This window comes from Dromiciops gliroides, chromosome 2, assembly GCF_019393635.1.
Source record: "Dromiciops gliroides isolate mDroGli1 chromosome 2, mDroGli1.pri, whole genome shotgun sequence".
Lineage (NCBI taxonomy): Eukaryota > Metazoa > Chordata > Mammalia > Microbiotheria > Microbiotheriidae > Dromiciops > Dromiciops gliroides.
Window position 1 is genome coordinate 167427785 of NC_057862.1, and position 121896 is coordinate 167549680.

Below are 121896 nucleotides of genomic sequence, written 5' to 3' on the forward strand. Positions count from 1 at the left end.
GAAATTAGTCAGTTTTGTTGTCAGATGTGATTGAAATAATTGTCTCAATATATTGGTTCATAAAAATAAAAAACTATGCATTTATTATTATATATTTTAATAGAAAACCTCTTAAAATTTTATTATAATCCCATCACAAATAATTCACTATTTATTATTATGGTCACATTATTATTTTAAAAAATAAACAAAATATTATGAAAAATACAGAATAATTTAGGATTTCATGAGTTCCTGAGAATTCCTAGGGATCCTGACTTGTCATTTCAAAATCCTGATGATTAATGTCTCTTGAAAATTTGGAAACACTATTCCCATTCAGGTGGGTCTCTTCGTTGTTTTCCCTCCCCAACTCTGCCAATTCTTCCTCCATACCCTCACTATTGATGTTGTCTTCTTTCTGAATAGAAAGAGAGAAGTCCTTATCTCCTTCCATATTTTAACCATCTTTTAATGTCCACTTTAAGTTCTTCCTCCTCCATGAATTCTTCCCTTGATTGCTCATGTCCAATGGTGTCCCCCTCTTTTATGGTCAACATTACACATTTTAGCATTTAATTTTCTATGATGATTTTGTGTATGCTTGCCTCATCTCCAAAACTAGATATTGAATGCCTCAAGAATAGGGGCTCTTATCTTATATTTCCTTATATATACTTATAAATTCCTAATATTTTTCTTATATATCCTTAGCACTTTACATAGTATTGAATATAATAGTAGGTATTTCATAAATACTTATTGATTAAGTGACTCATAAAGAAAACTGGGATAGTTATAGATGATCATAATTTATATACATTTTTATAGGTTCATAATTTTAGAATTAGAAGGAACTGTAGTGGGTTATTGAAACCAGCCCCCTCATTTTATTTTATTTATTTATTGTTTGTTTGTTTTTGCGGGGCAATGGGGGTTAAGTGACTTGCCCAGGGACACACAGCTAGTAAATGTCAAGTGTCTGAGTCTGGATTTGAACTCAGGTCTTCCTGAATCCAGGGCTAGTGCCTTATCCACTGTGCCACCTAGCCGCCCCCCCCCCCAGTCCCCTCATTTTAAAGATGAATTTAAGTGACTTGCCCAGGGTCATACAACTAGTTTGTGTCTGAGGTGGGTTTGAACTCAAGTCTCTGTAACTCCAAGTCCAGTGCCATGTCCACTTCGTAATTCACTTAATTGACTTTATCTTTCATAATATATTTAAAATAAGTACTCCCTTTTTTTTCTCTCCTACGTACATCTCTAATCCAATCATGAGTCTTTAATTAATTTATATAACCAGTTTTAATGGCTAATAACATATACTGTACAGCCGCAAGCTTTACTTTTCTATTTTACATGTATACATCTATTTTGTGTGTTCAATTTGAGGAAATTTAGACTATATATGCTGAGGTGTTTGATGGCATCACCCTTTTGTGTAATTCTAAGCCTCAGAAAATTTCCTTGTGCCAATCATCTCAGCAACTTATATTTTTAGGTGCCATTACATTATTTCTGAGGCCTTACAGATGAAAAAATTCTAGCATATAGCCTCAGGCTACGTCTACATAATATCAAAAAGCTGGTTCAAATCAGACCAAAAAAATCATTAAATTGGAATGTCATGCCTACACGGTGGCAAACATTTGAATATTTTGTAATAACCAGAATTGTTAGGGACTTTACCACTTTTGACCCCATTGTCTTGTATTTTTCAGAAAGCCTTGGACTCATGATTTTGAGTTGTCTCTTAGAGAGAGATTTGATTTGCTTTGAAGGGGAAAAGACTAGACTCAAAGAAAGATTCAGCTAGCTTTATAATTGCTCTATCAAATAAGGAATCAAGTATCATCCTTCTCTACTAGAGAAAAAACAACAACCATGCAGTATCTCTTTACAAAAAGTCTATTGTAAATTATTTGTGACCTGTCTCAATATTAAGGGTTCTTATCAAATAGAATGTTGTTAATTCACTCTATGCCTACTCAGGCCCTGAAGAATTTTTAGTATTCAACTAGAGAGCTTTGTAATGAACAAGTAGCTCAATTATTCTAGTTTCATTATACAAAGTTCCGGAAATTCTTTGGCATGAAGGAATTAAAGTACATTTTCTCTGGCAAATGGCAACAATATTTGATTTGAAGACATCCCACACAAGTAGCTTTTGACTAAATGTAATTTTACTTAAAAACAAGAGTTTTTGCATGGTTTAACCTCTTTTATTCTGACCTTAACTGTCTTGTTAAAAGGGGCTTTTGTTCCAGGGTTGCTAATGTTCATGTTTAAAATAGTTTATACTCATATATGAATTGTATGTTTGTGAAGTTGCAAAAACCGAGACCAGATGTTGAAGTTAAATACTTATTCCCCTTGTGCAAAAGAGAGAAGAAAGTCCTTATCTCCTTCCATATTCTGTTCTGGAGCCCAGCCTACACCATACTGGGGTGGGGGAGGAGGGGCGAGGGGAGGGAAAGGAGGGGCAGAATTTCTTTAACCAAGCCACCAGTTTTGGGAGTTACTAACTCTAGCACCTCTCTTTGGGTTTCTCTCTGCACTGAGCAGGTGATCCTTGTGGACCATTCCTCGGTCTCTTAGGATAACCCCAATTTCAAATGTAAATCTTAAAGGGTGTAATTTGTGAAGAGCTTCTCTGTTCATACCCAGGAGGAAGAGGAATTACTTTAAGTAAATTTATAGGAGGCTTTAAAACTAAAACTAAACATTTTGGTGCCCAAATCTAGCTTCCTAAAATACATCTAGGGCAAGCATCATGATAAATTAAATTTAAGATAATTTAAATTCAAGATATTAAAATTAAATAAAAATTCAAGATATTAAAGATAAATTCCCTTGAGGAGGGGTAATGGAAGGGCACAATGCTCCATGGGTAGAGATCCCAGAACATAATAAAGCTGCACGTGAAAAGGCTGCTGGGATGTGGGGGAAGCTAGATGAGAGTATGGTTGCAAGGGTAAGGAAAGAAGCATACCTTCTGACAGCTTATTATTCTTGCTCACAAGGTGCAAAGTTTAGTTGTTTCAATGTTACTTGCTGAAGAAATGTAAATACTATTGTCCCCTTCTAAATTTTGGTGCCTTGAGACAAAACCCCAATTATTCTGCTCTAATTAGAGCTCTGGAGGCTTCAATTTAAAGGTTTATAAAAATCTGTCCCATCAGTTGGAGAAATGAGCAGACTGTTACTATAATTAGATTTCCGCCCCCCCCCCATGAATATAATATAGGTTCTCTCTTAATTTTGTGCCCTAGCCAGGTACCATATTCAGGAATCCTGAAATCGAGTGGGAGGTTGGGCTGGATGACCGCTAAAGTTCTTCCTACTATTAAATTTCTATACCTCTATAATAGTAATTGTTTATTTTGTTGCAGCTAGATTATAATTGCAAAATTAGTGGAAGAATTGGAAAAGCAGATTCTTTAAAAACTGTCAGTTTCTGCTAAAGCTTTGTCTATTTAATAACAACAATTTGCTCAATTTAAAGGCATGGTTTCCTCAGCTGCTACAATGGCTGAGAACTAAACAATTCAATTGATCCAACTGATGTGTAAGCTTGAACAAAAAAAGACACTTTCTGGACCCTGCTACCACCTTGAACTATATTATTCTAGCTCACTCTTCCTCACTACATCCTCTCTGTGCTCTCTTTGGCAATCTTTTCTTCTCTCAAGATTTCAAATAACACATGACAGTTGATTTTCTAATTCTTACACTTATGTGATCTCTGTAATAGATGATTAGCTCCTTTAAGAGATAATAGGGTCTTACCTGCATCAGATGAGCCTAAATGGATGTAGCTCTGAATTTATCTGGGTGAATTTTCCCAATGACTATTACTGGTGGGTCCCTTCTGATGTGGCATTATTAATCCTTCCTGGAATACTTAAAACATAGGTACCATGTTGGTTAGCCAACTGAGGGAAGAGAGAGACAGAGAGGCAGACAGACAGACAGAGACAGACAGAGGCAGACAGAGGCAGACAGAGGCAGAGAAAGACCATGGCAGTCATGATTTCTATCAAACATTTAAAGAACAATTACTTCCAATACTATATCAACTATTTGGAAAAATAGGCGAAGAGTTCTACCAAGTTCCTTTTACAACACAAATATGATGCTGATGCCTAAACCCTGGAGAGCAAAAATAGAGAAAGAAATCTATAGACCAGTTTACCTAATGAATATTGATGCAAAAATTTAAAATAAAGCACTAGTAATGAAATTACAATATATCATAAAGATCATACACTATGACCAGGTAGGATTTATACCAGGAATTCAAGGCTGCCTATATCAATAACAAAACCAACAAAAATCATATGATTATCTCAATAGATGCTTTTGACAAAATACAATATTCATTCCTATTACAAACATTGGAAAGTATAAGAATAAATGGAGCTTTCTTTGCAGATGATATGATGGTATACTAAGAGAACCCTAGAGAATCAATTAAAAATAGTTAAAATAATGAACTTTAGCAGAGTAGCAGGATATAAAATAAATCCACATAAATCATCAGCATTTCTATAGATTACCAACAAATTCCAGCAGCAAGAGATTGAAAGACAAACTCCATTTAAAATAACTGTAGACAATATAAAATATTTGAGTTTACTGGCTAATCCTTTATAATCTAGCTTCTATCCTTAGATACTCAGATACTGAGCCCTCTCCATAGTTAGCAGTGCTCTCTTAATTGCCAAATCTGATTGGTTTTTCCTCAGTCCTTACCTTACTTGGTCTCTCCATAACATTTGTCATTGCTGACCACCTTCTGCTGGATATTCTTTTTCTCTGGGTTTCTAGGATACTCTTGATTTTCCTCTGTCCTTCCCCTTGAACAATTCTAGCCATCCTATCTCCACTCTACTCCATTCTGGACATCATTTCCTTCACCTGAGAATGAACTCCACTCATGGAACCCTAGACTTTGAGAGACCGGCTTTGGTCTTATCTTTCTTAGTTCCAGGCCTCCCTAACACTTCAGCACAGTGATTCCAATGATTCTTAAGTTCTCTCTCTGGTATCTGTCTATATGGAATACTTTAGGGTTTTTATTTTTTTTAATTATTTTGACTTTGTTTTAATATTTCCCATTGCCTCATAAAGTCATTAACTTCTCTTGAGTCCATTCTAATTTTTAGGGAATTTGTTACTTGAGTAAGGTTTTGTACCTCTTGTCCTAAGCCATTAATTCTCTTTCCAATTCTTTCCTTGATATTTTTATTTCTTTTCCAGTATTTTGCTACAATACTCTCAATCCATTTATAATATAATATTAAATTATATTTTAAATTCTTGCTTCTTTTTTTAGGAATTCTAATTTAGTTTGTGACTAAGATGTATTTTTCTTTAAGACTTTTCTCATAGGTATTTTAGAGTCATTCTCCTCTTCTGATTTTGTTTCTTGATTATCCCTGGCACCATAATACTTCTTTTTCATTTTTTATGATTACTCATTCTTCTAGTCATCCTTTCTAGATTGGGACTTTGGTGACAGGGCTTAGCTCTGTGCACTTCTTGTGCACAATGTAATGTCCTTCTATGAACCTGGTATTTCATATCTGGTATTTTGATGTGACAATGTTGTGGCCCTATTCTTTGTCTGGGGGTGAAGTCCAAGTTCCCCTCTTCAGGATTAAAGGGATGGCCCCCCACTTTGCCCAGGGTGCTGATTCTGAGATTCTAATCCCCTTTCTATAGTCAAAGCAACAGTGCTATGTCCCTTTTATGCTTCTGGACTCTGTCCATGAGAACCCACTCTTCCCTTGATCCACAATCCTTCCCTGGTCACTTGTCTGTAGGTCAAATTTGTGATCTTGGACTAGAAAGATGACCCACTGTGGTTTTTCCTTAGATTTCCAAATTACAAAGTAGTTTGGCACTTGTCTGAGATATTTATTGGAGTATTTGTCATGAGAGTTGGGTTGCATTGTTTCCTCCTATGCCACTCTATTTTAGGATAGCGGTTGATAAGAATCCAGATAAAGTCAACTAGGATGATAAAAGTCTCTAGGTCACACTATATGAAGAAAAATTGAAGCAACTCAGGTGATTTAGCCTGGAAGAGAGATTAAAAATAGCCATGACAGCTGCCTTAGAGCATTTAAAGTGCTTCTGGTGTGAAATGGGGAAGTAGATTTGTCCTATTTAGCCCCTAAAGATGGGATTAGGAATACTGGAAAAAAAAGTTGCAAAAACCAAGTTTATACTTCAGGTAGGGGAAAAAATCTTCCTTAACAAGTGACTTCCCCAATTCTGTTTCTTTCCTCTTCATGGAGAGGGGAGAGCAAAGGAATCTTGGAGTGGTTACTAGAGTCATGTCTTTCCCTGACTCTGAGGCAAGACAGAAAGGGTGGAGAATGGTAGGGTGTCTCATCAATCATCATTCAGGACACCTCTAGTCTGCTCGCATGGCCACAGCCCAAATAGTGTTCCAGCCACAGCTGCAATCAGCCTCCAAATGTCAGGAATCAATCTCTGTAAAGAAGGGCTGATGTAGTGGTGTGCTGGTAAATGTTTAACAACTAGCTCTTCATGGAAAAAAAATGTATGCAGAATGCACTTTTAAGTTTAATCTACATTATCAAACATTTTCTCCAACACATTCTTGTCAAGAGAATCAGCAAAATATTACATCAAGCCCTAATTTGTAGAGTTTTCCAATTTCCAAGGTGTAAATGTTGAAGCTGAAAATTTAACAATTATGCTCATGGCCCCTGAATCCCCCTGGGCAGAGGGTCACAAATGCTTTGCTCTGCCAGGTCCACATGGAATCAAGAAAGAAGATGAGCCCAACTCCCACCCTTTTGACCCTTTCCCTTCCCTGAGTTCCTTCTGAAAGGAGTCCCCCTCACTTATATGACCTTTGTGGCTGGTGAATTTTGAGAAAAGTGTCTTCATGTCAATGGCAAGCTACATTCAGAAGAGGCGTCACAGTGGCATTCCCTTCATTTGGTCCTGGTGTTATGACAGAAAACTGAAATAGCTTCATCTGCCACACTGAGATGCCTTCCTTTCCTTCTCCTCTCCCTGTTCCAACAGAGAGCTCCCCCTACAAATGCCTTAAATGTGACTGGTAATATTTGGAGGGAGTTCTACAAAACTGTTGGCAGAGAAATGCAGATGCAAAAGACAACTAGAGAACAGTTATAGTGGCGATCCCAGGAGCTGGGAGCTATGGAAAATGCAGAAGAGCAAAGACAACTGTCAGCTACAACTAGTTGTGGAGAGCCCTAGCTTATTAGGGCTATGATTTAAGGAGCTATGAGATACAATTCTTACCTCAGTGCTTGAGGTTGTAGAAGTCTCTATGGAAAGGCTGCTGCATAGGAGATGACAGTATTCTCCATAAGCTCTGATAAGAGTGCAACAAGTAGACTTCATCAGCAACTATGGATTAATGATCATCTCTACGCCATTGGAGAAGAAAATAACCAACTCCAATATCTTTGCCAAGACAATTCCATGGAAAATATGGTTTATGGAGTCATGAAGAGCCGGACATGATTAATGACTCAACAACAACAACTTTTTTTGGAGGCAGTTAGGTGGCTCAGTGCATAGAGCACAGGGAAAAGTCAGGAAGACAAGTTCAAATCCAGCCTCAGACACCAGGCAGCTCACTTAACCTTTATGTGCCTTAATCCACTGGAGAAGGAAATGGCAAATCATTCCAGTATCTTTGCCAAGAAATCCCCATGGACAGCATTAGCATGCTACATAAGGTCACAAAGGGTTGGACACTACTGAACCACTGAACATCATGCTGATGACTCCCAGATCAATATATCTTGCTCCAATCTCTCCTAAGTTTCAGTCCCACAACACCAATTGCAGGGAAGACATTTTGAACTGGATACTCCACAGATGCATCTCAAATTCAACATGTCCAGAATAGAACTAATGTTTCCTTCCAAAACCTAGCTCTTTTTCAAACTTTCTTATTTCTATCAAAGGCATCACCATTCTTCCATTCTATCTCAGATTCACAACTTTGGTGATATCCTCAGCTCCTCACTTTTCCTTACACCATATATCCAATCATTTGCCAAATTTTGCCATTTTACTTTCACAACAACTCATATCTGAACACTTCTCTACTCACACAACTACCACCTTATTTCAGGACATTATTTTCTTTTGCCTAAGTGGTTTTCTAACTGGTTTCTCTGCCTCAAGCTTCTCTCCCTTCAGTTCATCCCACACACAAATGCCAACAATTTTGCTTAAGCACAGATCTGATCATGTCACTCTTCTAAACTCCTATTGCCTCTAGAATCCAGTGTAAATGTACTTGTTAAACTTATAAAGCCTTGCACTACTTTGCCCCAAACTGTCTTTCTGGTTTCATTGTGAATTACTTATGTAATACAGCCAAAATGGCCTCTCTGTTCCTCACACACAACACATCTCCAATCCTCTTGCCTTTCTATTTGTTGTCCTCAATGTCTGGAATGCACTTTCTCCTCACCTCCACTTTATAGTATATCTCTCTTCCTTAAAGATGTAAATCAAATATCACCTTCTACTTGAAGACTTTCCTAATCTGCTACTGTCCGCCCGCGCTCTCTCTCTCTCTCTCTCTCTCTCTCTCTCTCTCTCTCTCTCTCTCTCTCTCTCTCTCTCTCTCGGTGAGGCAGTTGGGGTTAAGTGACTTGCCCAGAGTCATACAGCTAGAAAGTGTCAGGCTTTGAGGTCAGATTTGAACTCAGGTCCTCCTGAATCCAAGGCCAGTGCTTTATCCACTGCCTCACCTAGCTGTCCGTGCCCTCCTGTGCAAATTACCTTTTATTGAACTACTTTGTACTTATTCATGTTTGGTTTTTTTATATATTTTACTCTTCACCTATCTCTTTGTTGTCTTCCCTATTAGTAGGGACTGTTTCATTCATTTGCTTTGTATCCCCACTACCTAGCACCATGCCTGACAAATAGGTGCTGAATAAATATTTGTTTTTTCTTTAAACTATAAATGAATATTTTCTTCTTTGAATTTCATGAAATGTGTGCTTACAAGGAATATAGGTTACAATATACTTGTGGATGTCATATAGGAAATCTCTAAATTTGGGGGGTAATAGTGATGGAAATAAGGGGGAGCAAGGGAGGTAAAAAATCCTTTAAAATGTATCCTCCTTGGGGCAGCTAGGTGGCGCAGCGGATAAAGCACCAGCCCTGGATTCAGGAGGACCTGAGTTCAAATCCGACCACAGACACTTGACACTTACTAGCTGTGTGACCCTGGGCAAGTCACTTAACCCCAATTGCCTCACCAAAAAAAAAAATTATCCTTCTTGTCATGATAGAGCCTCTGACACAAAGGCTACATATGATTAGATGTTGCCCTACTAGACTGTAAGCTCCTTGAGGGAAGGGTTCATGATTTGTCTCAATAGTTTAATCACCCTCAGCTCCTACTCTAGGGTTCTGTATATAGTGAGTGCTTATCAAATATCTGTTGATTAATTAGATTGAAAAATACTTGGAGCATATTTGTAGCAATAGTGACTATAAATGGTCACTAATTATTTTATGCTCCTCTCTGGATTATGTATCACATTCTCACTAGGGTCAGTGATTTACTCTAGACCAATTAAGAAACCAATTTTTCAGTTATGTGATGGATTTCAAACAAAGGTCAATGAATCTGCCCAATGGATGATACATCCTGTGCATACACCCTGTGCAGCTGGAAGGAAGCATTTTTTGTTTGGATGCTTGTCTGCTCACAAATGTTTTGCTATAAACAATCCCTTTTACTGCTTTGTGGAACTCTAGGGTTCCTTGGGAACAGATGTTGCAAACCGTAGGTACTGACCTTTTCAACTTTTTAGTATACTTCTCATATTTATTTGGACTCTGCTGTTTGAATCTAATATCTGCCTTCTAGTATTTGGGTACCCTTAGGCAAATCATTTAACACAATAAATCTTAGTTTCCTCATGCATAAAATGGTTATAAGACTTGTACTCATGATTTCATGGGTTTATTAAAAGGGAAAGATGAGATAGTGCCTATAAAGTACTTATAAACCTTAATTGCCAGCTAGAATTTTGAGAGGCAATATGGCAGTAGTGGCTGTTGTGCTTGACTTGAGGGGGAAAACCTAGGTTTGAATCCTGCCAGACTCTTGGCTCCATTTCTGACTCTAAGATTTTTCTACTTCCTCTTTAGCAGACCACCTCCTCCCCCTTTCCAGCTCCCTTTTATGTGTTTTTCTTCCCCCATTGGACTGTAAGCTTCTCCAGAGTAGAGACCGTCTTTTTTCACTTATATTTATATTCCTGGCCAGTGCCTGACACACAATAAATGCATTATAAATGCCAAATCTATCTATCTATCTTTTTATCTCTATCTTTTTTTATCCCTATATTTACCTCTATCTTTCTCTCTATCTTTGTATCTATCTTTACCTTTTATCCATCTATCATCTATCTGCCTATCTATTTTTATCTATATTTACCTCTATCTTTCTCTCTATTTATCTATCTTTATCTTTTATCTCTCTCTCTCTCTCTCTCTCTATCTCTATCTATCTCTCTATCTATCTATCCTGGGCAAATCAAACATCTCTCAGCATTTGTTACCTGATATATAAAATGGGAATGATAACAACACCAGGTTGTTGCCAGGATCAAGTGAGATAATACATGTAAAGTGCTTTGCAAACCTCAAAGTACTATATAAATGTGAGTTCTTGTTGTTGTTATTATTATTTTTTTTTTAACAAGACTGGTGGTTTTATTGGTCTAGGGAACTCTCAATGAGGAAACTCCCTTCACTGATGAAGATCAGTACCTACTCTTTAACTTAGAACCTTGGAGAGTTGCCTGGGACACAATTTAAGAGACATGCCTATGGTCCCACACCCAAGATTTAAGCCTTGTACAATGCTAGTCTACCTCTCAGGGATCATTATTAGACAAAATATTATCATCTACTTGATTACTTACCAACCATCCAATATTCTATTTGTTTATAGTATTTTATTACAAATGTTCATAGTTGCTCTATAGCTCTGGCTCTACATCCTACCTGAAATGTCTTGATTCTCCTGGTTAGAATCTCTCCTCCCTCAAATTGACTTGTTACATATGATACATTTCCTTCCTCTGCAGAGAAGATAAATTAATTGTAACACCTACCTCATAGAGAGGGCTTTTGTGAGGATAAAATGAAACAACATATGTAAAGCTTTTTACAAACAAAGTGATATAGAAGTGCTAGCTGCTGTTTTTATTTATGATCATCTCAATTATTGTTGTTGTCACTGTTATGCATTTCTTTAACCATGAGTGAGGTTGAACTGTGTATTTCCTATTTCTCTTCCTCTTTTGTGAATTGTCTTTTTACCCTTTTTGTCTCTACTCAGTTTTGTTCAGTGATTGAGAGCCTCCCCTAATATCCCACCCTCTCAATAGGTTTCAGCCCCTTTACCAATCTGCAAGTGTGCTTTGGGATTCATTCCAAAGGGTGGGAAGCACTGGATTAAAATGGCAGCCCTTTAACAGTACATTCTTGGGCGTTGGTCTTTTCTTGAAATCTGCGTCCGATTTGCTTCCCACAGCCAACAGTACTCATGTGGCCTCATCAGTGGAATTGCACAAGCTTTATAGCCAGGACAAGCTGGAATTATAAATGTGAATCAGTTAAGTGAGTGCAAATGAAAAGCAGGTTGCACCTTGCTGGCTACTGATGGTGGGCTATGCTTACAAATCAATTTGTGAAAAAAGAAAAAAAAAATCACCATAAGATCAAATGCTTGAAACCGTAGTATCTAGTTCTGTGCTTATCAGTCATTTCCATTTCCCAGAATACTCTCAGTTCTGTACCCCTGTCAGAGGTCATTGGAGGGTGAGTAAAGTCACAGCTGAAACTAGGGTGGGATGATGGAGCTTTTAGAGGCCATTGCCAACACTTTTATTTGTGTAGAAACAACTGAGTTTACCACTTAGCAAGAATACTTACAAAAGGAAGCTATAAGATGGGCATACCTCTTCACACCACCCCCTAAAACTCATCTCAACCCTCCGATGAAATCTTTCGCAGCCTGACCCTTTTCCCTCAGGCTCCCCAAATGTATTTGAGGACATATTTTATTCTTTTTCCAGATGGAAAAATTGCAAGCTTCAGCTCTGGATAGTATTAGGAAGGGGAAAAGGAGAATCATTTGGGGATGAAAATTGGCCAGAGGAAAAATGAAGAGAAGAGACAAATAGGACTAGTAGATCCCCAAAACCCAGCACACTAATTTAATTTAGAAGTGAGAACATTGCTGAAGTTCTTTGCTAAAGCAATATCATTAGCTATAACAAGGTTGCAATTAATATGTTCTCCCCTTCTTGGACAGATTTAAAAATAACTCCCTCTGAATTGGAAACTGTATCTGCAAAGTCACCATCGTACAAGTATTCTAACCAGAACTTTGGAACTGATTTATTCTTTGAGTTTCTGCCTAGTGATCTACCCCTTGCTCTGAGAATAACAAATCCTACCTCCTGCTCACCCTAATCTCTACTATTCAGTACCATTAGCTTCCTCATCAAAAATGGGGAGGTGGGTTTAAAATCTCACTTCCAACATTGGCTTACCTGTATATGAATTTAAGTAAGCCACTTAACCACATATGGAAAATGAGTAGATTGGTCTAGATGACCTCTGAGATCCATTCCAACTCCAGATTCAAGAGTCTATGATTCTTTTTTCTTTTCTTTTTTTGGTGGGGCAATGGGGGTTAAGTGACTTGCCCAAGGTCACAAGCTAGTAATTGTTAAGTGTCTGAGGCCGGATTTGAACTCAGGTACTCCTGAATCCAGGGCCAGTGCTTTATCCACTGCGCCACCTAGCTGCCCCAAGAGTCCATGATTCTATAATCCCCCTTCTCTGTTATTTCTCCCTTTACTCTCACCCTTATCCATCTCAATCTTTCTTCTTCCTGGCCATTCTCTTCCATTTGTCCTTACCATGGTGCTACTAAAGTGATTTTTCTCTAAGCACAGATCTGGACATTTAGGTCCCCTTCTCAGCAATCTCAAGTAGGTCCCTTTAGCCTCTAAGAGAAAATACAGACTGATCTGTCTGGCTTTTAAAGTTCTTCACAACTTGGCACAAAACTTTTCTAGCTCCGTTTCTTCTCTTCCCATACTCTTCAGTTCATTCAAACTAGACCCCTCTGTTCTCCACACACCATATTCTATCTCCCATTCCTTTGCCTTTGCAGAAACTGGCCCCCATGCTTGGAATACATTCCATCTTCACGTCTCTCATAAAATCTCTTTCCCTTCAAGGTGCAACTCAAGCACCATTTTTTTTCCTTTTTAAAAAAATTAATTTATTTATTTAGAATTTTCCTCAAGTTACCTGTAAAAAAACCACAAATTTTTTCACATTGATTTTTAAAACTTTGTGTTCCAAATTCTCTTCCTCCCTCCCTCCCTAAGAAATCAAGCAATTCAATATAAGTTATACATGTGTAATCATGCAAAACATCTTCACATTAGTCAGATTGTGAAAGAAAACAGATAAAATAACTTTAGAAAGAGGAACTGTGAGAATTGGAATGACACCCCCTGCTGGGAAAGATATGGCAGGGAAGCTCCGCCATAAGGGGAAAGCATGTGGTTTAGAAACCATGTGACTTTAGCATCCAGAAGTTACATCTATAGAACCACCTGTGGGACCTGTCAATCAGAGCTACCAGTCAATTAGCTCGGAGCTGTATGTGTGGATGGACCTGTTTCTGATTTCTCAGGAGGCTTCTGGGAGAAGCTGAGAAGCAAGCTGGCCTTTTGGTTGGAGACTTTGGCTGAGGAGCAAGAGACAGGCAGGATAGGAAGAGCAAGCAAAATTTCATATTTGATCCACATGTTTCTCTTTACTAACCCCTAATATACTTTAATAAATACTTAATGCCCAAAGATTGGTGCTATAGGTTTTCTAATTTAAGGCAACCACTCATTAGATTTTAGACATCATAGATAGAATTTTTAGGCCCCTTACATAACAAATACAATTATACTTCAATCTATATTCAGATACCATCAGTTCTTTCTCTGTTGATGGTTTGCATTTTTCATACATCTTTCTGATAGCATCCTGCTCATCATTTCTTTAACAATTACTATTGCTAACTGTATTACCCTACATCCAATTCCCTCCCCTTGATATTTACTCTATTTTCTATCTTCTTTTAGCCTATCCCTCCTCAAAAGTGTTTTGCTTTTTACTGCCCCCTCCCCCAATCTGCCCTCCCTTCCTTTGCCTCTCCACCACCATCCCCTTTCCCTCCCACTTTCCTTCAGGGTAAAATATATTATTATACCCACTTGGGTGTTCATGTTATTCCCATTTTTAGCCAATTTTGATAAGAATAAGGCTCACTCACTACCCCAATCCTTCCCCATCTTCCCCACCATGCCATAAGATTTTTCTTGTTTCTTTTATGTGAGCTACTTTACCACCTTCTACCTCTCCCTTTCCCTTCCTTCCTGTGCATTCCTCTTACGCCTTAATTTTATTTTAAAGATGTCATCATGGGTCAGCTAGGTGACACAGTGAACAAAGCACCAGTCCTGGACCCAGGAGGCCCTGAGCCCATATCTAGCCCCAGACATAAGCCATCCTACCCTGCATGCCCCACAAGAGATGAGGATAAGCAAAAAATAAATGCTTTACAGATATCATCCCTTCATAATTGATACATACCTGTGCCTTCTGTCTAAGTATATTCCTTTCAGCTGTCCTAATACTGAGAAAGTTCTTATGAGTTATAAGTATTGTCTTCCCATGTGGGAATGTGAACAAGTCCCGCATGGTTTCTTTTTCCTGTTTACCCTTTTATGCTTTTCTAGGGTCTTGTATTTGAAAGTCAAATTTTCTATTCAGTCCAGGTCTTTTCATCACAAATGCCTGAAAGTCTTTTTTTTCATTCAAGTCCCATTTTTCCCCTGAAAAATTATAATTAGTTTTACTGAGCAGGTGATTTTTCATTGTAATCCTAGTTCTTTTGCCCTCTGGTCCTTTAATGTAGAAGCTTCTATGGGGCAGCTAGGTGGCATAGTGGATAAAGCACCGGCCCTGGATTCAGGAGTACCTGAGTTCAAATCCAGCCTCAGAAACTTGACACTTACTAGCTGTGTGACCCTGGGCAAGTCACTTAACCCCCATTGCCCTGCAAAAAAAAATAATTAAAAAAAAAGAACCTTCTAGACCTTGTGTTATCCTGACTGTAGCTCCACAGTATTCGAATTCCTTTTTCTAGCTGCTTGCAATATTTTCTCCTTGACCTGGGATCTCTGGAATTTGTCTATAATATTCCTGGATATTTTCCTTTTGGGATCTCTCTCAGGAGGTAATCAGTGCATTCTTTCCATTTCTATTTTACCTTCTGTTTCTAGAATATCAGGGCAATTTTCCCTGACAATTTCTTGGAAGATGGTGTCTAAGATCTTATTTTGGTCATGGTTTTCAGGTAGTCCAATGATTTTCAAATGATATCTCTTAGATCTGTTCTCTAGGTCAGCTGTTTTTCCAAGGAGATATTTCATATTGCCCTCTATTTTTTTATTCATCTGGATTTGCTTTATTGTGTCTTGATTTCTCATAAAGTCATTAGCTTCTATTTGCTCTATCCTAATTCTTAAGCAATGATTTTCTTCAGAGAGCTTCTGTGCCTCCTTTTCCATTTGGCCAATTTGACTTTTCAAGTTATTGACTTTTTTTTCATGACCCTCCTACATCACTCTTGTTTCTCTTTACATTTTTTCCTCTACCTCTCTAACCTTTCTCTCTACCTTTCTTACTTTATCTTCAAAGTCCTTTTTGAGTGCCTCTATGGCCTGAGACCAATTAATATTTTTCTTGGAAGCTTTGGATGTAAGAGCTTTGACTTTGTTATCTTCTTCTGAGGGTGTATTTTCATCTACCTTGCCACCAAAGAAACTTTTGGTGGTCTGCTGCTTTCTATGCCTGCTCATCTTGCTGGCCTATTTTTGGCTTTTAACTCCTTCTTACAGTAGAGCCCTGTTTCTAGGATGCACTGTCCCAAGCTACAGGGAGTTCCAGAGAGTACAGTTTAATGAGAGGCTCATTCTCAGCCTGCCTGGCCCGTAAGTAACCACGGCCTGCTTTCTCTTTAACCTGGAAGTAGAAATCTGATTGAAATCTGATTCTCTATGGTCAGAAGCTTGGCGTGCCTGTGCCCTTCCCCCAATGGGCCACCACCACTCAAGTCTGCTTACTGGCTCGGAATATGGGCATTCCACTTTAGCTCCAGCAGAGATTACAGCCATTTCCCTCCTGGCCATCTGCTGGACCTCCTCACTGGTTGATGAGCCACAGCCTGCCTGGGGCTGGATCTGAGTGACACAGCTGCATTCCTGTCTCAGGCTGGTTCCATAGACCTTCCCTGTTGCCCTTTTAAGAAGTCTTTGGCTGGAAAATGGTTTCCCTCTGTTCTTTTGTGGGTTCTGCTGCTCCAAGAATTGTCTTACAGCATCATTTTGAAGGTATGTGGATGGTTCATCTTGGAAGCACCAAGGGTCACAGCCTTTCCTCCACCATCTTGGCTCTGCCCCCTCAAGCACCATTTTCTACAACAAAAGTCTTTCCTGATTCCCCCTATCCTTCTTATTCACAGCTGCTAAGGTCTTCCCTCTCTAATTATCTTGTATCTAATACCTTGTATTAATTTTGTGCTTATTCTGCATATGTTCCTTCTATATATACTTACATAGGATGTCCCAAAACTGTTGGTGCAGTTTTAAGCTATTGAAGCTTAAGTTATAATAATAATAATGAATAATAATACTAATAAGCTTTAATAATAATTAAAACTATTGAAGTTTAAAACTGCCTTAAGATTGTTGAGACACCCTACACACACACACACACACACACACACACACACACACACACACACACACACACACACACACACACACACGAATGTAAGCTTTTGCAGATAGAAACTGTTTCATCTTGTCTTTGTCTCCTTAGTACCTAATACAGTGCCTGGCACATAATAGATACTTGATAAATTCTTTTTGGTCTCTGAATTGGAGACCCACTACATTACCAACAAATTCTTCATACTCAAACCATTCCTTTTACAGCCCCTCCACTTTAAACTTTTTTTTTTTACTCAAGACCCCAGCCCCCTTTCCCATGTTATTTGCTCTTCCTCTCCTGCCCCATCCTTCCTAAATCAGGTGAGGAAGAGGAGGAAGAGGAGGAGGAGGGGTTGGCACACTTCTTTTCTCAAATCTCATTTCCAGGCACTCAATCTGACACCATTCTTCCACATATTCTCTTCTTTTGAATAAATGAATCAATCAGTGGGTCAACTAGCAAGCATCCATTAAACACCTAATATGTTCCAGGCACTATTTGAAGTTCATAGCCTTATAGGATTTAAAGCTAGATGAGGTTTATCCAGTAGTTGGAGTCTTAGCCTTTGGAGTCAGGAAGACCTGAGTTCAAATCTGGCCTCAGATATATTCTAATTTCTAGCCTCAGATAGTTTGAGCAAGTCTTTAACCTCTGACTACCTCAGTTTCTTCATCTGTAAAATGAAGATAATAACAGTATATGTGGGGACATCTAGGTGGTGCAGTGGATAAAGCACCAGTCCTGGATTCAGGAGGACCAGAGTTCAAATCTGACCTCAGACGCTTGACATTTACTAGCTGTGTGACCCTGGGCATGTCACTTAGCCCTCATTGGCCTGCAAAAAATAAAATAAAATAACAGTATCTGCCTCCCAGGGTTGTTGTGAGGATAAAATAATATTTGTAAATTGCCTTGAAAGTCAATAAGTAGTATAGAAATACTGGCTATCATCATCATCATTATAATCTAGTATAGTTTCTTCATTTTACAGATGGAAAAACTGAAGCCCAGAGAAGTTAAAGTGATTTGCCAAAGTCCACAAGGCAGAAAATGCTAGAGCCACAATTCAAACCTATGTTCTCTGTCTTCAAGTTCACTGCTCTTTCTAGGCATACTACCCTTCTTCACTGTCTCCAACTATATCACCTGCCACTCCATTTTCAACTGTAGCTCCAAGAAGGCTGTAGCATGCACAGGGGCTACACCCCTGTTAACCATCTTTGTAGATGGGATAAACAAGGTTGAGGGTAACTAACAGGCCTCAAATCCACTGGTGAGTTAGGGGAACATCCACCTCAAGCATGTGAAGACTTCACCCAATCTGGGCAGATGAGAACACCTTGTTCCAATGTCCATGAAGTCAGCTTGATCATGTGCTGTGGAGTAGGGTAGGGACTGAATGCTAGTTTCATCTTTGTATCCCCAGCACCTCACACGGCAAATTGTGCATAATAGGCACTTAATAAATGTTTGTTGAATTGATTGAAGTCCCCTCCCCCTCCTCTTCCCGTATCTAGGCCCAGCATAGTGACTGACCAGGGAGTAGGCATAGTGTATTAGAAGAGACTGCCACAATACCCACCAGTGAAGATTCACAAGACCAGTTCAAGCCACATTATAAAAACACACATCGATAGGTCCAAGTGCCTGCTGCTTTCTAATAAAAGCAGTGGAATTGGTCTCTGTGAAATTGACCGTGTTAAAATGATCTTTTTGTTGAGGTTTTTACTGTGCTCACTCAGATCAAAGAACTTTCATTCTAAAGAGCCCTTTCTCTGGAGTATGAGGACCTGGGTTCAAGTTCCTTCAGCCCCTGTTTCCTCAATTTTTAAGAGGAGGGAGTTGAAAGAGATTGACTCTGAGATCCAGTCTAATGTGCTCTTAGGTTTTTATAATGAATTCTGTTTTGGATATATGAAACCCGAGATTTCTATGGAACATCTCACAGCTGTTGCTGTGAGACTAGAACTCAGAGGAGAGACTGAATCTCTCTGAATTTTCTTTTCTATACACTGAAGAATTTGGACTAGTCAATCTCTAACTTCTCTCCCAGATCTACAGCCTGGCTGCATCTGGTAATGCCATCTCCTTGTCCTGTAGGTTAACTTGTTATTTATTGCTTTGTCAGCCTGTCCCCCTACAGTGCCCTCACAGAAGTGATTAGGTTCAACTGCCTTCATTGCCCCAACCTCTGTTCCTTCTGCCAGATTTTCACATCCTTTCCTCTACCTTTCCTCTATCTACTGGATTGGAAAACACCTTCTGATTAGTTCCTTTTGGTATTCCTCCATTTCTACAATGGGACCCTGTATCAAAGAATAGCACTCAGTAGGCAGAGTTGACCATTTAATAGACTTAAAAGGAAGATGCAACTTAATCAGGAGGGAACTTCTTGGTGATGCAGTGGACAGAGCACTGGGTAGGGAGTCAGCAAGATCTGAGTTCAAATCCTGCCATAGACATTCACTACCTGTGTGATCCTGGGCAAGTTAATTAACTTTTCTGGTCCTCCATTTCCTCATCTGTTAAATGGGTATAATATAATAGCACCTCCCTCCCTCAGGGGTATTTTAAAGATCAAATGAGGTAATAATTGTAAAATACTTTAAACATTGCCTGGCGCATAGTAAGTGCTATATAAATATTAGCTGTTATGATAATCCATCATCATCATCATCTTGCTTCATTGTTCTTTCCATTGTACCATAGGGATAGAAAAACACATTCCAGGCAGAGAGAATGACTGTCTTGAATAAAGGCACAGAGACAAGAAAAGAACAATGGTTGCTCAGGGGATGTTGAGCAAACTAACTTGGCCTTGATTCTAGTAAGGAGCCAGAGGGGTGGTGATGAATTACATATTCAAAATTGGGGTAGCGGTTAGATGTTTCTTTTCTAGCATGGGGTTAATTTAGCCACAATAATAGCTTTCCAAGTCCTTGCCTGAAGCCAATGTTCAAAGTATCCCAGTGGAAACTCCCAGAAACATCATGAACTTTCATGGAATTTCCCCTACCCCTGGAAACTCCAGTGGCTGCATATGGCAGCTTGTGCTTGCCTCACTGACCCTAGATTGGATCTCAAAGCCCTAACCACCTCATCTGCTTTTTGTGTGTGATTCTTTCCCTGAGCCCAGGTGACCAACAGCAATCCTGAAATGCATGTTTCTAGCCTTCGTGGCTACTTTGTGGACTCAAGAGTTTTGGAATCATTAAGAGGTGAATTGCATCAAAAGACACTGCAAGCTACTACAGAGCTTTTTGGAAAAGATTGTCACCACCAGGAGGATAAGCCCAAGTCATGCCTTGACTTTCCAGAAGATAGGGACTTTGAGGAAGTTGCTCAGACAGTGCAAATCTGAGGTAAAGATGAAAAGCTTGTTAAGAATTATAATTAGAAAAGACTATTAAGAACCTTACAAAATGTTTATCTTTTAATGATTTAAAGTGTAAGAGGTATGGGTCACCGGGTGTGTATAAGTTGTCAGTTACTGTATCATGTATCTAGTCCTTTTTTGGGGTTAGTTTTCTTTCAGTGAATAAGCATTTATTTTTTGCTCCCTTCCAACCCCTCAAGCCCCACCCCAAAAGAAAAACAAAATCCTTGTAACAAATTTGTATTGTCAGACAAAACAAATTCCCATATTAACCTTGTCCAAAAATGTGTATTTCATTCTGTCTATTTAGTCCATCACTTCTCTGTCAGGAGATGAGTAGCATCCTTCATCACCAGTGTTTGAGAGTCATGGTTAATCATTGTGTTGAACAGAGTTCTTAATTCTTCCACAGTTGTCTGTTTTTAAAATGTTGTTCAAAGCATAAATTGCGCTCTAGTTCTTCTCATTTCACTGTGTATCATGTCACAAAAGACCTACCAGGTTTCTCTGAAACCATCCCATTCTTTGTTTCTGATGGCATGGTAGTACTCATGCTATTCATGAACCATAACTGGTCCAAACATTCCCCAGTTGATAGGCATCCCCTTAGTTTCCAGGTCTTTGACACCACAGAAAGAGCTGCCTTAAGTATTTTTGTATATAAATGATTTTTTCCTCTTTATTTGATCTATTTGGGCTATAGTCCTTGTAATGGTACTGATGGGTCAAAAGGTATGCGAAATTTAGTGACTTTGGGGGCAAGCTGCTTTTTCAGATTGATTGGACCAATTCATAGATCCATAACAAGTGTTTTAGTATTCCTGTTATATATGTTTGAAATGAGACTCTTATAAGGGAAACTTGATGCAAAGTTGTTGTTTTTTCTCTTCAGTCAACTTTCCCTTCTTAATTCTAGGTGAATTGATTTTGTTCATGCAAAAACTTTTTAAATTTTATGTCATAAAACCATACATTTCTCTCTTCTATCATCTTTTTATTTGGTCATACTCTTCTATCATTAAATCCAAAAGGTAAATATTTATTTATGATGTGACTTTTCATATCTAGGTCATGTATCATATATCCATTTGGAGTTTATCTTGGTATATAGTGTGAGGTGTTAGTATAAAAACTTAATTTTTGCCAGACTGCTTTTCAGTTGTCTCAGCAGTTTTCATCAGTAGCTAGGCTTTGGGGTTGACCAGACTCTAGTCTATTCAGTGGGGCAGCTAGTTGGCAGAGTGGGTAGAGTGCTATAAGCTTAGAAACAGGAAGACTCATATTAATGAGTTCAAATTTGACCTCAAACACTAGCCATGTGAGCCTGGGCAAGTCACTTAACCCCGTTTGCCTCAGTTTCCTCATATGTAAAATGAACTGGAGAAGGAAATGGCAAACCACTCCAGTGTCTCTGCCAAGAAAACCCCAAAGGGGGTCACTAAGAGATGAACACAATTGAAATGATTGAACAACAAGGCTACTCAGTTATTTGCTTCCATGTTTTGTAAATCTAATCTGTTCCACTGATCAACCTTTCTATTTTTTAACTAATATAAAACATTGTGATAGTACAGTTTTTAAATCTGGTACTGCTAGGCCTCCTTCTCACTTTAAAAAAATTGTTTCCCATGAGAATCTTGACCTTTTATTCCTCTACATTCGTTTTGTCATTTTTTTTTTTTAGTTCTAAAAATAAATCCTTTGGTAGTTTGGCATAGCATTAAATAAATTAATTTCAGGAGCATTGTCATGTTTATATTTTGTCACTGCCTATACATGAGAAATTAATATTTCCCCAATTATTTAGGTCTATCTTTATTTCCATACACAGTGTTTTGCAGCTGTCTTCATATAATTTCTTGTGATTCTTGGTAAATAACCTTTCAAGTATTCAAACTCTATTTTGATGTTAAATAATTAACTACAAATTACGATAAAACATTAACATACATTTCTAGTTATCTTACATGCAATTTTTCTTTCTGACTCTTCCTGCTGAGTTTTGTTGATGATAAAAAAGAAATTTCGATGATATATTGTGGATTTATTTTATAACTTGAAATTTATCAATATATCAAATAGTGGTGACAGTGGATATTCTTGCTTTACCTCTGATCTTAATGAAAAGAACTCTAGTTTATCCCCATTACAGAAGATCCTGGTTTAGATATATAGTACTTTCAATGTTGAAGGAAACTTCATTTATTCCTACATTTTCCTTAAAAAAATAAATGGATATTGTTGAAACCTTTTTCTCTATCTATTTGGAGTCAACAAAAGCTCTAGGTAACTTAGAACAAAAGGCACCAGAAGCTACTACTATACTTTTTGGAGAAGATGGTGACCAACAGAAAGATGGATCCAAGTCATGCCTTGATTTTACATCATCATATGATTGTGTTGTTCTTGTAATAAATATGATCGATTGTGATTATAGTTTTCCTAATATTGAACCAACCTCCATTCCTTTTATAAATCCTACCTGTTCAAATGTATAATCTTGGAGATGTGTTGTGAATATATTATTTTTAAATTTTGCATTTTGTTTATTAAGGGTATTTATAGTTTTCTTTCTGTTTTATCTCTCTTTGGTTTAAGTATCATAGAAGAATGAGGTAGAATACCTTCTTTTACTATTTTAAAAACTATCGTATTAGAGTTAATTTTAAAAAAATGTTTGATAGAATTAGCTTATAGATGTATTTGATCTTAGAGTTTTTCCTTTGGGAGTTCAGGGATGGTTTATCCAATTTCTTTTCCAAAGGTTGAGCTACTTAGATTCTCTATCTCTTGTTGAATTATCCAAAATATTTTAGATTTTTATAAATATTCATCTATTTTATTTAAATTGTTGGTTTTAGGGGGCAGCTATGTGGAGCAATGGATAAAGCACCGGCCCTGGATTCAGGAGTACCTGAATTCAAATCCGGCCTTGGACACTTGACATTAGCTGTGTGACCCTGGGCAAGTCACTTAAACCTCATTGCCCTGCAAAAAAACAAAAACAAACAAAAAACAAAACAAATAAATTGTTAGTTTTATTACCATGTAGTTGGGCAAAAATAAATTCCAATTATATCTTTGATTTCTTCTCGATTTTTTGTGAAAACCCTTTATTTATTTTTGATACAGGTAATCTGGTTTTCTGCTTTTTAATAAAATCAAACTGCCTAATGGTTTATCTGTAGGAAATTTAAAATATTTTAGTTCAGTTTTAAGTTTTAATACCTTCAGAAATACAAATGCTACACACTTAAGAAAATACAAAATAGACACACAAAGGGAGAGAAAGCTTATCAATGACTTTGGCATGCGATACAAAAACAATATTTGAAAGGTTGATTATTTAATATTTAAATACATTTATTATTAAAATTCCACATAACCATCATTCATGCTATATATCACATTAGTTGATTTTCAAACTTTGTATAACATTTCAGTTGATAATCAGTGACTGAAAGGATTTCATTTATAATCCAGTCCTTAAGATCATTCAGATAATGAGGTTTTGATGCATACACAACAATTTTGATGTGACTCCACAAGAAAAAGCCGATGGAAATAGATCAGATGACCAACATTTCTAAGCTAACAGAACTCTTCTATTGATCCACCAGTTTGAGAAAATGTCATCTAGAAAGTGACACATGAATAAAGAATTATGACTGAGTGGCTCATCTGGTTAAAATTAAAATTAAATTCTAAAAATATAAGTGTGATAAAACTAAATAAGTATAAAATGCAAAACAAACATTTAAATTTCAAATAATTGCAGATTTGTAGCATTTTGTTTCTGAAGGTATTAAAACTTAAAGCTGTGGGTAGCTAGTTGGCACAGTGGATAAAGCACAGGCCCTGGATTCAGGAGTACCTGAGTTCAAATCCAGCCTCAGACACTTGACACTTACTAGTTGTGTGACCCTAGGCAAGTCACTTAACTCCTATTGCCCCACAAAACAACAACAACAACAACAACAATAACAATAAAAACTTAAAGCTGTGCTAAGACTTTTGGAACACCCAATTTTTATCTTATTTTTGAAAAACAAATTCCTAGCTTTATTAAGTTAATGGAGTTTTTGTTTTCAGTTTTATTATTCTTTTCTTTGGTATTTGGAATTTCTGTTTTGGTATTTAATTAGAATTTTAAAATTTTTCCTGTTTTCAATTTTTTTAGTTGAATGCCAAAGTCATTGATAATCTCTCTCTCTCTCTCTCTCTCTCTCTCTCTCTCTCTCTCTCTCTCTCTCTCTCTCTCTCTCGCTCTCTGTGTGTGTGTGTGTGTGTGTTTTCTCTCTCTCTCTCCCTTTCTCTGAAAGTATTTAGCAATAGAAATTTCCCCTGAAGGATTGCTTTAGCTACAACCCAAAATTTTGAAATATTGGATTATTGTTGTAATTACTTCTAATTATCATTTCTAAGATTTCTTGTCTGACCTAATAATTCTTTAGTATTGTTATTTTGTCTCCAGTTCATTTTTAGTCCTTTATTCTAAAGTCTTTTATTGGATATGGTTTTTGTTCCATTATTGTCAATATAGTATGTGTTCAATATTTCTGATTTACAGCATCTGTGAGGTTTTATGACCTAATATACGCTCAATTTTTTTAAGGATGTCATGCACAACCTAGAAACTGTATACTACTTTCTCTTCCCATTCAATAATTGTCAGCAATCTATAACATCTAACTTTTCTAAAATTCTATTCAGGTTTTTAAGTTCCTGTTTATTTCTTATCAGATTTTTCTAGGTCTCAAAGGGTACATTGAGATCTCCCACTATTATAGCTTTATTTTTCCATTTCTCCCTGTAATCCACTTAGAATTTTCTTTAAGTATTTAAATGCTATTCCATTAGGTGCATATATATTATGTATTTATATTAATTCATTGCTTATGGTACCTTTCAGCATAATGTTAATACCCTATGATCCCCTCTTCAAACTTAGAATTTGTTTTGCTTATGATCAATCTCTCCTCAGATTAGATCTCCTCTTTCAATCTTCCTCTTTCCTTTGTTTCCCTATTAAGTTGATTGTATTTCTACACCAAATTGTGTTTGTTCTACCCTCCCTTAACCAGTTCAGATGAATTTGAGATATAAATGATGCCCACTGCACCAATTTTTTCTCATGTGCATAAACATATCCTTAAGTACTTGATTATATGAAATAATATATTACCCTACACTGGCTCTCCTTTTCTTCCCTAGAATATTAATCTCCCTCTCCCTTTCTTTTTTTTCTTTTAAGATAGTTAAAACTTAACCACTCCCAGACTTTCTGACTTACTTTATTCCCTCTATAAACCAGGATGACATTGAAGTTCTGAGGGACACTTTTATCACCCCTACCCCCAACTAGAATACAAACTTTTCATCCTTATGATTTTTTCTAATTGATCATTTGTATTTACTTTTTTATGTTTTCTCAACTCATTTTTATTTCAAAGTTTCTGCTCAGTTCTGGTCTTTTAATCAGGAATATATCAAAGTCCTTTTTTTTTTCTCCCTGTAAGATTATATTCAGTTTTTCTGGGTTTTTTTTTCCTTTTAAGCCTATATATACAGTCTTTTAGAATAACATTTTACATGCTCTATACTTCTTTATAGAGGTGTCTGAAAAATATTGTGTAGTTATGAATTTAGTTTCTTGGTACTTAAACTCTTTCTGACTGCTTGTGTTTTTCTTTGACCTGGAAGAACAGGACTTTAACTATGACATTTCTGGAAGTTTTTGTTTTGGAGTTACTTTCAGAGGTAACTATTGTATTCTTTCTATTTTTCTTTTGCTCTGTTGTTATAATATGACTGGGTTACTTTCATGATTTTTTAACATGTGGATGATAATCAAGCTCTTTTTTGGTTATAGCTTTCACATAGTACATTAATTTTTTTTTAAGTGAGGCAATTGAGGTTTAGTGACTTGCCCAGGGTCACACAGCTAGTGTCAAGTGTCTGAGGTTGGATTTGAACTCAGGTCCTCCTGACTCCAGGGCTGGTGTTCTATCCACTGTGCCACCTAGCGGCCCCAGTACATTGATTCTTAAATTATCTCTCTGTAATCTGTTTTCTAGATCGGCTATTTCTTATATCAGACACTTTACATTTTCATCTATTTTTTCAATCTTTTAACTTTGTTTTAATATTTCCTTTTGTCTCATGGAATCGTTAATTTCTGTTTTATTCATGTTCATTCTTTGGTAAAGTAATCTTGTTTAGAATTTTATTTTCCAAATTAAATATAAAATTTTAATAACAATTTTTTAAAACTTTGTGTTCCAACTTCTCTTCCTCCCTTCCCACCCCTCACCCCAAGAACTCAAGCAATTCAATATAAGTTATACATGAATAGTCATAGAGAACATCTCTACATTAGCTAGGTTGTTAGAAAAAACAGATAAAAACAAAACTTCAGATTAAGGAATTGTCAAAAAAGAATGTGTTTCAATCTGTTTTCAGATACCATCAGTTCTTTCTCTTTAGATGGATTGCAATTTTCATAAGTCCTTCAGAGTTATATTGGATTATTGCCTTGCTGAAAATAACCATGTGCTTCCCAGCAGATCATCTTACACTATTGCTGTTATTTTGTATATAGTACATTTCTCTCTGCTTCAGTTCATGTAGGTCTTTCCAGGTTTTTCTGATAGCATCGGGTTCATCATAACTTTTATGTAGTACCTTAAACTTGACAAAGAATTTTCTTCACAATAGCCCAGCAGAGTAGGTACCATATGATTTGTCATTATAGTCAATGATCATAACTATTTCCCTCCATCCTATTCCCTTCCCATATTTACTCTATTTTCTATCTTCTTTTATCCTATTCCTCCTCAAAAGTGTTTTACTTCTGACTGCACCCTCCCCCACTCTGCCCTCCCTTCTTTCACCCTTCCCTTCTTATCTTCTTCCCCTCCTACTTTTCTGTAGGGTTAAATAGATTACTCCTCCCAATTGGGAGTGTATGTTGTTCCCTCCTTGAGCACACTCTGATGAGGTTATGGTCTTTGAGCTAATTCTGTGTTCTAAATTTTTCTTCCTCCCTCCCTTCTCAACTCTCCCTATGAAATCAAGCAATTCAATATAAGTCATACATGTACAGTTATGCAGAACATCTTCATCTTCCTTGAAAATGTTTTGCTTTTTACCTCTCCCTCTCCCAATCTGCCCTTCCTTCCTTCCCCTCTTCTCTGCCCTGCCCCCCTTATCTCCTTCCCCTCCCACTTTTCCTCAGGGCAAAAATATATTACTATACCCACTTGAGTATGTATGTATTCCCTCTTTGAGCCAATTCTGATGATAGTGAGGGTCACTCACTCCCCCACTCCTTCTCCCTCTTCCCCTCCCCTCCCCTCCATAAGATTTTTTTCTTGTTTCTGTCATGTGAGTTACCTCTCCCCAGTCCACCTCTCCCCTTCCCCCTCCCCCAGTGCATTCCTCCTACCCCTCAACCTTATTTTAAAGATGTCATCATGGGTTAGCTAGGTGGCACAGTGGACAAAATACCAGCCCTGGACCCAGGAGGCCCCAAGTCCAAAACCAGCCCCAGACATAAGACATCCCACCCTGCTTTCCCCATAAAGAACAAAGATAAACAAAAAATAAATGCTTTACAGATATTACCCCTTCATATTCAGTTCAGACCTGTGTCCTCTAAGTATATTATTTCTTTCAGCTACCCCAATACTGATAAAGTTCTTATGAGTTTGAAGTATTACCTTCCCATGTAAAAATGTAAACAGTTTAATCTTTTAATATCCCTCATGATTTCTTTTTCCTGTTTACCTTTTTATGCTTTTCCAGGGTCTTGTATTTGAAAGTCAAATTTTCTATTCAGTTCAGATTTTTCATCACAAATGCTTGAAAGTCCTCATTTTCATTGAAGTCCCATGTTTTCCTTAGAAAGATTTTACTCAGTTTTTCTGGGTATGTGATTCTTGGCTGTAGTCCTAGTTCCTTTGCCCTCTGGATTATCATATTCCATGCCCTCTGGTCCTTTAATGTAGAAACTGCTAGATCTTGTGTTATCCTGACTGTAGCTCCACAGTGTTTGAATTCCTTTTTCCTAGCTGCTTGCAATATTTTCTCCTTGACCCGTGATCTCTGGAATTTTTCTATAATATTCCTGGATATTTTCCTTTTGGGATCTCTCTCAGGAGGTGATCAGTGGATTCTTTCCATTTCTATTTTACCTTCTGCTTCTAGAATGTCAGGACAATTTTCCCTGACAATCTCTTGGAAGATGCTATCTAAACTCTTATCTTGGTCATGGTTTTCAGGTAGTCCAATGACTTTCAAATTATCTCTCCTGGATCTATTTTCTAGGTCAGCAGTTTTCCCAAGGAGATATTTCATATTACCCTCTATTTTTTTTTATTCATTTGGATTTGATTTACTGTGTCTTGGTTTCTTATAAAGTCACTAGCTTCCATTTGTTCAATCCTAATTCTTAGGCAATAATTTTCTTCAGAGAGCTTTTGTATCTCCTTTTCCATTTGGCTTTTCAAGTTGCTGACTTTTTTCTCATGACTCTGCTGCATTGTTCTCATTTCTTTCCATTCTTTCCTATACCTCTCTAAATCTTCATTCTATCTCTCCTACTTTCTCTTCAAATTCCTTTTTGAGTACTTCCATGGCCTGAGACCAATTCATATTTTTCTTGGCAGCTTTGGATGTAGGGGCCCTGAGGTTGTTATCCTCTTCTGAGGGTGCAACTTGATCTTCCTTGTTGCTAAAGAAACTTTTGATAGTTCTCAACTTTCTTTGCTTGCTCATCTTGCCATCTTTAACTTGACTTTTAACTCCCTCTTACAGTGGGGCCCTACTTCCAAGCTACACTGTCCCAAGCTTCAGAGAGTGTTTTGGTTTGAGGAAGGGCAGATTTTTCTCTCACCAGGCCTGTTCTCTGGTCCAAAGATAACCTCAAGCCAACTTGCGAATTAAACAGCCAGCAGAACTTTGTGTGCTGTGGTTCTTAGTTTCAACAAGCCTGTACCCCTCCCCCACCTGTGCCTACTGCCACGTAGGATTTCTTCCTAGTTTTCTGATGGGGTGGGATAGCTGAATTCCTCCTTAGGTCCTGCAGACTCCCCTGTATTCCCCCGCTCCCCCTGGCCAGCCATTCAGCCCTCTCACTGGACCATAAGCTTAGTTCCAAAAGATGTTGGTGCTACAGCTGATTAGGGGATTTGGGGGGTAAGTTCCCATGCTGCAGCATGCCTGGGTTCTGTGTCAGCACAATTGTGGTATTGGACCCTTCTTACAGCCCAGAACAGCCTCCTTTTTAATCTGTCTTTGGCTGGAAAATAATCTCAGCCCACCTTTTTGTGGCTTTTTCTGCTCCAGGGGTTCTTTTATTGCTGTTTTTGGTGTAATTGTATCAGGAGCTCTGTACGTTTAATGTTGGTAAGGTAATCTTACCAAAGGTTTTATACCTCTTGTGCTAAGTTGTTAATTCTCTTTCCAAGTCTTTTCTTCTAAACTTTCATTTCTTTTCTAATTCTTTCCTCTGGCACTTTCATTGTCCATTTTGAGTGCCCAAGATGAATTCACCAATAGACAATATCCATGGGTTGTCTATCCAAAAGCAAATCATAGGCTAGATGGCACCTATTCTTCAAAACTCCTATTTCTCCTCAACCTCTCCTTTCTGTAAGAATGGACAAGTTAAAGAATCTGGATATGTACTTCAGGTGACAGACAGGAAGAGAGAGGAATAGTGGAAGTTGTCTCTCTAAAGTCTGTCAAATGAGTGGTTCTTCCTGTTACTCAACCATTCCCTTACTCTCAAGGGGTCCATGGATACCAGGACCCTAAAACAAAAAGTCCTAAAACAAAAGTTCTTTAGGTCTGAGACAGAACATGCCTCTCCAGAATTGGCCCAAGGTCCAACAGATCAGAGAATACCTCTGATTACCTCCTCCCCATTGACTGTTATGTCAAAGTACTTTGAATAATTATGGATCTCTCCAATCAGTATTCAATAATTCACATTATAACACTGGTTAGAGCAGCAAAAATAAACTTCCTTTTACCAGAGTAATGGTCATCTCTTAATTAGCAGGATGTGTGTTATATCAATGGACCTGAGATGAAGGATGAGAGGGCTGAACTAGCCTATTGAAGAAGGGAAATAAACACCTTATGCTGCCACACCTACCTTCACTCTACATAGTACATATGCTATCTGTAATCCTTCAGAGGCATGATCCAGACAGTACCCCAACTGTGAGCTGTTCAGAAATGGAGTTCCTTATGTTTATTTTGAATTAACCCCTCAAATACCCCTCAATGAGGCTCCTTTAGGGGGTTCTGTAATTTTCAACACAGTGTCACCCATTAACAGGGGTATCCAGAGGTGCTACATGGAATCTCTCTTTCATTCAACCTTTGTACTGACTGAACTTTTTCCATGATGGTGGCTATCACCTCTAGAGAGCATGCTATTTTGTATCTGGCTTGTTTAATGAGGGATGTTAGTTATTGATGGTGGCTAATACTTAAAAATATATATATATATACACATATATATGTATATATACATACATACATATACATATACATATATATATATATATGTATTTTGGTTTGAACCTGTGGCATCAATTGGTGTAGGGAACTTCTTAGAAATTATTTCTAATAATACAAGTGGGCAACTTAGGGTATTAGAGAGTTGTCTCAGGCCCTTAGGGCATGCAGCATGCTTAGGGTCTCACAATAAGTATGTGCCAAAGGTAGGATTTGAACTTGGGTCCTCCCGACTCTGAAGCTGACTCTCTATCCACTACTACATGATTCTTTGCATGTCAGTCCCTACAAATAGAAAAATATTCCAAATCTACCAATGGTCAATGATAAAAAAACCAATTTAAGCATTTCAGAGAAGACAAGTCACTAAGGTAGGGAGCCCTATTATTTCTTTTTTTTTTTTTATGAGGCAATTGGGGTTAAGTGACTTGCCCAGGGTCACACAGCTAGTAAATGTTAAGTGTCTGAGGCTGGATTTGAACTCAGGTACTCCTGATTCCAGGGCCGGTGCTCTATCCACTGCGCCATCTAGCTGCCCCTAGGAGCCCTATTCTTTCAAAGAAAAATAAAACCACTGATGGCTTTCTTTTTAGCACAATCTTTTCCCTAGGACTGATGAACCCCTAAGGTTCCAAAATTCCTCAAATTTTAGGAATGAAGTTAATTCCTAAAAATCCTAAACTCATTCTTTCATGTATACAAAACAAAAACCTTCAGAATTCCCCGGGGAAAATAAACTTCTATTTTTCAAATAATCTTTGAGGTTTGAATAAAACAGATTTATTCTTTGGAAATGATTGCTTAGCTGTCCTGGAAAGAATATTTAAAGCTAAGTATTTATTCTCAGGTTCTCCCATAATTTTTGTGTAGAAAGGATGAGAGACAACAACAGATGGACAGCCCAAGTGGTGCATTAATAAAAATATCAATAACACATTAAGGGTTTCTAAAACACTTTCCTCAAAACAACTCTATGAGACAGGTAGTGTAAGCATAGTACAGTAACAGGAAATCATATAGGAATCTTCATAGAATTTTTTAAATGGTTTTTATTTCTGTCCCAAAAATATTTTCAGACACTCATCTGAGGACAAGGAAAACCACTTCTTAAACTGCTCTGCCAGTCTAAATCCTAGAATAACTGTAATAATTAACTCAGCATACTATTTGTAGTCACTTTACTCAAGTTTATTCCACAGTGTCAGAGGGACACATGGACAAAGTGGTGAGTTCATTTCTTTCTTTCTTTCTTCCTTCCTTCCTTCCTTTCTTTCTCTTTCTTTCTTTCCTTCTTTCTTCCTTTCTTTCTTTCTTCCTTCCTTTCTTTCTTTCTTTCTTTCTTTCTTTCTTTCTTTCTTTCTTTCTTTCTTTCTTTCTTTCTTTCTTTCTTTCTTTCTTTCTTTCTTGTGAGGCAATTGGGGTTAAGTGACTTGCCCAGGGTCACACAGCTAGTAAGTGTAAAGTGTCTGATGCCAGGTTTGAACTCAGGTCCTCCTGACTCCAGGGCCAGTGCTCTATCCACTGTACCACCTAGCTGCCCTGAATTCATTTCTTTAGAGCATCCTTGCTGAGTTCAACTTGCTGCATTCTCTCCCCCTTCTTCTTTCATTTCACCTCTATTTTAAGAAAAAAGAAATCATGGGATCATATTTTTTAGTGCCAGAAGGGGCCATAGAGGGCCCAAGTCCAAACTTTTCTTTTACATAGAAGTTGTGACTTGTTCACGGTCTCAAACTTAAATATGTGTCTGAAGTCATATTTGAACACATCTTCCAGATGTCAAGTCCAATACCTCATCTACTACACCATTCTAAAATATATATATTTATTCCAAACATAGTCTTTTTAATTGGATTTTAATTTCCTAGAGTCAGAGGGGATAGCACCAACCATAATTCAATCTCTCTCATTTTTATCCTTTCTTCCTCTCCCTTGGTTATTTTTCTTCCTATCTGTTCTCTGACTTCCTTCCTTCCCTTTCCTTTAATTAACATACATAAGCACTTAGAATGTGAATGCCACTGTGTTGGGTGATCTCTCCTCTTGCTTCCTTTTCTATCCCTGGATTGCTCAGTATCTGATGCCTTCCCTTACTATCTTTCTGGAGCTTAGCACAGTGCCTGGCACATGCTTGGAGTTTAATAAATATTTATCAATTGATTGATATCTCTCCTAGGAAAGTGATGCAAAAAGGCAGGCGAGGACAAAGGGGAAAGGGCAAATATAGGGGTTGTATAAGTGGCCCTTGGCCTCTGTTTTGGTAAGTACTCTGATCATCCTTCTGGAAGTTTCCTCAATTAAAAAAAAGGTAACTTCTCTTTTTAAATAAACCTTTGTGGAGCCAGAGTAGCCAGAGCAGAATCCCCTTCTCTGCAGGTTTGGGCCTTTGTTTGTTATTTTTTTTTTTACTTTGTACACTATATCCTGGAATTCTTCTAATGTGGTATTTGAATTATTTTGCAAATAGAGGAATGAAGTGGGGAATAAGTCAGGAAGTTTGGAGCCAAGTTAACAAAGGGGAAATCATGATGACAGACTTGTTGGATTCCTCCAATATTCCCTTCCAATTGTACCACAAAGGTAATTGCCAGTTGTGACTGCTTTGAGGCAGCAAGAAAGCTTTGGAGATGGTACATGGTCTTTCTTTTTCATTTCCTCTGCAATGAGATCACCTGCAGCAACATCTTTCCCTAGTCAGCAGGTACATCACAAAATCACACAAACCTCAAAGTATATTAAGTCCAACCTCCTCATTTCACAGATGGGGAAACTGAGGTTGAGGGGTTGAAAGGAGTTGAGTGACTTGCCCAAAGTTACTTAGTAAGAAAGCTAGTAAATGTCTGAGGCAGGTCTTGCTGACTTAAGCCCAGTACTTTATTGTACCACTTGGGCTGTCCAACTATTGCCCAAACTTGTTCACTTCCGAGATCTCCTTGCCTTCCCTTCCCTTGCCTTCCCTTCCCTTGCCTTCCTTTCCCTTGCCTTCCTTTCCCTTGCCTTCCCTTCCCTTCCCTTGCCTTCCCTTCCCTTGCCTTCCCTTCCCTTGCCTTCCCTTGCCTTGCCTTCCCTTGCCTTGCCTTCCCTTGCCTTCCCTTCCCTTGCCTTCCCTTCCCTTGCCTTCCCTTCCCTTGCCTTCCCTTCCCTTGCCTTCCCTTCCCTTGCCTTCCCTTCCCTTGCCTTCCCTTCCCTTGCCTTCCCTTCCCTTGCCTTCCCTTCCCTTCCCTTCCCTTGCCTTCCCTTCCCTTCCCTTCCCTTCCCTTCCCTTCCCTTCCCTTCCCTTCCCTTCCCTTCCCTTCCCTTCCCTTCCCTTCCCTTCCCTTCCCTTCCCTTCCCTTCCCTTCCCTTCCCTTCCCTTCCCTTCCCTTCCCTTCCCTTCCCTTCCCTTCCCTTCCCTTCCCTTCCCTTCCCTTCCCTTCCCTTCCCTTCCCTTCCCTTCCCTTCCCTTCCCTTCCCTTCCCTTCCCTTCCCTTCCCTTCCCTTCCCTTCCCTTCCCTTCCCTTCCCTTCCCTTCCCTTCCCTTCCCTTCCCTTCCCTTCCCTTCCCTTCCCTTCCCTTCCCTTCCCTTCCCTTCCCTTCCCTTCCTTTCCTTTCCTTTCCTTCCACATCTTTCCTTTTACATTTTCTATACTCAGTATCTGGTTTAGCTAATTCTGCTAGATCCTGGTAACGGATAAATACTCTACTTGGGCCTGACCACCCTTGAACTATTACTTATTGAATTATTGAATTATTAGTAGTAGTAATTATTGAATTACTGAAAAGAGACCACTGGACTTGGAGTCAGGGGATCTGGGTTCCAATCCCACCTTTTATACTCTGTGGCCCTCAGTTTCTTCATCTGTAAAGTGATGAGGTTAGATGGGATTATCTCTGAGATTCATCCCAGCTCTAACATTCTATGAAAATTGTATTCATCTTTGCTTCATGCCCTGAACCCTTGTCTGGTCAGCCAAAGCCACTTCCATGTCCGTTGAGAATGTATAAGGCAGGGTGGAATAGCAACAAAAAGGAGGGAAAAAAGAGGAAGGTATGAGGAGAGAAGAGTAAAAGACCAATTGACCACTGGGGCTAGAGGTGGGAGGGGAACTCTCAGATTGGGAAGCAAGGGACAGACAAAAGGAAAAATGTGATAATAGCTGAAATCCTAAAATGTTTTCTCTTTACAAATGTTACCTTCATTGGATCCTCACAACAACCTTATGAGGTATTCCCATTTTCAAGATGAGGAAACTAGGCCTTAGAAATGGAAAGTGACTTGCCCCGACTCACACAAATAGTTAAGTATAGCAGACAGAATTTGAACCCGAGTCTCTTCTAAGTCAAAGTCTAGCCCTTTCCCTCCCTCCCCCATACCACCCTAGGTCTTTCCTAGGGATGAGGTGCTCCAAACAGTGCCCAACTATTGGAGTAGCCTTGACTTCTTGTCATTGTACTCCCAGAGTACTAGGCAGCACTGATTTTACTGTTAGCAGGGACCTGAGGATTTTACCATTAGGGACCCATTCTTTAGACCCCCAATTTTTTATGTCTTTCATAATTCTCAATTAAGATGCAAATACCACTTGGGAAGATAGAACCCTGAGTTTTCAATTCACAGCACATCAGGATCCATTGACAGCTAACTGAGAGAAAGAGTAGGTGGGGGGAGTACAAGAAGGATGGGGGAGAGGAACGCAGAAAGGGAAGGTGGAAAGGCATCAAAGCTAAGGACAAATTTGGCTGACTTCATTTTATCTGGGACTGCTCTTGATATGCCCCTTCTGAAATTCCTTAGATAATGGCTGTGACCAGGGAATGAGCAAAAGAGTAGAGGGTGGGAGGGAAGCTTTTATCACCTGGCACCTGGGCACAACTTTGTGCGGGGAGGGAGAGTTGATCACATAACATTCACCTTCTAAAACTGACTGAAACCCCAATAGATAAGCTGTCAAAGGATATGAACAAATAGTTTTTAAAAGATTTGTAAAATAAAAATGACCACAGGAAAACAGATTCTAAATCACTGTAATTAAGAAAAAAGAAAATTAAAAAGAACTCTGAGATTTTTCTTATTCTATACAGATTGACAAAGATTTGAGAAAGATGGGAATAATGAATGTTGGAGGGGTTGTAGAAATTCAAGTACACTGATGTCCTGTTGGTAAAACTGAAATGATCCAGCATTCTGCATTTTAGTTGGGGATTAGGCAAGAAAAGTGGCTAAACTGTCTGTATTTTGACCTGGCAATCCTACTAATAGTTATACAGCCCAATGAAGGTAAATACAGAAATCTAATTTATCAAAATATTCAGGAGGCAGCTAGGTGGCTCAGTGGATAAAGCACCAACCCTAGATTCAGGAAGTCCTGAGTTCAAATCCGGCCTCAGACACTCAACACTTACTAGCTGTGTGACCTTGGGCAAGTCACCTAACCCTCATTACCCTTTCCCCTAAAATGCCCCCAAACAAACAAAAAACAAAAACATTCATTAGCAACACTCATTGTGGTAGTGAAGAACTGGACCCAAAGGGAATTCTCATTGACTGGGGGATAACTAGAGAAAAAAATACATGTTATATGAATGTAATGAAATATATTATTATGCAGTATGATGGATATGACAAATATGACAAGAAAAAAACAAATATGAGGAATTGAGAGAAGCCTGGGAGGCTTTACATGAATTGATGCAGAAAAAAATAAGTAGGGCCAATAGGATACTATATATGGTTATAAAAATATAAATGAAAAGCTCACTTAAAGGAAGATGAACTCTGTGTAATGGGAAAACCAGTGGAAATCACAGAGAACAGATAATGAAACATACTTCTTCTTTTCAGAGAAGTGGGGGACAATGAGGATGGAATATGTCATATGTTGTGAGACAGGATTTCTCTATCTGATGTTTTTGCTTAGTTGTTTTTCTTTGTCATAAGGAAGGGTTCAGCCTGGCAGTGAGCAGGAAATAACTGTGAGGCAAAGACAAAAAGGAATGACAAAAAGTGTTTCAAAATGAATAAATGAAACCAACTAAAAGCTAACTTATGCCAGGCTTCCCACTTAGGACATGTTCCTGCTTGGGACATTTTGAAAAACACTCCAAAGTGGTTCCCTTGTGTCTCCCTACTCTGAAGGTGAATGGAAGATGTGTGTTTTTCTATGTGCATGTAAAGAATCACTAGCCACACATAAAATATGTTACATGAGCATACAGGTGCTCCAAAAGAAAAAGAAGTTTTGTAAGAAGTCCAGAAACTGCTTTACTCCTTCCCAGGGAATCCTTAGCATCCCTCTCTGTCCATGTGCGAGTGCGCACACATAATTTTCTCTTCCATGGTCAGATTTCTCTTTGTGATTGATAATTGGCTTCCCTCTAGGTAAGTTATGATCTATTTCAAAAGCCCGAGTGCTTGGAGGGAGAGCTGAAATGATCAAATTGGGTTGTAATTTATGTTGGCCCCTGACATACATATAAATATATATATATATATTTTTTAAATGATTTGGTCTCTAAGCAACTGATCTCTTAGCAACAAGAAGCACCTTTATAAAAGATGGCACACAAAGAGTGATTGCCCAGAAAATCCATCCGGTCCTTAAGGAGCAGCGCATCCTTAGCGAACCGATCATCTTCCAGAGTCCAAAAACTAGAAGTAAGGAGCCAACCCAGGTAACATTCAAATTTGCACGTTTTTCCTGAAAAGCTCATGCAACTCTTAAAAGAATAAATTTCCTTGTTCAATTGATTTTCTTCCTCTGTCTCAATGTTTGTGGATCACAGATAACTTTTAACTGAATGTCTTAGAATTGTTTCTTAATTTTTATTCTCTCTGATAGGGATTTTGATCAGGAAAAAAAAATCTTACTGAAATGGACTTGATGAAATGTCACGAGAGAGGGAAAAATTCTTTTCCTAGTTTTATTTCCCTAGGGTTTTGATTTAAAGTGGGGGAAAACTCCATCATCTGGCTCAAGAAAAGGAGTATGTGGAATGTAGAGTGTGGGGTCGACTTGTGTGTTTGAAATGGTTTAAATGTTTAAAGAGCACTGAGGTAATTTTTCTTCTAAACTTTAATGCAGTGGCAGTGCTAGTGACAAGTTATGGTCTTTTACGGCAAAACCACTCATTCTCAAATGTTTGAGGACTTCTGGCTGTTTCTTTCCTCCCCTCCTCTCTCCTATAGTATAAAAGTCATTTTTCTATTCGTTCTCCTTGTTATAAAAGAAAAACATCGCTCTCAAACTAAATGTAGAAGGGAATCTAACTAGTGACATTATTTCTTCCAGATACCCAGAAGCTTAAAAACTTTAAATATTTTCAAAAAATTGGGTTGGGAGACAAGAAATAATTGTTATATCATCAGGACCCAGTTAGACAAGAGAGTGTAATCACAAACACAAGCAAAAGTGAAAGTAAAGGGTTAACCTTTTACTAGGGTGCTGTGAAAAATCTTCCTCTAACTGAGTGCTGGGGCTCAATAGTATTTTAGACAAAGACCCCAAAGCAAAGAGACGATTTTATTCTTACTGTAGTTTTCTAAAGACAAGTTGGGATACAAAAGCTTTGTTCCTTAGTGCCTATAAATGACTAGAGTTGCTTTTTCATCTCTCTCTCTCTCTCTGAAATTAAAGCTCATCGGTTCAAGTTTTGCCCAGCATGATAAACTTGATTAGAAAACCCACTCTTGAGATGCACATCTCTTAGTGTGGCTAGCTACATTCTACAGCTTACTGCTTCATGTGGAAGTCAGCAGCATTGCTGTCTAAGTTTGAATTGCAGAAACTTTTAAAAAACCCCTCTAGTTCCAGGGAATTCAAATGAATTTATTTCAACCAGGTTTTATTAATCATTTACTAGGTGCAAAGCAGTGCCAGGCACTGAGGGTATGAATAGTAGTAAGGCAGTAACGATATTTCTTTTTTTATTTTTATTTTTTTTTTGGCGGGGCAATGAGGGTTAAATGACTTGCCCAGGGTCACACAGCTAGTAAGTGTCAAGTGTCTGAAGCCAGATTTGAACTCAGGTCCTCCTGAATCCAGGGCCGGTGCTTAATCCACTGTGCCCCAAGAGACTTCTGGTTTTTTAGCTTCATTTATTCTTTGATTTTACATTTTGGTCATTTTTGTACTAACATCTTTGGTGACAGACAGTCTTAAAATAGAGAAGCTCTTTTGGGGCATGCTACCAAGAAAATAATACAAACATGAATTTTGATGACTATGTCTCCAGATTGACATTGATTTTTTCCCTAAAGAAGGGATTAATTTTTAAAGAGACTCAAGATTTGAGTGGACTCATTTAAAACATAGCCTAAGATTTTGATATGGCTTTCAAGGATTACAGAATTCAAACCAGGTCCTCTTTAAAGTTCACTGCTTGGTTTTGTCTCTTGTATGCTACAAATCATCTAGACCCTAAAATACAGCGACAACAATTATCCTGATTGTCCCTCCAAAGTGAAACAAGATCAATTAGATTGCCACTCATTATGAGTGAAGAGAATTTCCATGCTATGAGTTATTATCTCTGTCTGTAAAAACACATCCCTGATATATTTTACCTGGGGAGTTACTGGTCAATATGATTCCTTCCACTTTCTAGTAAAGGTTCCCTAGAAGAAGAATTTTTAAAAGAAACATTTTGGGGAGTATTTCATAATAAAAATTCATTTGAGATTTAAACTTAGTTTTGTGACTTGTGATAATATAGGCTGAGTCCATATTGCTGATCTAATCAATCAGCTATTTGCATGTCAATTGCAAAGCATCTGAAAGTATCCTTCCTGACCTAGTCTTGCTGCTAAAGTCCATTCATTTTAGCTCTTTCAATGACTTAAGTGGATTGGTCAGGCAGCAATTCATCCTTAGACTCCTAGACTAGAACTGTTAGGTCTAGGAGGTATCCTGGAGATCATTTATTTTAATTCCCTTATTTTACAAATGAGGAAACTGATGTTCCGAAAAGGGAAGAAACCTGACCAGTGCCATAGTTAGTGGCAGTCAGGATTAGAATCCAATTCTTTTGATTCCAAGTCTAGTATGTTTTCTATTATATCAGGCTGCCTCCCTGATGTTTTTTTCTCATGATTGACCTTAATGACAGCTGAAAAAGTCAAAGCGATCACTCTGGAGCAAATTTGGCCTCTTTTCTAAAAGAAGCATTAACTTATCTAACACCCTTCAGTCAAACCCTGTATAACATTTCACAATTAAAACACTGATACATTATGGCACTAACTTCCCATGTTATATAGTACTTTAAAATTCACAAAACTCTTTCCTCACAAAAATCTCACGAGAGAGGGAATATAAGGATTATTACCCCCATTTTAGGAGGCTAAGAGAGACTAAGTGACTTTTTCACAGCCCATATTGCTTGTGAACCCTCAGAACCAGAATTCAAACTCTACACTTTTGGCTCCAAATTTAGGGGGTTTTCCATAATGCCACACTAAGAACCAAATCCTACTACAATATTGCAAAAACCCGATTTAATTTCATTTGATCAATCACCAGAGTTGCAGATTATACAAATGGTCAGCCACAATCTGAGTGAACTGCCCTGTGTAATATTATTTGCCTGATGATGTTTTCCTGGTTCAAATTACTGATATTGGGAGAGATATTAATTGTATTAATTTTGTCAGAATAGATAAGTAGGGTAAGGAATAACCTAATTTGGGATTAGGAGGGTATGGGGTTGAAAGGGGCAGTAGTAGTAAGAAGGTAACGGGGAATGAGTGAGAGAGCTTCATTCTTTTATTTAGAGGAAAAAGACATTTTAATAACTTTAAACTCCTTGGCTAAGTCTACACAAGTAATGTAAAAGAAAAAAAAAAGGCTTTACAAAATGATTCAGTCTTTTTTTTTTTTTGCCACAGATCTATGAGTTCTAGCACAGGGCTGGCTTTATGAATAGGCAAAGTAGGTGGTGGCCTATGTGATGAGATTGGAAGGACACCAGGAACCAACCTCCCACCCCACAAAAGAAAATTCCTCATATTTGAAATTCTTTCATAAAGAAATTGGTGCTTTTGGCTTCACATTTTGTTTTCTGTTAAGATGATAATCTTCCTCGGTGAAGATTAGTCACCATTAGTCAATTAATTCCTCAGAATCTTTCCTAAGATTAGGATTTGATAATGGGGGAGGAAAGAGAATACTCAAGGCAATGTGGTGGGGTAGGAAGCCCAGTGGACAAGAAGTCGGAATTGAATTCTAGTTTCTATTTGACCACTCATTAGCTGTACAGTGGGCAAATCATTTAACCTCTTCTAGCCTCAGTTTCCTCATATGTAAAATTGGCATAATAATACCTTAGGATTATAGGATCACAGAGTTTAGAGATGGAAGAAACTTTTACGGTCATGTGGTCCATCCAACCCATTGTTTTACAGTTGAGGAAAGTCAGGTGCACAGATGTTAAGTATCTTGATGTGGGTCATACAGATGGTATGCAGGCTTTAAACTTGGATCTTCCTGACTCCAAATCTGGCATTCTATGCACTGTGCCTTCTAGGTCTCTCTACCAGAGGTTATTTCTAGAAGGAAAGGGAGAAAAGGTGGGAGAAAGAGGGGAAAAGAAATTCAGAGGACCCAGGAATAACTCCCTTTCTTTTCCAATATGCTCTCAGCTCTTGGGTGAATGGAGAGCAATTCTTTTTGATGAAGGATGTTGTTGTCCAGTTGTATATTATTCTTCATGACCCTGTGGACCATACTATCCATGGGTTTTTCTTGGCAAAGATACTGGAGTGGTTTGTCATTTCCTTCTCCAGTGGATTAAGGTAAACAGAAGTGATGCATCTAGTAAATTCTGAGGCTATATTTGAACTCAGGCCTTCTTTACTCTAGGCCCAATACTCTATCCACTGGGCCACCTAGCTGCCTCCTTAATGAAGGGTAGGAGGGGAAATTATGGGTTTGGTCAAGGATTTGCAGGCAGTTTGGTTTATCTGTGAGCTAAAATGAATGTATAACATATCCCATTTGGCATATAAAAGGGCTATCTTAGTCAAGGAACTCTCTGATGGGGGAATCTAATTTCCTATGTATTCTTGGCTGCATTTAAATATGTGCCTTTTGGGGCTACATACTTTCTAGATGACCCAAGCAACAAAAGTCAGCTCAGGAGCCACACACCCCAATTCTTTCCCCTGCCCTCCTCTCCCTCTCAAAGTCCCATATCTGACATTTATCCAGTACTTTGAGGGTTCCAAAGAACTTTACATCTATCCTCTAATCTGAGACAATTAACTTGTAATAATATGACAGGTACTAATAATCACCCTTTTCCTGAAGAGGAAACCAAAGCACAGAGAGGTTAAATGATTTGCCGTTAGCCACATAACTAAGTATCAGAGTAAGGATTTGAACCCAGGTCTTTCTTAATTTTAAGTCAAGTACTCTTTCCACTCCTACACCACCCTGCTTCTCTAGGGAACAATACAATTCACTATTTGATTTAACAGCAAGATTTCACAGAGGTACAGAGTTAAGCCTAATAATCTCCCCAGCTCCATTAGAGTGAAAATCATTGAACAATGGGCAAATGAAATGGAAAAGCATTTGTTAAGCTCGTACTATTTGCCAAGTACTGTATTAAGTGCCAGGAATCCAAAATGAAAAGTAAGATAGTTTCTGCTTACTTTCTAAATGGGGGAGAAGACAAGAATGACAACCCAACTACAGGGCAGAAGGAATGACTTGATGATCCTGCAGGTGCAGCAGAAGGACAGATGGCAAAGTAAGTGGTGCCATTTTAAGGAACTGGGGAAATTTAACCGAGAGAAGAGAAGATTGAAGGGGGAAGGGAGGAGCTAAGGCATGACAGCTATCTTCAAGCATTTGAAGAACTGCCTGGTGGGAGACAGATGATTTATTCTTCTTGGCCCCCAGAGGATAGAAGCAGTAGCAATCAGTGGGAGTTTTGAAGAGGCCACTTTAGGTTTGATATCAGGATTAGTAGTACATAGTGATGGATGCATCCAGGCTGGTTTTCTTTTCCACTGTTGACTAGCCAGCTATGGCTGATGTTTCTGCATCCCAGGTAAGTGAACTGTAACAGGGTAGTTAGGTGATGCCTTAACCAAATATGTCTTAACAAATCAAATAAGGATATTTACCTCCAACACCGCCCCCACCCCCCACCACCATCACAACCATCGCAAAGCTAGTTAGGAAATACATTGTCTGTCCTATCTAAAAGCCTATAATATAACAAAAGAAACAATAAATTTGCATGAAATTATTTTAAGATGCTTTACAGGGCAATGCATATGAAGTAAAATTCTGGCTATTAATTTTCTTTATCTCAGAAAACAATAGAATGTTCTCAAGGAGTGGATTATTGTAACTCTTTCAACATTATCTTTGGATTATTACAACTCAAGTCAACTTGAGCTTTAGCCCAAAAGACTTTTCTGAAGTTGTTAAGTATGAATTAAAACCTTCACAAAGCACTTCTATCTGAAAGTACTAGAATAACATCAGTTGTTTATGTAGGAACCTCCATTCCTTCTTCAGGGCTTGCCTTACAGCAATGGATTTAATTTCCAAGTATTGCAAAGAAAGAGACAAAATGAGGTTAGTGGATAGAGAGCTGGCCTTGGAGACAGGACATCTTGTCTATAGCCCTGGAAGAGTTGCTTAACCTCTTGATTACCTCAAGAAATCCTCTCAGGCTATAAGTTGCAAAGAAAGTACCAACCTTCTCTGGTAAAGGAAGTTTTCTACCAGAAACTCTCTGTACCATTGACATACTGGTCCAGTGCCTATTTCTTCTTTTAAAAAATGATGCAAATTACAGAAAAATAAATTTAAGAAAGAATGCCTTACTCATGGAGAAAAGATATTGGGTTTCAGAGAAAGGTATAAAATACAGTGTAACCTGAGAAAACCCATTGGTATGGGACTCTCTTCTCTTTGGTGAAGATCAGTGCCCCAAGTGCGTGCATGTGTGTGTGTGTGTGTGTGTGTGTGAGAGAGAGAGAGAGAGAGAGAGAGAGAGAGAGAGAGAGAGAGAGAGAGAATGAGAATCAGACAGGACAGAGTTGACAAGAGATGGAGAGAGGAGAGTTTGGCTCCTTTTCAGTCTCTTTGGTCTCCCCAGTCTTTTCATGGGCTTCTGGCTTCCAGCTTTGAGAGAGAAAATGAATGATGCCAACCTCACTTCTGATTGCTGATGGAAGAATAAGACTAGGAAGAAATTGACAGGAGAGGAATTGGCAAGCTATATCCTGTTTCTATCTTCTGCAAACTATACTAGAAACTTGGGATTTTTTCTCTTTGGGGGACTTTGGATACTTTCTTGGTTAGGCTGAATAACCTCACTCCTAAAGGAAGAGCTCTTTCACTCTATGATCCAGTATATATTTTCCTACGAATACTTTCACTGATTTCTATTTTGCTATTGACTTGGATAAATGGGATTTGTGTTTGTTTTTTGCTATTTGCTACATGTGTGTTCATTGTAGAACTAGTATTTGTTAGGGAATCAAACTTTGGATAATAAACTTGGGGTCCTCCTTTTCCCATTAATGAATAACCACCAGAAGTTTACCTTAAACCTGAAAACTACATACCCTAGATGAATAATATTTAATGGAGCAGATAGATATAATTCTAGCTCAGTACCCCTCTCTCTGAGGAGAGCAGATGATCAGTCTCTGCTCTCCACTTCTTGTTTCCTCCCTCCCCCCCTCAAAGGATTAGTCTCCCTTGGAGAAGAGTAGGGGGAGGGGGGAGAGAAGACCACCGAGATGTCTATATTGTCTACCTATGAGCTGTAATGAGACAGTAGGTTACAAGGGGGTTATATAGTAGATGGAATCACAGAATCATCAACTCTCGGAGTTAGAAGGAAACAGAGACCATCCAGCCCATTCCATACCTGAACAATAATGCCTCCTACAACATACAGAGCATGGGATCATTCAGCCATTGATTTAAAACCTCCAGTGAGAGAAGAGAAAGCACTTATCTCCTGGAGCAGCCCATTCTGCTTCTTGGGGTTAGCTCTAATTGTTTATCCTTTCATCAAGACCAAATCTGCCTTCCTGGGCCAAGAATAAACAAGCTCCATCCCTCTTCTAACACAAATCTATGCTCTGATTCTTGAAAACAGCTGTCCTGCCCTTCCACTCCCACTCCCTACCCCAAGGCTTCTCTTCTGTAGGCTAAATAGCCCCTGTTCCCTTTAAATCATCCTCACATGACATGATCACAAAGGTCCTTCACCAACTTGGTCACCCTCCTCAGGATGATCTCCAGTTTATCAATGTCCTTCAGGAAGTTTGGTGCATAGAACTGAGGAAAGAACTCCAGATGTAGTCGGACCAAAACAGCAGGAATATATAGAACCACAGATTGCCCATTCCTGTATGCCAAGCCTCTCTCTCTCTCTCTCTCTCTCTCTCTCTCTCTCTCTCTCTCTCTCTCTCTCTCTTTTTTGGAATGAGGCAATTGGGGTTAAGTGACTTGCCCAGGGTCACACAGCTAGTAAGTATCAAATGTCTGAGGCTGAATTTGAACTCAGGTCCTCCTGAATCCAGGGCTGGTGCTCTACCCACTGCACCACCTAGCTGCCCCTACAAAGCCTCTCTTAAAGCAACCTAAGCTAAGATGGACTTTTTTGACTTCTACAACACACTTTTGACTCGAGATGTGTTTCCAATCCACAAATATCCCCCAGAACTTTTCCAGATAAACTACTGTCTAAACAGCTCTATGCAGAGTACTACCTTAAGAGAAGCAAGGATGCAGGAGGGTTTAGAGTGGAGAGGGGTTAATTAGGAAAAGGTCTCTGCAAAAGGTGAGCTTGGAGTATGGTTTTGGAGGCACAGATGTGGGGAAAAGAGAGATAGATATCATATTTGAAGAAGGCAATGTTATAAAAAAAAAGCACGAAGTTAGCATTTAGAGCTGGAAAGTACCTAAGAGATCATCTTGTTCAAATCTCTTATTTCGAAGCTGAGGAAACTGAGGCTTCTACAGGTGAAATGACTTGTACAAGGTCACACAGGGAATTAAGAGCAGATTGGGGAGAGCAAAGTAAGCTTCACGTTTCCTTTTTGGTTTGCTGCTATGTTGTTGCTTTGAGAACTGATGAGTCTTGCACTAGTAAGATTCATTTCCTATAGAATCTAGATGCAAGCCTCCTTGTTCCCTGATTTCCTCCACTCTGAGGAGTAGGGCGAAGGTCCCAATTTTGTGTTTTGCAAAAAAGTAACCATGACAACGGCAAAGTCCATGTAGAGTAGTAAAATACTTATAAAGCTCACTTTCATAACCTTGCTTTTTCTTCCAGATTGAATGTTCCTCTCCAGACAATGATATGGCAGTAACAAAGGAGAAGCAAACAGGAGGACAATATCTAGCCAACCTGTCTGTTCTCCCTGTGCCCTTCAAAGAAATACATGGATCCATGATCTGTTAGTGCTATACCCTTGGGGTTCCCCACCCTCACCTCAGCCCCACTCCCACAGCTAGTTCAGCTATAGGACATAATCTCAAAAGGCAAGAGGCAGCGTAAGCTCTTTGAAGGACTGGTGCTCTACAACTTGAATGAATTCATACATTTAGAAGTAACAATAAACATAAGAATTATTGAAAAGATTCTGTTTAAAAAAGATACTGCAAAAGACAACATTGGTCCCCATTCTTTGATCCATGAGTCAGAGAGCTGACTGAGAAACTTGAAAAGGGCTTTCCCCAAGTAGTTTATGGGGAAAGTCTTCTTTTCCTTATATGTCCCTGTAGCCTCTTTTCCTCTCAGAGGTGCTCATTCTCTGAGGGCTGTTATGAATAGGTAGCATGGTATAATGGAAAATGAATCAGACCCAAGTTATAGGTCTAGCTCTATCAAGTTGATGCATAGAAGCAGAAGACTTTTGTTATAGGCCCTGATCTTTATATGACTATGAATGTCTAATCCTCCCTGAGTGTTAGTTTCCTCACCTGTCAAATGTAAAAAGCAAGTGAAATGAGGGGGCAGCTAGGTGGCACAGTGGATAAAGTACTGGCCCTGGATTCAGAAGGACCTGAGTTCAAATCCGGCTTTAGATACTTGACACTAGTTGTGTGACCCTGGGCAAGTCACTTAACCCTCATTGCCCCTCCCCCCACCCCCAAAAGAGCAATTGAAATGACACTATGTATGAAAACTGTTTTAAAAGGTAAAACGTTCTGTATAAGCATGAGGTGGTTCTATTGTAAGTGCTCCTCTGCATGAAGCATAGCAGTGTGGAGAGTGCAACGGCTTGAGAGGTCAGAGGACTTGTATTCAAAGGTCATCTCTGATGATTAATACCTGTATGACCTCGGTCATGTCACTTAACCTTTCTGGGCCTCAGTTTCTTCATCTGTAAAATGGGGGGAGGGGGGAGAGTATAACTAGATGACCTCTAAAGTCCCTTTTAGCTCTAGGCCTATGATCCCCATAACCTACATATTTCACAGAAGTGTAGAAGTGTTGGAGCTGGCCACTATTCATGAGCTACTAGTTCTAGGGTGATGCTTGTGCTACATTCAGCAATCGACTGGGCATCAAGGACGGGAGAAGTAGAAGAGGCTATTCTCCCTTTTGTATTAAAGGAACATGTTATCTCCATGAATTTGCAGGGGAAACCCCCCAAATATCTGGGTGTTTATATGCATGTATGTATAGATACACCCATGTATACATACATGTATGTACATATATACATGTATATATACATAAAGAGAGCTAGGTGGATAAAGTCAGGAAGATCTGAACTCTAATTTGGCCTCAAACACTTTTATCTATGGGGCCTTGAAGAAGTCACTTAACCTATTTGCCTCAGTTGCTTCATCTGTAAAATGGAGATCATAATAGCACCTACCTCCCAAGGTTGTTATGAGTATCAAATGAGCTAATATTTTTTAAAACACTTAGCACAGCACATGGCACATAGTAGGTGCTATATAAATTTTATCTGCTATTATTATTATTATTAATTATTATTTCTAGAATAACCTGTGATTTCAATGATGCAGAAAACTCTCTCTGAACCAATGCATATTGGCATCTGTTCTGCAATTTCTAGCATTAGAGTTGCCTGGGGTCACCGAGAGATTAGAGGCTGCTAGGTGGTACAATGGTGGCAGCACTGGACTTGGAATCAGGAAGATCTGAATTCAAATCCTGTCACAGAAACTTACTAGCTGTGTGTCCTTCAGCAAGTCACTTATGTCTCCCTCAGTTTTCTCATCTGAAAAATGGGGATAATAATAGCACTTCCTGCACAGGGTTGTTGTAAGGACCAATTGAGGTAATTTATGTGAAATGCTTTGCAAACCATAAAGTGCTCTATAAATATCATCATCACCACCACCACTACCATCTCCTACAACATGCTGTATCTCCATGAATAGACTTGGGTGGATAGCAAACTAATATGAGTCAACAATGAAGCAAGCTAGTTCAAAAACAAAATAAACTCCAAACTCTCCAAGACTGCTTTAAGAACCTGTTGTTCTGTGAGGAAAATGACTCCTACAATAATTTTCTGGAACTCAGAGGTGATGTGTCAAAGGCTCATCTATTGTCATTCTTGAGAGAATGGGCAACCCAATGAGTGCTCAGAATGGAGGCTTGTAGGCCCCGTTTTATCCCCTAGTCCCTGGCTCGAATGGACTCTCCCCTTTTTCATCACTAATTGATTACTCAAGGGTTACAATCTATGAGTAAAGACTAGCTAATGAAAACGAAGTATTCCCAACCCTAATGACCTAACTGATATCAGTTGAACCTAATTGAGATCAGCTCAGGGCTCCTAGAACCCTGTGCTTTTGTTTGCTGGAGGGGAGTAGGGGATCTGAGACCTTTGTCCTAAAACTGGTCTGGAGGAGTGTAATTTGAATGGTGACTCCCATATTCTTTTTGAGAGTAGACCAAGCTTCATTTCCTCACACATTCCATTTCTGTTTCTGAGGTTTTAGGACTACTTCACACTCGGACCGTATCTGGAGTATTGTATTCATTTGTAGGAACTAGATCTTGACAATCTGGAACACACATAAAGGAATAGTGATCGGAATGGTAAAGAGATTACAACCCCATCCATATAGGATTGGTAGAAAGAAGTAGGGATGCTTAGATGGGGTAAGAGAATATCGTAAGAGAAAGAAACTTTTTTTGTTCAGTCCCAGAGTGCTGCATAAGGATCAGTGTGTGGAAAATGAAGAAAAGGAGATTTCTGATTTACATAAGCACAAACTTGGTAACTATTAGAGCTGTCCAAAGGTATAAGGGGTTACCTCAGAAGCTAGTGGGTTTCTCCATCAATGAAGGTTTTCAGTTGGAGGCTGGCTGATCACTTGTCAAGAGTGTTATAAAGAGAATTTCTGTTCAGCAAGGAATTAGGCTAGATAGAGTCTGAGTTCCCTTTGAATCTAAGATTCTGTGGTGTTTGGTTTGCAACCGGAAGCCATGAAGATATAGTATAAATGTGTTACAGAAGGAGACAAAAGAACTGAATTCCAGTCTTAGCTCTGATACTTACTCCCTGTGTGACCCTGAGCAAGTCACAGACACTTTGAGCCATTAGGGAATAATAGTTGTCCTCTTTATCTCCATGTTACCCAATGGGGTCACTGTAAAGATCATATGTGATTATACAAATGTAAAATGCTTGGTAATCATCCCAAAGTCATACAAATCTAAATGATTATTATTTTGTCTCTGAGGATTTGAGCTGCCCTTAAATACTGAAGTCTGTGAGAGATATCACTGTTTCAATTGATTTAATTCATTTTTCTTCTGGCAGGCTGTGTGATTGATTTAGCAACTGGGCATTTTAAAGGGCTAGGCTTATTTTTCTTATTTACAGTTAATACATTTTCAACCAAAGTTAAACCAAGAGCCTCTGCTTTAAGACAGTCATTGTGTCTTAATATAAATATAAATTAATGTTAATTTATTATAAATATAAATTAGTATAAAAACATATATTCTTCAAGCCTAATAATATCAATTGTTCTATTGATCTTTATGGTTGAAGAGCCACATGGGGCTGTGGTCTTCTGATGATAGTCTAAAAATGATTTCTGATGTACCCTAGAGTCTGTTGGTAAATGTTTAACAACTGGCTCTTTGAAAACACATGATATGCTTTTTAAAAATTTATTTTTAATTTATGGAATAAAACAAGCATTTCATAACATAGTACAAGTAAAAAGATGATAGCAGGGACAGCTAGAGCACTATCCCTGGATTCAGGAGGACCTGAATTCAAATCTGACCTCAGACACATGACATTTACTAGCTGTGTGACTCTGGACAAGTCACTTAACCCCAATTGCCTCACAAAAAAAAAAAGAAAAGAAAAAGAAAAAAAAGATGATAACGCATGAAACTGCAAATCTGCTATACATGACTTGCTATTCCTTTCAAATATACAAAAAAATGATCACTTTTAAGTCTAATCTGCATTCATAACATTTCCTCCTTCACTTTTTTAATCAACAAAACCTGTTTTGTAACATTTGTAATGGCTTAGAGCAACCCCCAACAAGTACTTTTCATTGATCATTACTGATAGTTCAGAACTTTATTGTGATTTAGATTCCTTCCATTTCCCTTCTCTACTCTGCTCTCTCCCTCACCCCTCAGTGTCCTTGCACTTGACCATTGCCTGGGCTCCAGCTCTACAGAGATCATTAACTTCAACATTTCACTTCAAGAAACATTTATTAGGTACCTACTGTTTGCAAACCATGACAAAGCAGTTAGAGGAGTGGTCTGAAATTCAGAGAGACCTGAGCTTAAGTCCAGATAGGCTGTTTGAACCAGGAAAATAATTTAATGACTCTAGACAACTCTTCTATGACCATTGATTGGTGCCAGACTTAGAATTTCCTCATAGAAGTTCCCCACTGTAGCCTCAACTCTTCCCTCACACACAAAAAAGAGCAGGATACTAGGGTGAATGCTATAGGTGATCTAAGGTTGAGATAATTTAGCTCAGGAGAATAAACAAGACACTCACTATGCTAAATGCTCTGGATATGAAAAACAAAAACAAAAGCCTGATATTAGCCTCAAGAAGTTTACCTTATCCCTGCCCTACTGGGACAATGCTGCAGATATGACACTGATAAGTCAGTACAAAGTATATACAAAATAACAGAAAAGGGAGAGGGTACTAACAAAAGAGGGAATCAGGAAAGGTGTTACCTGGTAGTACCTGGCCTTTAAAGGAAATTAGGAAGTTTGTGAGCATGGATGATGTTGCTAAGAGAATTTAGGTATTGGCCAGACACATTCCTGCAGAGATATCTGAGGAACAAGTTCCCCCTGAAGCTGGGCAGTACAGGGATGTCCTTAGGCAGTTGGTTCCGGTGATTGAAATTCAATTCAAACAATACATATTAAGTGCCAATTATGTGCAAGGCACCTGGGGATACAAAAATATGAAAACCCCTTCCTTCTCTCAGGGAAGTTGCTTTATGCTGGGGGTGGGGGAAGGTTTGAACTAGATGGCAGGTTGGCATTGATCAACTCTGTTGACATGGATGATTTTAAGTCTTAGATTTTAAGTTTGGGGATTCTAGCATAAAGACCAAAGCACCAGGGCAGAAATTACTAGTCTTCTAGGTTGTATAGGCAAGTAAATGAAGAAAGGGGTCCAAAACAAAATAAGGTGGGGGATGGTGTCTTGGGATTTTTCTCTTCATTCAGCTGAATTAACAAGGAGGTTGTGGATAACACATTGGGTATTAATCAAATGAACAAGCCACACAGTTCTTTACCTTTCTCAGGTTGTTGACAAGTTCTGGGAGCTCTTCAAGGAGAGATGACCTATATTGAAGATTCTCAGGAAAGTGTGGCTTTTTAATGAAGTGATTGAGTATTTTCCTTGCATGAGTAAACTGTCCTGACCTTGAAGGGAGGATGAGAAGGGTCTCTCTATGTTAACCTTTCCTTTACATTTATGGGAGACCCTATTATCTGATTTCTTACCATCATGGGAGGCCAGGAACTCAGGCCTTGACACTTACATAAATATATCTTCCACTTTTCTGCCTATTCTCAAAGGCTTCCTGCAGTTTATCCCCAATTTCAGTACCCTAAAGAGCTTAGCATCATTAGCAAACTTGGAGATTTCACAGTGTACTCCCTCTTTCAGACCATTTATAATTAAAAAAAAAAAATAAGACTAGATCCTTGCATCTCTCACTGTTGACACTTCCTCATTCAAATAATCCTTTTATACCTGTTCTTCTTTGTTTCCCATCTTCAAGCCAGCTTTCTATCCATGACAAAAGAGTTCCTTAATCCCATGGTGACTCAATTTTTTCAATAACCTTTGGTATAGAGCCTTATCAAAGGAACTAGTACACCTTGAGCCAGAGGAAATAGCTCACAGAGTCCCAGATTCAGTCCCCTGAAATTGGCTTCTGATTGTACCTCTCTACTGAAACGTGCTTGAATGTCACCAATACCCTTCTTGCCAAATCTGACAATCTCTTCATCTTCGTTTTTCTTGATCTTTGTGGCATGTGACACTACTGACCATTGCTTCTGAATTGTTCTTCTTACTTGGCTGCTGGTATGTTGTGAAATAGTGTTTATGTCCTATTTCTCCTTCTACTCCTCTGGTTCTGATCCCTCCACCTATCTTCCACATTGCAGCCTTCAGTCCTATGTCTTTATGTCTTGGTGCCCTCTTCTTTGGTAGGCTCATCTAGGTTCATAATTTCAGCTACCATCTCTGCCTCAAGTATAAATCTCTTTTTTCTTGTCCTGACCTTTCCCCTGTGGTCCAATTCTGTGTCTCCAATGCCCTCTAGGTCCTAGAGTTTAGGACACTTCCATCTGGGTATCCTTCTATTATCTCACTTAATATGTGTTAAAAAAAAAAAAAGAACTCAGTGTTTTCCCTTATAAGCAAGCCAACCTCTCCCCATCTTAATTTTTCCAATTTTGTCAGTTACACAATTATTTTTATAATCACTCAAACTAAGAAAGCTTGGATCCATCTCCAACTCTTGGCTCTCTGTCATGCCTCACATCCAATCTGTAGCCAAGTCCTATTGATTCTTCATAATATCCCTAAAACTTGACCCTTTCTTTTTTGATGCCACCACTCTAATGCAGGCCCCCATTCTTCTGTACTATTTTTTTTTAGTGAGGCAATTGGGGGTTAAGCGACTTGCCCAGGGCCACACAGCTAGTAAGTGTTAAGTGTCTGAGGCCAAATTTGAACTCAGGTCCTCCTGAATCCAGGGCCAGTGCTCTTTCCACTGTGCCACCTAGCTGCCCCTCTTCTGTACTATTTTAAAAGACCCCTAAATGACCTTCCTACCTTCAGTCTCTCTTACCCTCAAGGTATCCTACATACACACCAAACTGATCTCAAATCACAGACTCTATCTTGTCAATTTTGTACCAAATTACCTACAATATCTTCCAATCAATCAACCCAAAAGTACTTCACTGTTTCATATTCATACCCATATTTGTAGTCTTGTTCATGTTATTTCCCTGCCTGGTATACCTTCCCTCACTTCTGAAATGCTTTCTTTCCTCCTCTCCATTGCATAGTCTTCTTTATGTACAGCTCATCTTTGGATAGCCCCTTAAGGACAGCAAAGCTCTCTCCCCACAAAATCTTTGTGAAGTATGAAATAGAGGCATTATAGATGAGGAAGCTGAGTGAAGGAAAATGCCTATCACAGAAACTGAGAATTGGAAGGGACCTAAGAAATTATCTAACCTAATTTATGCTGAATGGGAAAGATCCTATGTATAAAATCCCCAACTCTGACTTCTGGCAGAATGTTGTTGTTGTTGTTGACAACTGATGATTAAAAGGATAGTTTCAAGAGGTGTTTAGAAAGGAAACAAAGATGGGTTCCTTAAGAACAGATCATTGATCATTCCTGATTAAACTCACTTCCTTTTTTATTTCCCAAAGATATTAGACTAGTATGTCAGGGAAGAGGGAGTAAAGGAAAGAGAATTTATTAAGTACCTACTAGGTGCCAGGTCTTGTGCTAAGTGCTTTACAAAGACTATCTCATTTGATTGACTAGGAAAAATCCAGAGATACAGGAGATTTCAGCAAGATTTTTTTAAAAATAACTGTCTCTTATCAAATCTCAAGGACAAAAGGAAGAGATATATATGTGTTATTCAGTTGGGTCTGACTTATGATGCCCCCAGTTGGGGTACTAGAATGGTTTGCCACTTCTCTAGCTCATTTTACAGATGAGGAAACCAAGGTAAACAGGGTTAACTGATTTGCACAGGGTCACATAATTATTAAGTATCTGAGGCCAGATTTGAACTCAGGTCTTCATGACTCCAAACCTGGTACTCTATCCCCTGCACCACCAACTGCCCCAGAGAGATGTAAGCTAGATGATATCAGTGAGATAAATTTGGAATTGACAAAATGATGAAAGCTAAGACATAGTGACCAATGTTACCCAGAAGTAAGGTCTTTAGTGAAAGGGGGCCCAAGGCTACAAAACATTTCTACCAATGACCTGGATTTTTCTGTTAACTTCCAAATAATTAATATCATGTAACTAGATGATCTCAGGAGGCCCAACTCTGAAATTCTATGGTTCATAATACAGAAAAGAGAAAGTCAAATAGAAGCAGAAAGTGTTCTCTCCCCTCTTGAATATTCTCAAAACACTTTTTATTGGTCACTAATTTCTTTCATAAAAGGAGAATCAACATTGCAATAAAATGTAGAGTGAGAGTGAAAGGATAGATAGACATAATTCTGGATTTAACAGTAGCCCAAATCAGACACTCTTAACTGAAGAAGCAAGAATGACTTTCTCTGCTTAGTCTTTTCCCTCATCTCCCTTCTCATAGAAGGCACTCAATTATTAGGGTCACATCCTTCTTGATTCAGATGCAGAGGAGCAAGGACAAGAGGCAGAAAGGGATGAGGGTCAGGTCTCCCCAATTAGCAGCCTGTAACAGTCTCTCTTCATACAATGACCCTTCCTGACATTCTAAGAGCAGCTGCAATGGCAGTTCTGAATAGCAACTCTGGGAGGAGCAGAGAAATACACGTATATGACTTTGGAAAGTCTACATGATATCAAGATGGTGGACAAATTCTCAAATCTCCACTTCTTGATCTCACTTCTCCTTTTCCCCAGAATTCTCTATGAACAGTCCCGGATGCCCTAGGCAGTAGTTGGCAGATTTTTGGAAAAGCACCTCCGGCTTCATGGCAATGGTGATACAAGGGTAACAGGGAATAGCCAAGTCCAACCTTAACAAGTATTCAAAGTGTACATGGATTTGGGAGCATGAGCAAATATTCTTTAATTTGTTCTGGTCCACTAACCATGTGGTGAAGAGAGGAACTTTTGATTGGCTTTGGAACAGAACTGAAGAGCATTAAAAAGGCATTAAGAAAGCCTCTTTCTCTTCCCTTCTCAATTGTATTTGATGGAGAGAGAGATGCTATAGAGAGAAGCCTTGAACCCTCCCCACTCAGCATATATATGTGGCCAGTAAATGGGATCTTATGTTTTTTGTCTCTTGGCATTTGTTCATTCCTACTTTTAGACAAAGGCTTATTAAAGGCAGTTACAACCTCATGAGCTTTGAAAGGTTGGAATGACAAGCCACCAGAGGTCCAGGAGCCAAAGCCCATGCCAAATTTTGCTGCCAGTCAAGAAAAGAGAAGTCCTGAACTCCACCACCTAGCTGCCCCACAGCAATGAACTTTTAAAAAGAGATATTTATTAAGAAGATATAGCAAGTGGGGCAGCTAGGTGGCACAGTGGATAGAGCACCGGCCCTGGATTCAGGAAGACCTGAGTTCAAATATGGCCTCAGACACTTGACACTTACTAGCTGTGCGACCCTGGGCAAGTCACTTAACCCCAATTGCCTCACACAAAAGAAAGAAAGAAAGAAAGAAAGAAAGAAAGAAAGAAAGAAAGAAAGAAAGAAAGAAAGAAAGAAAGAAAGAAAGAAAGAAAGGAAGGAAGGAAGGAAGGAAGGAAGGAAGGAAGGAAGGAAGGAAGGAAGGAAGGAAGGAAGGAAGGAAGGAAGGAAGGAAGAAAGAAAGAAAGAAAGAAAGAAAGAAAGAAAGAAAGAAAGAAAGAAAGAAAGAAAGAAAGAAAGAAAGAAAGAAAGAAAGAAAGAAGGAAGGAAAAAGGAAAAGTTCATTGCTGTTAACTGGTTAAATAAAACTGGAGTGCTAATTACTGGCTATTGATACTAGAGAGTGCATAGCATTTGAGAAAGACACTTCTGGAATTTAGGGCTACCCCTAGAATCTCAAAGGAGATATAGCCTTGTTCAGGAAGAGCAAACCCAGAGTATGGCTACAAAAGGATAAATAAAGATGAAATATAGGTTGTTTGGGGGAGAGGGCACTAACATTAGAGGTAAGTGGGATGAAGAAAGGCTTCATGTAGAAGGTTTTAATTGAGCTGGATCTTAAAGGAAAAGACAGATTTTATGAGGTGGCAGTGAAAAGGAGTGCATTCCCCATTAGTCTCTACCTTATATTAATTTTATTTGTGTACATGTAGTATCTGCATTCCTTCTGCCCTAACCAGTACTTGAAAGCAGATTTCATCTTTCTTTGATATCCAACAATATTCTCATACTCCATTGGCTCTGTAATTTCATCAATATGCGTCTCTCTTGAGTAATGAAAATCATAATCCATCTATGCCCATCCATGCTATGTGCCTTTTGTCAAGTTCCTCTCATAAATTCACCACAGAGTATCCATCCAGAAGGTAAAGAGGCTTCCTCAAATTATCTTAACATCCCAAGGATGCCAGTGAAAGTTATGGATTATACATTAGTTATCTATCTTGCCCTAGACCAACTCATCTCTTTTGGTCATGAATTTCCCTGAAGAAATCTTTTTTTATCACTTTTCCTTCATAATTCCTTGAGAGTACACTCCAATCCAACCCCTTCTATACAGAAAAATTCTATTAAGTGCCTATTCTGTACATGGCTTTATTTCAAACCATTAAAAAAACATGAATTTGTCTAATTTGAACAATAAAGACAATAACATAAGAGGAGCACAAAGCAGAACATTGTGTGAATTGCAAGGTGAGTGGTATAAACAATAACTTCTCTGAGACTAAAAGGAGAGATCACTTTAGTTCAGAATGATCTTGGAAAATTTGATGGAAGAAGGACTTGAATTGGACCTTGAAAGATGGGTAGGATTTTGCTAATGGAAGACAGGAAAAACAAATGAAGGAAAATGTCCCCATATTAGGGGACACCTTTAGCATTTTTCCAACTTCCTATCCTAATCCTCAAGATGAATCCACCATCTGAAAGTAACACATAAATACAAACACAACAACAAAACATATGAATGGTTGACTGCTGTAAATTCTAGCTAGACTGTCTAAAAAATCTAATGAGTGGTCGCCAATAAATTAGAAGCTTTACCAAGAGTTTAGACTTTTAAGTATTTATTAAAGAACATTAGGATCTAATGATCAGAGAGAAAGGTAAAAATCTAACTAAGAGACCCCATCATCTGACCTGCCATAGTAAGGTCAGGATAAAAAGGGCCCAACACTTCCTTCTTCCTCCCAGAAGCCTCTCCTCGAAAACCAAAACAGCCAGTCTGCCCCCCCCCTCAACACACACACACACACACACACACACACACACACACACACACACACCTCCAAGCTAATTGGCTGGTAGCTTTGATAGTACCCACAAGCAAACGTCACTTCCTGATGCCAAGGAACTGACCTTCCAAGCCACATGGCTTGCCCTCAGACGCCTTCTCCTTATGGCAGAGCTTTCCTACAGTAACTCTCCAGCAGGTGGCATCACTCTAATTGTCACATATACAAAGTCAAATAATGAGGGGACTTTATGCTATTCCTTTATTGCTGATTCTTTACTAGGGTATGAATTATATCACATTTTTAATATTGATCATCAAAATGACTTTATTGGACTTTTCTTTGTAAAACTATTTCCATTTTCTTGCAAAGAAAAGATTAGTTTACTTATATGTCTGACAAATCTGAAAATATATCAAAATTCACATATAAAGAAAAAGGTATCTTTAATTGGGGACAAGAGAGTTGCAAGCTGGGATACCTCACTGCACCAGAGTACAGGAGTGCCCAAAGGAGGGACTCACAGAAAAGATGTTTTTATACACTCAGGAGAGGAGGAGAGGAGGGCCAGGTAAATTGATGGGATAGCAAGTCACGAGTTGATTATTACTTTGATCATGGGGTCATTTGAAATGCTAGGGTTAGGAGGAGAGATGGTATCTATGGTTCTGTTTTTTGTCCTTTGTTCTTGAAGAGGACCAATGACATCAAGAGGGTGACGTCTTGATTTAACATGTGAATTGAATTTGAGTGAGGCAGAGCTGCACAAAGTCATCAGCCTCACTCTCTCCTTCAGAGTCATAGCCATTAGTCATTGAATGGGCATCGCCTCAGACAAACTGAGACTTGAGAAAGTTGTTACAGCAAGGGAAGTGGTGATCTCTGGAAGTAGGTTTAATCCAATTCTGCTAAGTTTGAGCAGGTCTTGATAGTAGAGTCAGGACCGGGACATGGAGCATAACAACAGCATTCATGCAGTTATTGCAGCATTGTTAGATTTATTGCCCTGATAGGGCAATTTAAAGTTATAAAAGGGGAAAGTTGTCCAATTCAGCTTCATATTCCTTACATGGGACTCTCACAGGTTAGGGCAGTTTTCTGGTGACAGCTGTACTTGGATTTGCACATCTCTATGATGGATAGCAGATGAATATTAGTGGAATGAGAACTGGATCTAAAATCAGAGGACTGGTGTTTTAATTCCAGCTATGCCACTTAAGACTTCTGTGATTTTCAGCAATTCCCTCGAGCTTTCTGCACCTCAGCTTCCTCATCCATAAAAAGAGGGATTATCAGATACCTCTTAAGAAGATTTCCAGGGATGTGCCTTCTGTGACCCTATTCATTGTCAGGGTCGGTGTGTAGAAACCTGCTACCTGAAGCATCCCTACAGGAAAGGAAGCTCCCTGCTTTGCGGGGAGAGGGTAAGCTGAGCAAATCATTTGGGAGGCAGCATGTGAGGAGAATGTAGCTTTAGAAAAAAAGAAAAAAAAGACCAGTGGTTCGTGAACATAACATTAGCTCCTAACACCACAAAAAAAGAAACCACCCACCATCAGCAAACTCAAAGACTGACTGCCTTATACACAAACACACGCACACACACACACACACACACACACACACACACACTCCCCTCAGGCTGAATGTTGGTTTGTGTTTTCCTTTTGTTATTTCTTTTCCCCTTCAAGGCTCCTAACCTGCATGTTCCCCTTCCCCATGATTTCAACCGTATCAACCGTATCAAAATGTTATGGGGTGGAACACAGTGTGATTTTGACAAAGGTCCTCTCCACCGCCAGCCCACCCAGCTAGAGATGGCCCTGCAACCTGGTAGGTAGGAGCATCAATGCAAATTCTCTCCCTATTCACAGAGATTTGGGCTGAAGGAGTTAAATGGATATTGAAAATTTGAGCCTTCAGGAAATGGGAGGTTCATAACCTCTTGAGATCTTCTGTGTGTTCACCTTGTCTACTCCTTTTTTTTTCCTATGGCACTCACTCATTACATACTGTTCTGCACTGTAATTATCTGTGTGGTATGAGTTGACTCTGACTGCAGTGTTTAGATGAGATCCAATATAATTCAGTGGTTTTCTGTACCACATAAATGCTGCTATATAAGCCACCAACAGAACTCAATTCAATTCAATTCAGCTAACATTTAAGTAGTACTTACTGTGTGCCTGTCATGGTCTGCAGCAATGGGGATACTATGATGAAAAATAGAGTCCCTGACTGGTAGGGGCTTCCACTCTAATGAGGGGCAGTGACATTCACACAAATAAGTATACAAAGTACTCTATGATAGGGGCAAAGGAAAGATCTATGAAAATTTGTGGAGATGAGATAGGATAAGTTTGTAGTGGGACCAATTTCATGGTATTTCTGCACACGTGCATGTGTGCACACACATACACACACACACACATACCACACACCCCCATAAGAGGGCTACTCTATAGTGAGCTACACAGAATTGGAACAAACAGCTTGTTCAATCAGTTTTGATTGACCAAAGTCACAAAGATACCATCTCTTGACCATGGTTAGGCACTTAATAAATATTGGATCCATAATATTAGGTAAAACTTAAATAGCACTTCAAGGTATATAAAGCACATCAGATACATTATCTCATTTGATCCTCATCACAATCTAGGTGCTCTTATTATCCCCATTTTACAGATAAGGATACTGACAGTCGTGGCTTGCCCAGAATCCTATAATTTATTAAGTGTTTGAAAATAGATTCCAAGCCCAGTCTTCTTCATTCCAAATCCAGTATTGCATCAATTCTTGCAACCAGCAGCTTCTGTCCATTGACAAAACGGACTGAATAATTCTGAAGGGGGAAGGGCAGAGAGGAAAAGCTAAGACAAGGTTAACATGAAAAACCAGAGACTAAAGCAGCTGAACTGTACCAAGCTTTATGGAGAGCATTGTTTTGTCATCCCTAGGACCATAATTTTCAATAGGATAGTTCCTGCCGTGAAAAAAATAACTATTTCTCAGAGAATCTGTGTGTGAATAGAGAGCTCCCTGGTAATCACACCACTGCTCATTAAATAGAATTTTGCCTCCAGAGTACTTTGCTATGAAATCATTACCAATATCCCATCTAAGCAAACTGCAGGTTAACCCTTTGTTTTCCTGAGTGACTTTCTAAGACTTCTTATGAAGATACCATGTAAAAATTGATTTGACTGGGATAGGCTAGTCAGAATCTTTCTCTGGCCAAAGTGGACATTAGATGATGGTTCCATACCACAGGTAGGCTACCTTTCAGAAGTGGGGATACAAACTGCTGAACTCTATTCTTCTGACTGCCCCCCAGTGGAAATAAGTAAAGTTTTCTGAATCATACTAAAACCAGCGATTTTTTTTTTGTTTGTTTGTTTTTTGGCATATGCTTGGGTTTGGAACTTTGCTATTTGGCCCAGGGTTCATAGTCCCCAAAGCAGCTGCTTATTTCCAGAGCCCTGGAAATGGAGGAGAGAGAAGTTCTGACCCAGTTCCTCTGCTTTCAGGAAGTGAGCATTACTCAGTTGTAGGGCTGAAGTTTGTTTTCAGACTTCTTGAAGAGCAGATTAATCAGATTTCAGCCAAAGCTACTTAGAAACCAACTTCTTGGTACCATATATGCCTGGCCTGTGACCTTCTAAGTCAAACCCTGACTCAAGTGAGAGGACAATCACAGCGGCAAAGGGAAGACAAGGGCCAGCCCTAGGCAAAAGCCTGAATTCTGTCTTCTGGTGCTCCCTCACAGCTTTTTTTTTTTTTCATCTACCCAAGGCACCCATATCTGCTCTGAAAGGTCAGTGGGAAATGGCTACGTGGGCTAGTGGGATATTGTGGTATATTGGAAGGAATGTTTAATTGGGAGTCAGGAATCTTGAGTTTGGGACCCAGGCCAGTCACTACATCACTTAACCACTTTGGGCCTCAGTTTCCTCATATGCGAAATGATGAAAGGGGGACTAGATGATCATTGAGCTTTCTTCCAATTCTGACATTCTATTATTCTATGAATGCATATCATCTAGGTAACTACATTTTCCATATTGCTTCCCCATGAGCAAGACTACCAAGCTGTTCAATTCTATATTCTATTCTAATAAAAAAAAAAAAACAACTTTGATAAGTGTTTACTAAGTGTAAATCATAGTGTTGAGGACTAGGGATACAGAGAATTTTTTTAAAAAGAAAGAAAATACCGTAGTTTCTATAATCTAATAAGGAGCATGACACATATACAAATAAGTATGACAATGCATTAAAAAATTTTTGACAGAGATTTTTTGGGGGGGCAGGGTTTTACTTATAATTTCATTGACATAGAGAATTCCTCATGAGGGAATTGGTAAGCATTCTACAATTTATCATCTTAGAGAGATATCTGGAACACTGGGTCAAATGACTTACTGTTGGTTACATGGCCAATGCAAGAGGCAAGATTTGAACTAATTTCATCCAGACTTTGAGGCTTGCTAACCATTATAATGTGATGCCTCTCACATAGTATGTACATCACACAATAGGTGTTTAATGTATGTTTTTGACATTGTATATTTGTTCTCTAATGATAAAAAAGGTATGTGGGATGAGGGCAAAGGTATGATCTGGGCAAAGAATTTTAATGAATGAGAAGGGAGCTATCATTTTCATCTAGGGGTATCCTTCCATGGATTAGATGACACCTAAACTGGGGCCTTTAAGGGAGAGAATGATTTCAAGGGTAAGAGAAAGCTGCAGCTTTGGGGAAATGATCCATTCAAACCCATTCCATCAAAGAGGGCAGAACAAGGTCAAAGTGGGTCTACTCAGGCTGGAACAAAGACAAAAAAAAAAAGAAAAACAGTCTGAAATACAGCCAGAGAAGTAGACTAGAGCCAGATTTTGGAAGGCTTTAAATGCCAAGCTAAGTGTATATTCTACACTAGAGACAATAGGGAGCCAGAGAAAGTTTGGGGGCAAGGGTAACATGGTTATGTCTCTGTTTAGTTTATTTTTTACTAACTATTTTCATTTAGAGTTTTGAGTTCCAAATTCCATCCTTCCCTCCATTTCCCCCTCCCTGAGGTAGTAAGCAATTTGTTTAGCTAATTTTTTTTGAAGACTGTGGGGAGAGGACTCAGGGAAGGTGGCAGAGTAGGTCAGAAAACTTTCTGCTCTCCAAAAAAAAAAAAAAAGACAGGACATTCCCAGAAAACCCCAGGAAGGACCCAACCTCCTGGGGCAAAAGTTTGTCCTGAGTGAAGTGCAAACACCTTCAGGCTGACTGCAGAATCAACAAACAACAAACCCTAGGGCAGCTGGGTGGAGGCAGCTTCAGCCTTAGAAACCTTCATCTCACAGACAATGTTGGGGGGAGTGGGGGAGTGTTGACAGCTGAGTAGGAGAAGATTGAATTTCCACTGTGGAGGGAGGCCAAGCACAACTTGTCCCAGGCTGTGACTGCAGGGAGAAGGAGCTAGCAAACACCTGGTGAGTACAGCAGTGATGGACAGGGACCCTGTTGGCTGTGGGCACTTGCTGTAGAGCACAGTCCTTGGTTTCAGTTCCAGAGCAGAGAGGACAGCTATAGTTTGCAGCCATCAGAGGGATTGCAGGGAGCCAGATCTTTTGGTAGATGATGTAGCTGGGGGGGCCTAGCCCTGGTTTAGGAACAGAGATGAGAGAGAGATCCTAGATAGACCTCAGGAAATAACTGCTAAAAACAAAACAACAAATAAAACAATAAATTAATAAAATGAGTAAGCAAAGGAGAAAGAGCCCAACCATAGATAGTTACTATGAGGATAAAGAAGATCTGGGTTCATGTTCAGAAAAAGATAGCAGAGCATTAAAAAAGCCACTCCTTTTTCAACAAGAAATGTCAAATGGTCCCAAGCACAAAAAGAATTCTTGGAAGAACTTAAAAAAGGACTTTTAAAATCAAATAAGAGAGGCTGAGGAACAAGTAGGAAAAAATAAGAGCAATCCAAGAAAATCAAGAAAATTATGAAAAGAAAGTCAACAAACTTGAAATGGAGAATCAAAAACTTAAGGAAGAAAATAATCCCTTGAAAAAGAGAATTGGGCAAGGTGAAGCTAATGATGTTCTAAGACACCAAGAAATCATAAAACAAAATCAAAAGAATAAAAAAATAGAAAATAAAGTGAAACATCTCATCAGAAAAACAACTGATCTGGAGAACAAATTGAAGAGAAATAAGAATAGTCAGACTACCTGAAAGTTATGATAAAAAAAAATCTTGATACAATGTTATAAGAAATTATCAAGGAAAATTGCCCTAAAGTTCTAGAACAATAAGGTAAAGCAGAAATAGAAAAAAAAAATCCACCATTCACCACCTAAAAGAGATCCCAGGGAGGAAAACTTACAGGAATATCATTGCCAAGTTTCAAAGCTCACAAGTTAAGGAGAAAATATTGGAAGCAACAAGAAAAAAATTTAAATATCATGGCACTACAATAAGGATTACACAAGACCTAGCAGCTACTATGTTGAAGGACCATAGGTCTTGGAATATTATATTCTACAGAGGAAAAGAGCCAGGGTTTTGACCAAGGATAACTTACCTAGCAAGGTTAAGTATAATTCTGAATGAAAAAAAAATGGATATTTAACAAATTGAAAGACTTTCAAGTTTTTGTGACAAAAACCCCAGAACTTAAAGGAAAATTCAATATGTGATATCCAGGAGAAATATATGATAAAAATTAATGACCATTTATAAGTGACTCAATAAGGTAAAATTCTGTACTTCCTATATGTGAAAATATTAGCAGTAATCTTATGACTGTCATTATCTGGGTAGTTTGGAAGAAAGGCCTGGGCTGAGCTGAGTATGATGGGGTGATTCTAAAAAAGTAAAAACTATGTAGGGAGAGAGAAAAAGGAGCAACTATCTTATATAAATAAGGCATAAAAAGAAAAATTGATACAGAAGAAGTTATCAGGGGGATGGTGGGTAATAATGGTGGGTAATGCATGGGGAATTGGTTAAAAAGAGAAAAACATATCAAGAAGGGTATAAAAGTCTTCTAAATTCAGAAAGAAATAAGAGGGCAAGGGGATGGGGGGAGAGGATAAGTGAGGGACTCTTGGAGGGGTGAATAGCTTAAGGAATAGGAGGGCAAGGTAGAAGTAAAGCAGAAGAGTGATGAGGGATAGGGTAAATAGGGTGAGAAGGATAGTGAGGAAAAATAGAAAGGAGGAAAATACACAACAAGTAATTGTAGCTTAGAATATAAATTTGGATTGAACAATATGTTGCTTTCAGGAAACATAAAAATGAGGGATGCATACACAGATTAAAATAAAGTGCAGGAGTTGAATTTATTAAGTAAAAAAACAGATACGATAATCATGATCTCAGGCAAAATTAAAGTTAAAATAGATTTATGAAGATGTTATCTTCCTACAGAGAAAAAGATGACAAGTGGAAATAGCATAGTACAGTCTTATTTATATGTGTTTGAGTGTATATGTGTATATAGGTATATGTTTATATATCTATAGCGATATCTATGTATATATATATCCACACTTGATTGGAGCCTTCTTGTGGGGGGGGTATAAAAATAGTAAAAAGTACACAGCATAGAACAAAAGAAAACCAAGTGAGCAAAGAAAAGCCGGGCAGCTTTGAAAACAATGTGTAGTATTTACTATATAATTTTTCTTGAAATGGAAATTTATTGTCTTATACTGAATCCTTTCTTATGTGCTGTTGGGTACATGGCAATTTTTTTTCTTTTCTCTTTTTGTATTTAAGTTTAAAATAAATTTTTTAAATGTACACACACACACACACACACAAGAAAGTAAGCTGTGGGGGACAAATTGGACAGGAGAGAAAATACAGGCAGGGAGATCAGTAAGAAGGTTATCATGGGGCATTTAGGTGCCATAGTAGGTAAAGCACCAGCCCTGGGTTCAGGAGTACCTGAGTTCAAATCCGGCCTCAGACACTTGACACTTAACTGGCTGTGTGACCCTGGGCAAGTCACTTAACCCTCATTGCCCTAAAAAAAAAAAAAGAATGTTATCACAATAGTCCAGGCAAGAGATCTGAACCAGAATGGTAGCAGTATGGCTATAAAGAAGATGAATTCAAGAGATATAGGGGTAGTAAACAAGTATTATTAAGCATTTTCCTCTGTACCTCTGTATATACTGTGCTAAGTGGAAGATAGGATTTGGCATTTCCTTGTTTATACAAGATGTGGGAAAAGGAAGATTAAATAATGATTGAGGTCTTGAGCCTGAGTGACTAGGAGAATGACGATGTTTTCATTAGAAATCAGGAAGTAAAAAAGTTTCAGGCAAAAAGATACTGCATTTGTTTTTGGACATGTTGAATTTCAGGTGCTACTTGTGCATAAAGGTAAAGATAGTAGCGAAAAATGAAGGGCTCCAGGGAATAAGTTGGATCTGAATATTCAGATGTGAAATTTATATGTAGAGGTGATAGTTGAATCCATATTACCAAGATTACCAAAGGCAAAAATATAAAGGGAAGGGAAGGCTAAAGACAGAAATTTGGGGTAGGTGGGGGTGTATCCATACCAAGGAGCTAGTAAGAGTATAAAAAACCAGGAAAGGAAGAGGAGAAAGAACAGTTAGACAGATAGGAGGGAGGCCAAGATTGGAGCAGTATAGAAGAGGAGTTCTTCTTCACTGGTGCAAGAAAAAAGGAGGGTGTGATCAACAACAATAGTAATAGTAATAATGGTAATGGCAATAAGTCACCTGGATTCAAGCAAAAGATTGAAAAATGAATGAATAGTGATAAAATAGCTGTAACAAGTATAGCATATATTTTCTTAAATTTAACAGGGAATGGGAGGGGAGAAATATAACAATAGATTAATGGGGAAGCAAGGTCAACAGAGATCTTGTCAAAGAGGAGAGAAAGATGAATATGTTTATAGGCCAAGGAGAATGAGCCAGTACAAGACTAAAAATAAGAGAGGTCAATGTAGCAAAACGCTGGAGAAAACAGAAAAGAGAATTAAGGGCAAAATCATAAGGATTAACTTTGCCAAGGAGAAAGACTGCCTCATCTTCTTAGGGCAAAAGGAAGGATGAGAGAATGATGATTCAAAGAAATCTTTGAGATATGATGATGAGGAAATGAAGGTGTTCAAGACCAATAGCTTCAATCTTCTCAGTAATATAGGCAGTCAAAAGATCACAGGATGATCAGAGGTGGAAGAGACTTCAAAAATCATGTGGTTGGGGCGGCTAGGTGGCGCAGTGGATAAAGCACCGGCCCTGGATTCAGGAGTACCTGAGTTCAAATCCGGTCTCAGACACTTGACACTTACTAGCTGTGTGACCTTGGGCCAGTCACTTAACCCCAATTGCCCCACAAAAAAATAAATAAATAAAATAAAAAAATAAAAAAATCATGTGGTTCATCCTCTTCATTTTACTTAAGGAAAACTGAACTAAGTGACTTTCTGAAGATCACACAGATAATAAGCAGCACAGTTGGGATTTGAATTCGATCTTCTCACTCCAAATCCAACAATCTTTCTACTAAAAGTCCTAGAGAATTTCTTGAGGTACATAGAAGTTAGGGGACTTGTCCAAAGTCACATGGATAGTAAGTGTCAGAGATGGATTTCCAACTTAGTCTTTCTGGCTCTACCTGAATACTCTATTCTGTGATGAGTAAAACTAAATGTGGTCACCTATTATTGTCCCAAGTGTAGGGAAAATTAGCTGGGGTTTATCATATGTTTGTTACTTAGAAATTAGAGACTGTTGCATCAGTTTGGGGCATTAAGCATTTATTAAAGTATATTAAATATTAGTAAAGAGAATGCACATGGCTCTGAAAGATAGGAAAGCTTAGAGAAGAGAGAAAATGGGAAATCCTAGAGGTCTGTGTCTGCACTCACCCCATTCCCGCACCAAAGATAGCAGAGTGTCTGTGCAAGCTCACTGAAGGCAGGAGCAGAGCCCATCCATAAACATTGTTCAAAGCTCGTTGGCTAGCATCACTCAAATCTATTGGTTCACTGGATTTGAGGGCAGTTTGGCACAATCATGCTGATGTCAGAACCCAGAGAACAGGTCCTCTGGTGGGAACAAGGCTTTCAGGTAGGTGTGGTTTGGGGGCCCCTGGAAGTCCCCAAACCCCTATTATTTTCTCACAGTCTCCCCTCTGCTTCATTAAGAAACAGGATTTCCTTAAATGAAGCAATGAATATGACAAAATACTTATAAAGGAGTTTTATGATGACTAACAATATAAAGGGAATGAAAAAAGAGAAAAGAAATTGAGACACATTGACAAAAACTAAAGCGGGGCAGTCCCCTTTAGAAGGTGCCTATTACAAATATAAAAAACTAAAGGGGCAGCCCCCTTTAGGAGGTGGATATTAAAAATAGTATATGCAATGGGAAAAGGAAAACAGGAAAATCTCCATTTAAGTCTTTGAAAGTCTTATCTTAGATGGTTCTTGGGATGTCATCTGTGTATAGCTCTGGATTCTGGCTCTGTATTCTGGGCATGGTTCTCTGGTGTGGTTATAGAAAAGTCTCTCAGGTGCTTCAGATGCTGATGATCAGCTAGAAAGTCTCCTCAACTGGAAAATTTCCTACAAAATTGATCTTAACACAACTTTAAATAGCTTTGCCAATAACCAAATCAAACAATGAGAGTTCTCAAAAACATATGTCTAAAGAAATTCAGAATCTTTTAGAGATTTTACAATTATTGTCCAGTTGTTACACATGAAACATATAATAAAAACAAAAATTGAAACATTTTCTAAAACTTAATATTACTACATACCCCCCCCCCCCGGAGAATAAATTGAGAAGTTGTAATATAAAAGTCATCAGATTAATTTCAGTTATAATAACTTCTTTTTTTTTTTAGTGAGGCAATTGGGGTTAAGTGACTTGCCTAGGGTCACACAGCTAGTAAGTGTTAAGTGTCTGAGGCCAGATTTGAACTCAGGTACTTCCTGACTCCAGGGCCAGTGCTCTATCCACTGCGCCACCTAGCTGCCCCTATAATAACTTCTTAACAAAAGTGGATGTCTCCTTAAGTTACTTGCAAAAGAGTCCATAAGTTATACTGGTATACTATTCTTTAATACAGGGCTAAGATAATTGTGACATTAATTAAGAAAAGGATTTTCATCACTTTTGCCATCACATGCCTAATTATCCTCATGCCATTATGAGAAAGCAAAGAATTCTGTAACCTTTCCAGCAACAAGGTCATATGAAGGGGTGGGGGGACAGGTTCAGGAGTGAGATTGTGAGGCTTGAGGGAAGAGTTTTGGAATAGATGTGAGGTATATAGTATTGAGTCAGAGACAAATAAAATATAATGGTGAGGGTCCCATTGAGGGTAGGCAGGATGAGTTTCTGGTGAGCCTAATCAGTTGAGTTTTGTGACTTCCTTCCCTAGCAATCTAAGGCTTAGCATATGGTAGAGTTGGCTCCAGGTTGGGGATTAGCAGGGCAGGAATATTGGTGGGACATGGGATATTTGAGAAGTGAGGAAGGAGGGCAATACTCCATAGAAATGGCTTGACTAAACAGTCAATCCTCTAAAGGGAGAGAATTGAATACAGAGCCAGAGTGACAAATTATGAGAACATAGAGTAGACAGACTGGAGCTTCCAAATGAGACTGAACATCAAGTTCAGGAGTGAGATGATAGGAAATTATGTTCAGAAAGAGGAATGCCATTGTTCAGGATTTTGGATCTTAAATGAGTCTTCTACAAGTCCCAATAAAAACCACAAAAGACCTCCTTTTTTTTTTTTTTTGGTATTGTGGGCAAGAGCCCCCATGCACTAGGATTGTGTTTTCAACATTGGGGTGACATGGTAAACTGGCTCTGAAGACAAAAAAAAAGTGGGTTCAACCCCCCCCCCCCAGAGGCTTACTTACTACTTGTGATTCTGGGCAAGTCACAACCTCCCTAGGTTTCAGATTCCTCACCCATAAAGTGAGAGGGTTGAACCAGATTACCTCTGAGATCTCTTCTAGATTAAGATCTATGATCCTACATCATTATTTTTTTTTTTTGTGGAGCAATGGGGGTTAAGTGACTTGCCCAGCATCACACAGCTAGTGTCAAGTGTCTGAGGCTGGATTTGAACTCAGGTACTCCTGAATCCAGGGCCTTTGCTTTATCCACTGCGCCACCTAGCTGCCCTGATCCTACAGCATTATTAAAGATAAGTTTTGTTTCTTTCAAGTACTAGGGTTGATGGGGGCAGTGGCCCTGGATTCAGGAGTACCTGAGTTCAAATCTGGCCTCAGACACTTAACACTTACTAGCTGTGTGACCCTGGGCAAGTCACTTAACCCCAATTGCCTCACAAAAAACAAAAACAAACAAGTACTAGGGTTGAACATAAAGTAATTTAGCTGTAACAGACAACCATTTCATTTTCCAGGGGATGAAACTAAGAAATAGTAAGTGACTTTCCCAAGGTTACAGGAATAGTGATTAATAGAACCAGGATTCAAACTAGTTCTTTTTACTCCACATTTATAGTTCTTACCACACATAGCACTAAATAATTAAGTTCTGGTCTAACAGTCATTTCTTCAGGGTCTTGGGGAAAGAAAAAATATGAATATTAACAAAACAAACATACTTCAAATTGTTTATATTCTTTAAAACATAGATTGTGTTATACACAAGTTCATATATGTGTGTATGTGTGTATCTCAATTGCCAAAATTATATAGGAAGACTTGATTGGAATACCCTAAATGCCTATTAAAATTCAAACCTTTCTTTAAGGCTTCCTCAGACCCTCCTCAAAGGTTAAGGAGGATATAGGGCAGGGGGTCACCTACTTATATGATATATTGTGATTCCCTTATCAAATCTCTCAAATTATCTATCATCCAGATGTTTCACAGTGACTGAAATAATTCCATCTGGTCCCACACTATCAGTCTTTCCAGACTTTCCCCTCATTATTCTCTCATCCAAATCCCTTTTTCCAGTAAGTCTGATTCTTCCCTTTTTCCACATGACATATTCATTCCTGCCTCCTTGCTTTTGCTCATTATATTCATTATAAGGCTAGTCCTTTTCATATTTGAATGTTAACAAATAAATTTACTTTAATGATCTTTTATCATACATTGCATATGAAAATTTTAAAGTAAAAGTTCCTATGGTAAACAAGATAATAAAAGCTCTATTGGTAAGAAAATGACTTAGCAATAGTTCTTAAAGCCTTTTTCATTTTGTTATCCTTCGCTAAAAGCTCAAAACTATCCTTTATTATAGTCACAGGTGTACTAGAGACAATTCATACTGGCTCTCAAAAACCGATTTTTACATTTTCAGTGAGCATTTACAACTCAGAAATCAGCAAATACTACAGGTCAGGGTTTGATCTATTGTTTTGTTGTCTAGACTTAAGAAAGTGATATTAATAATGCAAATTAAACTTAAAAGAATGTCAGGAAGAATGTCATATAGATCTGGCTGTTAAACATTTACCATCATACCACCTTTACAAGCATCTCTTCAAACATATTTCTTTTGTTTGGACTAATAAACTAATAGAAGTTGAATGTCAGAAAGCTGTAATTCAGCTAGATCTTAGAGATGCTCTCCCCTATTTAATAGATGAGGAAACAGAGGCAAATAGGTTAAGTGACTTCTCCTCAGCTAAGTGGAGCCCAGGTCTCCCAATACCTCAGCTAATACACTCTCCACTATTTACCCCATTGCTTCTCTATATTTTATATATGTGGAATGCAGCATGGTATAGTGGAAAGAATGCTAGGTCTAGAGTCTGGGGACTTGGGTTCAAATCCCAGTTCTGCCACTTACTATCAGTGTGTTTGAGAAAATGTTTTTTCCTCACTGGGCCCCAGTTTCCTCTTCTATAAAATTATAGGTTTTGCCTAGGTGATCTCTAAGGGTACCTACCAGCTCTATATCTACAGCTACTGGCTGTTCAGAGGAATGAGAAAGATCACTTAGACCTGGGGCAAGAAGGGAAAGCTTTACAAGTAACGTGGGATTTGATCTGGGCCTTGACAAATGTGGAATGTCAGTTGCACAGACAGTGGGAAAGTGGCATTTCAATCTAGGGGACTGTAGGAGCAAAGGTTAATCATGAAGAAATATTGTTTGTGTTCTGGGATAGGAAGCAGTACGGGTAAACCAGAACCCATGGGGGTATAGTAGAGACAAGCCTGAAAAATCAGGTTGGAATTAGATTATTGATAGTCATAAATTCCAGGTAAAGGAATTGGGACTTTTAAAATACACAGTGGGGATCCACTGAAAGGCTTTGATTAAAGAAGTAACATGATTAGAGTTGCAAGCTCTGAAGATAACATCTGTCATTCATGGGTTGGATTGAAGAGGAGAAAAAATGGAGGTGGAGAGAATGGTTAGGAAGTTAGTGTAGTGGTCTAGACAACAGTAAGACATTTGACCAGTGACTTCAAGAATGCTAAAATTCTAATTTAGAAAAATGTATCATGAGTTGTTTAGTCTGGTCTGACTCTTCATGACTCCATTTGGGGTTTTCTTTGCAGATACTTGAGTGGTTTGTCATTTCCTTTACCAGCTCATTTTATAGATGAGGAAACTGAGGCAAAGAGGATTAAGTGCCTTGCCCAGGGTCATGCAGCTAGTCAGTGTCTGAGGCCAGATTCGAACTCAGGAAGAAGAGTCTTCCTGATTCCAGGCCTGGAACTCTATCCATTGCACCACCTAGCTGCCCGTATCATAAATGGGCAATTATTTTATACATGATATATGCTAACCATCAAATCTTGAACAATGTCTCTGGGCCAACATTTGTAGGATTCCAGGTTTAACTTCAGAGGGCTTGAAATCTATTCTCTACCTGCTAGATTATACCTAAAATTGAATACTTGAACTTCTTCCTCTTACTGTAAGACTCTGATCCCTATTAAAACATAAATTCCCCTGGATAAAGGAATTTATATCAAGCTATTATCAGTCTTGTAGATTACATTTAAGTTTCAGAGCATTTTTGAATAGTTTTTTTAAAAAGAAAGCCTGAGATCTCTGTACACTTAAAGGGGAGTGATCATATAATGGAAGGAGCTGGGAGTATAAAGCTAAGTATTGTTTATTTAACAATTAATTTACTTACCTTTGGAAGTAGCTAGGTGGCACAATGGATAGAATGCTGGGCTTGGAGTCAGAAAGAACTGAGTTCAGATCTGACCTCAAACACTTATTAGCTATGTAACCTTGGGTGAGTCATTTAACTTCTTTGCCTCAGTTTCCTCAATTACAAAATGGGATCATAATAGCACCTACCTTCCAAAGTTACTGTGAAGATCAAGCAAGAGAATATTTTTTTAATTTCTAGCACATAGTAGGTGCTTAATATATGTTTGTTTCTTTCCTTGGTCTAAAAATGCCCATGGGGGCTAATGAGATATAGAAGGCACAGGAATGGAAGCAGGTAAAAGGAAAAGAAGATAGGAGAAATGCAAGTATAGTTAGTAGCAAAAAGGAAAAGAAGAAAAAGATAGAGGATTGTAGAAATAACCTAATTGACATAGAAAAGCCCTGCCTGAGGTAACTTCCTCTACCACTGCAAATTGGGACCTTCCCTGCAACTTAATCTTTAGAGAGTTGCCTAGAGCAGTGAGAATTTAAGGTATGTTCTCTGGTTCATATAGCCAATATGAGTAGGAAGGACTTGAACTCAGGTCTTCTTGGCTCTGGCACTAGCTCTCTATCCACTATATTACACTGTGTTTTACTATGGGAGAAAAAGAGACAGAGATAGAGAGACAACAGAGACAGAGATACAGAAATGGAGAGGAGAGGAGAGATAAATGTGGTAAAAGGTAAGGAGCCTGAACACTTGCACTGTTTCTTCAGCCAATGCATGCCCTTGCCCTAATACATCTATCTGGCCTCACACAGTTCATTAAACAATAGATAAACCAGCAAGGAAAGGCTAGAAACATTTGCAATTTTATCTTACTGTTTGGGTGTTGGCTATGAGGCAATTGCATTTCTAGGACTCAGGGTTTGCAATGTCAGATAGAATAGGGAAACATTTGTCTGAGGGTCTGTGCCTGTCTTGCTCACTAATGATGAGAGAAACTATAACTTGAAGTGCTAAATCCTAGCATTTTAGAATTGTGATGTGTGTGTGTGTATATGTGTGTCTATGTCTATGTCTGCACACATATATGCATACACATATACACATATATATTTCTTTTTTTAATGCACTAACAGAAGTCTATAATAACAGTAATCCAATTATTGCAGTAAGGTGAGTTGGGCCAAAATTTATCCTAAGTAGTATAACTGGGATTCCTGTACCCAGTACAATCAATCAATTGATCAAGTATTGATTAAACACTTACTTTTGTCAGGCACTGTGGCTGGAGATACAAAAAAAAGGCAAGAAATTCCTGCCTTCACGGAGTTTACATCCTAATGGAAGAGAACTTGTATATACAAACAAACAGATACATACAAGATACACCTAAAATAGATAGACCTTAGAAGAGAAGGCACCAATAGCTAAGGTACCAAGAAAGGCTTCCTGCAGAAGGTAAAATTTGAGCTGAATGTTGAAGGAAGCCAGGGATTCTAAGAGGCAGAATTGAGCAAGAAGAATATTCTTGGAATAGAAGATGACCAATGCAGAGTTACTTGCATTAAACAAATGGTACAGTGGCACCTACAATAGGGAGTATGAGGTGCAAAGAGTGTTGGGTTCAGATATAGAAGAACTGTATTCCAATGTGTGCTCTGTCACTTACTACCTCCGTGAGTTTTGACAAGTCATGTTTCTCCTGGCTTCAGTTGCTTCTCCTGTGTAAGAAGAAGGAGTTGGAGTGAGTGACTTCTACGTTCCCTTCCAGCTATAAGTCTTTCAAAGGCCATATCTATAACTGCTTTAGTCAATTGTGTGCCTAGATGGGAAACCTACCAGTATAACTGACAGGGCTGGGACCATGGGTGTCATAGTAGGTTGTTAGACTTGGGGTTAGGAAGATCTAAGTGTAAATTTTGCCTCAGACACTTACTAGCTGTGTGACCCTGAGCAAATCATTTAATCTCTCTTAGCCCATTTCCTGACCTGTATAATGGGGATAATAATTACCCCTACTTTACAGAGTCCTTAGGAAGATCAAATGAGATTATATATGTAAAATGCTTTGCAAACCTTAAAGCATTTTATAAATGTCACCCCTTACTCTTCCTTCCTTCTTTTCTTCTGATCAGCAAATGAAAATCTGCTTTTAAATCTCTATCACTAATCCCCCTGAAGAAGGGCCATCTCAAAGGAACTACTGATATCATAGCAATACTTACCTAAATACTCTCTTCCCTGTCTACCCAGGTACCCAGAGGCTACCCATCACTGCTCCTGCTACTTTCTGAATTTGGCAGCACTGACCCAAGAGTGAAGTAGGAATAGTGGGTGCTGAAGCAGGAACAATGGGAACTTGGGTACTGGACTAACCCTAGAAGAAAGCAATTGTCTACCATGTGATCTGAGAGGCAATGGGCAGAGTAGCCCCATATATCTCCAAAATCCACCCCTCCCCTGCCTGACATTCTACCATTGGTTTGATTCCTTTGAGTCTGGGATCTACATTCCTTCTTAGTAGGGATCATTTCATTTTGGTATTTGTATGCCAAGTACCTAGCAAAGTTTCTAGCACGTAATATGTTGCTTAATAAATACTTGTTGGTTGGTTGATTGAAAGCTTTTCAGTATTTGAGAGAAGCCCTGTTAAAGTACAAATTATCATTATAAGGTGGGGAGGATACCCTGAGCCTGAATTTCTCAAGTAGTGTTAGCCAGAACCCTGTTGTTCTACAAAAGGCTAATACAGGACATTTATGAAAATGCTCATATATAGAAACTGCTCACATTCTATGACCGTGCTAGTTTCTCCTCTAAAATACTAAATGGGAAATTATGTGTCCAAAATGCTATTGAAGAAATGTTAAAAGATGGAAGTAGGATTAATTTCTTTCATATGGTTCAAGAGTTTTCCTGATCCCTTTTTCCTCTCAGGGAGATTTATTCCATATCCCTAGGTCCTCTGGACTGGTATTTATTGGTTCCATAAATACATGTCATGGCTCAAAGTACTGTGTTGCAAAATTAGTTTGGGAAATACTTCCTTAAGCTGACTATGGTGGGGGTGGTATGCCTGACACCTAGAGAAGAGGCAAGGCACCAAAACTAGGGAGAAGGAAGGAGCTAAAAGAATAAATGACTGAGGGGAGAGGTGGTACCTTGGACACTTCTTTACTGGGGTGATTAGCCACTGAGCTCTCCAGAGAGAGAAACTTTAATTTACTCTAAAGGATGCAATGTGTGTGTTCACAAAACCAGAAAGGGACTATCAGTCACTACTCTAATCCACTCTGTACTTGGATAACAATCAGTTCTACAATATTCCCAAGGAGCACGCATCATTTTTAATTTTTACTTTGAGCTTAACAAAGAGACCAAAAAGATCAGATATTTGTATATCCGTAGAAGGGGGTTGGGGGTTGGGGAGAGGATTGAACATGAAATGATGGATCTTCCTTATGTACAGCTTGCTTTGCTTCTTAATTAACTAATAAGATCCACCTGTAGCCACAAATGATCATTTACTCTGTTCTTGAACATTCTAACGAGGTGGACTCACAAAGCAGCCCTGTCTACTTTTGGGTAGCTTTTCTAGTTATTAGGAAATTTTTCCTTATTTCAAGCCTGAATCTGCTTTTATGAAACATCTACCTATTATTACTCCTAGTCCTAATATCAAGAATAAGAAAAGGAGAAAGGAAAGGAAAGGAGAAATGGAAGGGAAGGGAAGGGAAGGGAAGGGAAGGGAAGGGAAGGGAAGGGAAGGGAAGGGAAGGGAAGGGAAGGGAAGGGAAGGGAAGGGAAGGGAAGGGAAGGGAAGGGAAGGGAAGGGAAGGGAAGGGAAGGGAAGGGAAGGGAAGGGAAGGGAAGGGAAGGGAAGGGAAGGGAAGGGAAGGGAAGGGAAGGGAAGGGAAGGGAAGGGAAGGGAAGGGAAGGGAAGGGAAGGGAAGGGAAGGGAAGGGAAGGGAAGGGAAGGGAAGGGAAGGGAAGGGAAGGGAAGGGAAGGGAAGGGAAGGGAAGGGAAGGGAAGGGGAAAAGTTGTATCAGAGGAGAGGGGAAGGGAGGGGAGGAGAGGGGAGGGGAGGAGAGGGAAAAAGTTGTATCGTTCTTCAACATGGCAGCTCTAAAAATTCTTGAAAACAGATATTATGAATCCTCTACTTCTCTTCTACAGGCTAACCCCCTGCCCCAATTCTTTCAACTGAATGTTGACGTATTTTCTAGTTTTGCCACCATTTTGTTTGCCCACTTTTTGGATATACTTCAGTTCGTACATATATTTCATAAAATGTGGTCCCCAGACCTGAACACAGTGTTCCATATGTGGCCTGACCAGAGAGAGCACAGCAGGACTATTGTCCTCCTTGTTTGGGACATTATGCCCATCTTAATGAAAACAGTATTAGCTTCTCTCAAAACCATACCACACTTTTTTTTTTTTTAGGGCAATGAGGGTTAAGTGACTTGCCCAGGGCCACACAGCTAGTACGTGTTAAGTGTCTGAGGCCGGATTTGAACTCAGGTACTCCTGAATCCAGGGCCGGTGCTTTATCCACTGCGCCACCTAGCTGCTCCCATACCACACTTTTGACGCATATTGAGGTTGAACTCTGTGAAGGCTACAAGATCTGTTATCTGGCTACATCTCTCCCATTCTGTATTTGTCATATTTAGTTGTTTGGTTGTTTTTTTTTAATACAGCTATAGAACTTTATATTTGTCCCTACTAAATTTCATTTTATTCAATTTTTCACATAGTATATATAGCATGTTAGGAAGTAAATGTCTGACTGGATATTGATATCAGTAATCATTACACGGTGGTGAGTCATTAAAAAAATAGAAAACTACCCTCAACCACTCAGGTCTATCCCTAGAAGTCTGAGAAAAGATTGTAGACACTTTCAGGTGGTCCAAATTGCCAATAATTATAATAAAAATAATGATGATGAAGATAATGATAAGTACTAGTGAAGGTTGGGAGAATAGTCCCAGAATTTGCAGTGCTTAAGAAATCTCTGTCTACAGCATTCTTCAAATCTATGTGCCCGTCTAATTACATTGTCAAAAAAGAAAATGAGCTTACTTTAGCATGATCTCTTCTTGATGAAGCTACACTGGCTTTAGGTGAATACCTCTTCCCTTTCTAAGTGTTCACCACCACCACCCCCAAAAATTCCTCTTAATAACATGTTCTAGATATTTGTCAGGAAATGAAATATACTATAACTCAAAAAAATCTACCCTTAAAAAAAGTTGAGATATTTGCCCTTCTCCAGTCATGTGGCATCTCTCTTATTCTAATATTCTAATTCTCATTTTTATTCTGACATTGTTCAAAGATTTCCTGCAATGGCTTAGCTAAGATTTCTTCTAGTTCTTTCAGTTTTCTTATATAATATTCAACAGGACCTTGTGAAATAAACTCTTTATCTTTGGTTTCTATTCACTATTAGCCCTTTTTTGCTCTAACCTCCCCAAAGATCATTTTCCTTGGAAAAGTGAAACAAGAATAAAGCAGTTTAGCCTTCCAGCCATCATTTGCTAATATCAGCATTCCACCTTCCTCAAGAATTGATCTTATTCTTTCTTTGATCCTTCTTCCACCCACACCCTAAAGTTTATTTATCTATTCAACTATTTATTAATTTAATTCTATTCTTATCATTCAGCATTAGTGTCAGACTATTCTGGACTTCAGCACTCCTGACATAATGCTTCTAAGATCATTTGACTCTTTTGTATTCATGCTCTATAATTTGCCCTTGCTTCCATCTCCTACACAAATCTTTTAAAAAACTGGAGTTTGTCAATGAGTTCCCTATGTAGCCACATTGCCTTTCTAAGAATCCCCTCTTTTTTCTCCTTATCAGAATCTTGTCTTAATGTATCTTCATTTCTTTCTTACAAACTTCCCATTCTACCCTTAGCCCACTTCCTTTCCAACATATTGGATTCTGTCTATTTTTTCTCTGAACTGTTTAAAAATTGTCCCCCCTAAATTAAACCATACACTGCTCTTTTCTCCTCTTTCACAAATACTCTTATGGAGTAGTCACTTGTCCTCAAGGTCCATGTGTTGTTTCTGAACCTTGAAACAGCACAATGTTGCCAGTTTCTCTTTGTTGGTCAGAACCAGGGCCACAATTACAGTTCCCTTTGTTACTTTCTTCCGCTTTTGAAGGATGAAGTTGTTGCAAGATGAACCACATTTATCAGCTGTGTTGGCACTAATGTATACTCATCCAGACATCCAATTTGGTGCTTCAATCACTTTTATACTAGAGAAATATTTCTCTAAAAATGTCAGACTCAAGGAGCTGTTCTCCTTTTTCCTTTTAAAAACATGTTATTTTTATTGGTATCTTGATATTCTTGGGAAGGTAATATATCATTCCCCCTTCCCTTCCACAACAAGCAGTAATCCAGTAGCAAGAAAGTAAAAAGAAAAAAACAAAGAAGAAAGCAAAATTAACCAACATGTCAGTTCAGTATGACAGTATATTCAACATTCCGTATCCATGGTCCCCCACCTCTCCGATGAAGGGAGGAAGGTAAAACTGTTCTCTTAATGGCATTGGATTTGGACTCAGAAGACCTGAGTTAGAAGTTAGTCTCTGCTACTTATTAGCTATGTGACCTTGGGCAAATCATTTAGAATTTCTGAGCATCAGTTCCCTCATTTGTAAAATGAATGGCTTGGATTGCAGTAGATGTTACCTTTCGGCTCTAAAATGATGACCCCATTCAAGTACTTGAAGGGCTGTCACATTGAAGAGGCATTAGAAGTATTCTGCTTGGTCCCAAACAAATAGAAGCAGAGGTTGGGCTAGTGGGGGAGGGAGATCATTTTCAGGTCAATATTTAAAAAGAATCTTCTGATGCCTAGAGCCATTCCACAGTGGAAAGGTTCTACATTTGGCTAAGGGAACCAAGATTAACATCAATATCAGGACACCAGATATAATTATTCTTTTTAAAAAATGCCTGAAGGGCAGCTAGGTGGCCCAGTGGATAGAGCACCGGCCCTAGAGTCAGGAGTACCTGAGTTCAAATCCAGCCTCAGACAACTTAACACTTACTAGCTGTGTGACCCTGGGCAAGTCACTTAACCCCAATTGCCTCACTAAAATTTAAAAAAAAAAAGTCTGGCTAAACATGAGGCCCAGACCAAGCAAGCAATGAAAGCAAGGGTTTGTTAAGAACATCCAGGTAGGCTATCCAAAATTTGGAAGTCCTGGCAACTCAGTAGTGAAGCTGGTTAAATCAGTCATGCAATTGTAAACCTGAAGGTCCATCCATAGGAACTGAGGGGACATTAATGGGTGTGGCACAGATGGACAGAACTGTTTCCTTGTGGTCAAAAGAAATGGTTTGTGTGCCTGGGGTGCTGGAGATGAAGAAAGCAAAAGGAAATGACCTGATGTGATTGGAAAAGTGCTAGATTTTGGAGTCAGAAAAACTGATTTCAAACTCTGCCAGCTGCCACTTATAAGCCTGGGGGCCCAGGACAAATAATTTAACCAATCTGCTCTCTTTTATGTAAAATGGGATTCCTAATTCCCATGATTTTGTGCCAGTTGCTAAACTTCCCTAGATCTCAGTTTCCACATCTGCAAAGCAAAGGGGGCAAAGGAAGGGACTGTTCAATGTCCTCCCAGGCCCTTCCAACCCTAAATCCTGTGATGCTAAGGCAGCTGTTGGAAGGTCATCGTGGAAAGAGCATCATGGGAAGAGCATTATGGAAGAACTCTGAGCTTGGAGTCATAGGACTCAAGGCTGAATGTGAAGGACCTGGGTTTGAATCCTAACTCTCCCATTTAATTAGCTGGGTGGGTGGTCCTGGACTGGTCATTTATGGCTTGAGGCCTTGGGTTCCTTATCTGTAAAACGAGGACTTGCCAGCCTCTAGGGCCCTTTCCAGTTCTAAGCCAGCAGCCCCAGGTGGCAGCAGAGGAGAGACACCGACTTGGGGGTGGGGGAGCACAGGGAGGGAGAACCCAGGTGGTATGGCCTCTGTTTCTCTGCTACTGGGGGACCCACGAGGGGACGGACCAGGGGCTGCCTTGCACAGTGGGGAGCCTCACATGGACACACGTCCTTGCTCAGAAGACATGGGACCGGGCACTCCTGACTCAGGGCCTCACCAGGGCCTGGCCACGATGCCCCAGCCCAGCAGGTCTCTTCAGACCCCGGCCTCTGAGGTCATTTCAGGAAGAGCCCATGAGCCAGGCCAGCGGGGCCTGGGCATCCAGAGGGGCCTCGAGGCCTGCAGCCCCAGGAGGGACCCCAGCCAGAGGCACTTCCAACAGTTAAATTAAGTCCAGCCAGTGGCCCGGAAGCCCCAGGCCTGTCCAGCCCACCTGGCATCTTTTTTTTTGTTGTCGTCTTTGACCCACATAGGTAATAATAATGACAATTTGGATTTATATTGCCCTTTGTTTCTATTGTGTTAATGAATTGCTTTAGCAGCAGCTGATTAATACAAGTAAGATAGGTAAGTTACTTTATTAATCAACATTTGGGAGAACCCAAAGAGATTTTGAAATGCTCAGTTACACACAGTTCTACCTACGTAGTGTCCAGGTACAGAGCTGGCCTTCATGATGAGATTGTAGGCACCATGGAAGCCCTTCTCTTTCCCCAGGTATTTCTCCTTTCTTATCAATTTTTGTTCCTTTGGGTAAGATTTTTCTGCCTGTAGGATTTCCTAGTCTAAATGAAAATATCTTTTTTTTTTTTGGTGAGGCTATTAGGGTTAAGTGACTTGCCCAGGGTCACACAGCTAGTAAGTGTCAAGTATCTGAGGCTGGATTTAAACTCAGGTCCTCCTGAATCCAGGGTCGGTGTTTTATCCACTGTGCCACCTATCTGTCCCTGAAAATATCTTTCTTAAGTGGAATACTTTAAGCCCTTACTTAGCAGCTAACATTTTATTTGGAATTACTTTAAAAACTAAAATCCAGGCCTCAAGGAATCAAACACAAAATAGACTCCTAAGTGGGAGAAATTAAGCTAAAAGGAGAGATGTCAGGAAGCTTTTATTAAACACTCGTAAGCACTGGAAATACAAGAAAAGTCACAACTTGGTTCTGGTTGTCAAGGAGCTCACGTTCCAATGGGGAGACAACATGCAAACAGCCCTGACATGGAAGGTATTCTTCAAGGGAAGAGACTGGATGTAGAGAATGGGGTGGGACTAAAGGCCTCCTATAGAAGGTGGGATTCGAGCTGGGTTATGAGGAAGTCGGGGAAACTAGGAGTTCAAAGTAAGGATGAAGAGCATTGCAGGCATAGGAGATAATGAGTGAAGATACACAAAGGTGGAAGATGGGGTGTCACATGGGAGGAACAACAAATAGACTAGTCTAGGCAGGTTGGAGTGGACTGCCCCACTGGAAAGGAACAAAGTATAAGAAGACTAGAAAAGTAGGAAGGGACCAGGTTGTGGGGGCTTTAAATGTCACCCAGGATTTTACACTTGATTCTAGAGGTAATTGAGAGCCACTGGTGTTTATGGAGGAAGGTGGTTGATAGGATCAGACTTGAGTTTTAGCAAAAGTCACTTTGTAGCTGTGTGACCCTGGGCAAGTCACTTAACCCCAATTGCCTCACTAAAAAACCAAAAGAAACAAAACAAAACAAAACCAAAAAAGTCACTTTGGCAACTGAGTTGAAAAGGGGATTACTGGCTATATGACCCTCAGCAAATCACTTAACCCTATTTGCCTCCATTTCCTCATCTGTAAAATGAGCTGGAGAAGGAAATGGAAAACCACTCTGCTATCTTTGCCAAGAAAGTCCCAAATGAGGTCATGGAGAATCAAACATGACTGAAAGGCCTGAACAACAGCATACCATGTAACTATGATACATTCCAGTGAGGTCTTATTGGGGAGAGGGGGAAGGAGTCTGCCTGTACTATGTAAATTATATTGGATTTGGAATCAAACAACATAAATTTGAATGACTCTCTACCAACTGCATGATCTTAACCTCTCTGAGCCTCAGAATCTTATTTGTAAAATGAAGAAGCTAGACCAGATAATATCTAAGATCTCCAGCACTAAATCTGTAAGCCTAGATAAGGGCAGAACATAAGTTCTTGTTCATAATAAGTACTTAATACATGTTCACAGAACGAACGAATGAAAAACATTGATTTTGGGGGGGGGGCAATGAGGGTTAAGTGACTTGCCCAGGGTCACACAGCTAGTAAGTGTCAAGTGTCTGAGGCCGGATTTGAGCTCAGGTCCTCCTGAATCCAGGGCCCATGCTTTATCCACTGTACCACCTAGCTGCCCCAAAAACACTGATTTTTTTTTTGTGAGGCAATTGGGGTTAAGTGACTTGCCCAGGGTCACACAGCTAGTAAGTGTCAAGTGTCTGAGGCCATATTTGAACTCAGGTCCTCCTGACTCCAGGGCTGGTGCTTTTAACCACTGTGCCACCTAGCTGCCCCCAAAACATTGATTGTTTAAAAACATCTTTGTACTTCAAGCAATCTGGATGGTTGGTATATTCACAGTACATAGATTATTGAGATTTCATGAATATTTCTGGTATTTCATAGACTGCCTAAGTCTACTCCATAGTTACTCTTAATCACCCAAGCTGGGACAATTCCTAAATGAAGTCAAACATTGTAGCATGTCATATGCCATTGAGAAAAGATACAGACCTTAATTTTGTATCTTCCCTTAGTACACAGATCTATCTAAACAGCTGAGCCTCTTAGACCAGGGCCTGTAACATTATATTCTCATAGCACAGATGCCATAAACCTTTATTGAAAAGACAGATTGAGTAGTATGCCAATGAATAACACAGAATAACCAGAAAGTAAAAATGAAACGTAGTTGCTCTAGTAGAGGGGGCATGCAGCATTGATTTCACTAAGTGGCCCATAAAACGATTAGTTGTTGGCATCCTACCATTTCCCAGAATGTAATCAACCTTTTCTCATCCTCTCTTCTCTCTTTCCTCTCTTTCTCCTCCCCCCTCCCCTTTCTCTCTTATCTATGACTTAGGCCTACTAGTGGTTCCCACTGGTATTCTTAAGAATCAGTAATGTCATGAAGATTTTGGACCCTATTGAAACCAAGAAATTTTTCTGAGAACTATAGAACTGAGTTCAAATGAAATGATCTGAGGGCTCTGAACAAAATCCCTTCAGTACCCTAAGAAGCAACATCTTATCTTGGAAGCTCAGTGTGTAGACCTGGGTTTGGACAAGGGGGTAAGGGGGAAAGGGGTTGGTTTTTGTTTTGAAAAGCAGATTTTCAAAATAGAACCTTCAGCTGAGCCCATAAGATAATTCAATCTCTAGAATGAACTTCATCTCCTTGTATTTTGGTTAGAAATTTGGTGCCCTAGCTGGTGTGCACGTCACTCTTCTAATTCAAGGGCAATTTAAAAGATATCAAAGTTTTATCAGGTCTAGTGTCTAAAAGAACCTGAGAGACATTACCAAGGTCAAAAATGATTTCAAGCCAAGGAGTCTATCTTCTGCCCGCTTGTTTTGACTTGTAACCACAAATTTGTCTTGTCTAAGTGTCCAATCATATTATAAATCAGAGCTGGCATTTGGTATTTATACTATAGGGTACTTTGCAAGGGGAATGTGAGTTGTAGTTTAAAGCTATATTGGACTTCTCCATTGTTTCTGCCTTTCTGTAGGTTTTTAAACAGTATTTCCTGAAGGCAAGAAAGACAAGATGATCCTGGAAATGTTCAACCCAATGCATTACAATCTCACTGGCATGGTACCTGAAGCAATGCCAGCTGCTACCATGCCAATCCTCCTCCTCACCTGCTTTCTCCTCTTGGTTTGGAGTTATGAAGACACTTCCTTAATCCCAGGTAAAATGGAGGTGAAAAGTATTTCTTTTTGTAGCTTGGCAGAAAGTTTATTTGGGCTTTTGGGTGACAGAGATGAAGAAAACCTTTCACGATAGCATAAAAGGCCACTGGCATAGTGTGAAACCTACAGCCAGAGCTCTATTAATGAACTGTAGAAATGAAGTAATTTTCTAGATAATCTAAGCCAAATTTTTGTTTTTAAGTCAGTTCTCAGAACAACTAAAATCTATCCAGTCTTTTAAAATCATCTATACAAATACCTCAGTTCTACACTTCACTTTCTTTCCTAAGGTACACTTGGAGAGAATATCCTCTTAAACTGATACTTGAGGTGAGGTAGAATGAGTGGATGTTAGGAAATTGAATTCCAATTCCTTTTTTTTATGACAGCTTTCATTTTATTCCCCCATTTCTTAACAGGTAAACTCTGGATAGCCTTTAGCAGCTCCTTCAACTTTTCCTCCCACTTTGCCTCCGATCTCCCTCCCTCCTTTCCCTCTACCCTACTCTTTCTTTCCCTCAAGAGGGTGGTCGGGCTTAGTGGATAAGGCTGGATGGGTACTTGGGTAGAGAAGAGAGGGAAGGAATCATAGCTATTCCTTTCATTTCCCACCTCAAGTTCTGCTATAAATCACCACAATGAAATCCATAGGGAGAGAAAACTAAAAAATTCAGGTGATTATCCAGATTTTGCAAGCCACAAGCCCTACAAAGCTGTTGTTTTGGGGATTGCTCAGATGATTTTCTGTGAGTATTTATGTCTAGTTTTTCAGCTAAAACCTCTCATGGCAGGATTCTTGCAACTTGTATCAAGTATTATTTGTAATTGTGGTTCATAAACATGTTTATTAAGCTTTTGAAAGTCTAGTCTGCACAGCCAGAGATAACTAAGTAAGTTAGGGTAGAACTAAATGCCTAGCCTTGTCAGAGTAGCTAAATAATTATGGAATACTTTTCCCTGAATTATCCAAATAATTGTCCGACTTTGCACTTGCCTCAGCCTGGTGCTTTGGGCTAGTTTAACAGCTGATTTTGGCAAGAGCACAATTTGATCAGTTGACATAGAATTAATCAAATGATCAAAAAATCTTAATCAGCTATCTGATATTTCTGTCAGATCACCAGTGAGTAGATTAAATCTCATTGTGATTATTAGTTTCACTGTCTATAAATTCCTAATGTTTTACTTGGTTTGCTGAATTAAATTCTGTCTTTTATTAGCTATATCTCTCCATTTAAAAAATTTCAAGTGATTTTCCTATGTCAGGATTAAGGTTATTTTGACACAGTGCCAAATATTAGGATGAAAAGTGAAAATTTTAGAATTTCAGTCATTTCTTTATCTCCAGATGTTATCAAATCAAGTATGTTAAAACATACAGGCATTTGAATGGATTTTTCTGTTTTCATCCTGATGTTTGGTACCATATAGAAACAGCCTAAAATGATTCCCTAAATGCATGGAAATCTTACCTCTTAGGACATAGGCATAAATCTAATAAAAATGTCTTCCGAATTTGCTATTGTTCATGTCACACATAAAATTACCTCTTTTAAAAACTAATGAAAATTGGTTGCTCAATTCTTTGTTAGAACTGTGTGGGATGGTATAAATGTAAAAGCTGGTTGCTGACTTCAAAGACTTGTGCTATTATTTTTTTAAATCTTCTATAGGAAAATAACCATATGTTGTTTTCTTATTTTTTCAAAATTCATACATGTGTGTATGCATATATATATGATCATTTTGTTTCTTTGTTTTTTATCTTATATAAAATGACAGCCATCTTCTTGCTGGGGCGGGGGGGGGGGGCGCGAGGGGGGAAGGCTGTCTTTTTGTCTACCTTTACCCAGTCATTGAAAAACTAGGTATTGATAGCTATCTGGTGAATTGAGAACTAGAGAACCTGTTTGGATAATTTAGATCAAAACTTATATTATCAAGATTGTAAAAAGAAAAAAAGCACCAAATTTAGAATCAGACAACTGGTTGTAATCCCAGGTCTTCCACCAGCTAGCTCTCTGACCTCGGGCTTCTGTTTCCTCATTTGCTATATGAAGGGGTAGGACTAGATGATACTCCAGCTCCAAAATTTTATGATTCTATGTTTGTACATTTAATTCTACAAACCTCAAATTCACTTTGGCTGGTGAAGAAATGATGTTTCATAGCACAGCCTTCCCATTAAATGGAACAGTTTGAGATTAAAAGGAAGAAAATTAGAAAGGTTATTTTATAATAAAATCACAAAACGATCTCAAATTTTTTTTAAAAAAACCTTTTTACTACAACTAGTTAAATTCAGATCATTTCTTTTGGTGGTTTGAGATGAACAGTATATAATGTTTTTTATGACTTTGATGAATTAAGTGCCTTTGCAATTCTCTGCAAATTCTTTGCAAAGCAAGTGGCAAATTGAGTAAATTATTTGAATTCATTGGGCCAAAACATCTGATCTTGGGGGAAGGTGGGGAATGGATTGTTCAGCCCAGATTATCCAGACAGGCTGGTGTTGATAGTCTCATTGATCAGACATTGGATAAATAGTCAATTCTTTGGTCCACTTTGTTTAGCCTAAAGTTCTCCTTTCTCAATGAAGAAGTGTTTAAAAATGAAATTATAATTTGATAGACATTATTATCATTACAAAGTTGTAGGGCTTATCTGATCTCTCCATTCAATAATCTGTAAAATGGTTACTCCAAAATGACCTTTTAATTTAATCTTGACTCAATCACCTTAAAAAAAACACACAAAAGTCAGATTTGGAACATTATTAGACAATTAAGTATCTTTCACCAAGATTCCTGTGTTTGTTACTTGATCAAGTAATAAAAAAAAATTATCCAAAATGAGAAATCCATGTGAGACGAATACCCTCTGTTCATTTAGGCTTTGATGGGACTGATACTAAGTTGAATTGAATCATCTACATAATTATCCCTTATTTATGAAAGAGGAAAATTCTTCAAAGTAATACTGCTTAAATTATTTTCATGGGAACTCAAGAATTTGCATTAGAATTCAGATGTAAAAGAATTTGCATGATATAAAAATAGCATCTGGTTTTTAATATGGGTTAAGATAGTGATTATATTTTGAATATTTTTTCTAGGTCCTGGTTACTGTATGGGAATTGGGCCCCTCCTTTCACATGGCAGATTCCTGTGGATGGGAATAGGCAGTGCTTGTAATTATTACAATAAGATGTATGGTGAATTTATGAGAGTATGGATCGGTGGAGAGGAGACACTCATCATAAGCAAGTAAATATTTTTAAATCTTTTAAGAAATAACATTATAAAGCTGTAATTTGGGCTTTTTATTGTGAATAATAGTTATTTCATTATCTTGAGATGTTTTCAATGCTTATATAATCACAAGTAAGATACATAGCTGAGCAGCTTACTTGATAACATTGAACAGATGGAATAATTTCATTTTGTTCAAATCGAGACCTTCATAGGCAGAACAATTGGAAAGCTGAGTAGTTTTCTAATAAATCTTGACAGAGGATTCATAGATATATAGTACAGATATTAGTGAAGGTTTTAAAAGCCAATTTTAAAAGTTGAATTAACTATATTGTTGGATTATAACAAAAACAAATCTGGCTGGTCCAGTTTGCTTGAGGGAATAGCTCAATGTATTTCCAGTTCTGTACTATTCTGTTCTGCCAAATCAACAGAACACAGAAAAACAAGCCAGTTGCATTTTACAGCTCAAGTTGCTTATGTGGAAAACAGGATTGTACATGGTCCAACTGATAGGCAGAAGAAAGCAATTTCTGAATAAATCTAGAAAAAATAAATTATTGAGAAAAAAAGTTTTGAGAGGCTAAATTGCCTTTCTAATATTAGTCAGATTTTGTCTGTGATATGGCAGCCAAAATAAGTTAATGAGATTTTAGACTACATTAAGAAAGGCACAGTGTTCTTCCTGACCACAGAGAGCAGAACTAGGAACAATGGAAGTTGGAAAAAAGTAGATTTTAGGCTACCTTTAAGGAAAAATTTCTTAACAATTGGAATTACCCAAAGTAGAATGGGTCCTTTTTTCTAGTAGATAAATAGTCAAAGAACATGGACAGTTTTCAAAAGAATTGCAAACTATAAATGGCCATATGAAAATGATCTCCAAGCCACTAATAGTGAGGGAAGGACAAATTTTTAAGACTCAGAGGTTTTACTTCATACCATACAAAAAAGATAGAAAAAAAAAAAGATGGAGAAAAGGTGATACAATGGATAGAGCACCAGGGCCTGGAGTCAGGAAGACCTGAGTTCAAATTTGACTTTGGTCACTTATTAGTTGTGTGACAGTGGGCAAATCACTTAGATTCTGTCTGTTCCAATTTCCTCATCTGTAAGATGGGGCTAACAATAATGCCTACTTTCCAGGGTTGTTGTTAAGATAAAATTAAATGGGGGCAGCTAGGTGGCGCAGTGGATAGAGCACTGGCCCTGGAGTCAGGAGTACCTGAGTTCAAATCCGGCCTCAGACACTTAACACTTACTAGCTGTGTGACCCTGGGCAAGTCACTTAACCCCAATTGCCTCACTAAAAAAAAAAAAAAAGATAAAATTAAATGACATGGGGTATCTCAAAAGTCTTAGTGCAACTTACTATTGTACTAAGACTTTTGGGATACCCTGTATTTGTAAAGTGCTTTGCAAACTATAAAGTAGTGTATAAATACTAGTTGTTACTATTATTAAGACAGGCTCACTGATGCCCTGTTGATGTTGAGAGAGCTGTGAAGTGGTCTGACCTTTTGGGATTTCATTTTAGAATTAAACAAACAAAATGTCTAAACTGTCCATACTCTGACCCAACAATCCTCCTACTGGACATGTATTCCCAAAGAAATCAAAGACAAAAATGATCTAATAATATATATCAAAATACTCATAGCAGCACTCTTTGTTGTAGCAAAGAATTAGAAACAAAATGGGTGACCATCACTAGGGCATAGCTGAAAAAATCATGGTGCATGAATTTAATTGAATATTATTATGTAGTATGAAATTATGAATGAGGAATTTAGAGAAATATGGAAACATTAGTGTGTGTGACTCTGATGATGTAAATGGAAAGATCACTCAAAGGAAAATGATCCTAGATAATAGGAAAACCAAGGAAAGTGCTATAGAAGATAGATAATGAAATTAATTTCCTCCCTCATGGAGATTTGGGCAGGAAAGTCTACCAGGGAAGAATATTATATTGCAGGGGGCGGCTAGGTGGTGCAGTGGATAAAGTGCTGGCCCTGGATTCAGGAGTACCTGAGTTCAAATCTGGCCTCAGACACTTGAGACTTACTAGCTGTGTGACCTTGGGCAAGTCACTTAACCCCCACTGCCCCATCAAAAAAATATATATATTATATTGCAGAATATTGTCAGACCTGACCTCTATTATCAGATACTTTTGCTTAATTGTTTTTCTTTGTCTCAATGAAAGGTTCAATTTGAAGAGGTGGGCTGATAAATGAATGTGATATAAAAACAAGTCATCGTGGATGGAGACCTATAAGGGACCTTAGATATCATCTACTCCAAGAGTTTTTAACTTGGAGTCTATGTACTTGTTTTTAAAATATTTTGATAACTTTATTTCAATATAATTGGTTTATTTGGTAATGTATTTTATGTATTTTCAAAATCTCATAGCAGCTAATTGACACAGTGAATAGAGTACTAGACTTGGAGTCAAAAAGATCTAAGTTCAAATTCGTCCTCAAACACACTAGGTATCTGATTCTGGGCAAGTCATTTAACTGCTTCCTGTCTCAGTTTCTTCATCTATAAAATGGGGATAATAATAGAATCTAACCTCCACAATTGTTGTGAGGATAAATGAGAAAATATTTATAAAACACTTTGCAAGTTTCAAAGCACTATATAAATGATAGCTATTGTTATTATTATGCATTTTAAAATATTATTCTGAGAAGGGTGGTGGTCACTTATCCTCTTAGTGCCACAGCAGCTTCAAAGAACAGTTGCAAGTGCTGATCCCCATTTTTAGAGTTTCCTATGACCATGAAATCCTATCTGTTTTAAAAAAAACCAACACAGTAAGTAAAGCACTTTTGCTAGTTGCCTTACTTTTACAGGTCAATTAATAAACAATTAATTAACAATTAATAAATTGTTATTTAAGTGTACTAAATAAGACCTTCATAGCCTAAAAGAATCACTTAATGTTCAAGTTGGAATTTAGCTCTATCTTCCTTAAACTAGTCATTTGAAGGAAAACTGGGGATAGGGTGTAATTATGAAATATCCTGATATTTGAGCTTGGTCTACAAGTCTTTGACTATTTGGATTATTTTCTTTTACATTCAGGTGGTTTGTAGAGCATCTAGAAATGTCCATTAGATGATGTTTATATAATCTAATGAAAATGACGACTCTACAGCACGTTAGTAGCCAAAACATACTATTTGATTTTTGTCCTTTTTTTTCCTCCTACCTTGGACAGAGTTCTGGTGAAGTTGAAACAAATTTTCTATCTGGACCACTTAATTATACTAATTTCTCCACTTATGCAATTAGATAGCTTAAGAATGCCCTCTTTGGGAGCAGCTAGGTGGCGCAGTGGATAAAGTACTGGCCCCGGATTCAGGAGTACCTGAGTTCAAATCTGGCCTCAGACACTTGACACTTACTAGCTGTGTGACCCTGGGCAAGTCACCCCCATTGCCCCGCAAAAAACAAACAAACAAAGAATGCCCTCTTCACTATTGGAGCCTTAGCTGGTAGATGAGAAAACTTACTGTAGCCTGCTCAATCTCCTACTTCTCACCATTTAGCCACTCTTGCCTACCCAATGCCTTGCCTGTCCTATTTGGGCTTCTGCCTACCCTGCCACCTTTTTCCCTTATCAAACAGGGGAAATGGACCCATTCTCCTCAAGGTTTCTTGACCTGAGTTGATGATATCTAACAAGTTCCCAAGGGCTAGAGGAAATTGAGTCACAGTTCAACGGTGTTGAACAAATCCCAAGGGCCTTTCATGGGGGGAGAATCTTTCTAAAAAGAAAGGTGCCAGTTTCTGAATTTAAAATGTCTAAGAAGGGGCAGCTAGGTTGCACAGTGGATAAAGCACCGGCCCTGGATTCAGGAGAACCTGAGTTTAAATCCGGCCTCAGACACTTACTAGCTGTGTGACTCTGGGCAAGTCACTTAACCCCTATTGCCCCACAAAAAAACAAAAACCAAAACAAATAAAATGGCTGAGAGAGCTTCCAGCCAGGTAACCCTTGCAATTGAAGAATTACCTACCCTTCTGTATTGATCTGGAGAAGCTTTCTTACTGGTCTCAATCGATGAATTCAATCAATTTTTAAAGAAGAATTTTTAACTTAAGGGGGCGACTAGGTGGTGCAGTGGATAAAGCACCAGCCCTGGATTCAGGAGTACCTGAGTTCAAATACGGCCTCAGACACTTGACACTTACTAGCTGTGTGACCCTGGGCAAGTCACTTAACCCCCATTGCCCCGCCAAAAATTAAAAAAAAAAAAAAAGAAGATTTACTTAAAAATACAGTTGTGGGGAAAGAATGAACCCCGGAAAGTGATAAAAAACAAACAAAGACAGGTCTCTGAGGGCAGTATTAGCCCAGCAGCAGAGATCAAGATCAAGGCAAGTATTTACTCCCTGAATAGACCTCTTCCACTTCTAGGGTATTTATTGAAGTCAATTGCAGACAGCACTACTCTTGGAAGAAACAAACTTGCAGGCATCACAATTTTATTCCTTTTTAAGGAATATTTAGAGAAATAACTTATGCATCATCATTAGAAGAAGAGTTCTATTAGCTACAACAAAGCCATTACTTTTTTGTGTGATCTTAAGCAAGTCATTTAACCTCTCGGATACCCAATTTTCCCATCGGTAAAGGGTGGAATTTGGACTAGATGACCATTCTAGTTCTAAATTTATGCACCTGCAAACTTTAATTAAGTCAGGGAAGTTTATTCAAGCAGTGATATTTTCACAGCCTCCTTGTTCCACCCCCAACCTATTTCCCTCTTTGTCCTCTTTGCCCAAACTTAACATATACACTAAGTTGCCTTAAATCACTTCACAGTTACACAATCACAAAACAACCCATTGTTGAGGGCAGACTCTTCCTGGGTTTAAAGTGTTTGGCTCAATTCCCTTTTTTTTCTGCTTATCCTCCAAATCTTATCCAGAGCTGCTAGTACATCTTAAAAATACCCCCTTTTGATACCAGACGGCTTTTTCTTTTTGCAAGAAAATTTTGTTAGGTTTTTTTTTCCTCTTTTGAAAAGTTTGAAGGTTGCATGGAAGCTATGGCTAAACTTGTAGGTAACCCAATTGCCCAGTTCAAATTAGTCCCAACTTGCTATATAGCTGAGGTAGGAATAGAAATACTTTCTGGAAACTCTTTCTGTCATTACAGAAAGGCGGATATATCAAACATAGAGACTTAAAGCAGGCTTAGAATTGGTTTGGAATGATTTTAAATGGACTGGGTTGATCTGTTCATTTATTGCTAAGTGGGTCTCCTTCCCAGTCTCATTGGAAATGTATTAAGAGTATTAAAAAATAAGACTAATTCCACAAACTTTGTATATTCTAAGAGCAGTGAAGGGGGTTTGGATGGGCAGAGAATTTAGGGATTACTCACGGCCTCTTGGTGTGGAAATTCCCTCCACTAATGCAAATTGGAACTCGTCTGACTCATTTAAGTTGAGAGACCATCTACAGTTAAGTGAAAGAATAAGCATTTGTTAAATGCCTACTCTGTGCCAAATTTATAAATATTTTCTCACTTGTTCCTCATAACAACCCAGAGTGGGGGGGGGGGGGACGGGGAAGGTCCTATTATCCACTTTACAGTAAAAACTGAGGCAGACAGAAGTGAAATGATTTGCCCAGGATTACCCAGTTAGGAAGAGTGTAAGGCTGGATTTGAATCCAGGTCTTTCTGACTCTGGGCACAGTGCTCTATCCCCTCTGCTACCTAGATGGCTAGGAAAGCTAGCACTTTTATAACACTTAAGTTCCTACTCTGTATCAGTCTCTGTGCTAAGTGTTGGTGATAAAAAGCCAAAAGCAAAGCAATCCCTGACCTCAAAGGGCTTATTTTTTTTTGCAGGGCAATTGGGGTTAAGTGACTTGCCCAGGGTCACACAGCTAGTTAGTGTTAAGTGTCTGAGGCCAGATTTGAACTCAGGTACTCCTGAATCCAGGCCCAGTGCTCTATCCACTGTGCCATCTAGCTGCCCCAGCTTATATTTTAACAGGGTAGACAACATGTGTATATTTATATATGTGTGGCACACAGTAGGTACTTAATAAATGTTTATTGACTGACTATATACTGCATATACTATGTTTATACTGATCATGTATATACTGTCTAAAAGGGTATATACAGTCCCTAGTGGAGAAGGCACTAGAAGTTGGGGGGACTAGGCAAGGGCTCCTGATGAAGGCAGAACTTGAGCTGAGTCTCATAAGGAAACAGATTCCAAGAAGTGGAGGTGAGAAAGAGGAGGGTTCCAGGTATAGAACATAACCAGTGCAAAGGCATAAGGCAGGAGACAGTCTTGTGGGTGGACCTGGTGGGTGGGGGTGGCCCATAGAGCTGAACCACAAACACATGATCCAGCCATGTTAAATGCTTTCATTTCAAGAACTTTGTCCATGACTTAATATTCATCTTCCACTAAAAGAAGTTCAGTGTGTATGTGTGTGTGTGTACACCAAAAATAAAAAATAAAAATAAAAATGGTTATAAATAATTGATATAGACCCATAAGAAATCTCAGGGACCATCTAATTTTATTCCATCATTTACAGTTGAGGAAACCTGAGGGACCTGAAGTGACTTGCAAAGTCACACAGGTGGTACACATTAGAGGTAGGATTTGAATCCAAGTTTTCTGACTCGAGAGGCAGTGAGTACAATATGGTGTTTGCCAGTTCCTTCATAGGAAAGAGTGTTTGATGTGAAGTTAGAAGACCTCAGTTCAAATGTAAATTCCAGTGCTTACTGACAACATGATCTTGAACAAGCTCTTTCCCCAAATTGGGCTGCAGTTCCATTATCTGTAAAATGAAAAGGGTGGACTGTGAGTGGCTCTAAGGTAGAGCTCCTGCTCTGAAACTGTAATCCTACAATCCCTCCCCTTTTTGTTCTTTATTCTTAAAGTTTAGCTTCTTGCTCAGCATTTTTAAGATGTTAGCTCCCTCTATTGGCCATTATTCTTAGGCAATAGCACAATTTATTGACAGAAGGAAACTTAAGGGTAACAAGAAAATCACCAACAATTCCCTGACAGAATTGCACTGAGCTATTTAGTTTTAGCCAGTACAAAAGTTACAAAAAAAAGTTGTATATTCAGAAAGTGTCCTGACATGTTCTTGCTGTATTCTGCTCTATACATGAATTTTTTTCTTTCTTTCTCTTTTTTTTGGGGGGAGGGGGGTATTTTAGGTTTTGGGGGGAGGGGGGTATTTTAGATTTTTTTTTTTGAGAGCAGAGAATCCCCCACCAAGTCTCTGCTATGATTATGAGAGATATTGGAGCTTGCAGCAAATAAACCTGGGATCTCTGACCTCTGTATTTTGAGGTTTCCAGCCCCACTATAGGGTAGCATTTCCATTTGATACGATAGTTTTAGGCTATTTGCTATACTGCTTATATTGAAGGAAGAACCTAGAATTAAGTAGAAGAATTTTTTGTCTTTATTTGTTTGTTAAAGAGAAGAAAAAACTTTACAAAATTTTGAATGGTTTAATGCATTAGTTTATTTGGGGTGAAGGAAAGAGAATATTATCTTGAACATTGAGTGCTTTGATTGAAAGATGAAATCTTTTTTTTCTGAAAGATTTTTGGTCCACCTGTATTTAAACTGTAGCTTACCTATGCCTTCAGTTATTTATGTAAAAACAATCCTGTTTTCCCTTATTTGTTCTGCTATTCGTTCAAATTTTTATTAAGTGAAACATTTCAGTGTGGGTCATTGAACAGAATGAAATCGTTAAGGCTTATATATTATATAGCACATACTTAAATTGAGGCTTAGGCAAGTATCTGTATAATTTAGGTTAAAAAAACACCTCTCAGTTTACATTGTCAAATAAAAACATGTCCACGTGTGTGATAAGGACTGTTGAAAAGACATAGGTAACTACCTATATCGATGTGATTTAATGCTGTTTAGCCTATCTCAGCCAGTTTTCTCAAATGTAAAATGGTAATAGTAATAGCACCTACTTCACACAGTTGTGTTGAGGTTCAGACAAGCTAATACATATAAAATGCTTTGAAAATCTCCAAACATATATATATATATATATACATATACACACATACACACATACATATATATATATACTCACATACATATATATATATATATATACACACACACACATATACATATATGTGTGTATGGATATATGGATATGTAGGTATATATTCTACCTATTATTATCAGTATCATTATTATTAATGTTGAAATTGGTGTTGTCAGGGGCAGCTAGGTGGCACAGTGGATAAAGCTCCAGCCCTGGATTCAGGAAGACCTGAGTTTAAATCTGGCCTTGGACACTTGACCCTGGGCAAGTCACTTAACCCTCATTGCCCTGCAAAATAAACAAAAACAAACAAACAAAGAAAAAAAAAAGAAAGACACTGGTGTTGTCCTAAGGGTAATAATGCTGTGATGAGGGGTTAACTATGTTCTTTATGTTTGTTTTTGTTTTTGGTTTTGGTTTTTGTGGGGCAATGGGGGTTAAGTGACTTGCCCAGGGTCACACAGCTAGTAAGTGTTAAGTGTCTGAGGCTGGATTTGAACTCAGGTCCTCCTGACTCCAGGGCCTGTGCTTTATCCACTGTACCACCTAGCTGCCCCTCACTGTGTTCTTTAAATGCTATTTGTTTCTAATAATGCCAAGATAGGATAAGTATCTCGTGGTTGACAACTGTTCTCATCAATATATTGTTTAGTCTATGTCTTACAGCCAAAATGATAATGGATTCCTGAAAGAAATAATCTATATGTGAAATGTTGCTAGGAAGTTAACTCCTAGGGCGTACAGTAAACACAAAAAGAGACATGCACGTGCACATACACACAGATATGATATCCATTTTTCACAATGTATGCATCACTACACCCATTCTTCACTTTACTCTGGTCCTGGAGAGCTGACCATGCTCTAACTCCCTTTGTCACATCTCCAATCCAGTGGAAGAAGTGCCTGCTTTTTGCTGACACTGACCAATCTCAGGATACCTTCCTCTGTGGAGGTTGGGGGAACGGGCCAAAGACTGGGTCTACCGGTTCATTTAGCCTGATTTGTTGTCAAGCTGTGTCCTTGAGCATTCTGGGGATTTAGCCTTCATCCTTGGTAGAGCTGTTTAGTAAGTGCTTAATAAATGTTTATTGACTGATTAATTGATTGATTCAGCCAGAGCAGAGCTGTTATATGAAGACAGATCGACTAACTTCTCCCACAGCAACTTTTCAATCAATCAGTCAATAAATCAACAAGCATTTCTTAACTTACTATGTGTTAGCCATTGTACTAAGCCACTGGGATGTAAACACAAAGAATGAAACAATTCCTACTCTCAAGGAGCTTACTTCTGACACCACCTCTTGCCCACAGTAATTTTTTTTTTTGGTGAGGCAATTTGGGGTTAAGTGACTTGCCCAGTGTCACACAGCTAGTAAGTGTCTTGTCTGAGGTCAGATTTGAACTCAGGTCCTCTTGACTCCAGGGCTGGTGCTCTATCTACTGCACTACCTAGCTGTCCCCAGTAATTTATTTTTTCTCTCAATTTCTTCATCAAGCAGGGAGTCAACCTAAGCACTGAAAGTTGGTAAAAGCTGGTACTTTGGATTAGAAAATAATGGAGCCACAGTGGTTTCCATTTTTTTTTTTTTTTAGTGAGGCAATTGGGGTTAAGTGACTTGCTGAGGGTCACACAGCTACTAAGTGTTAAGTGTCTGAGGCCGGATTTGAACTCAGGTACTCCTGACTCCAGGGCCGGTGCTCTATCCACTGCAACACCTAGCTGCCCCAGTTTCCATTGTTTAAAAAATTGACTTGAGTTATTGCCCTTGCTCTGTTTTATTTTTATTTTAGTTTACCATGCTACAACAGAGTGATCAAGTTCTTATCGATGTAATGGACATGAGCACCATTATCATGTTTTTGTTTCTGTTTTCTGTGGGTTTTTATGTTTTGTTTTGTTTTGTTTTGTTTTTGCGGGGCAATGAGGGTTAAGTGACTTGCCCAGGGTCGCAAAGCTAGTAAGTGTCAAGTGTGTGAAGTCGGATTTGAACTCAGGTCCTCCTGAATCCAGGGCTGGTGCTTTATCTACTGTGCCACCTAGCTGCCCCCAAGCGCCATTATCATGAACCACCTACTGTACTATGAGAGAATACTCTATAACCAATGAGTCACAAGGGGAATCTTGGCACCTTGTCCTTGTTGAGCATAGCTCATGAGACAGCTCCTCCAGATATAGTTCCAGCTCAGCTTGTGAGCCACCAGGCAGGGCAAGTTGCCAAGGTAACAGGAAAAAATTCCTTAACTATTCTTCAACCTGGAGAGGCTGAAATATGATGACTACCACTGCAACAATGGCAAAGGCCCCCTCTTTCCCTTCTCTTACTTTCTACCTATCTTTATCATTCTTCAAAATTGATCTCAAAACTGAACAGAAGAAACCAAACTTGATTAGAAACTATGAGTGGGAGGGGGTGGCCTTAGGGGGACAACTTTTGGTAGAAGACTGGGACAGTGACTTCTTAGTCACATGAGAGTCTGCTCACTGCCTGTTCTATTTTTTTTTTTTACAGAAGAATGGGATTGTTAGAATGGGATGGGGGTGTGGGTGGGGAGAAGGTGTATAGGTGTGACTGGTTGTAGGGTGTGGGAAAAGGTAGAGGCTCATGACTCTGGTAGTATTGAGCCTCAGGTTCTCCCTTTTCTTTGAGGTGAGCAGATTGAATCTTTGGGTCAGTGATGGGGATCCATTTTGAAAGGAAGAAAAAAGAAGAAATAGAATGAATAAGAAAGGGAGAAGGATAGAGTATCTTCTCAGTTGTCTTAGCACAGGAATCTCCAATCGGTCAGAAAACTTAAAGGGAGGCAGGACATCATCATCTTGCACATATCAGGGAGCATTCTGAAAGTTTGGGTTTGTTTTGGTTTGGTTTTTTATCCACTAAAATGTCCTGGGATAAATTCCAGGATCTTTTGCGTTTCATCTTATTGTTCTTTTCTCAGCTCTTTACATCTCTTTACAATTATCTAGTATTATAAAATATTTTTCTGGTGTGTTCTAAAAAAAACTAACTGAACTTTCAGTATCAATCAAGAGCTTTTGGGGCGGGGGGGGGGGCAATGAGGGTTACGTGACTTGTCCAGGGTCACACAGCTAGTAAGCATTAAGTGTCTGAGGTTGGATTTGAACTAAGGTCCTCCTGAATCCAGGGATGGTGCTTTATCCACTGGGACATCTAGCTGCCCCAAGAGCATTTATTAAGAGCCTACTATGATGTGCTAGCTGCTGTGTATACAAATACCAAAAAAAAAAAAAGAAAAGAAAAGAAAAGAAAAAGAAAAAATTTCTACACCCATTACTATTCTCTAAGAGGGAGATAATATGTACACATATAACTAGTTACCAAATAAATGCATGATAATTAAATAGAGGGTACTCAGGTAGAGAGATCACTCACTAGAAGTTGGAAGGGATCAGGAAAGGCTCTGTGTAGAAGGTGGTATTTAAGCTATGCCCTGAAGGAAGAACAGGAATCCATGACATTAAGGTAAGGAAAGAACTCATCCCAGATATGGCTGACAGATAGTACAAAGTCATGGAGATAGGAAATAGATTACTGTATCTGAGGAAGAGAGAAGGCCCATTTGCCTGGACCATAAAGTGTGGGAAGGAAGTAATGAATAATAAGTGTGAAAAGATGGGTTAAGGCTGGGTTGTGAAATGCCAAACAGAGGAGTTTATAGTTTAGCTCTGAAGCAATAGGGAGCCACTGAAGTTTATTGAGTAGGGGAGTGGCATGGTTAGACTTGGGCTTAAGGAAAATCACTTTGACAGCTGTGTAAAAGACAGAAAGCATATTATAAATCAGTTCATATTTGTAAGATTATTTATATTTGTTAAAGACCATTTCCTAACAAAATTTTTTTAAATTTTTTTTCTTTCTTTTCAGGTCTTCAAGTATGTTCCATATAATGAAACATAGTCACTATATTTCTAGGTTTGGAAGCAAACTTGGGTTACAGTGTATTGGAATGCATGAAAATGGGGTCATATTTAATAACAACCCAGCTCTCTGGAAAGTTATTCGACCTTTCTTTACAAAAGGTAATCAAGTTCCTCTAGGCTTACATACTTACTTTCTTTTTTCCCCTCTGTGGGTGAATTTTGACAATTCTATTCAATCCTCTTGTCATTTTGTGAACTGAGTTTTACTCTTCTCTCTTGGTCAGAGTGGTTCCTTCATAGGACCAAAGGACAGTTAGAGTCTCTGCATGTGTGGTTAGTTTAATCTAGAACTGTTTGAAAAAACTAAAAAGTTTTTTTCTGTACAATGCCAAACAACAGGCTTGATTGAATTGATCAGATGTCTTGACAGTGATAGATTCAAGGATGACATCATAGAAGTCATAGAGCTAAGGGACATTACAGGTGATATAATCTTAACTTCCTCATATTACGTATGACAAAACTGAGAAGCAAATAGGTTAAAAGATATATCCCTTCTTTGTTCAAATCCTACCTCTGAGACATCTTGGTTGTGTGATTCTGAGTAAGATACTGATCATCTCAATGTCCCAGACAAATGTCTAAGACTAAATGTTGCAAAGAAGGTGCTACTGGGAAGGGAAATTCCTCACCAAGAGCTACTAAAATCTGTGAAATCACACATATGCTCCCTTCCCTGCAAAAGTCTCAATCATGGTGTAGAGTTAGCACCTGAGTCCAGGCCTAGGAACTCTCAATCCAGCACTCATGCCCTGGGCCACCCGAGGTTTCATAGTAAACTGGGATATTCTGAGTATACATTACTAACCATTGAGGTAAACATTAAGATAGGTAAGCCTTTGTATGACTCATTCCTCAATGCCTCTGTCCAAAACAAAACAGTGTTCTACTTGACCATGACTCCGTGCTTGTGTGGTTATTCCCACATTCAGATGTTGTATAGGTATAACTGTAGTGTACCATGCCAGATAGTTGTTTCCCTTTTAGATGACCTATATAGTAGATGAGACCCCACTGCATGACCTCTAGAATAGGAGAAAAGTGTCCAAGTGTCAAGTGAGCCCTTCACCCAGATGTTCATCCTCATGGCTATTGAATTATGAAACTACTACCACTATCCTTGAAGACAGCCCTGCCTTCTTCCAGACCTGACACATGTTGAGGGAAATGAATCTCTTTGGTGGCTACATTGATCAAAGTGAATGCACAGACTATGAGGGGAAAAAGGGAATATATTTCCTGTATTTTCCTTATGAGACCTTATGCTAATCACCCCCTCCACTTGCACCAGGATCATCCAAGTCAAAAAGGATCAAAGATTTAGCCTTTTCAGAGCTATTAGAAGTCACTTAGTCCAATGCCTTCACTTTCAAGATGAGGAAACTAATAGGGTCCAGAAAATTTAAGTGATTTACCTAAAGTCATATCTATAATAATGAAAGGTAGGATTTCCAAACCCAGGTTCTTTGATTCTAAATTCAGTGCTTTTTTCTCAGACTTATTAGGAGTAGTTAGCCTTCATAAAACAACTTTCCTGGCACAAAAAATGCTAATAAGACTTTAAGTTAATTATCAGACTCCTCTTGACAAGTTCTTAGGCCTGCAAGAAGCCTAAAAGATGAGTAGATTGCAAACTGACCACAAAATTAGACCCCCACCTAACTTTCTCTGAGATTAAGTAAGGGGCAGCTAGGTGGTGCAGTGGATAAAGCACAGGCCCTGGATTCAGGAGGACCTGAGTTCAAACCTGGCCTCAGACACTTGACACTTACTAGCTGTGTGACCCTGGGCAAGTCACTTAACCCTCATTGCCCCGCAAAAGAGAGAGAGAGAGACAGAGAGACAGAGAGACAGAGAGAGAGACAGAGAGAGATTAAGTGAATTCACATTGCCTATTGAAATTAAACTGATGCACTGGTATTTTTAAGTGATCACTGGATGTCAATTGCATTTCTTGATGAAACTATCTTTCATCCCTCAAGGTGACAGTTTCATGTCTATTCTCTGCCCCAGCAGAACATTCATTTGTGGCGGTCTGGTGATCTGGCCACGTGCTTTGTAGTGATAGTGAAGTGAAGCTCAGGGAATGAGTGTTTCAGGAAATAGGGCCAAAATTCTTGCTTCTAAGGAATTTTCCCCTTGAAATATCCTAGACTCTGGATTTCTATCTGCGTTAATAGAATACACCATTTCCTTCCTCCACTTTCAGCTTCCTTCTGTCTGTGTTGATCCAGCCTTTTGGAGCAAATGTTAAGCATTTAAACATCTACTTAAATCCACGTCTTCCCCAGACCACCATTTGTAAGTGAGCCAAAAGTTTGTCTTAAAGAGTATTTCAAGCTCTTTAACACATTGGGCAAAAACTGAGAGTACTAGATATGCTCAAGCCATAGAGCAACGGAGAGTCATCGGTTCTGTTTCTGGACTGTGGACTTCACCTAACTTAATTATTTTTGTTTTAATTCTGGTTTACTGACTATTTTATATATGTGTGCTTTTTAGCTTTGTCTGGGCCAGGCCTTGTGCGCATGGTGGCTGTTTGTGTTAACTCAACTGTAATTCATCTGGACAAACTGGAGGACGTCACCAATGAATTGGGTTATGTCAATGTGCTGAACCTCATGAGACGCATTATGTTGGATACCTCCAATATCCTCTTCTTAGGGATTCCTCTGGATGGTACTGGAAATCTTCTTCTTGTCACATTATACTTTGTCCTTTTATTGATGAGAGAGCCAGATTCTACCCTCTGCAAGGAGAAGGGAGAGATAGGAGAAGACTCCTGTAAATATGTTCTGTTAATGAATGTGCCCCCGATTATATATTTAACTGATCTTATGGGTTTTGTTTTTCCAAGTATATGTGTTTCACTTTCCATATAGCTCTTTTGGAAAGGGAACTATGCCATCTATTTATTTTATATCTCTATTCAGGCCTGGTATATTTCTCTGTACATAACAGAATTTCATTTCATCTGGTTAAAAAACTGATACCATTTTGGCCAAAGGCTAAAAACAAACAAGTGAGTTCAATTTGTTAGTTAAGACAGCCTGCTGCCAACCAAGTTGAACTTTTATGTACCTCTAACTATTTAGGGGTTGCATATGTGCAAATACCTACTCCCCATCCTCTAAAATATATAAAAACTATACCTATATGATATGAAATGGATAGTATCTTACATTTATGTAGCATGTGACATTTTAGCAAAAACAAAAAACCTGCGACAATCATAGTTGCAATAACAGAAGCAGGGGCCAAAGGGATGAGACTGAAAGTCTCACTGTATACTCTGCCCTTTTCTGTACCACATCTAAACTATTGTGTCCCGTGGATGACACCACATTTTCAAAAGGATATCGACAAGCTAGAAACTGGGGATTTTTAGCCCAGAAGAGAAAAGAAGAGGAAGAGAGAGGATGATAGTTATTTGAAAAGATTTGAAGAGTTATCATCTAGAAAAGGAATTACACTTGTTCTGCTTTGCACCAGAGGTCAGAACCTATAAGAATTAGAGAGAAGCAAATTTCAACTCTAAACTAAAAGCTTCTTAATAATTAGTGCTGATCCTGTACAGGAAGAGCTGGCTCAGGTTCCCTCTCACTGGAGACCTTCAGAGCACAACCACATGACCACCTGCTGGGGACACTCCAGAAGGGATTGTGCTATGGATAGAGGCAGGCTAGATGACCCCTAAGATTCTGTCCAGCTCTGAGAGTCTGAATTCTATATGCCATTGTCCCATCCAAACCTTCCTGAGACAGGGAACCTCATGTGCAATTACCTAATTCTGAATAGCCTCAGATCTCATAAGTACCTGAAAATTAAGTCAGGTAAAAGCTTCATTTTGTAGAGGACATTTAAAAGGAAACGAAGAATTGTCAGTTATCTCATGAATGTAGGAAGCCCAAATAATACCAGACATATTATTTACATTCCTTTGTCTACTCAGGTAATTTACCAAATAATCATCAACCCCATATTTCAGCCTGTCTTGGAGAGACCTGGTGAAATTTGAGAAAAGCATGGTTTTTCTTAACATATTATTATGTAATGTGGGCTGTGTAGATCTGGCTACCTTGTGGTTGCATTTATTCAACAGCATCAAGTGAAGTAAAGATTTTGCAGTTCCCAGCAGCAGAAGGAATGGTGGTTCTTTGCCATTCCTTATCTTGGGAACCATTCCTGGTACCTTGCCTCCTACCACTACTGATTTCCACTCTTCTCCTAGAGAATAGCATGGGTTTGAATTGTGTGACTATGGAGGCTTGTCCTTTGGTATATGTGAGACTCTGGTCTGGTCCCCAAAGTGGAGAACTGGCAATTATCTAGTTCATTTGGCCAATACTGACACATAGATAGGCAAACTAAATAATTGAAAGCCTGATTCATGTAGTGGTTCTCACTAGGCTAAAATTTAAATTGACAATGCTTTGCCTAATAGAGAACCATAGGTAGCTAAGAGCTTGCTATTTGAGATTATGCTATGTTCAAAGAAACCTACTTTGACTTACATATTACCTAAAATGGTTTCTCATTTTTATTTTCAGAAAATGCCATTGTGGTCAAAATACAGAACTATTTTGATGCGTGGCAAGCTCTCCTTCTCAAACCAGACATCTTCTTTAAGATATCTTGGCTATACAAAAAGTATGAAAAGTCTGTGTAAGTAACACTAACTTTGAAAATTTGGGAAAAGGACAGATTTCTTCCTTTCTAACTTTGCCTTTCCAGTGATTTTTCTGTTATCAATGGTATATTTGAGAGTTATGCTATAAGTAGGTTATATCATTTTAGCTGCCTCAGATTGGATCACAAAGCAAAGGAGGAATGCTCTTGATAGGTGTTTTTGATGTGTAACTAGATCTAAGATTTGTGTGCTCGGGAGTTTGGGGCTAGAACACTGTTGCTTTGCTAGAAAGAAAGGTTAACTGACCCCATTTCTATCATTTAATAACAACCTTTTTTCTCTAAACCAGGAGTTCATAACGTTTTTTTTGTCATAGACTCCTTTTGAAGTCTGCTGAAGCCTATGGACCCCATGCCAAAATGAAAAGTAAAATACATAGGATTAAAAAGGAAACCAATTATATTGAAATAAAGTTATCAAAACATAAAAAATCCCGAACCATAAACATCCTAATCTGTGTACCCCAGGTCTATAAGCCTTACTCTAGACCAACCCTTTTTTAACTCTCAGAAATGGAGCCACTGAGTCAAGTTACAGTTCAGTTACTTCAGACTTAATTTTCATTAATCCTACTTGTAGGGATTTATAATACTCTTTAAGGCTAGAATAGTTCAGGTTAAAAGAAAATGAGTGAAATTATCAACAAATCCATGTGACTCTTTTTCCATGAAGGAAATACTATGTGTATGTGTGTGTGGTTGTGTGTGTGTGTGTTTTGATGTATTTTGGTAGGACTTGAATATATCCATAAACAGAATATATAGAGTTAGTAGTTTTGATCATGGCCCATCACTTACACTGCCCTGTCCCAATGTAAAGTTGAGCAGTTGCAGATTACAGGCTATCTGGCACATTTTCACATGAGAGAAAAAGCATCTAACTCATGATCAATTGAAAATTGGAGGTATATATTGGTAGGATGAAAGCAAATATTTTTGTACCTTACTGTGTGAAGTACTTTGCAAAAATTATCTCATTTGTTCCTCACAACAATCCTGTGAGGTAGGTGTTGTCATATCCCCATTTTACCGATGAGGAAACTGAGAAAGGCAGAGAGGTTAAGTGATTTACCCAGGGTCATATAGCTAGTAAATATCTGAGGCTGGTTTTGACCTAGGGTTTTCCTGAGTCCAGGCTAAGCACTATATCCACTGTGCCAACTAGCTGCCTCATATAGAGATAAGTCAAAATGGAATGTGAGGAAAATAATGATTATTTATATTTTGGAAGGATTTAATAAAGATGGAGATCTTTATTGGCATGAGATGTATGGTATTCCCAACAAAAGAATGTGATAGCTATATTAGGAGAAGCTGAAAAATTGCCTGTTTTCTCCATTTTACTCCCCATTTCAGGTGGGAAATCAACAATATTCTATTTCAGACCAAAGGAACCCACAAGCTTACAAAAAGTTTTCTCAATTTTTTACTGTTTCATACTCTTCATTAAGAATACTATGTAACTATTCCTGTATGCAGTGTTCTCTTCAGCAGAATATATACTAACATTGAAGCAATACAGAAAAAATTAGCATAACCCCTGAAAAAGAATGACATGTATTTTGTGAAACATTTCATATTTTTAAGTTCATAATAACAAAAAGAAAATTCCTAAATTTAAAAAATATATATCTCTTTTACATATGTTAAGAGAAACAGATATAGATACAGACAGATCTTTCTCCTGAGCTCCAGGCTTGCATCACCAATTTCCTATTAAACATTTCAAACTAGATATCCTGCAAGCATCTTAAACTGTGCATGTCCAAAGCAGAACTCATTCTCTTTTCTCCCCCTTTCCTCCAAGTCATATATCTTCCTAACTGCCTTCTCTTTTTCAAGAGCACTACTGCCCTTCCAGTCCCCCAAGATTTCAACCTTAGTGTATTGTCCTTGACTTGACACTGGGACTCACCACACGTTATCCAGACAGTTGCCAAATCATATCTTTTCTGTTTCTACAACATTTCTTACAACTGATCACCTCTCCACTCACAGTTCAAGTTCCCAAAACCTCTTGTTGACTATTACAATACCCTCCTAATCATTCTATTTGCCTCAGTCCTCTCCACACTCCAATCTATCCTCCATTCAGCTGCCAAAGTGATTTCCCTAAAGTAAAGGTTGGATCATGTCATTTTCCTAATTAATCATTTCTATTGGCTCCCTGTTACCTCCAGAATCAAATATTAACTACTGTGCTCCTTCACAATATGGTCCCATCCTACCTTTTCAGCTGTATTATATGTACATTAGTTTCCTTCACAACACACTGCAGTCCAGCCAAATTGGCCTTCTTATTGTTCCACAGACATGGAACTCCATGCCCTTCCCCAGGCCTTTGCACTGGTTGTCCCTCCTGGAACATATCCCTTTTCTCTTCTGCCTCCTCGAATCCCTAGCTTCCTTCCTTCAAGGCTCAGCACAAGTGCTACTTTCTAAGTGAAGTCTTTCCTGATCACTGCAAATACCAGTGCCTTCCAAAAAACATTACTTGTATATTTTGTACATACCAAATTTACATAAGTGTTATCTCTCCTTGGTAGATTATAAAATCCTTGAGGGCAAAAACTTTTGTCTTTATATCCCCAGCACCTGATTTTTATAAGTATGAGCTACCCAAAGATGATTGTAAGATAAAAGATAAAGACTCATCCTAAATTCAGCTAAGGTGTTCTTCATTTAATAAATATACATTCTGCCACCTGGACTGTACTTAAAACCTTTTCAAAATGTGCTCCACTGGTGTAGCTATTGAGAATCCAGAACCACTTCCATGTACAGTATATGTGCACTTGTGTGTGGGTTTGTAGACATACATGTTGAGGGAGGAAGGGATTTGTATATATACACAAGCATATATGTAAATATCATATTTGCCTGCTATGTATATATGTGTATTTAGATAGATGGATAAATCAATATATAGTACATATGTGTTGTGTGTCTGTGTTTGTTTGTATATACATATACACATGTGTATTATAAACATGCATATACACACCCATATATATCACTTAACCTTTCATCACTCTAGGCTAAAAGTGTATCACCCTGGGGGCTAAGTGGTGAAACACTCCCAAGAAAAGTTGAAACCAGATTACAATGGGAAATATTTAACAAAATAAATAAAAATGCAATAGAATATAGAAAATGTTAATATATGGATTTCTAAGTCAATATGCTGCTGGCCCATTTCTATTTTAGTTTGATAGCACTGCTTTAGGGAATTCTCTAAAACTATATGTATACAAATATATTGACATTATATATGTGTGTATGTTAGCTTCATGAATGATAGATCATAGTTGTCATATATACATATACAAATATATATATATATGTTAATATTCAGGGTGTCCCAAAAGCCTTAATGAGGTTTTAAGCTATTAAAATTGTACTAAGATGTTTGGGACACTCTGTACATAACTTTAGCACATAAAAGTGTCAATTTGCCCCAAGTCACCGTCACAAAATGCAAAATATATTTAGATTATATATGCTTTATATTATTTATCTATATATGTCAAGTATATTTATAAAAATTCAATTTCATTTATTTCTTGGGACAAGTGGTTTTAATCAAGATTGAACACCTGATCTAAACAAATGGCAGATGTTGCGGAACTGAGATGAATCAGGGTAGATTAATTTTATTTATTTTTATTTCAGCAAGGATTTGAAGGATGCCCTAGAAATTTTAATAGAGGAAAAAAGGCACAGGCTTTCCACAGATGATAAGCTGGAAGACTGTATGGATTTTGCTTCACAATTGATTTTCGCCCAGGTACAGTGGACAATTTAGAATAGAAACAGGCTCTTATTCCTTGTGTCTACTTAGTCAAAGTGAAATGATGGATAGAATAATTATCATACAAGTTTGTTAGAGGAAGTCTGGTGAGCTATAGAATTCAAGCTAAAATACTTTTTTTTTCCTTTTTAGTCTAATTTTTTTGTCTTTTTAGTCCAAATTATTCAAGTAACTGCATGAACCCTACATTTTGGTAAGCAATAACTTTAATATGGTGACAAATTTTCTTTGTGGAACATATGTTTTTGTGGAAATATGTGTACATATATACAAATATGTTTGCGTATATACACATATACTTACATGTATATCCATAAACAAGCAGACAGTTGTGAACATTAGATGTAGTCTTAGTGGGAATTCTTAACCATATACTAGTCTCCTCTCCAATCAAATTCCAAAATTTATTGTCTCCTAGCTAGTACAAGTCACTACATTTCTATAACAAAGTAATGAAGGCACAGCTAGTGCAAGCTGACTTAAACCCATTCAACAACTGGGCTGAAAAAATTATTTGGTTGGTTCTTCAGAAGGATTTTTTTTCTAAATGAACATTGGTCTCAAATGAAGAGTTTGGATAACGTTCACAGCTGCACTCTAATGGCTATATGACAGACTGACTCTATTGGCTGTGGTTGGGGGGTGTGAATATCTGATTGTCTATTAATTTAACCAGCAAAGCTTAATGGCAAGATGCAGGTGTGAAAACCTGTCACTTACAGATAAGTGGGCTTCCACTGGGGGGTAATGAAGTTGTTTAAAATAAGACGTTGTTGAAATATTGTCCCATCATCAGGGCATTTATGCCACTCCTAAAGTGTGGCCTGTAAGTGCATAACTTTCCTCATAGGAATATAATACCATAGCTTTGATTGGCTTGGTTTTGGGGATAAGAAGTTCCTTGATGTAAACATGCTCCAGAAACTGGGTAAAGGGAAAGCACCAAGGACCATTATCCTGCTCCTTCCTTCCTAATCTCTATCAGCAAAATTCCTTTTTTTTTAGGGCCTTGCCTAACATTCATAGTATCAAATATTTAGCAAAGACCTGGAGCATCCATGCTGGCTAGAGTCCATTCTACAATTCTCCCAATTGTCATTAAATATGTACTAAGTCATCTCTTTCATAATAGTTTGTCTCACTGGGGGCTTGCGAGGCTAGAGTTAGCCATGTCTGAGACCAGTATAAAGGTTCAAGCATTTATAATGAGATCTAAGCCATATTTTTAGCATTATCCTAGGAAGAGGCAGGAAGGGATTTTGGTTAAATGGAAGATTAAAAGAGAGAAAAAGGGTGCAAATTTAAAGAAGTGTCTTTTATAGAATAAAAGTCTATCTACTAAGAAAACTACTAAGTTCAAGTTTTTATTTCTTTTTAAATTTTGGAAATATGGATTTGATTTGGACTGACAACCAAGATTTTGAGACTGTAGCTAACTATACAATTCTTCAAAAACTGGTTGAATAATGAACATTTCATTTAACTAGCTGTGTCTTATACACTACGCCAAACATTTAATTGCACTGCTTCTTATTAAATTGGCTGGTGATGTGAACTGGCCCAGCTGACTAACTGAATGCTCTAGTAATATCTAGATATAATCTCCAGAATAGATATATGATAAACCCATAGAGGGCAAGTGACTTGATTAAGGTTAACCCACAGGTAATAATGCAATAGCATCAAGGTCCAAATTAAAGTAGTCTGTCTACAGAACCATTGTGTTTTTCACTCATATGTTAAGGTATTGTGTTTAATAGTCTGGTTACTTTCTAGTTAGCCCTAAAAGCCAACCTTTGGGGTATACAACAATTGTAAATTGCAACCCTGTTCCCAACCACTATCAAGACACATTTTGTACTGGGAGCTAAAGAGCCTTCAGTGTAAAATCCCATACCCCCTGGCCTTGGTCACCTTGGAAATAATACACATCCTCACTTTATTACATGCAATAAATAGTGTGCCTTTTCCCCTGTGTGAGCACCTGCATCCACTCATGTGTGAATGCACACACACACACACACACACACACACACACACACACACACACACACCTCTCCCATTTCAGGCTTGAAAATATGATTATGGAGGTAGCTAAGTAGCACAGTGGATAAAGTACCAGCCCTGGATTCAGGAGGACCTGAGTTCAAATCTGGCCTCAGACACTTGACACTTACTAGCTGTGTGACCCTGGGCATGTCACTTAACCCTCATTGCCCTGCAAAGAAGAACAAGAACAAGAACAAGAAGAACAAAGAAAGAAACAAAGAAAGAAAATATGATTATATTGTTATCATACCAAACAGAAGAAATACAAATCCTTAAGTTAGACATATCTGATAGATATTTGAATAACACCAAATAGCCAGGCATTGGGAAGTAACAGGCAGGATGGCAGAATTTTTCAGTTCTTATCTAAACCCTCAGCTTCATGTAAATATTTATTACTGTTTCATTACAATGAAAATATGGATTTCCTTGTTTTCTTTAAACTATTCCCAGATACTTTTCAGATTCTTGTTCTGAATGTTAAGCCTCACCCTACTTTCCTCAGCACTTTGATTTTTACCATCATGTCATTTCTTTTTTAAACCTCTTTGCATTTTTCAGGGGCGCGGAGAATTGACAGGTGAGAATGTGAACCAATGCATCCTGGAAATGCTGATTGCTGCCCCTGACACTCTGTCTGTCACTGTGTACTTCATGTTACTGTTGATTGCAAAGCATCCAAAGGTTGAAGAGGCAGTAATGAATGAAATCCAGACTGTTATTGGTAAGGGAAATAAAAGAAAGTCTCAGTTAAATCAGTGGTGCTCCAAAAAAAATTGGTCAGAGGGTCCCCTTCTTATAGCTGAAGGACTTGAAGTAAAACATTAATACTTTTAAGTAACTTGTTCAGACAGCAAAGTAATAAAATGTTCTTTTTGCTGCTTGATAAACAAACTCTTTAGCGCTATCTCTGGATGCTCAAACTTAGGTTTGAATGAAATTATGAGGCTGCTAAAACCAACCATATTGGGGTTACCAATTGTAAAGTGGGTGGCGTGTAAACTCACGAAGGCCAAATGTCCACAGGATTTAAGAATACGATAGGCACTTATCTCTTTGATGGTTTTATATTCTTCTAATGGAACTAATGGCCCCTGGAATTTAGGTTTGAGGTGGAAAGCACTGGTAATATAAACTTTTAAAATGATTCTGCTAAGTCCTTCAGAAACTAATTTTCATAACTATGATAGCTCAAGTAGCAATGTTGCAATGAAGATAATGTTAACCTCCTTTATTCTTTCTGTGATGTTCTTACAGGTGAGAGAGACATTAAGATGGGCGATGTGCAAAAATTAAAGGTGGTAGAAAGTTTCATTTATGAGAGCCTGAGATACCAACCTGTTGTGGACTTGGTCATGCGCAAAGCTTTGCAAGATGATGTGATTGATGGCTATCCGGTGAAAAGGGGAACTAACATTATCTTGAATATTGGAAGGATGCATAGACTCGAGTTTTTCCCCAAGCCGAATGAATTTACCCTTGAAAACTTTGCAAAGAATGTAAGATATCTGTCTTGGGCATTTAAGAAACTAAAATGTCTCTCTCCTTTAAGTGTAAAATTGAAAAAAAAAAATTTTAATGCTCACTATTCTGAGTAGGTATTTTTTACACCAAATATAAGTCACCCTTTTTGACTCCCCCTTTCTTTACAAGAAATACAAATTTTCCCTTCTCTGGAACAGCGTCTAATCTTCCCTAGTCTCATAGCTCCCCCAAAACAGTAACCTTTTCACACATCAGAGAAAGGAAAGAGAATGGGGGGATGGGGGAATGGGGAAGAGGAAGAGAACAAGAATTTGTTAAGCCCCTAATATGTGCCAGGTACAAATATCTCATTTAATCCTGACACGAACTCTAGGAAGTATCCCCATTTTACAGTTGAGGAAACTGAGGCAGACAGAGGTTAAGTGACTTGTCCAAGGTCACACAGCTAGTAAATATCTGAGGCCTGATTTGAACTCAGTTCTTCCTGATGCCAGGTCCAGTTCTCTGTGTATTATGGCACCATCTAGGCAGTGTGGTACTGTGGAAAGAGAATTGGAGTGGAAGAAAGACTCTGGTTTATATCTTAGCCCTGTTGCTTACCACCCTCCTGTGGCTCTGGACAAGTCATTTTCATTTTCTGTAAAAATGAGACTAGACTAGATGCAAGGTATCAAACTCACTGCTCAGAGAAACTCCTGAGTGTTGCTGGAAGCAGATTAAAAATGTAATTGAGAAATATTTAACAAAATAAATAAAAATACAATATGACATAGATAATGTGAATTTATGGTTTTATAATTCAATATCTAGCTGGCAGTGATCTGTTTCTATTTGAATTTGACATCAGTAGGCTGAGATGACCTCAAAGGTCCCTTCTTGCTCTTCATATGGTCTTCTGACATAGAAATATAAATGGTTGAACAGTAAAAAATTCTAATCAATGTATTGTTTTGCTTATATTATGACAAAGAAGTTTCTTGACTATCTTTTTGTACAGAATTAATTGATGGCTCCACTTAAAAGGTGTATGACTGGTCATCAAACTTCTCTGGATCTTAGTTTCTTGCCTCTTCTTTAAAATGAAACTTTTAGTAGATAATATCCAAGTTCCAATCTACAACCAAAATACAATGATCCTATGAATTAAATAGTTATTTTGGTATTATACAGAAATAATTAGATCTTAGTGAAAATAAGGAATGCACCTGAAGTCTTCATGTGTTCATTTGTGTCCAATGGAACAAAAAGTTTGGGACTATTTGATTTATCATGACTCTTTAGGATAGTCTTAGGAGTAGCAGGTACCTGTTATATAAATTGTGTAAAGAGTGCCCTTAACCTAAATTACTCAGGAACTGAGATTACTTATCCCTCTCTCTTTCTACTTACATGTGAAATATAGACTTAGCCAATACAGCATCTATCCAGATAATCAAAGTAAAAATATTGGGGTTTTGAATTAACTGGATTCTGCTTTATGAACAATTGATTTATAAATAATGCCAGTCATCTGGAAAAAAATAAGGAAAATAAGTTATTTCCAAACATTTCAAGGTTTGGCATCATGTAGATCAAAATTCTACATATTTTATTTTTTAAAATATATCCAGGGGCAGCTAGGTGGCGCAGTGGATAGAGCACCGGCCCTGGAGTCAGGAGTACCTGAGTTCAAATCCGGTCTCAGAAACTTAACACTTACTAGCTGTGTGACCCTGGGCAAGTCACTTAACCCCAATTGCCTCACTAAAAAACAAACAACAAAACAAATAAAAATATATCCAGCTGTCCAATGTCTCATAGACATTTTTTCAGCCTTAGTGACTTGGAAATTTGTGGTAGATCTGAGACATCTTCCATCTTGTTGCTATAAACTTGCCATATTCACTATTATTAGTTGTTAGAAAATGAACTATGGTATTTAACTTTAAAATACATTTACTTGAAAAAAGAATGTAAAAGCTATCCAATACTGAAGCTATATTAAATAAATCAAACTGAACTGCAAAAACTTTTTCAGCTTGATTCACTGTAATTCATCTAGTAGGAAAGAGTTATATGACTAGATGACTGGAACCTTCACTCAGTGGCTTTGTCACTTATTTGCACACTATTAAGATAACCCTTAACAGGACAGCTAAGTGGTGCAGTGGATAAAGCACCAGCCCTGGATTCAGGAGGACCCGAATTCAAAACTGGCCTCAGACACTTGACACTTACTAGCTGTGTGACCCTGGGCAAGTCACTTAACCCCATTGCCCCACCAAAAAAAATAAAGATAACCCTTAACAAATTGGAACAAGCAGATTTTTTAGTGTTAGATAAATGCCACTTGCCTTTCATATCCTTGTCTAATTGTCTGTTTGTTTTCACAGGTTCCTTATCGTTATTTTCAGCCATTTGGTTTTGGCCCCCGTGCCTGTGCAGGAAAATACATCGCCATGGTAATGATGAAAGTCATCCTTGTCACAGTTCTGAGGCGGTTCCGTGTGCAGGCGTTGACAGGATGTTGTCTTGAACGCATTCAGAAAAAAAATGACTTGTCTTTGCATCCAGATGAGACTAGGGACTTGCTGGAAATGATTTTTATTCCAAGAAATACAGAAAAATGCCGAGCACAATAAAGATGATTATTCAGCATCTTCTTGAGAACAGTCCTCATCTGTAATTCATCTGACAAACATCCACCCTTCCCAGGTAGTGTCATCCTTATGATAAATATTTAGCTGCCTATCATGTTTTGCAGGCCCAAGACCTACAGGTTGTCAGCAAACTGGAATTCTGTCATCTTCAAACCAGAATCACAGATTTCAGAAAAAAAAACAAAAGAAACTTTTTTTTTTTTTGGTTTGGGTTTGCTTCACAAATTTGCGTGTCATCCTTGTGCAGGGGCCATGCTAATCTTCTCTGTATCGTTCCTATTTTAGTATATGTGCTGCCACAGCGAGCACGTGGGTTAAAAATGCTAACAGAAACTGAAGCCTTTTTTAAGGACCCAATTCTCCCAAGGCCCCCAGTAAACCTCAATTCTGAATTGTGAACAGGATCTCTAGTGACCTATCTTTAAAAGCATTTAAATGGCTATTACAGATATTATTTAAGGCTGTATGGACCCAAGCAGAATGAATTTGAGAATTCAAGTAGCTATCTAGGTGATTTGGGCAAAAGAAATCTGTTGTGGATAAAAAGGGATTGGGGGGTATGAGTCATTCAGTTTTTCCTGCAGAAATTAAATTTAACAGGCAAATGCTTAGACGTGTGGGGGCAGCTAGGTGGCGCAGTGGATAAAGCACCGGCCCTGGAGTCAGGAGTACCTGAGTTCAAATCCGGCCTCAGACACTTAACACTTACTAGCTGTGTGACCCTAGGCAAGTCACTTAACCCCAATTGCCTCACCAAAAAAAAAAAAAAGAAAGAAAGAAATGCAGCAGTTGACTTTGTATATACACAATCACAACACACAGTTAACTCTTGATTATTCATTGTAGAAGGTCAGTTAGCTATAACGGGTTGGAGCGGTGGGGGCAGTGGGGACAATTCCAAAGTTGTATATGAAGACTAAAAATTATCTAACTCTTGTGACACTAGTATGGATAATGGAGAGTTTACTATGAAATGATACAATTGTAATTATATTGAAATTACCTAACTTATATCTATACACCCATTCCTTGAGGTTGGAGGGGAATTAATTCTAATTCTTCTATGCTCTGACTCTTGAGCTGGTGCAAGTCATTCCAGAATCTATCTCCCATCTTCCTCATCTTCCACTATTTTTCCTCTTTTTCCTCATCCCTCACTTTCTTCCTAGCTTCTTCATCCCCTCTCTCAATACCTCCCAAACCCAAGGTGGCAAATAAATGGGGAACAGAGTTAAAGTGGAAGCCATTCCAGTCTTTTTTTTTTCTACCTCAGGTCTTCTACACATCAAAGAATTAAGTAGAGATTTGACAGTTATGTAGTTTATTTCACCACCTATAACTATGAACAAAATTTATGCTTAAAATGTGCAGAATGGTTGTCCACAGTAATCAGACTGAGTAATTACTAAAGATCCACTTGGATTCCTACCCTGCAGACATTGTGGCTATAACTAAATAATACCAAACATCCATGTAAAACTGAAAATTTCACTGTTATCTAAACATTTGTAAATATCCAGATATCTTGGCATTAAATAGATCAACTATCCTAATATTTGACTAAATTTTTCAGTTTTCATCCTGTAGTTTGGTATTGTACAGTCTGAGTACATGTCAGGGAAAAGACTGCAAGCTCCTATAGGACAGGGACTATGTTCTATATTTTTATTTTGTATCCTTCATGCAGCATCTAGTACAGTGTGTGGAAAGTACTACAGCATCAGTGACTGATGGCCAGGAGCCAAGTTAAAGTGCAGAGTTGAGGCAATTATCCAGAGAATTCAGGGAATGGGTACCAGTTACTTAAATAAAAAATGGTTTTATTGATTTGAATTGTTTAGATTGTCTACATGATTCAGATTCACTAGATAATTGTGTAACCATTCACTTACTTATGCCTGTATGAACTTGGGAAGGTATATCTGAAGCCAGAGTAATATAGTCACAGTTATCAAAACAATTTGAACCATCAGAAGGAGCACTAGCAACTTGGGTTTGCATTATCATTATTTGCCGTGCTTAAATTCACCCATTGCTTACTGCCCTCATCTTTTCTTGGCCTCTCTCTGGATCTATGTAGCACAAGCTAGGCAGGCTTGGAGCCAAATGACTATGGTTTCTTGCCATATAGCAGAGCCTTAAAGGATACTCATGGTAAATCAAACAGACCAGATGTTTGGTGCTCTATAATCTAGGCAGAGCTTATGTTTACAGATCCACTGATAATGGAAAGTTGAGACACGTTTATGGATGATGCAGTCCAAAAGCCTACTGAGGAAAAACAGTATGAGGTTGCCAACTTATCAAAATTGACTCACTGTCAAAATCCAATCATCTGAATTACTGTTCAGTTTTTGCTATGCTTTGCCTGTCCAGACAGTACTTGCATATTGTGTTGGCCTGGCCCCAGGTATTTGAAATAGCATTGATTTTTCAATAGACCGCTGAGAGTCAAAGGCTTGAAAATTCAATTTTCTCTACAGAATTTTGCCTCATGTTTTCAGGAACTTAATGGCCATCTTTGAATTTAATGCAAAGTGAATTTTATTATCAATTCCATAAGCATCTAGATGTATATAGTATCAATGAAATGCATGTACTAAGGGCTTTCTCTATAGTCAAATCAGGTCTCCCTGAGCACGCCATAAATCTTCCATTATGTGTTTACATACTGGCATTCAAGGAGCTTAATTCTCAAGCTAAGGAAAGTATAGAAAATACTATACCTTGGCACAGAGAGAAGAGACTTTCTTCTTCCATTTTCCATGACAGTAAGGACTGAAGTGAAGAGCTCGTGGGCATGCATGCGCATGCACACACACACATGCATCTTAGCTCCTGCCATCACTAACACTCTGGTATAGCTGGAAACCCACAATGTGTCACTGATCACAAGGAAAAGACGAGTTGGTAAGGTTCTTACAGAATATTTGGAGTTTTGCTTTATTTTACATCAGGACTTGTCCTCTAAGCCCGGGGTGTTTGTGGATGCATTCATTCTATTATGTAACATGGCACAATTTCCTCTCCCACTTAACAGTTTACTAGAAATCACGCAGAAGAAAAAACTCTAGTACAATCCCTCCTAGCACTCTCTAGGAAACAGACTTTATGCTTCATAGCCCTATTATCCACCTTTAGCACATGAGATTGGTCTACTTGTAAGAATACAGTGTATACATATATACCATATTAAAGGGTACACAGTGCTTTCTTCACAGCAAGCCTGTGAAATAGTGACTTGCCCATGATCACATAGCTAGTAAGCTTGAGGTATAAGTTGAACCCACATCTTCTGACAGCTAGTCCAAGGCCTCTTACATGGCTACCTCCTTTTACAATATAGAATGTGGAGGTGCTAAATGGGGTCTCCTTATCCAGTACTGGATTACAGACTTAGAGGTAATATAGACCTAAGAGGTCTTCTAGTCCAACACTCTCATATCACAAGTAAGGAAATGGAGGCCCAGAGAGGTAAAAAGTAATATTTGGCAAAGTCAGGATCCAAGCCTGAACCTCTACCCCAGAGCTAGCGCTCATTGCACAGTACCTACATCATAAGTCTGTGGTATTCCACACCTCAGTGATCACGTTGTTGTTTCCAGAACTTCCAAATTAGACTTGATATGAATAATGAATGACTTGCTTTTGATACGATATTTTTAGTTACATTTACTTCAAAGAAATCCAGTCAATGGCTAAACATATAAAAATCAGATATTATCCTTATCCTAAGTCCCTCATTTTCATCAAAAACTTTCCTATGTATTGTGAGTATTCAACAATAATCTGATTAATATATGGCACATTGATCAATCCCCAAAAGTTATTTTTCCCCCTGAACTAAGAGTTCAAAAAACCCAAGTTTTAGTAACAGCTTAGTAGCTTTTTGACCTTAAGATCTGTGGTTCCATTTTCATTATGTGTAAAACAGAGATAATAACACTTTCCCTTTTTACCACTACACAATCATTGTGGGGATCAGAGGATCTCAAATAAAATCATATGTGTGAAAGTGCTGTTCAAATGTTAATGATTTTATTAATTTGAAAACACCTGTTTTCAAAAGCAAATCATTAGGTTCAGTTCAGCTACAACCTAACAACTAAAGACATTCTCAATTGTCTATGGTTTGTGGCAGTCATAATACAAGGAAAAAAATAGGACTTTCAATTTCCCAACATCCAGTCAGCAAATGAGGCCACGAGACAGCGCATTGCCTTCATTTTGGCTCCAGTGACTGCAGCAATCCATCATACCAGTAGCTAATGTAGCCAGGATAACTGGATCAACAGTGGCCCCACCTCTTTATTTTACCAGGACACTGGATATCTTGGTAAAACCTAAAATGTTCAGTTTTTAATCCAATGGATTTCCCACTCATCCAGGAGACACAACCAGCTACATACTTTTCATTTCTGGAAAATTGTAACTATTTCGAAATAATCTATTCCTTGAGGTTTTGACAACATTATTAAATTAAAAGAGCAGGAGCAGCTGAGTAGGGATTATTTCATTCTTTGTATTTTGTGTCTCTAGCAGCTAGCATGGTACCTGACACAGAGCAGGCACTTCATAAGTGTTTGTTGGCTGATTATAGATTTATTTATCTCCCACAGGTGGCATTTTATTACTGGCAAGCCAGAAAATTAGGGCAAGGCATTTAGTTGTTGCAGGTCTTAGACAAAAAATGGGAAATTTGCCTTTTGCACCCTCTACAAACCATTTCTTTACTCATTGCTCCCCATTATATGTAAGTCTTTATCCCTTCACTCCCATGACCAAGTTTGTTTTTCCTTCCATCTTATCAAGAGCAGCACTCAAGAAACAAATTTTTAAAACTCATTAACACTAAAGTATAAATAATGTGTTACCTCTCCTATATGTGCTTCCCCTCTTATCTTTGGGTTCAAAAATCAATCGTTCAAGATGCAGTTCATATAAAAATAAAAACTTAAGGGGTTTTAGTAGGTTATAAGTTCAATATGAAACAACATTGAGGTGTGGCAGGCACGAAAGTTAATGTGATCTTAGGTTGCATTCAAGAGGTATAATGTTGAGTAAAAGAGAGAAGTTTTTAACACACTGTATTCTTCCCTGATTATTATATTCAACTCGGGCCACCATATATCAGGAAGGACAGTGACTGACAAGCTGGAGCCTGCCCATAGTAAAAGTAACTAGGATGGTCAAGGGAAGACATCAGGAACATGGAACATGCTAGATGTTTTCAAGTTTTGGAAGGACTGTCATGTGGAAGATAAATTACGCTTGTTTGCTTGGCACCAAAGGGGAGAATAAAAGCAATGGGTGAAAGTTATAGAGAGGCAGGTTTTAGCCAGCATAAAGGCAATCGTCCCAACAGTTAGCTGGCAAAAAGTAGGATTTCTTTGGGGATGCCTAGGGAAGTACTGAGTCATGGCCATGGTCATCACTGGAAGTCTTCAAACAGAGACTGAATGACCACTTGTTTCAAAACATTGTCTAGAAAAGTCTTTCTTATTTATGAGGCAGACCAGACTAGCGGATATTCTCTGATTCTTAGACTGGAAGTTAAAGCAATGATTCTCTCAATGCTACAGGGTTTGGTGCTTTAATTCACAAGGGCATACTGTCATTCCCTTCTAGTCATTAATATACACATTACATTGCCTACTTTCTCTCCTGTAAACATGGAAAACATTTTTCCACCATACTTAAGTTTATTTTGGTAGGAATTTAGCCATAAAAGGGAACACTTCAACTTTTTCCATAGAAAAAGATGTAATTTACTCACGTTGATGATTTGGGCCAAATCATACCAAATAATAACAATAAGGTAACATTTATATAATGCTTTCAAGTTTACACAGTACTTTATATACAGCATTTCATTTGAGCTTCACAATAGTCCTATGAGATAGATACCATAAGTATTATTACCCCCATTGTATTGATGAGGAAACTGAGGTTCAGAAAAATTAAATGACTAGTCTATAGTCACACTACTAAGTATTGGGCAACATTTGAGTTCAGGTCATCCTGACTCCAAAAGCAACACTTTAGTCACTATTTCATAGTAGTTTTCAGACATCACTCTATTGACCTGAAAAAACAAAAGCTGATACAGCTATATATCTCTTAACTTGCTATTGCATGGTGATGTTGGCCATGTTTACACAACATAAACATTTGCTTATGAGACATTTCAAATGGTACTTCAGAAATGATTCTTTTGTGCCCCATTTCAAGGGAAATGAGGAAGGAGGGAAGTAAGAAGCAAGCATATAGATTGAATTCATCTGGAGCAAATGAGGAATGATACAGATGACCCTCACTTCCATGGCCAAAACACCTAATCACTAACATATGACTCTCACCTCTCTCTGCTGGTTCCCCTGCCAACAGCCCCTCTTGATATTCTCATCTCAGCATCCTCCTTCTTTCTTCTAGAGTAGGGGCAGCTAGGTGGCACAGTGGATAAAGCTCTGGCCCTGGATTCAGGAGAACCTGAGTTCAAATCTGGCCTCTGGCACTTGACACTTACTAGCTGTGTGACCTTGGGCAAGTCACTTAACCCTCATTGCCCTAGGGAAAAAATCAAATTAGTTTACTTCTTCTAGAGTAGATGCTTACAGACTTCAAAAACAGCAAAACCCACACACAAAGGAAAACAAAAGCCATGACTTCAAGAAACAAAGCCAAGACATCAGGAATGACTGATCTATAGTCCTGACACCAGGTATGGCATGCCTGAGCAAGTGCAAAGGGAAGACAAATGCCATTTTCAATTGTTGTGATGCTATGTTTAAAAACACAGTAGAGTAGAATGAGTACTGCATTGGGAGACAGGGGACTTGGGTTCAAATACCAACTCTACAGCTTGCACAACCTTTGTAAGTTTTACCTTTGGCAAGCCATTTTTACTTCTCTGGATCTCAGCTTCCTTGTCTATAAAATGAAAAGGTCATACAATATGGCTTCTGAGTTCCCTTCTACCTCTTCATATATCACACTATGACCTCAAGTCCCCTGAGAAACATTAGTCTGTTCTATTTAGCATAATGAATCAGAATCAAAATTTTGAAAACATGTGATTGCAGCCCCATTGAAGAGACTGATGAATTCTGGCTCCTAACTTCAGTCAAGTTTGTCAACCATATATGAAAACAGCAACCATGATGTAGTGGACAGAGTCTGTAGTGAGAGGATGGAGGTTAAAATCCTGTGTAACCCTGGGCAAGTCACTTAAACCTTTCTATGCCTCAGTTTCCTCATCTGTGAAATGAGAAGGCTGGAGAAGATGATCTCCAAAGGTCTCTCCCAGTTTTAAATACCATGATCCTATTAAATATAATAAACTAAGGCTCTGGCTTTCTTAACCATCAGTTAATAGTGAGGTATAGCAGTACATAGGAGAGAGGAGGTGAGTGCTAAGCTAGTCATATTTATTCATCTAGGCTAAAGAGTCTCAAGATCAGCTGTTCTTGGGGAGGTACATCTGATTTTGTCAGCTGGCATCACTTTGTGCCAAATCTAAATATCAACACTGACAACCTACG

At 38.5% G+C, this 121896-nt stretch overlaps 1 protein-coding gene and 2 non-coding genes across 6 annotated transcripts; 2 read left to right on the forward strand and 1 right to left on the reverse strand.

The window, feature by feature from the left end:
- Positions 1-60870: 60870 nt before the first annotated feature.
- On the forward strand, positions 60871-114353 carry LOC122740021 (aromatase). Of its 4 annotated transcripts, XM_043981791.1 has the most exons (11): positions 60871-61219; positions 74779-74888; positions 84208-84390; positions 87507-87657; positions 99627-99781; positions 102185-102361; positions 104233-104347; positions 108044-108158; positions 110793-110955; positions 111489-111730; positions 114089-114353. In XM_043981791.1, exons 3-11 carry the CDS (start codon positions 84246-84248, stop codon positions 114335-114337), a joined length of 1512 nt encoding a protein of 503 aa, XP_043837726.1. In that variant the 5' UTR covers positions 60871-61219; positions 74779-74888; positions 84208-84245; the 3' UTR covers positions 114338-114353. The 4 variants fall into 4 exon arrangements, with proteins under 4 accessions (XP_043837726.1, XP_043837724.1, XP_043837725.1 ...); XM_043981789.1 differs by lacking the exon at positions 74779-74888; XM_043981790.1 differs by lacking the exons at positions 60871-61219; positions 74779-74888 and adding an exon at positions 62434-62889.
- LOC122744961 lies at positions 105852-105955 on the forward strand. Its single transcript, XR_006355286.1, has one exon. It is a non-coding gene; the product is annotated as a U6 spliceosomal RNA (small nuclear RNA).
- A 204-nt stretch (positions 114354-114557) lies between the features above and the next one.
- On the reverse strand, positions 114558-114664 carry LOC122744859. The gene has a single exon (XR_006355198.1). It is a non-coding gene; the product is annotated as a U6 spliceosomal RNA (small nuclear RNA).
- Between the last annotated feature and the right edge of the window lie 7232 nt (positions 114665-121896).

Coding starts and splice junctions, on each gene's coding strand:
- LOC122740021 (XM_043981791.1), top strand. CDS start 84,246: ATGATCCTGGAAATGTTCAACCCAATGCATTACAATCTCACTGGCATG. Junction 84,391..87,506: donor AGACACTTCCTTAATCCCAG/GTAAAATGGAGG, acceptor TATTTTTTCTAG/GTCCTGGTTACTGTATGGGA. Junction 110,956..111,488: donor TGAAATCCAGACTGTTATTG/GTAAGGGAAATA, acceptor ATGTTCTTACAG/GTGAGAGAGACATTAAGATG.